Here is a 143,745-nt window from a genome sequence, read left to right on the forward strand (position 1 = left end):
GAAAGGCTCTATCCATGGAGACAGGCCTCTGGCCATCAACAGGATATTTAAAGGTACAGTACTATCCATGGAGACAGGCCTCTGGTCATCAACAGGATATTTAAAGGTACAGTACTATCCATGGAGACAGGCCTCTGGCCATCAACAGGATATTTAAAGGTACAGTACTATCCATGGAGACAGGCCTCTGGTCATCAACAGGATATTTAAAGGTACAGTACTATCCATGGAGAAAAAGCACAGATTGCTGCCTTACTATGTCCCTAAACTCTAACAGGGTAAGCAAATCAATATATCATTTTGTAACTTGGGTGAACTTTAGGTGCCATTTAGCAGACACTGTTATCCAAGTGACTTACAGTAGTGTGTGCATACATTTCTAGTAAGGGTGACCCCAGCAGAAATCAAACCAACGATCTTGACGTTACAAGTGCCATACTCTACCAGCTGAGCCACACAGGACCTTTTCTTAACACTTTTAACAATGTAATTTATTGTTAAAGGAGTTGTGATGTCACGGAAAGTAGGAAACCATGCAAACAACGCAGAGAAGCACAGTTTTATAAGCTTGAACTTTTATAAGTTGGGGGAGGCAAAAGCTGATACCAGATCTGCACCTAGGGGAAACGTCACCACAGACCAATGTGTGACCGTGTGTTCTCCTGCTCCCCAATAGGTGGTGCTGCGGAGCAGAGCGGGTTGCAGTCTGGTGATGAGCTGCTGCAGGTCCAGAGCACCTCCCTACAGGAGCTGAGCCGCTTCGAGGCCTGGAACATCGTCAAGGCTCTGCCTGAGGGGCACATCACTCTAGTCATCCGGAGGAGGAAGGAGGATGAGGCAGAAGGGTCTGCCTGAGGGACATCTCACTGTAGTTAACAGGAGGAGGAAGGAGGAGGATACTGAGGAGTTACCCCTAGACACTGATTTCAGGTCAGTTTACCTGTTTATACTTAATTGATTTCCAGATACAATAGGTCCCTGACTACCTACAGAGGTAGTCAGAAAGATCTGATCACAATTACACTTCTTTAAAAATGTGGGCACAATCAGAATGTGGACAAGATCAGGACAAAGGACTCATGTTAGCACCAGCTTTTAACGGAGCTATTGATTCTCAATATGTGGCCACATTTATAGACAGGTGTCCGCAATTAAAATATCTATTGTGATTGGATTGTGATCAGATCTTCCTGATCACCACCGGAGGTAGTCAGGCACACATGTTGTCTGGATGTCTTCCAAGTGTAGACGGATGTGGACAGAGAAACCCTTTAAATCATCATTATCCCTCTAAAATCATTGACATGTGGCACTATCGTATTATGGCATCAATATGTGAGTTTAAATAAAGAAAATACATATTATTTTGAAAGAATATCTGTCGAATAATTTGCATACAGGGAGGAACCAGTAAATCTTGGTCACAATGCGGAAACAGTAGACAGATAAGAGACATTTGAATACAATGTGTAGATGCAACGGCAAAAATGTGGATCTATTAGAATGTGGACAACGGCCTCGATTCAATCCGTATCGCTGAAGTTTAGGGTTATAGGGTGCTTTTATATTTCAATTACACTGAAGTGCAGGTCTTCAGTGCTACGGATTGAATAGAGCCCGAGATCAGAGTTAGCACCAGGTATAAACAGGGCCAAATAGAATACAAATCATTCACAAGCCACCATACCATTTCATATGAGCACTATTAACATACTGTAGTTATGAATATAACATCTATATTCTATATCATATCATATTGCAATGACAATCAGGGACTGTTACTGTAGAAAGAGGTGCATTTACAGGTGCTTTGCTCTGATTGCCTTCCTACACCCAGAACTTCTAAACCAGGGACCACAGTGAGTTTGAGATTTGCACAGATATATAGTATTTACATGAAGGAAGGGAGAGACATTCCATTGCTTTTGACTGTTAGAAATAGTGTACAATACTGCAATGTAGTCCAAAAGAGTATTATACTGATACAAAATATTTAAAATGGGATTTGTATTTTTCATGGAATTGTTGTATTGTAGTATTGTGCTTAATGTTGGAATCATTGTTTAGACCAAAGACTGTGAGTTGGATTCAATCCATATCGCGGAAGATCAGCATCAAAAGGTAAACTTAATTTCCGTTTACCATGAATGCAGTCTCCGCGACCACGGGAAAATTGCCTTTAATTGTCTATCGCACAATAAAGTGGATCTTCCGAGCTACGGATTTAATAGTCCTCTGACCTTCTCCAATTGGTTTTGAAGAGGCCAGGCGAGAGGACGTGAGGAATATCTAATTGAGATTCTCCCTATGGGTGAAACCAAAGATATAACTAAACTGGAGCAAATTTTCACCTTGTTTTCTCTCCTAGTGTGATATTAAAGAAAACACAGGGTGTGAACATTTTGTACCAAAATCTATTAGAATATAGATATTTAAAACTCTGTGTATCGGTACTAAAGATGTATCGCAATATACATTATACTAATAAAATAATTTAACCCAATCTGTATGTTTCAAAAGTTTATTCACAAGACTGTTGTGCCAATAACCATTAATGGTTTAAAACCTATGTAGTTATTTGACTTCATATGGAACAAACAGATGCATTTACCACTCAGTTAATGAGACTATGCAAGTTGTAGGCAAAACTCATTTTATTTTCCCAAAATTCCCAGGTTTCCCAGAAATCCTGGTTGGAGGATTCTGCATTCCATGCTTATTCCCTTCTGGTTTTGGGAACTTCTGGGAAAGTTGAGGAACCATTATTCATCCATCATTGTAATCCTTCATTTCTCTTCTCTGGTGTTTGAAAACTAGCTGGTGAATGTAGTGGGTTTAGCCATTCCTACCTGTGGTGATGATAATATAATACAACAAGAAAGGAGGACATTGGAACGTTCAGTAGTTTTTAATGCAGATGCTGGTGAAACACAAAACCTGCTGGGTGGAACATACAGTACAGTCCTACGGTACAGTAGAGTGCAGGTCAGGATTAGGGTCGCAAAATTGTGGTAGCTCTCCCCAATTTCCCAGAAATCCTGTTTGGAGGATTTCCAGATTCCCTGCATATTCCCCACTGATTCCAGAAATCCTGTTTGGAGGGTTTCCAGATTCCCTGATTCCAGAAATCCTGTTTGGAGGGTTTCAGGATTCCCTGCATATTCCCTACTGATTCCAGAAATCCTGTTTGGAGGGTTTCCAGATCCCCTTCATATTCCCTGATTCCAGGAATCCTGTTTGGAGGGTTTCCAGATCCCCTTCATATTCCCTGATTCCAGGAATCCTGTTTGGTGGGTTTCCAGATCCCCTTCACATTCCCTGATTCCAGGAATCCTGTTTGGAGGGTTTCCAGATTCCCTGTGTATTCTCTACTGATTCCAGGAATCTGCCAACTGGGATTTCAGGAAAACGTGAACATCTTTTTAAAATTACCAGAATTCATAACCCTAATCCTGACCTAAAAAAACATGTTATTTTCCTGTGTTGCTTTTATTGACAACTGAACTCATAGTATATTTCAATAGCAGCCATTTTCCATAGCAGCTGTGCTTTCCAATCAGGAGCTGAGGACAACAAACGGCATTCAACACATACCCTAAAACATACACATCTGTCCAAAACGCATGATGGAGTACATTTTAAAAACAAGCCACCAAATAGACAATGTGTACTCTGACATTCAGACAGCAATACACTGTAGGTAGGTATGATCTTCAGGCTCCACTTACAGTACAATAACACACATCAAAACAATGCCTTCATAGTATTACACCAACAAAAGGCAAACAATGATTTTTAAAAAGCAAGCATATAGGACTTGGTTGTGGATGAGGTGGAATGCAATGCACTTGTAAAGGTTTGTCACTTAAGGTAATTATCCACTCGGGATAAGAAAAGGACATTAAGTAGTGTGTTTTCATTTCAAAAGGAAACTTAACCACAAAGCTTTTAAAAAGATTGATCTAAAACATCATTAGTATGATGGCTTATCATCATACATGTAGAGGACTCAGCAGGCATGCAGATGGTTGACTGTACATCACTGTAAAGACACCTTATAGGGCTATATCTCAATACTCTGAGGAGGCTTCCTCTCCCCCTAATAGGGCTGTATCTCAAAACTCTGAAGAGGCTTCCTCAACCAACTAGGGATATATCTCAATACTATTCATGCTTGCTCTCATTGTTTCCCTTCACTGATGATTTTTTTAAAAGCTATGGAGACGCACCCTGGCCTAGACAGATGACCATGCCCTCTTGTGCCATATGAAAGACTGTGGTTTTCTCAATTCTATGCTGGTAATACATTTCTTTACAGTGTAAATTGACATACTAGTCACAACTGATGCCAGAATATGGCAGTCCTATGCTGCTGCGCTTCAAAATATGTTGGAATCCATAGCTGTCCCAAATGGCATCCTACTCCCTATATAGTGCACTAATTTGGACCAGAGACTTATGGGACACGTACCATGTTGTACCCCACTGAATAAAACCCCAAATCCCTCAGCTCTCCTAATCGAGCGGATGCCCCCTTTTCATTAGATGAAGCTGTTCATATTGCCATTTGCCAAGACATACTGCAAATAACTTTGCTTAAGAATAATGCAGTGTTCTTAGTATTGACATCTACATAGAGAAAAGTAACTGAGGCAGGAATCCTTGCTTGGAGGTTAGGCGTCTATAAAGCGGGCAGATGTTAAGGTAAGGAACAGGATAGAGTTTAGGGGGGGTGGAAACATCTGCCGGCTGTATATACACCCTCTAAAGGTTACTGGTTAAAGCTGGAATCCTCAACGGTAAAACAACCATGTCCATAATGCTTTCCAGTTACTGCAAACAACAAACACTGTTATTTCCACCTCTGACATCATCGCATGCTGCACGATAGAAGAACACAATATGTACTGCATTTCATAACCATGCTGCATTTCATAACCATAGAAGAACACAATATGTACTGCATTTCATAACCATGCTGCACGATAGAAGAACACAATATGTACTGCATTTCATAACCATGCTGCACGATAGAAGAACACAATATGTACTGCATTTCATAACCATGCTGCACGATAGAAGAACACAATATGTACTGCATTTCATAACCATGTTGCACGATAGAAGAACACAATATGTACTGCATTTCATAACCATGCTACACGATAGAAGAACACAATATGTACTGCATTTCATAACCATGCTGCAGGATAGAAGAACACAATATGTACTGCATTTCATAACCATGTTGCACGATATAAGAACACAATATGTACTGCATTTCATAACCATGCTACACGATAGAAGAACACAATATGTACTGCATTTCATAACCATGTTGCACGATAGAAGAACACAATATGTACTGCATTTCATAACCATGCTGCACGACGCTCCTCGGCTCAGCAACAACAATAACAATGCTGTTGGGGCAGCCAGTGGCAGTTTCCCCCTACTGCGGATTCCATCTTTAGGTATTGGTTAAAGGGCTGTGGAGACAGGTTAAACCAGAACATTTCAAGTACAGTACTACCGTATACAAAGGACAACAAAAAATGAGGTATGACTCATCCCAATGGAATCCGATTCCATTCTGGGGTCCCTGTAAGGTCCATGCATCATGCATGGTGCTGTAGGTAGGATGGAGCCAGTGTAACAGAATGGACTGTATTCAACAGCAACAGTACAAAAGGGAAGGAGGACATATCCTCTGTGTGTTTAGGACACTAAATACAAAATATAGATTTCAAATCTATTCTCATTCTTTTGTGGTGGGAAAAGGCGGGAAATGCATCACTAAAAAGTAAATGTACAGGAAATATTTGTTTTGGAAGTAGAGTTTGGCAAAATTGACCTCTCTAGATCTAGTCTTAAAGGTGCGGCCCAGAGTGCTTAAAGGTGTGGTCTGTAAGTTGGATTTCCAGTTCGAGGACTAAGAGGCAGGGTGTTTGCTAGTGTACCCACATGAAGAAGAAAAACAAACCAAGAAGAACAGGAACTACATTATGTCCAATAATGTAACATGTGTTTTTTGGGGGTGGGTTCATGATTATTGTTTTTGGTACTCTTTCTTGTTACCATAGAGGGAAAAATAACTTACAAATTGCAACTTTAACATCAGGGCTTAGGTCAATTCCATTTCAATCGCTTCAACTCAAGAAAATTGCACATCAACCTCTATGAGAAATTCATATTCAATATTTTTCCAGGGTTGAATGAATGAAATTAGAACAGACACTCAACCTTTTTGTAAGACTACACTAGTGGCCACCATACCTAGTCCAAGAGAGCAACAGTACCAGGGGTGCAGGCTTTTTGCTCCAGCACTAACACACCATACCTAGTCCAAGAGAGCAACAGTACCAGGGGTGCAGGCTTTTTGCTCCAGCACTAACACACCATTATTACAGACATGAACCAAGACCTCGACAACCTGAAATCAGCTGTGTTTAGTGCTGGGACAAACAAGCTGCACACTTCCTTCCCTCATATCATCCAATATCATCTCCCTTTAAGCTCAGATACAGTTTGCTCCAAACCAAGGCCAGGTGACCACTCTTTTAAAGAGGCTGTACAGAAGTTGAGTTGCTAATTGTTTATCTACATTTTTGGCTTGAGTGTTGCCTGTATAGTTGATATAAAATATTTATTTACTCATGAAACAACACAATCCTTATTTTTAGTCTAGAAAGATATGGTCTGGGGAGGTGTGCCCCATGCTCTCAAATAAGGATTTTTCTAATCCATTTACATCAATCTGTCCCTTTCAGTTAAAAAGCCCCCTGAGGTGAAAAGTTCCATATAGCCTCTTTAAAACTAAACCATTCACATAGCTAATCATTGTGTTTTTTGGTCCCGCTGAATGCTGGTCCCAGATCTGAGTATCACCTGGTGCCAGGAGTTGGTTATGCAGCACAAACAGATCTGGGACCAGGGCTAAGGGAAGGTATAGTAGGAGTGTATCAGTGGTCCTTGAGGGATTTGATGGCCTTGGCCAGGTTGCTGTAGAACTCCACCATGCTGGATGGGAAGAAAGAGTCGACCACAGAGCGAGGCAGGAAGCCCCCCAGGTCCGTCTGGAAGAAACTGAACAGCTGGGTTTTGTTTGGCTCCCTGGGGGGGGGGGGGGAAGAAAGAAGGTTGAATTTACACTATACTGTATGAACAATATTAGACAGTGCTTCTTCAGCTACATAGCTATCAAGACAGGTGGTCGTGTGAGATAATGTTGTTGAGAGACAATGCTCAAACCAAACCTGTTGCTGTGCACATTATAGATTCCTCAATTAGTCTACATGAGTGAACTGAAGTTTAGCTCTCTACTGCCCTCCTGTGACGGACCATTGTCTCTACAAAAATGTCCTTGGTTCTGACAGAACTCAACACATGGTTCAGAATGTTGCAGATGGGTTTGTAAACTAAAGCATGTGTACTGTATGTAAAGTCGCTGTCTGATGAAAACCGGAACTCCATTTTTGCTCATTTATATTTTTGAATTAAATGTACTCTGAACATTGTACGGTTCTACGACCAATAAAATGTATTCAGAATAGCTTTAGAAGTTTAATAACTGTTTATTAATGGGAAAATATGGACATTTTTTTCAATTTCCTGAAAAGTTTGTTTTGGAGAAGAGGTTATCAGACAACGACAATATTATGAAACAGAAGTGTGTCTCAGCGCGTGACTCACCCAGAGATGGGGACACAGATGCAGCCACAGGGGTGGTTGAAGCCCCTCACATACCCTGACTGGGGAGGGCAGCTGGGGTGGTTCACGTGGGTGGCTAACGGACAGAATATAATATATGCCATTTAGCAGACGCTTTTATCCAAAGCGACTTACAGTCATGTGTGCATACATTTTACGTATGGGTGGTCCCGGGAATCGAACCCACTACCCTGGCGTTACAAGCGCCATGCTCTACCAACTGAGCTACAGAAGGACCACAGGGAGAGAACATATGAGGATACAAATATGTGTAGATATAATTAAGTCTATTTTCATTCAATCAATCACATAAAGTTACTTAGTATACTGATAGTGAAGGTAAAATGCAAATCTGATCTTGGGCACACCATAGCAAAGCGTTTTGCAACGGTATACAGATCCAAGCCTTTCTTATTGGACAAGAACATATAGGCTAGGCCTAATACATCACAGTTTGAGCGTTTTCTTCCTTTTCGTGCCTACTGAACACAACCCACGTTTTAACATGGATGATCAGGCCTCAGTCTGGGGCAGTGGATAAGACAGTTGTCTGTTCCAGAGATCCCCACCCAGCCAGCCTCTCTGAGGGTTAGGGCTGATGATTAGGCCTCAGTCTGGGGCAGTGGATAAGACAGTTGTCTGTTCCAGAGATCCCCACCCAGCCAGCCTCTCTGAGGGTTAGGGCTGATGATTAGGCCTCAGTCTGGGCCTAATTTCAGCCTACTGCCGTTGGCGTGGTATGTCTGTGCATCCCAGTGCTTGATTTGTACATCATTAATTATGTTTTTTGTTGTTGTTAGAATACCTATTATTCCTTTATATTTCTTCATGTCTGTGCTGTTATGTCCTCTGTAAATGCCTCAACGTTGAATAAAAATAGACTAACATTGACTAAAATATATAATAATAAACAGGTCTGCGCGGTCTTCCAAGGAGAGTCCTAGGACAGATAAAGAACAAAGAGCTACACTCCAATAGAAATGTGAATTGAGTCAGTAGAGAAATTTAGTTCAACAATACATTGATAGAGAAATGTTCCAAAATGTTATAAAGCTCTAGAACTACCGTCCGTTCGAGAACACCGTCCGCTCGAGAACTACCGTCCGCTCGAGATCTACTGTTCTACAGCTACCTATCCCTCTAGAACTACTGTTCGCTCCAGAACTACCGTTCGCTATAGATCTTCCGTTTGGTCTAGAACTACCGTTCGCTCTAGAACTACTATTCTACTGCTACCGTCCGCTCGAGATCTACCGTCCGCTCGAGATCTACCGAGTCCGCTCGAGATCTACCGTCCGCTCTAGATCTACCGTCCGCTCTAGATCTACCGTCCGCTCTAGATCTAGATCTACCTAGATCTACCGCTCTAGATCTATCCTCTAGATCTACCTAGAGATCTACCGTCCGCTCGAGATCTACCTAGATCTTCCCTAGATCTACCGTCCTCGAGATCTACCGTCCGCTCGAGATCTACCTAGTCCGCTCGAGATCTACCGTCCGCTCGAGATCTACTGTTCTCTAGACAGCTACCTCTAGATCCCTCTAGAACTACGAGATCTTCGCTCCAGAGATCTTCCGTTTGGATCTACCGAGATCTACGCTCCGCTAGATCTCCGCTCGAGATCCGTTCGAGATCTACCGTCCGCTCTAGATCTACCGTCCGCTCTAGTCTAGAACTACCGTTCGCTCTAGAACTACTATTCTACTTCTACCGTCCGCTCGAGATCTACCGTCCGCTCTAGATCTACCGTCCGCTCTAGATCTACCGTCCGCTCTAGATCTACCGTCCGCTCTAGATCTACCTGAGATCTCTAGATCACCGCTACCGCTCTATCTATCCCTCTAGAACTACCGTTCTATAGATCTACCGTCCGCTCTAGATCTACCGTCCGCCGAGATCTACCGTCCGCTCTAGAACTAGACTACCGTCCGCTCTAGATCTACCGATCTACCGTCCGCTCTATAGATCTACCGTTCTAGATCTAGAACTACCGATCTTCTAGATCTACCGTCCGCTCTAGATCTACCGTCCGCTCTAGATCTACCGTCCGCTCTAGATCTACCGTCCGCTCTAGATCTACCGTTCGCTAGAGATCTACCGTCCGCTCTAGATCTACCGTTCTAGATCTACTATTAGAACCGTTCTACAGCTACTATCCCCTCTAGACTCTACTCTAGAACCTCGAGATCTACCGTCCGCTCGAGATCTACCGTCCGCTCGAGATCTACCGTCCGCTCGAGATCTACCGTCCGCTCTAGATCTACCGTCCGCTCTAGATCTACCGTCCGCTCTAGATCTACCGTCCGGTCTAGAACTACCGTTCGCTCTAGAACTACTATTCTACTGATAGCGTTCACTCTAGAACTACTGTTCTACTGCTACCGTTCGCTCTAGATCTACCGTTCGCTCTAGAACTACTGATCTTCGCTCTAGAACTACTATTAGATCTACTGCTAACCGTTCGCTCTAGAACTGCCCTTTAGATCTACCGTTCGCTCTAGAACTACTATTCTACTGATAGCGTTCACACTAGAACTACTGTTCTACTGCTACTCGCTCTAGATCTACTGTTCGCTCTAGAACTACTATTCTACTGCTAACCTTCGCTCTAGAACTGCCCTTTGCTTTAGAACTACTGTTCTACTGCTACCGTTCGCTCTAGAACTACCCTTCGCTCGAGAACTACCCTTCGCTCTAGATCTACTGTTTCTTGTTGTTAGAACTCCTATTTATCATAAAGCGAAGAGAGAGAAAAGACAGAAGGAAGAGAGATATATTGAGGCGTTACGCACCATTGGATGTAATGGTGCCGTCTTCGTATTGCTTCACTAGAATAACGTCGACAAAGTCTCTGGGAGCTATGATGCCCATGGCTGCTGATGGAGTGACTGTTCTGCAGACAGTGACGTTCTGTGTGACGGGGGAAGAGACTAGGCAGGTAAACACTGGGCCTCGCTCAGCAGGCGTTGTGGAATGTTCATATAGAAATATACAAAGTAGAATGAAACAAACACCTTTGATAAGCAGAATAAGGCATCACGTCAGTTCTATTCATGACATTTCTATCTGCAACGTTCCACAAGATAAAACGCTGGGCCTTGTTCAACAGGACACAACAAAAGTACCCCTCTGATCTGCAGAATAAGGTATGGCATCAGTTCTATCCATAGCATTTATCTATGTTTTCCTACTGAGCATGTCCCTGTACTTGTGTTAATCCCAAAGCAAATAAATATTAACATGACTAATGGAATAGAGAACAAAGGGTAGGAGTGCTGCATTGGTGTTGTGGGTGTGGCGATCGCTGGCAGGTGCCCTTTAGGAAACCTGTATCAAAACCATGAACAAACTGGATGACACACTTTGGTTGCTTGGATAACTTATTTAACCGTCACGTAACCAGGAAGTCCCATAGAGATCAGGTAAAACTCACTTCCATAAGATCCTAAGGCTTATCAACAAAGTTGGGGGAGTAGACTGAACTATACAGCAAGAATGGATGACAGAGTATTTATTCAGCTGTGATTTGTTTGTGGTTGTGTGAGTGAGTGAGGAATGATAAAGAATCAATGGAATCAAATGATCAGTGACAACTCTCTAAAGCAAACTCAGAACATAGACTTCAACAAGCATTTCTCAACGGCTGGCCATGCCTTCCGCCTGGCTACTCCAACCTTGGCCAACAGCTCCGCCCCCCCCCGCTGCTCCTCGCCCAAGCCTCTCCAGGTTCTCCTTTACCCGAATCCAGATAGCAGATGTTCTGAAAGAGCTGCAAAACCTGGACCCGTATAAATCAGCTGGGCTTGACAATCTGGACCCTCTATTTCTGAAACTATCCGCCGCCATTGTCGCAACCCCTATTACCAGCCTGTTCAACCTCTCATATCGTCTGAGATCCCCAAGGACTGGAAAGCTGCCGCAGTCATCCCCCTCTTCAAAAGGGGGAGACACCCTGGACCCAAACTGTTACAGACCTATATCCATCCTGCCCTGCCTATCTAAGGTCTTCGAAAGCCAAGTGAACAAACAGGTCACTGACCATCTCGAATCCCACCGTACCTTCTCCGCTGTGCAATCTGGTTTCCGAGCCGGTCACGGGTGCACCTCAGCCACACTCAAGGTACTAAACGATATCATAACCGCCATCGATAAAAGACAGTACTGTGCAGCAGTCTTCATCGACCTTGCCAAGGCTTTCGACTCTGTCAATCACCATATTCTTATCGGCAGACTCAGTAGCCTCGGTTTTTCGGATGACTGCCTTGCCTGGTTCACCAATTACTTTGCAGACAGAGTTCAGTGTGTCAAATCGGAGGGCATGCTGTCCGGTCCTCTGGCAGTCTCTATGGGGGTGCCACAGGGTTCAATTCTCGGGCCGACTCTTTTCTCTGTATATATCAATGATGTTGCTCTTGCTGCGGGCGATTCCCTGATCCACCTCTACGCAGACGACACCATTCTATATACTTTCGGCCCGTCATTGGACACTGTGCTATCTAACCTCCAAACAAGCTTCAATGCCATACAACACTCCTTCCGTGGCCCCCAACTTCTCTTAAACGCTAGTAAAACCAAACGCATGCTTTTCAACTGATCGCTGCCTGCACCCGCATGCCCGACTAGCACCACCACCCTGGATGGTTCCGACCTTGAATATGTGGACATCTATAAGTACCTAGGTGTCTGGCTAGACTGCAAACTCTCCTTCCAGACTCATATCAAACATCTCCAATCGAAAATCAAATCAAGAGTCGGCTTTCTATTCCGCAACAAAGCCTCCTTCACTCACGCCGCCAAGCTTACCCTAGTAAAACTGACTATCCTACCGATCCTCGACTTCGGCGATGTCATCTACAAAATTGCTTCCAACACTCTACTCAGCAAACTGGATGCAGTTTATCACAGTGCCATCCGTTTTGTCACTAAAGCACCTTATACCACCCACCACTGCGACTTGTATGCTCTAGTAGGCTGGCCCTCACTACATATTCGTCGCCAGACCCACTGGCTCCAGGTCATCTACAAGTCCATGCTAGGTAAAGCTCCGCCTTATCTCAGTTCACTGGTCACGATGGCAACACCCATCCGTAGCACGCGCTCCAGCAGGTGTATCTCACTGATCATCCCTAAAGCCAACACCTCATTTGGCCGCCTTTCGTTCCAGTACTCTGCTGCCTGTGACTGGAACGAACTGCAAAAATCGCTGAAGTTGGAGACTTTTATCTCCCTCACCAACATCAGCTATCTGAGCAGCTAACCGATCGCTGCAGCTGTACATAGTCTATTGGTAAATAGCCCACCCATTTTCACCTACCTCATCCCCACACTGTTTTCATTTATTTACTTTTCTGCTCTTTTGCACACCAATATCTCTACCTGTACATGACCATCTGATCATTTATCACTCCAGTGTTAATCTGCAAAATTGTAATTATTCGCCTACCTCCTCATGCCTTTTTCACACATTGTATATAGACTCCCCTTTTTTTCTACTGCGTTATTGACTTGTTAATTGTTTACTCAATATATAATAATAATAATAATATATGCCATTTAGCAGATTTTACTCCATGTGTAACTCTGTGTTGTCTGTTCACACTGCTATGCTTTATCTTGGCCAGGTCGCAGTTGCAAATGAGAACTTGTTCTCAACTAGCCTACCTGGTTAAATAAAGGTTGGAAAAAAAAAAAATAGATGATGACGATGGGGACAAAACAACAGAATTGTGACTGACTGGGACTACAGTCTGGTCCATTGGTTTGAAATTCAGCCTACCTCAGTGACTTGCTCTACCAGCTCAAACTTCTTGACGTTGTTGTCCCATTTCACCCGCAGTCCATTTGGCACAGGCTTCAGACACTCCCATACCTTCTCTGGGCTTCCCTTCACCACCGACTCCCCCTTATATCTGTCAGACACAACACATGTAGAGAGACAGAGCACCACTAACCCCAACTCATACAATACAGTGCATTCAGAAAGTATTCAGACCTAAAATTGATTGAATAAAAAAATGGTCTCACCAATCTACACACAATACCCCATAATGACAAAGCAAAAAAAGGTTTAGAATTTTTTGCAAGTGTATAAAATAAATTAAAATACCTTATTTACATAACTATTCAGACCCTTTGCTATGAGACTCGAAATTGAGCTCAGGTGCATCCTGTTTCCACTGATCATCCTTGAGATGTTTCTACAACTTGATTGGAGTCCACCTGTGGTAAATTCAATTGTATTTATTTTATTTCACCTTTTATTTAACCAGGTAGGCAAGTTGAGAACAAGTTCTCATTTACAATTGCGACCTGGCCAAGATAAAGCAAAGCAGTTCGACACATACAACAACACAGAGTTACACAGAGTTACACATGGAATAAACAAACACAGTCAAAAATAAAGGTGAAATATATATATATATATATATATATATATATATATATATATTTAAATGTTTAAATCCTTGATGAAAACCTGCCCCAGAGCGCTCAGGACCTCAGACTGGGGCAAAGGTTCACCTTCCAACAGGACAACGACCCTAAACACACAGCCAAGACAATGTAAGAGTGTATTCGAGACAAGTCTCTGAATGACCTTGAGTAGCTAAGCCAGAGCCCAGACTTGAACCCGATCTAAACATCTCTGGAGACCTGAAAATAGCTGTTCAGCAACGCTACCCATCCAACCTGACAGAGCTTGAGAGGATCTAGAGAGAAGAATGGGAGAAACTCCCCAAATACAGGTGTGCTAAGCTGGTAGCGTCATACCTAAGAAGACTCAAGGCTGTAATCGCTGCCAAAGGTGCTTCAACAAAGTACTGAGTAAAGGGTCTGAATACTCATGTAAATGTGATATAATTTTTTTAATACATTTGCAAGAATTTAAAATCCTGTTTTTGCTTTGTCATTATGGGGGATTGTGTGTTGATTGATGAGGAAAAAACTAAATTAAATACATTTTTGAATAAGGCTAACGTAACAAAGTAGAACAAGTGAAGGGGTCTGAATACTTTCTGAATGCACTGTACCTGTCAGACACAACACATGCAGAGATAGACAGAACACTAACCCTAATACATGTCAAACATAACATGTAGAGATAGACAGAACACTAACCCTAATACATGTCAAACATAACATGTAGAGATAGACAGAACACTAACCCTAAAACACGTCAAACATAACATGTAGAGATAGACAGAACACTAACCCTAATACACGTCAAACATAACATGTAGCCGATGTGAAATGGCTAGCTAGCTAGCGGTGGTGCGCTAGTGGCGTTTCAATCGGTGACGTCACTTGCTCCGAGACCTTGAAGTAGTGGTTCCCCTTGCTCTGCAAGAGCGGCGGCTTTTATGGAGCGATGGGTAACGATGCTTTGAGGGTGACTGTTGACGTGTGCACAGCGTCCCTGGTTCGCGCCCAGGCCGGGGCGAGGGGACGGACGTAAAGTCTATACTGTTACATAGAGATAGACAGAACAATAACCCTAATACACATCAAACATAACATGTAGAGATAGGTCTTCCTGGGGGACGGTTTCTGAGAGACCGATTAAGCCCTAAAATAAAAAGTGTTGTCAATGGAGATTTTCCATTAAGAATGCTTTTTAGTCCAGGACTAGGCTTAATCTGGGTCTGGGAAGCAAGCCTGTTATTGGTGCTTTCTTAATTAACAGTCTAACATGGCATCATCTCCATGTTCTCTCCGTCATCTGCACTGAACTGAAACCAGCAACAGTAAAAGCAAGATGGTGGATATTTCTTTCTCAGTTTTTTCATATCAATGCAGCTGAAGGAAACTGGTCGAGGAGGGGAAAGTAGCCCTCTTTAGACCGTTATGATAAACAGCTGAAGGAAACTGGTCGAGGAGGGGAAAGTAGCCCTTTTTAGACCGTTATGATGATTGATGATTTGGCCTAGATAAGGAGAACAGCTCATACTTACACATTCCCAGGGAACTCAGTCGATGGCCGCCAGGACACGATGACGTCATTCTACAAATGGACCGACATCCATTTATCAGAAACAAAACATTGGTTACTGTTACCGAGCTACTGTCTACGTTATATACAATGACACAGCAAAATGGAGCTGTTAACACGGCGCACGGAAAGGCACGTCACCTGTAATTTTAAAATATTAATATTGCTACCTAGAACATTACGCACCGATTTCTTGCAGACTTTCCACCCAGACTCGTCCTTGGTGTAGCTCAAAAGACAGTCCCCAACTGCATTCGCTGTGTTCTGGTAATCCATGCTGGTTGAGTCCGTCTGGCAGGTGTGATGATGGAGGACTTGCAACCTGTTCAATAGCTAGCCAGCTGTCAGGCTATCTGACTAGTTAGATAGTTAACATTAGCCGTGATGCCAAATGGATGGATTTAGACTGACACACAAGATAACTAGCTGAAGTTATCGTAGAGTATGACGCGTAAAATATGAAGTACGAATATGAGACCGTAAGCCAATATAAGACAATTTACAATAGCTACCTAACGTTAGTTAGCCAGTGCAAATATTGAATGAAAGACTTGCATTATTGTTAGCCGCGAGGTTCCTGAAGTCAGTAAGACTCAGACTTGCTTAAAATAAAATATTGATTGTCATAAACATCTAACACAAACTTGTAGTAAAAAGTAAGCTTATTTAGCCAGCAGGCTAGCTAGCCGTGTTCCCATCAACTGATGAAAAAAAAATCATGTGATAAAAGTACGCTTTCTGATTCATTGGAAAAGCTTGGAACAGTGTTCAAGTGAATGCTGGGAATTGTAGTTTGAAAAGGATAGTTACGTGTCCACCAGATCATGTCCCAGATAGAAGGGTGAAAACAATTGGTACTTTCAATGTTCTTAATACAACGATAATCAGTTATCGAAACACATACGTTAACATGTCACGTTTTTTTTCTCCACCCACAGAGCAGACTCAGACCACTTTTAGTCTAGAAGTTATGACATGGCATTCCTTTTGTAAATTATAAACCCAGGGTCATTACAGTACTTTATACATATCCCGAGGTGTTATAAACTCAGCAAAAAAAAGAAACGTCCTCTCACTGTCAACTGTGTTTATTTTGTGGAAATATGTGGAAATATTTGACATAACAAGATTCAACAACTGAGACATAAACTGAACAAGTTCCACAGACATGTAACGAACAGAAATGGAATAATGTGTCCCTGAACAAAGGAGGGGTCAAAATCAAAAGTAACAGTCAGTATCTGGTGTGGCCACCACCTGCATTAAGTACTGCAGTACATCTCCTCCTCATGGACTGCACCAGATTTGCCCGTTCTTGCTGTGAGATGTTACACCACTCTTCCAGCTAGGCACCTGCAAGTTCCTAGACATTTCTGGGGGGAATGGCCCTAGTCCTCACCCTCCGATCCAACAGGTCCCAGACGTGCTCAATGGGATTGAGATCCGGGCTCTTTGTACTGGCCATGGCAGAACACTGACATTCCTGTCTTGCAGGAAATCATGCACAGAACGAGCAGTATGGCTGGTGTCATTGTCATGCTGGAGGGTCATGTCAGGATGAACCTGCAGGAAGGGTACCACATGAGGGAGGAGGAAGTCTTCCCTGTAACACACAGCTTTGAGATTGCCTGCAATGACAACAAGCTCAGTCTGATGATGCTGTGATACACCACCCCAGACCATGACGGACCCTCCACCTCCAAATCGATCCTGCTCCAGAGTACAGGCCTCGGTGTAACGCTCATTCCTTTGACAATAAACGCAAATCTGAACATCACCCCTGGTGAGACAAAACTGTGATTCGTCAGTGAAGATCACTTTTTGCCAGTACTGTCTGGTCCAGCGACGGTGGGTTTGTGCCCATAGGCGACATTGTTGCCGGTGATGTTTCGTGAGGACCTGCCTTACAACAGGCCTACAAACCCTCAGCCCAGCCTCTCTCAGCCTATTGTGGACAGTCTGAGCACTGATTGAGTGATTGTGCTTTCCTGGTGTAACTCAGGCAGTTGTTGTTGCCATCCTGTTCCTGTCCCGCAGGTGTGATCTTCGGATGTACCGATCCTGTGCAGGTGTTGTTACATGTGGTCTGACACTGCGAGGATGATCAGCTGTCCATCCTGTCTCCCTGTAGCGCTATCTTAGGTGTCTCACAGTACGGACATTGCAATTTACTCTGGCCACATCTTCAGTCCTCATGCCTCCTTGCAGCATGCCTAAGGCACATTCACACAGATGAGCAGGGACCCTGGGCATCCTTCTTTTGGTGTTTTTCAGAGTCAGTAGAAAGGCCTCTTTAGTGTCCTACGTTTTCATAACTGTGACCTTAATTGCCTACCGTCCGTAAGCTGTTAGTGTCTTAAGACCGTTCCACAGGTGCATGTTCATTAATTGTTTATGGTTCATTGAGCAAGCATGGTAAACAGTGTTTAAACCCTTTACTATGAAGATCTGTGAAGTTATTTTCGATTTTGACTAATTATCTTTGAAAGACAGGGTCCTGAAAAAGGGACGTTTATTTTTTTGCAGAGTATATTATATATGTTGCACATCATAATTTTACTGAATTGAAGGCCATGTTTGAATGGTACAATGTAATGTACACACACATAATAGCCAAAATAACACCTGTTTGTGATAACCCCAAAACAAACATCAAGGGCTGTACACATAACCTTGAGTAGAACAAAACAATCTGATGCTTAGGTACACTACTTTGGACCATTGACCATGATATTGATTTGATTGAGAGCAAGCACAGTATCCATGACAATGTGAGCATATAACATGTTCTGCATATGATGCACATAGAGCTGTTTGTTAACACACACAAAGTACAGCATTGGCCATGAATGGGCTATTCACATTTTCTGTGGTTTACAATACGACTTTATGTGACCCATTACAAAACAATTAACTCAACAGGTCATTATTGTAAAATATCATTTGCTTTCAATAACCAGTGGTGGAAAAAGTACCTAATTGTCGTACTTGAGTAAAAGTAAATATACCTTAAAAGAAAATGACTCAAGTAAAAGTGAAAGTCACCCAGTAAAATTCTACTTGAGTAAAAGTCTAAAAGTGTTTGGTTTTAAATATACTTAAGTATCAAAAGAAAATGTGAATTGCTAAATAATACTTAAGTATAAAAAGTACATTTCAAATTCCTTATATTAATTTAGGAAAGGGAAAGGGGGATACCTAGTCAGTCGTACAACTGAATACATTCGACTACAATGTGTCTTCTACATTTAACTCAACAACTCTGAATCAGAGAGGTGCGGGTGGCTGCCATAATCGACATCCACGTCTCCGGCACCCAGGGAACAATGGGTTAACTGGCTTGCACAGGGGCAGAAGAAACCCAGACGGCACGATTCTCTTGTTTTTTAAATTTACGGATAGCTAGGGGCACAATTCAACATACAGACATAATTTACAAATTTGTGTTTAGTGAGTCTGCCAGATCAGAGGCAGTAGGGATGACCAGGGATGTTCTCTTGATGTGTGTGAAATAGACAGTTTTCCTGTCCTGCTAAGCATTCAAAATGTAACAAGTTCTTTTGGGTGTCAGGGAGTAAAAAACACATTATTTTCTTTAGGAATGTAATGTAGTACCTATCTTTCTGATTTGGTCCTGCATACATACCTACACGTAATCTACGGTCACAAGACGCAGGCCTCCTAGAATTTCTAAGCAAACAGCTGGAGGCAGGGCTTTCTCCTATAGAGCTCAATTTTTATGGAATGGTCTGCTTACCCATGTGAGAGACGCAGACTCGGTCTCAACATTTAAGTCTTTACTGAAGAGTCTCTTCAGTGGATCATATGATTGAGTGTAGTCTGGCCCAGGAGTGTAAGGTGAACGGAAAGGCTCTGGAGCAACGAACCGCACTTGCTGTCTCTGCCGTGGCTTGTTCCCCTCTCTCCACTGGGATTCTCTGCCTCTAACCCTATTACAGGGGCTGAGTCACTGGCTTACTGGTGCTCTTTCATGCCGTCCTAGGAGGGGTGAATCACTTGAGTGGGTTGAGTCACTGATGTGATCTTCCTGTCTGGGTTGGCGCTCCCCCCTTGGGTTGTGCCGTGGCGGAGATCAGTGGGCTATACTCGTCCTTGTCTCAGGATGGTAAGTTGGTGGTTGAAGATATCCCTCTAGTGGTGTGGGGGCTGTGCTTTGGCAAAGTGGGTGGGGTTATATCCTTCCTGTTTGGCCCTGTCCGGGGGTATCATCGGATGAGGCCACAGTGTCTCCTGACCCCTCCTGTCTCAGCCTCCAGTATTTATGATGCAGTAGTTTATGTGTCGGGGGCTAGGGTTAGTTTGTTATATCTGGAGTACTTCTCCTGTCTTATCCGGTGTCCTGTGTGAATTTAAGTATGCTCTCTCTAATTCTCTCTTTCTCTCGGAGGACCTGAGCCCTAGGACCATGCCTCAGGACTACCTGGCATGATGACTCCTTACTGTCCCCAGTCCACCTGGCCGTGCAGCTGCTCCAGTTTCAACTGTTCTGCCTGCGGCTATGGAATCCTGACCTGTTCACTCGACATGCTACCGGTCCCAGACCTGCTGTTTTCAACTCTCTAGAGACAGCAGGAGTGGTAGAGATACTCTTAATGATCGGCTATGAAAAGCCAACTGACATTTACTCCTGAGGTGCTGACTTGCTGCACCCTCGACAACTACTGTGATTATTATTATTTGACCATGCTGGTCATTTATGAACATTTGAACATCTTGGCCATGTTCTGTTATAATCTCCAACCGGCACAGCCAGAAGAGGACTGGCCACCCCTCATAGCCTGGTTCCTCTCTAGGTTTCTTCCTAGTTTTTGGCCTTTCTAGGGAGTTTTTCCTAGCCACCGTGCTTCTACACCTGCATTGCTTGCTTTTTGGGTTTTTATGCTGGGTCTCTGTACAGAACTTTGAAATATCAGCTGATGTACGAAGGGCTATATAAATACATTTGATTTGAGTAAAAGTAAAGTACATATACCCCAAAAAACTGCTTAAGTAGTACATTAAAGTATTTTTTATTTAAGTACTTTACACTACTGTCAATAACTTACATGGATTAATAAAGGTTAAATAAAGCTAGATATATTCACAATACAAATACACCAACTACACGTTGGAGCAGACCAGGTCTTTGGACCCAGACACGTTGAGATCTATACTGGCTTTGGACTTCTTCTTAGCCAGTTTGCCTTGCCTTGCCTCAGACTTGAGATACTTCTCCTTGTTGTGAATGACCTGGATGTACTGGTCTGTGCTGCTGTTCTGCTGGTCGCTACTGGAGGCCAGAGAGGCCGAGTCTGACTCAGTCAGGGAAGGCTCCAGCTTGGACCTGGATGTCTTGGGCTTGACCTGGGGCTCCAGGCGTCTTCCTGGGCCCTGTGGGGGTGAGTGTACAAGTCTGCTGGGGGTGTGGGGGTGTCTGGCTGGGGACTGTGTGTGCCTGACTGGTGGTGGAAGCTCCGCTCCTCTGATGCTGGTCTGGGAGAGGGAGTGCAAGCGCGTCTCCATATCCTCCCTGTCCCCTTTTTGGGCTTCACCGCCGTAGCGTCCCCTAGCAGTGTGGCTGTCTTTTGACGCCATAGACAGCTTGGTCTCCAGGCGCTCTCCGATGTAGAAGCGAGCTGGCTGTTGGAGGTCGGAGAGTGAGCGGGGCCGGTGAGTCTGCCCGAACGACCCTCTCCTAGACTCCCTCTTCCCCCCTGCCTCTTCCTCCTCCTCTTCATCACTCAGGTGTGACTGCGGCGGATTCGACCTGTGTGGGTGCCCATGCAGATGCGGAGCCCTTGGAGTATACCGCTTGGTATTCCGCGGGATCAGCTCTACGATTTCACCCCCCGCGTCCTCCGCTCGGAAGTGGCGAGGGACGCGTGTGGCTGATCGAAGCAACTTTTTCCTAGCTTCGTGCTCGTTGACGATGACGTAGCGCGTGGTGTAGGGGCGACGGCCCACGTAGCTCTGGGCGGTCACTATCCCAGCTGCCTCTGTGGAGTGCATGGGCCTGATGGTCTTCCTGTAGAGTGGGTCGGAGTGGATGTTCTCTGAGGAGTAGCGTGTCGGGGGGTTGTACGCCACATGATGGTAGGACTTGGACCTGCAGGTACCGCTAGGGCCCCCCAGGTAGGAAGGGTGTCTGGTGACAGAGGGAAATACGGATGATAAATGTTACTACTGTATGTGGTCGTAATGAGAGACCACTTCGACTTGAATCATTACAGTAACAAATACTACTGATACTGTGTATCGTTGATTCCTTTGGTAGTGACAGTAGTCCAGGCCATAGTATGCCCAAACCGGCTTTAGAAGAACTTAAATACCCCACTGCTTATTAGCTTCTGTTTTCTTTTCCTTTTCTTTTCCTTTGACCCCTGACTTGAGTGAAAGCAATGAGACGGAATCCCATTCAATTTCTTAGGGGTGAATCCTGACTTCCACCTAAGTGTAATTTTCACTTCGTCATGCATTGATGTTAATGGGAGACTAAGTTCAAACTTTGGGCTAGGTGCTGGAGTCCCCCTACAGAGGTTTATTTAGGACTAACAACATGGACACTAACCCTTAATCCTCCTGTAGACACACCTGTAGAGGACTGTATAAAAGCATGTGACTGACCAGACAGAATAACACATAATATGTGTGTGTGTGACACACCTGTTAGGGATTATCTCCGGCCTTTGCTTGTGAAGTATGGACACTGTTGGACTTCTAGGCGCCCCAGCAGCAAATGTCGCCCTAGCGGTCTGGACTCTCGATGCCGACTGAGTGATGGTGCGGATGCCGTTGCCACGACGATCGGGCGACTGGAAGTTTGTGACACTGCCGTTGGGTCGTGGCGACGGCGTACGAATGGACGACTCGCGGCTGGTGATGTCACCATCCTGCTGGTCAGGCTTCCTGTCCCCCCCGGGGACCTCTGGGGCCTGTAGCCTCGCTATGGGTGGGGGTCAGAGGTCAGGGGTTACAGGTCAGAGATTATAGCTTAGGTGTTCAAAAGTTCAACATTTTAATTGGTAAAGGTTAATAGTCAAGTGAGGTGAAGGGTTAAAGGTCAGATGTAAGATGTTAGGGGATATGTAGACATAGACTACATAGAACCAACCAACCATAAAGTAGAATGATGAGGTTTACCTGAAGCCAGCTGTAATACCTTCTTCTTGTCTTCTGTTCTCTCCTGACAAATACATTTATGTTCAGCATACAGTCATGAGACTAAGTGGGCATCCCAAATGGCACCATATCACCTACATAGTCCACTACTTTTAACCAAAGCCAATAGTAGTACACTGTCTAGGGAATATTTGGGATGCACTCTAAGTTCATATGCATTTTTGTTTAATGTATAATAGTGACTGACTTTGAGAACTATAACTATAGCGTCTATAACTCACAGTCTGAAGCTGCATCCTCAGCTGGTTGTTGGTGAATTTAAGGGATCTGGCAATGGCCTGAAGGTAGTAGATCAACATGCTGAAGGACACAGAGAGAGTTACCCCAAGAGGACTGACACAATGACTGATCAACATGCTGAAAGACACAGAGAGAGTTACCCCAAGAGCACTGACACATTAACAATGCATAGAGCAAGACAGGCTACATTGTGTGTGTGTGTGTGTGTGTGTGTGTGTGTGTGTGTGAGTGTGTGTGTGTGTGTGAGTGTGTGTGTGTGTGTGTGTGTGTGTGTGTGTGTGTGTGTGTGTGTGTGTGTGTGTGTGTGTGTGTGTGTGTGTGTGTGTGTGTGTGTGTGTGTGTGTGTGAGTCTGTCTGTGTGTGTGTGAGTCTGTGTGAGTCTGTCTGTGTGTGTGAGTGCACTCACAACAGCAGCAGCAGAGCGGGCAACGCTACGACAGGGCTGGTGACGTAACTCATCACTTTACTGAACCACAGAGGGAAGTCATTGGCTATCGTCTCTGAGATGATGTCATAAATCTTCTCCTGACCGCTGCAGGGGAACGAACGCACACACACACACACACACACACACACACACACACACACACACACACACACACACACACACACACACACACACACACACACACACACACACACACACACACACACACACACACACACACACACACACACACACACACACAGCAGAATTAAAGCTATACAGGCTTTTCTTCTTGGCCTTATTGTGATTTCAGCAGATTATGATGTGTGATGATAATAAAAATAATATTGGATTGATGTTTTATAGCGATTTTCAAGGTTCTCAATAGGAGTTAGATCATCCACAAACACACTTGGGTTACAAACGCGCACACACACACACACACACACACACACACACACACACACACACACACACACACACACACACACACACACACACACACACACACACACACACACACACACACACACACACACACACACACACACACACACACACACACACACACACACACACACACAGTATACTGCAACACTATTGAAAGTGTGGCTTACCTTAAATGACCTTAAATGACAAGGGCTAACTTTAAAATGGGCACCACATTTAAAGAGCTTCACGGGAATAATGGCTTACCTAAATGGCCCACAGTGTTGGGAAGGTCTGTATCTCACTATGGCGAAGATGGTGGGCAGCATACACAGAAAAAGCATGAACAACAGCATAGCCAGGTAGAAATTATTTGATCTGGAAACAAATGAGAGAAATAAAATGGTACTTTATTTCTATATTGTTTATTTATCTGTGTTATTTCAAGTTTTTCTGCCTTTGTATTCCTGATCAACTTTGTTAACAAAGACAGATAATCAAAAACCATAATCCATGTTTATAACGGTTGTTGTCTGGAAAAAGAGAGGAGGACCAATGCTCATCGTGGTAAGTGTCCATTATTTTAATAAAACTACTGAACGCTGAACAAAACAACAAAAACGACAAGTGAACAGTCCTGTAAGGTGACGAAAAACACGAAACAGAAAATAATCACCCACATCCAAAATGGGGAAAACAGGTTACCTAAGTATGATTCTCAATCAGAGACAACGATCGACAGCTGCCTCTGATTGAGAACCATACCAGGCCAAACACAGAAATACAACAAAGAAAAAAGAACATAGACTACCCACCCCAACTCACCTGACCAAACTAACACAAAGACATGATAATGTCATGTATTGTCATATTATGTCTTGTTCCTGTTCTTTCTCTTCACTCCGTCTCCCTCTGCTGGTCGTATTAGGTTACCTTCTCTTCCTCTCCTTCCCCCAGCTTCCCCCAGCTGTTCCTCATATTCTCTAACTACCTCGTTCACCCTTTTCCCACCTGTTCCCTTTTTCCCTCTGATTAGGTCTCTATTTCTCTCTCTGTTCCTGCTTCTGTCTTTGTCAGATTCTCGTTTGAGTTTCTCATGCCAGAACCAAACTATCGTCTCGTTTGCTTCACCCTTGTCCCGTCCTGTCGGAATCTGCCTGTTCATCTGATGCTACGTGTGATCAGGTACCTCTGTCCTCTACGACCCGCGCCTACCCAGAGAGACCAGCAGTCTGTCGCCGCTAACCCAGCTATTCTCCTCTGCTGCTAAGAAGGGGACTCTTCTGAAAATATCAGAAGGACTTTATGATTCATTTATCGCCCTCTCTGCGGGTTGTCTATTTTGCCATTATATACATCTGAATAGGATCTATGTCTTCCCTGTGTTTTGACATTAAAGGACTCTGTATTTGTTAAACCGCTTTTGGGTCCTCACTCACGTGCATAACAGATAAAGCAACTAAGGTCAGAATGTGACAATGTTTGGTTAGAGACAATAGGAATGTTGGAATATATTTTTAATATACTATCATATTATTGTTTGGTTATACATTTTGACATTTACATTTTAGTAATTTAGCAGACGCTCTTATCCAGAGCGACTTACAGTTAGTGCATTAAACTTAAGATAGCTAGGTGGGACAAAAAAAAACTCAATAATGTAGCTATCAGTAGAATCAGAGCTAGAAGGGGGGGGTCAAACATACTGTTTGAAGAGGACTGGTTTCAGATGTTTTTGGAAGATGGGCAGGGACTGTCCTAGCTTCAGGTAGAAGTTTCTACCATTGGGGTGAGAGGACAGAGAAGAGCTTGGACTGGGCTGTGCGGGAGCTGTCCTCCTGTAGAGTTGGAGGGGCAAAGAGACCTGAGGTGGCAGAACATTGTGCTCAGGTTGGGGTGTAGGGTTTGAGCATAGCCTGAAGGTATGGAGGGGTAGCTCCTCTTGCTGCTCTGTAGGTAAGCACCATGGTCTTCTAGTGGATGTGAGCTTCAACTGGAAGCCAGTGGAGTGTGCAGAGGAGCATGGTGACATGAGAGAACTTGGTAAGGTTGATCATATGTGACCCGTTTCAGGAAACTAGGCAAGTGAATGTCGCAAGTCACGCATTCACAGGAGAGCCATTTTTTTAAAGAAGATTTTTGGCAGAAATGCCTTCTGGAACATGTCAACTTTCATGTGCCTTAATAACAAACTTGCAGGCCATCTGTAAATGCAAATTAAATTGTTAAATTACAAGACTTGTTGGTTAAGCCACAGAAAAAGCCATCAACCATCTCACCAGCCATGATTGGCTGAGCTAATGAGTAGGCTGGACATGCAAAGAGAAGAGTTTGGATTCATCTGCCATATAGACGGCTTCTGTCTATTTGAGCTTTGTTTACCGAGCTAGCTCGATGTCTTAAGGTAAAGTGTACAACACCCGTTGAATATGGGCGGTGTCAGTAAACGTTGGCAAAAAAGTGTCATGAAATTGTTGCCAGCAGAGCTGGTTAGGCTGTTTTCATGTTATCCAGAGGGAAACAAATCATCGTTCAGAGTGTCAAGTTTGAGCTCTGAATGCTCCGAGAATGAAACGAGATGGGTGGGGCTAAAGCTTAAGAGGGTGTGAACGATGCTGAATGGGTGTAGACATAGGAGAGCTCTTCACTAGATATCAAAACATTCAAATGACATTTTCTCAAAAGTAAGTTTCAAAGCTTATCAACTTTCAAATAATTACTTTCCCATTGTTCCTCAAAAATGCAGTGTATGATATACCATTTTGGTAGCACTGAGTCTCTACTTTTATCCAATGTAAAATACATAATTTAAAGTATTGCTACTTAATGAAGACCAAATCCAGGTGGTGAGTCACATATACTATTTATTCATATCATTCTATTTCTTTAATAAACTTATATGCTATTTCTTTAAACTATCATGCTATTTTACATAACCAAGTGAAGTGTATGGTGTGTGTGCGCGCTTGCATAAGTGTGTATTTTCCTGTACATCTGAGAGTGACTGATAAGGCCTGAAAGAGGCAGCAACAGACTCGTTACATAAATCAGAGTGGGCTGAGTGCCTGCAGGCCCACTCTGTGTGTGTGTGTGTGTGTGTGTGTGTGTGTGTGTGTGTGTGTGTGTGTGTGTGTGTGTGTGTGTGTGTGTGTGTGTGTGTGTGTGTGTGCGTGTGTGCGTGCGTGTGTGCGTGTGTGTGTGTGCGCGTGCGTGTGTGCGTGTGTGTGTGTGTGTGGGCGTGTGTGTGTGTGCGTGCGTGCGTGTGTGTGTGTGTGTGTGTGTGTGTGTGTGTGTGTGTGTGTGTGTGTGTGTGTGTGTGTGTGTGTGTGTGTGTGTGTGTGTGTGTGTGTGCGTGCGTACGTGCGTGCGTGTGTTTGAGGGAGCAGTGTAGTAGCTCATCACAGAGATGTGCTCATTTTGTTCTCTCTCTCCACAGAGCTGGAAAATAAGATCCGATGGGAGGGGAGGAGAGGAGTAATGAGACCAGAACCACAGAACCAGAACCACAGAACCAGGATTATAGGCCCAGAGTGAATCAGACTCACTCACTGTCCAGAAGAGGCAGTGTTGCACAATGCTGTTATGTAATGTTAGTCTTTTGTGTACTGTTAATTATGTATTCATCAGTACTAGCGAGAGAGAGAGCGAGAGAGAGAAGTGAATGGTAGAATGGCTGTGTCTTCTGAACATGCTCGTCCAGTATGAGTGTGCGTATATGTACAGTGCTTTGGGAAATTATTCAGACCCCTTGACTTTTCCCACATTTTGCTACAGCCGTATTCTAAAATGGATGAAATCTGGGGGTTTTTGTGCTTAGGGTTGTTGTCCTGTTGGAAGGTGAACCTTCGCCCCAGTCTGTGGTCCTGAGCGCACTGGAGCAGGTTTTCTTCAAGGATCTCTGTATTTTCCTCTGTTAATCTTTACCTGAGGAGAGGCTCTAACATAAAGACCTGATTGGTGGAGTGCTCCAGAGATGGTTGTCCTTCTGGAAGGTTCTCCCATCTCCACAAAGGAACTCTGGAGTTCTGTCAGAGTGACCATTGGGTTCTTGGTCACCTCCCTGACCCATCTACCTCGATTGCTCAGTTTGGCCAGGCTGCACCTGAGCTCAATTTTGAGTCTCAAAGCAAAGGGTCTGAATACTTATGTAAATAAGGTTTATTATGTATGTGCATGCCTGTATGTGTGTGCATGCCTGTATGTGTGTGCATGCCTGTATGTGTGTGCATGCCTGTATGTATGTGCATGCCTGTATGTATGTGCATGCCTGTATGTATGTGCATGCCTGTATGTGTGTGCATGCCTGTATGTGTGTGCATGCCTGTATGTGTGTGCATGCCAGTATGTGTGTGCATGCCTGTATGTGTGTGCATGCCTGTATGTGTGTGCATGCCTGTATGTGGGTGCATGCCTGTATGTGTGTGCATGACTGTGTGTGTGCGTGCCTGTGTGTGTGACTGTGTGTGTGTGCGTGCCTGTGTGTGTGTGTGTGTGTGTGTGCATGACTGTGTGTGTGACTGTGTGTGTGTGTGCATGACTGTGTGTGTGTGCGTGCCTGTGTGTGTGACTGTGTGTGTGTCTCTGCCCCTGACCTGGATGCTCTGAACACCTGTTGGTGAGGAACGTTACAGGTGAGCACAGCCCAACTCCTCAGGTACATCAAGCCTATCAGCTTCAACACGTTAAAGGCAGGCAGACAGGGAGAGAAGAACGAACCCATCCTAGAGAGAGAGAGAGAGAGAGAGAAAGGGAGAGAGGGTGAGAAGGGGGGAGTAGTGGAGCTGAATTATCATAATGTATACATGAGCCAACAAGGTTTCCTACACAGCAGTTTGTGTCGTGACGGTGTAAAGTCAGTTACCATTAGATGACATCAGCTGTAATGTATTAATGTGTTCATGTCACTATTATGACAATGATGTGAGCGAGAAAGACAGAGAGAAAGAGAGAGAGAAAAACAGTAAGAGAGAGGGAAAGTGGGGGGGGGGGGTTGGGGAAGAATGTCCCCACTCTGTGAAGGAGCCAGAGGACACAGAGCCAGGGACAGATTTACACGTCTGCTAATGGAGCTCCTCCAGCCCCCCCCCTCTCTGTGGAATGAACAGAGGTAATACTATCCATCTAACTGCAGAGGTGTGGAATGAACAGAGGTAATACTATCCATCTAACTGCAGAGGTGTGGAATGAACAGAGGTAATACTATCCATCTAACTGCAGAGGTGTGGAATGAACAGAGGTAATACTATCCATCTAACTGCAGAGGTGTGGAATGAACAGAGGTAATACTATCCATCTAACTGCAGAGGTGTGGAATGAACAGAGGTAATACTATCCATCTAACTGCAGAGGTGTGGAATGAACAGAGGTAATACTATCCATCTAACTGCAGAGGTGTGGAATGAACAGAGGTAATACTATCCATCTAACTGCAGAGGTGTGGAATGAACATAGGTAATACTGTCCATTGTTGGGGATGAATCAACATTAGTTGGGTAATATAGATAAGAAGTTTTATTTTCATAATATGCTTGTTCGATACTTGTCATTAGAATGTATCTCTTTGGAATACAGGGTTGGCAGTTTGCAGTTATCCCTTCTCAGCTAAGGCTCAGTTACTTGGGGCCCAGAGAGGGGGGGGGGTCAGGCTTGTCTTATCTGTGAATGTGTCTGTAACTATTCCTAAACCATGTGAAGGGATGGCGTGATTAATGGGGAACCAGTTAGTTGGCTCCACAATGTCTGTACACCAGTCACTCCCTACTTTTCTCATTTTGGGGAAGAGTATGGCAGCGTCTGGAACCATTGTATGTCCCCTCTGATGTTGCCCTTCTCTTGACCTAGAGGCTCACTCTGCTCCGTGAGCTTGTCCAGGAGGGGATGTATTTGAGATGGGGGAATCCAGAATTGACCATTGATATATGCCATTGGATGAGGTCATGTTTTGGTACTATGTTGTACCAAGAACGAGATTAGAACCTTGTTTAGGAGACCAAACTGAACGATAATTTATAGCTAATGCTGTCTGGCTATGGGATACTCCTCTCTCAAGTAAAAGTCTTTCTTTGTAAACAGTTCCTATTATCTGTGGTTTGTCATGTTGACTAGGGGGTGGATCTTTGCTATAAAAGATCTGGGTTTGCCATTATGTTGACCACTCCCAACTTTTCATTAGAGATACTGAAACGTTGAAAGTCAAATGCTATTTCAAAAGCTGAATAATTATTGAAGGTGAAGTTTAAGTATAACTCTGACTGGTGTGTGATTTGCTCTCATCATTTGGTAATACAGGAAATTTCCACGACACCATCTAACTGCAGAGGTGTGGAATGGAAATATCACACATAACACAGCATATTACTCTGGGTCAGGGGCTGTCCTGCCCTTAGTAAGGTTTCCTTTTATAGAAGTACTGGGCTATATATAATAGCTAATATGGGCACATTACCTTCTACATTAGAATCAGAATCACCATTAATAGCCAATAACATTTTCACAGTGAGAATGTCACTTGTGATATGGTGCTGCTAGCAATATACATAATTTAGGGCCATTATACATACAGAGGAATTTACACAACGTTTCCACACATTGTAACAAATTGGATAAAGTGAACATAGAATTGAAGTGTGTGAGAGAGTGTGTTATATCTCTCACTGGAGTTTTCCTGGCAATGTGACTTGAGGATGAACTCTGGGTCCTAGTTCCATCTACTGTCTATGTTGTATCTGATGTCTGAAAGCTCAACAGCAAAGACCAATATCTTCATGTCAGAAGAGGAAAATACGTTCCGAGCCGTGGTGGAGTAGGAGCGTAACACTCCCAGCAATAAGCACGTTTTCCTAGGGTGGAAGGTATCCTAGCGGGTAAGAGTGTTGGGTCAGTAACTGAAAGGTCACTGGTTCGGATCCCCGAGTTGACTTGGGGAAAAAAACTGTCGGTGTTTCCCTTGAGAAGGACATTTGACCCTAATTTCTTGGGATAAGAGTGTCTGATAAATTACAAAAATGTCAATGTAAAATGCCTCCCCACTGGAGACCAGGGTTTAAACAATATGAAAGGTTGAGTGGAACTCCACTGTCCTATAAAAATAAAGAATAGATAAAGTGACAAATCCAGTAGAATGTGACATACCAGATCATTCCTTGGTTATATATCAGGTGGAGTACATTCTCAGCTATCTTGAATTCCCCATACTCAGGCTGCCATGTGGGAAACATAAAGGGTGACATTAATTAAACCTTTAATTACTTCAGAAAATATATTGATGACCTCGTCAAATGTCTTAAACTAAAGTTGACTCCTGACAGATGCAACAGCTTGGGCCTGCCGTGATGGCGTGGACTAAACCAGAACGTTACCAGGAGCAATTAAAAAGCATGTCATCCAATTGTGACTTGCAAACCGTACTGCACTTCAACATAGTTTGCACTTATCCAGACGTCAACTGTAATCAGACGATAACGACACAGTCACAATCACCCTTGGGTTCAAACAGTATTTGTTTTCTTTCAAAACTTTGAGCTTGCCTGGAGTGCCATATGGGCAGTATTTGCACTTTCGGGACTATTCCATTGCACCAAGCAAGCTCAGTTAAGCACAGCTAGACTATCTGAAAGTAAACAAATACTTTTTGAATGGAGGTTGAGTACGTACAAACTTGCTCTCCAGGTCCCAGCAGCAGCAGTCACTCAGGTACCTGACCACCAGCCCTCTGATGAAGTCTATCAACAGGATACTGGCCACCGTGAAGATCATATCGATGATAGACAGCTTCAACATCTCCTACAATACAACACATATAAACATATGAGCATAAAGACACATACTGTTACTGTTACTGTCTGGTAACTATCTGTCTTTAAGGTAACTCTGGTCATTCTGTAATGACTAGCTAACACCTACTAGCACTGATGTCACTGTCAGCTTTATTGAGGGAAGTTTTACTTGGAGTGACTGTGGCATGTGATTGTTTTACAGACCTTATTTGAATGTAAGTCACTCTGGATAAGAGCGCCTGCTAAATGAACAAAATGCATACTGTATGTCTTTAAGAAAAACTCATTACATCTGTCCTAACTGCACATAACTCATTACATCTGTCCTAACTGCACAAAACTCATTACATCTGTCGTAACTGCACATAACTCATTGGAAATGGATCATCAAGCAATATTTATCAGACCTGGGTTCTTGCACTTTTGGGGACTTCACTATTGGTTGAAAGCTCGATCAAGCATTTGAAAATATAAAAACATATCATTTGAACCCAGGTCTGCTAATTATATGATGTCATTTTCCTGTTGAGAATATCCACTCCTGAGACGACGATACATGATATACCCTCCTATTGATCTGCACCAAGAACAAGTCATCTGTTTTTCATCCTTGGCCTAGTGACATCTTCATTACCTGAACGTCTGCCTGGGTACGTTTCAATCCATACTCAATCTATTGTTTAGGGGGAAACCATCACAGGACAAGGCATTTTCATTTTTCTTGTCGGGCATAATGCCTTTAAGAGGTATTAAGGGTAACTGTCTGAGGGATGAGACTGTTGATTATTAGGTCTGTGTACAGACAGAATGATCTAAAACGGTAATAGTTATTGGTGCTTATCGTACACACAGAGTGCTTAGGCTGACATGGTTGAACTTCTCCAGTGTTATGTTTCATAATAGATTACTGTGACAGTAGTAATACACATTTCCTTTGTACAATAGACAAAGATCTATTCTAGGGGACTTTTATTTTGAAGACTCCTTGTGAATGATGCTGAATGTATGTGTTATGGATGTTGTTATAAATTATACATAAAGGTGATATGAATGATACCACAGCATTCATAAAGGTGTTATGAATGATACCTCAGCATTCATAAAGGTGTTATGAATGATAACACAGCACTCATAAAGGTGTTATGAATGATACCACAGCATTCATAAAGGTGTTATGAATGATACCACAGCACTCATAAAGGTGTTATGAATGATACCACAGCATTCATAAAGGTGTTATGAATGATAACACAGCACTCATAAAGGTGTTATGAATGATACCACAGCATTCATAAAGGTGTTATGAATGATACCACAGCATTCATAAAGGTGTTATGAATGATACTTCAGCATTCATAAAGGTGTTATGAATGATACCACAGCATTCATAAAGGTGTTATGAATGATACCACAGCATTCATAAAGGTGTTATGAATGATACCACAGCATTCATAAAGGTGTTATGAATGATACCTCAGCATTCATAAATGTTTTGTGAATGATACCACAGCACTCATAAAGGTGTTATGAATGATACCACAGCACTCATAAAGGTGTTATGAATGATAACACAGCACTCATAAAGGTGTTATGAATGATACCACAGCATTCATAAAGGTGTTATGAATGATGAATGATACCACAGCACTCATAAAGGTGTTATGAATGATACCACAGCATTCATAAAAGAATGTGCATTCATAAATGAATGATACCACAGCATTCATAAATGTGTTGTGAATGATACCACAGCACTCATAAAGGTGTTATGAATGATACTACAGCACTCATAAAGGTGTTATGAATGATACTACAGCATTCATAAAGGTGTTATGAATGATACCTCAGCATTCATACATGTTTTGTGAATGATACCACAGCACTCATAAAGGTGTTATGAATGATACTACAGCATTCATAAAGGTGTTATGAATGATACCTCAGCATTCATAAATGTTTTGTGAATGATACCACAGCACTCATAAAGGTGTTATGAATGATACTACAGCACTCATAAAGGTGTTATGAATGATACTCAGCATTCATAAAGGTGTTGTGAATGATACCACAGCACTCATAAAGGTGTTATGAATGATACTACAGCACTCATAAAGGTGTTATGAATGATACCACAGCATTCATAAAGGTGTTATGAATGATACCTCAGCATTCATAAATGTTTTGTGAATGATACCACAGCACTCATAAAGGTGTTATGAATGATACTACAGCACTCATAAAGGTGTTATGAATGATACTACAGCACTCATAAAGGTGTTATGAATGATACTACAGCACTCATAAAGGTGTTATGAATGATACTACAGCATTCATAAAGGTGTTATAAATGATACACAGCACTCATAAAGGTGTTATGAATGATACTACAGCATTCATAAAGGTGTTATGAATGATACCTCAGCATTCATAAATGTTTTGTGAATGATACCACAGCACTCATAAAGGTGTTATGAATGATACTACAGCACTCATAAAGGTGTTGTGAATGATACTACAGCACTCATAAAGGTGTTATGAATGATACTACAGCACTCATAAAGGTGTTATGAATGATACCACAGCACTCATAAAGGTGGTGTGAATGATACCACAGCACTCATAAAGGTGTTAAGAATGATACCACAGCACTCATAAAGGTGTTAAGAATGATACCACAGCACTCATAAAGGTGTTATGAATGATACCACAGCACTCATAAAGGTGTTATGAATGATACCACAGCACTCATAAAGGTGTTATGAATGATACCACAGCACTCATAAAGGTGTTGTGAATGATACCACAGCACTCATAAAGGTGTTATGAATGATACCACAGCACTCATAAAGGTGTTATGAATGATACCACAGCACTCATAAAGGTGTTGTGAATGATACCACAGCACTCATAAAGGTGTTATGAATGATACCACAGCACTCATAAAGGTGTTATGAATGATACCACAGCACTCATAAAGGTGTTATGAATGATACTACAGCACTCATAAAGGTGTTATGAATGATACCACAGCACTCATAAATGTGTTAAGAATGATACCACAGCACTCATAAAGGTGTTGTGAATGATACCACAGCACTCATAAAGGTGGTGTGAATGATACCACAGCACTCATAAAGGTGTTGTGAATGATACCACAGCACTCATAAAGGTGTTATGAATGATACCACAGCACTCATAAATGTGTTAAGAATGATACCACAGCACTCATAAAGGTGTTGTGAATGATACCACAGCACTCATAAAGGTGGTGTGAATGATACCACAGCACTCATAAATGTGTTAAGAATGATACCACAGCACTCATAAATGTGTTAAGAATGATACCACAGCACTCATAAAGGTGTTATGAATGATACCACAGCACTCATAAAGGTTTTGTGAATGATAGAAGTTCACAATTAGTATTTGGTAGCGTTGCCTTTAAATTGTTTAATGTTTTGGGTAGCCTTCCACAAGCTTTCCACAATAAGTTGGGTGAATTTTGGCCCATTCCTCCTGACAGAGCTGGTGTAACTGAGTCAGGTTTGTTTTCCTCCTTGCTCGCACACGCTTTTTCAGTTCTGCCGATACATTTTCTATAGGATTGAGGTCAGGGCTTTGTGATGGCCACTCCAATACCTTGACACCTTAAGCCATTTTGCCACAACTTTGGAAGTATGCTTGGGGCCATTGTCCATTTGGAAGACCTATTTGCGACCAAGCTTTATCTTCCTGACTGATGTCTTGAGATGTTGCTTCAATATATCCACATCCTTTTCCGTCCTCATGATGCCATCTATTTCTGAAGTGTCCCCATGTGCAGTTGCAAACCTTAGTTTGGTTTTGGATCAGTGACTTCTTCCTTGCTGAGCGGCCTTTCAGGTTATGTCAGTATAGGACTCGTTTTACAGTGGATACAGATACTTTTGTAAAGGTTACCTCCAGCATCCTCACAAGGTCCTTTGCTGTTGTTCTGGGAATGATTTGCACTTTTCACAACAAAGTATGTTCATCTCTAGGTGACAGAACGCGTCACCTTAATGAGCGGTCCCATGGTGTTTATACTTGTGTACTATTGTTTGTACAGATGAACGTGGTACCTTCAGGCATTTGGAAATTGCTCCCAAGGATGAACCAGGCTTGTGAAGGTCTACAATGTTTTTTCTGAGGTATTGGCTGATTTCTTTTGATTTTCCCATGATGTCAAGCGAAGAGGCACTAAGGTTGAAGGTAGGCTTTCAAATACATCCACAGGTAAACCTCCAATTGACTCAAATTATGTCAATTAGCCTATCAGAAGCTTCTAAAGCCATGACATAATTTTCTGGAATTTTCCAAGCTGTTTAAAGGCACAGTCAACTTAGTGTATGTAAACTTCTGACCCACTGAAATTGTGATACAGTGAATTATAAGTGAAATAATCTGTCTGTAAGCAATTGTTGGAAAAAGTAGATGTCCTAACTGACTTGCCAAAACTATAGTTTGTTAACAAGAAATTTGTGGATTGGTTGAAAAATTGTTTTAATGAACCTAAGTGTATGTACACTTCCAACTTCAACTGTATGTAGTCATGTACGTTGTCAGGTTGATGATGGAGTGTCCCTGTAACAGTTCTGCTCTGGCCGATGCAAAAAGTCTCAACCTTCATGGAACAGTTGTTAGTACACTTTCTCTGTAAAGGGTTGCTCAATTAACGTTAAGAGATGAATGAATGGACAAGTGGACAGATTAACAAATTAATGAATTAAGAAATGAATGGACAAATAAATGAAGGAACAAATGAACGAATAGACAAATTAACAAATGAGCGAATGAACGAATGACAAGAAATGAACTTCTGCACCTGTCCAACGTAGGTCTCCCAGCACTCGTCCGGTTTCTTCTGCTTGTTCTGCTCAAACATCCCAGTGTGGTTGTACATGGTTGCCATGGTGACCTTGCTGGTGCTGATGCTGGTGTTGACATCCAGCACCATGGCAATGGTCGCTATGGTGCTGTTGTGGTTTTCAGAGATGGAGATGTCGGATACGAGGGTGGAGAGGCTGGTCTCCCCCGGCTGGGAGATGGTCGCCATGAATGCCGTAGAGTCAGACAAGTTCCCCGAAACCACAGAGGCCGCTGCCTGGAAATAATCCATCAAAACCATTAATGATCAATCAACCAATCAACCAGTCAGTCTGTCTATCCATCCATCAGTCAATCAGAGCTTTAAAATGTATGAACATTTTCATAATTTCATTCCTTTGTTTTCTAAACCTTCCCCACATTTACAGATCAAGATTGTTGTTAACAGTAGACCCAGGCTGCATCACATCCAGCCGTGATTGGGAGTCCATAAGGCGCCGTCTGGGGTAGGCCGTCATTGTAAATAAGAATTTGTTCTTAACTGACTTGCCTAGTTAAATAAAGTTTTTAAAAATCGAATAATAATAATAAAAAAAATATTTTTAAAAGCATTGACATTAACATCAGCAATAACTGTAACATGTATTTATTGATTGGAGACTACGGCACAATATGTAAAGAGTTGAGTGACATGGCTTGTATGGTGTCCACATTAGGAACGCCTCAATCTCAGCAGGACTACTTACAGCTGCAGCAGCTGACGCCATACTCATACTGTTGACCTTGTCCAGAAGGGCAATGATGAGGCTGTACAGGTTACCCAGATACAACACCAGGACTCTGTGGCGAGGAGACAAAACATTCAGTGCATTAAAAAAGAAAGAAAACAAGCTAAAATCAAGTTAGTAGCAACATTAACGAACAGTAGAGCTACGGTGTAGTTCCATGTCAAATATGAATCCAATTTCACCGATACTCTACTGTATCTGTGAAACGTAATGTTAAGTGTGAACAAATGAGATTTGAGGTGCTGTCAGAGTCAGACCTGGCCAGCTGGAAGCGCAGGGAGGTCCTGGGATGGTACATCTCCAGCTGAGCCACCAGCTCAAAGGCAGACGGGGCGATCATGGTGATGAGGGACACCACCACACTCACCTGGGACAGGAAACAGGATATGACATCAGACACGGGGTATGTTATAAAATAGACACCTTCATATATGCCTGATGACATCATAAGGAGTCATTGTATCAGGACCTTCTCTTCTCTTTTTCACTAATATATGGAGGCATCGGAGGAGCAAGCAGTTAGGAGCTAGAGGCTCTCCAACTCAGAATTTCAAGTCGGAAACTCTGGCATCTTTCTAGAGCTTTGACTTTCCGACCTGAAGATCACTGACGTCATGATTTGACCTGTTTTTTTTTCTCTCCAGAGTTCCCAGTTGTCTTGAAAACACTATCAGTCCAGGCAGTGACATCAGGGTCGTGGAAACAGTTATCTTATCAAAGCCCTAAGGACATCCATTATCCTGAACTGAATTAAATGATCAGCTGTCATGCACAGATGGTGATACCACATGTATGGTATAGCAGTCTCCCTATTGGTCTCCAGTTTCACATTAACGCCTTTATTACAGCATCCTGAGAGGAAATGATGTGAGAGAAACACAAGGCACGATGTAATTGAAGTCCTGCCACATATGTCTTTGTCATCAGGGAAATCAAGTCCCCAAAATTAGATACAGTAGCCATAATCCATCAACCACGTTAAACACAATATTGTCATGTTTCCCGGACTCAGAGTAAGCCTACTTACAAAACATTAAGAACACCTGCTCTTTCCATGACATAGACTGACCTGGTGAATACAGGTTAAAGCTATGATCCCTTACTGATGTCACTTGTTAAATCCACTTAAATCAGTGTAGATGAAGGGGGGGAGACAGGTTAAAGAAGGATTTTTAAGCACTGAGAAAATTGAGACATTGATTGCCTATGTGTGCCATTCAGAGGTTGAATGGGCAAGACAAAACATTTAATTAAGTAGCTTTGAACAGGGTATGGTAGTAGGTGCCAGGTTGCACCGATTTGAGACAAGAACCCAACGCTGCTGGGTTTTTCACACTCAACAGTTTCCCATGTGCATCAAGAAGGGCCCACCACCTGAAGAACATCCAACCAACTGTGGGAAGTATTGGTGTCAACATGGACCAGCATCCCTGTGGAACACTTTCCACATCTTGTAGAGTCCATGCCCAGATGAACTGAGGCTGTACCTTAAAGAGGACACAGGGGAGGTGTTCCTAATGTTTGGTATACTCAGTGTATACTGTAGCTAGCTACCTCATTCTTCTCCCATAGTGTTAGCTCTGGCTTCTCCAGCTCTAGTTTCTGGGAGCGGTCCACCACAAAGTAGATTATATAAATGCTGCCAGCCAGAGAGAGAAGGACCAGGATGTTGGCTAGGATACGCAGACTGATCAGGACTGCTCTGGAAGACAGAGAGAGAAACAGTAGTTCAATAAATCAAATGTTTTACAAGGCCTTCAGAAAGTATTCATATCTCTTGACTTATTCCACATTTGGTTGTGTTACAGCCTGAATTCAAAATGGATTCAATAAAAACATTTTCTCACATCTACACACAATACTCCATAATGACAAAGTGAAAACATGTTTTAGAAATACAGAAGTATCTCATTTACATAAGAATTCACACCCCTGAGTCAATATTTTGTAGAAGCAGTGTCTCAAAGAGCTTTCCAGACCTGGATTGTACAACATTTGCCCATTATTATTTTTAAAATGATTTGAGCTCAAATTGGTTGTTTATCATTGCTAGACTGCTACGCCTGCTCCCGCTTCCCCTCTCTGGCGCTCGAGGGCGCCAGGCTGTCCTTCATTACACACACCTGTCACCATCATTACGTGCATCAGCGCTCATTGGACTCACCTGGACTCCTTCACGTTGTGTATTGTCCCCTCTATATCTGTCTGTTCCTCAGTAGTGTCCCCTCTATATCTGTCTGTTCCTCAGTATTGTCCCCTCTATATCTGTCTGTTCCTCAGTATTGTCCCCTCTATATCTGTCTGTTCCTCAGTATTGTCCCCTCTAGATCTGTCTGTTCCTCAGTATTGTCCCCTCTATATCTGTCCGTTCCTCAGTATCGTCCCCCGTGTCAGCATTATTGCCATAATATAATTTTGTTCCCCCCGTCCAGATGCTGTTCTTGTTTTGTTCCCCCCGTCCAGATGCTGTTCTTGTTTTGTTCCCCCCGTCCAGATGCTGTTCTTGTTTTGTTCCCCCCGTCCAGATGCTGTTCTTGTTTTGTTCCCCCCGTCCAGATGCTGTTCTTGTTTTGTTTTTCCCCCTGTCCAGAGGCTGTTCTTGTTTTGTTCCCCCTTCCAGATGCTGTTCTGTTTTTTCCCCCGTCCAGAGGCTGTTCTTGTTTTGTTCCCCCCCAGTCCAGAGGCTGTTCTTGTTTTGTTCCCCCATCCAGAGGCTGTTCTTGTTTTGTTCCCCGTGCTGTTCTTGTTTTGTTCCCCCGTCCAGATGCTGTTCTTGTTTTGTTCCCCCGTCCAGATGCTGTTCTTGTTTTGTTGTTCTTGTTTTCCCCCCCGTCCAGAGGCTGTTCCCCCGTCCAGATGCTGTTCCCCCGTCCAGATGCTGTTCTTGTTTTGTTCCCCCCGTCCAGAGGCTGTTCTTGTTCTGTTCCCCCCGTCCAGATGCTGTTCTTGTTTTGTTCCCCTTGTCCAGAGGCTGTTCTTGTTTTGTTCCCCCCGTCCAGATGCTGTTCTTGTTTTGTTCCCCCGTCCAGATGCTGTTCTTGTTTTGTTCCAGAGGCCCTTGTCCAGATGCTGTTCTTGTTTTGTTCCCCCGTCCAGATGCTGCTGTTCAGATGCTGTTCTTGTTTTGTTCCAGAGGCTGTTCTTGTTCCCCCCGTCCAGATGCTGTTCTTGTTTTGTTCCCCTTGTCCAGAGGCTGTTCTTGTTTTGTTCCCCCCGTCCAGATGCTGTTCTTGTTTTGTTTGATGTCCATTTTCCATTAAATGTTCACTCCCTGTACTTATTTCTCGTCTCCAGTGTCGGTCCTTACAGAATGCGGAAACCACTATTTGAAGCATCAGGGAATTCTTGTTTTTTTGTTTTTGGTGGTGACGTTGGGTCCAGGTGCTGCCGGGGGTGCCTCAGCTGGCTCGACGGCCTACCACGCCTTCGCTGGCTCGAGAGGTTTCCTTGCCTCGGTTAGCTAGGCGGGCTCCCATCCCACATCATACCTCAGCCGGCTCATTGGGCTCCCACGCCTCAGCCGGCCCATCAGGCTCCCATGGCACTACGGGATTGTCTGGCTTTCACACCACAGCCGGATCACCGGGCTCCCACGCCTCAGCCGGTTTGTCATGCTCCCATGCCTCAGCCGGCTCAGGTGGGACGCTGGGTGGCAGTCCTAGAGGGGGGTGGGGGAACTGTTACGCCTGCTCTCGATCCCCCTCTCTGGCGTTCAAGGGCACCAGGCTGCCCGTCATTACGCACACCTGTCACCATCATTATGCGCATCAGCGCTCATTGGACTCCTTCACGTTGTTGATTGCCCCCTCTATATCTGTCTGTTTCTCAGTTTTCCCCTGTGTCTGCATTATTGTCGTAATGTTGTTTTGCTCCCCCGTCCCGATGCTGTTCTTGTTTTGTTTGATGTCCATTTTCCATTAAATGTTCACTCCCTGTACTTGCTTCTCGTCTCCAGCATCCAATTATTTTCAGGTCTTGACATAGATTTTCAAGTAGATTTAAGTCAAACCTGTAACTCACACTCAGGAACATTCACAGTCTTCTTGGTAAGCAACTACAGTGTATGTTGGAAAGCAGTTTGAACCAGTTTTTCCTATAGGATTTTGCCTGTGCTTAGCTCCGTTTCTTTTTGACCCTGTAAAATTTCACAGTCCTTAACGATTAAAAGCATACCCATAACCAGGCAATAACACGTCTTCCACGCTGATCTTTAACACTAGGGCCCCTCAGGGGTGTGTACTTAGACCCCTCCTGTATTCCCTGTTCACCCACGACTGCGTGGCCAAACACAACTCCAACACCATCATTAAGTTAGCTGACGACACAACAGTGATAGGCCTGATCACCAACAACGATGAGACAGCCTATAGGGAGGAGGTCAGGACAACAACCTCTCCCTCAATGTGAGCAAGACAAAGGAGCTGTAGTGGAGAGGGTGGAGAGTTTTAAGTTCCTTGGTGTCCACATCACCAACAAACTATCATGGTCCAAACATACCAAGACAGTCGTGAAGAGGGTAAGACAAAACCTGTTCCCCTTCTGGAGACTGAAAATATTTGGCATGGGTCCCCAGATCCTCAAAAGGTTCTACAGCTGCACCATCCTGATCGGTTGCATCACCGCCTGTTATGGTAACTGCTCGGCAGCTGACCGTAAGGCATTACAGATGGTAGTGCGAACGGCCCAGTACATCACCGAGGCCAAGCTTCCTGCCAACCAGGACCTATATAATAGGCGGTGTCAGAGGAAACCCATAAAATTGTCAGAGACTCCAGTCACCCAAGTTATACGTTTTCTCGGCTACCGCACGGCAAGCGGTACCTGAGTGCCTCGTCTAGGACCAAAAGGCTCCTCAACAGCTTCTACCCCCAAGCCATTAGACTGCTGAACTTTGCATAAAAATCGCCACTGGACAATTTACATTGAACCCCCCCCCCCTCTTTTGTACACTGCTGCTACTTGCTGTTTGTTTGTTACCTATGCATAGTCACTTCCCCCTCAACTACACGTACAGATGACCTCAACTAGCCTGTACCCCCACACACTGACTAGGTACCGGTGCCCCCTGTATACAGTCTCGTTATTGTTATTCTTATTGTGTTACTTTCTGTTCTTACTTTTTATTTTATCCTACCAACTGCACTGTTGGTTAAGGGCTTGTAAGTAAGCCTTTCACGGTAAAGTCTACACTTGTTGTATTCGGAGCAGGTGGCAAATAAAGCTTGATTTCATTTGATAACATGATGCAGCCACCACTGTTCTTGAAAATATGGAAAGTGGTACTCAGTAATGTGTTGTATTGGATTTGCCCCAAACATAACACTTTGTATTCAGGGCAAAAAGTGAAATGCTTTGCCATTTTTTATTATCATTACTTTAATGCCGTGCGATGGATGCTTTGGAACATGTTTATTCTATACAGGCTTCCTTCTTTTCACTATGTCAAATAGGCGAGTATTGTGGAGTAACTACAATGTTGTTGATCTATCCTCAGTTTTCTCTGATCACAGCCATTAAACTCTGTAACTGTTTTAAAGTCACCATTGGCTTCATGATGAAATCCCTGAGCGGTTTCCTCCTCTCTGGCAACTGAGTTAGGAAAGATGCCTGTATCTTTATAGTGACTGGGTGTATTGATACACCATCCAAAGTGTAATGAATAACTTCACCATGCTCAAAGGGTTGTCACGCCCTGACTGTAGAGATCCTTATAATTCTCTATTTGGTTAGGTCAGGGTGTGACTAGGGTGGGCAATCTATGTTTTCTATTTCTTTGTTGGCCGGTTATGGTTCTCAATCGGAGGCAGCTGTCTATTGTTGTCTCTGATTGAGGATAATACTTAGGCATCCTTTTGCCACCTGTAGTTTGTGGGATCTTGTTCTTGGTACTGTGCTGTTTAGCACTACTCAACGTTACGTTTTGTTTTTGTTTTGTGTTTTTTTCAGTGTTCATTTAATGAATTAAAATGTACGTCTACCACGCTGCACATTGGTCCGATCCTTCAATCGACGAACATAACAGGGATATTCAATGTCTGCTTTTTCTTTTTTACCCATCTTCTTTGTGAGGCATTGGAAAACCTCCCTGGTCTTTGTGGTGGAATCTGTGTTTGTAATTCACTGCTTGACTGAGGGACCTTACAGATAATTGTATGTGTGGGGTACAGAGTTGAGGTCGTCATTCAAAAATCTGGTTAAACACTATTATCACACAAAGAGTGAGTCCATAGAACTTATTATGTGTCTTGTTTACTCCTGAACTTATTTAGTCTTGTTAACATCTTATTTAGGCTTGGTAAGATCTTATTTAGGCTTGTTAAGATCTTATTTAGGCTTGGTAAGAACTTATTTAGGCTTGGTAAGATCTTATTTAGTCTTGTTAACATCTTATTTAGGCTTGGTAAGATCTTATTTAGTCTTGTTAACATCTTAAGTTAACATCTTATTTAGGCTTTATTTAGGTTAACATCTTATTTAAGAAAGGCTTGGTAAGAACTTATTTAGGCTTGGTAAGATCTTATTTAGTCTTGTTAACATCTTATTTATTTAAGTCTTGTTAACTTATTTAGTCTTGTTAACATCTTATTTAGGCTTGGTAAGAACTTATTTAGGCTTGGTAAGAACTTATTTAGGCTTGTTAAGATCTTATTTAGGCTTGTTAAGATCTTATTTAGGCTTGTTAAGATCATATTTAGGCTTGTTAATATCTTATTTAGGGCTTGTTAACATCTTATTTAGGCTTTAAGATCTTATTTAGTCTTGTTAACATCTTATTTGTGGTAAGATCTTATTTAGTCTTGTTAACATCTTATTTAGGCTTGTAAGAACTTATTTAGTTCTTATTTAGGCTTGTTAATATCTTATTTAGTCTTTTTAAGATCTTATTTAGGCTTGATCTTATTTAGGCTTGGTAAGAACTTATTTAGGCTTATTTTGATCTTAAGTCTTGATCTTATTTAGGCTTGTTAGGCTTGGTAAGAACTTATTTAGGCTTGGTAAGATCTTATTTAGTCTTGTTAACATCTTATTTAGGCTTGGTAAGATCTTATTTAGTCTTGTTAACATCTTATTTAGTCTTGTTAAGATCTTATTTAGGCTTGGTAAGAACTTATTTAGGCTTGTTAAGATCTTATTTAGGCTTGTTAAGATCTTATTTAGGCTTGTTAAGATCATATTTAGGCTTGTTAATATCTTATTTAGGCTTGGTAAGAACTTATTTAGTCTTGTTAACATCTTATTTAGGCTTGGTAAGATCTTATTTAGTCTTGTTAACATCTTATTTAGGCTTGGTAAGATCTTATTTAGTCTTGTTAACATCTTATTTAGGCTTGGTAAGAACTTATTTAGGCTTGTTAAGATCTTATTTAGGCTTGTTAATATCTTATTTAGGCTTGTTAATATCTTATTTAGGCTTGTTAAGAACTTATTTAGGCTTGTTAATATCTTATTTAGGCTTGTTAAGAACTTATTTAGGCTTGTTAAGATCTTATTTAGGCTTGTTAAGATCTTATTTAGGCTTGTTAATATCTTATTTAGGCTTGTTAATATCTTATTTAGGCTTGTTAAGATCTTATTTAGGCTTGTTAAGATCTTATTTAGGCTTGTTAAGATCTTATTTAGGCTTGTTAAGATCTTATTTAGGCTTGTTAAGATCTTATTTAGGCTTGTTAATATCTTATTTAGGCTTGTTAATATCTTATTTAGGCTTGTTAAGATCTTATTTAGGCTTGTTAAGATCTTATTTAAGGCTTGTTAAGATCTTATTTAGGCTTGTTAAGATCTTACTTGTTAAGATCTTATTTCTTGTTAAGATCTTATTTAGGCTTGTTAAGATCTTATTTAGGCTTGCTATGACAAAGGGGTTGAATACTTATTGACTTAAGACATGTCCACTTTTTTTTTATTCACTTGTGGGGTATTGTGGGGTATCCTAAGTGGTGACACTGTGTTGTGACACTGTGTGGTGACACCCTTTTACTGTTGTTACAAAGTGCTCTATAGTAAACCTGCTTAGACCCAGGACCAACCAATATCTGAAGCACAGTGGCAAGGAAACAACTCTTTAGAAGGAAGAAACCTAAAGAGGAACCAGATTCAGAAGGGAGGTCCTTCTTCCCCTGGCTGCCTGTATCGTACACTCTCAGTGTTCTCTGGCTGTCCCCATAGCATAACCCTTTTTGGTTCCAGGTGAAAACACCTTTTGTTTCCATGTGGAACCCTTTTTAGTTCCATGTAAATCCCTCTGTGGAAAGGGTTCCACATGGATCACAAAAGGGTTCTACCTGAAACCAAAATTAGTGTACATTGGACATTCCACAGCCTTCATCAGATCACCACCTAAACCACACAAAAGTGGCAACATGTTAACGTTTCTATAATTCAAATCTCCCTAAACCAATCAGTAGAACTTTAGGTTGAAATCTCCCATTGAAACTACAATTTAGATACAGTACAGTGCATGCATCCACCTAGCATTAGCCCCAGTTAGAATAGACATTAACTCAAATGGACTGAAAGAAGTGGCAACATAGTGTGGTTGAGAGGGCTGCGGGCGGTGTGAACGAACGTTCCCTGAGGTATTAATCCCTCTTTAATGTCTACTCAGGTCTGATGATGCTCTGGCAGGGGTGATTTAGAGCCAGTCATCTCTGACAGTAAAAGGCTGTTAGGATGAGTTACGCCACCAGGAAGTGTCGGCCTGTGTGTGGGGTAGCAATGGACTGGGAGCGAGACAGTAAATCAGTCCTTTCTGAGACCAGTGGAGAACGCAGGTAGAAGAGGCTCAAAAGCAACCAGGGGAAGTAAAACATAGACTTTTATACAGTGTTTCCCCTATATGCAAAATCATGGCTGCCACTGGAAAAAACTGTAGATGTGTAGATGTATGCGCCAGGAAGAGCCCCTCCCCACAGGAAGACCCCCCCCTTCTTGCAGGAAGTCACCAGAAAGAACCCCCGCCCCCCACTAGACCACATTCACACACCCCTCCCCTCATTTGTACATCCATGACTCCAGTAGGCTAGACCCCTAAATCAAAGAGCATCATCAATGAATGTGGTACAGTCCTGGATTCTACCAATCAGAATAACACAAGATGGGCCTCCCGAGTGGCACAGTGGTCTAAGGCATGTAATCACAGTACTAGCTGTGAGATTCTGGGTTAGAGTCCAGGCTCCGTTGCAGCCGGCCGCGACCGGGAGAGACATGGGGGGGGCACAATTGTTCCAGCGTCGTCCGGGTTAGGGGAGGGTTTGGCCAGCAGGGATGTCCTTGTCCCATTGCATGCTGACACGGTCGCAAGGTGTACAGTGTTTTCTCCAACACATTGGTTGCGGCTGGCTTCCAGGTTAAGTGGGCATTGAGTCAAGAAGCAGTGCGGCTTGGTTGGGTTGTGTTTCGGAGGACGCACGGCTCTCGACCTTCACCTCTCCGAGTCCGTAAGGGAGTTGCAGTGATGACAAAAGACTGTATCTACCAATTGGATACCACGAAATTGGGGATAAAAAATGAATGACACAAGATACTGCAAAGGATAAAGCCACTGACACATAAAAGCCAAGGGTAAATTAATGGGTCCAAACAATATTAATGTGTGATGCTAACTTAGCCACCCTCTCCAAGGACAAGAGAATAAACATACTTACAGACTAGTATCCTTCTTTTTCTCCTGCTCCTCAACAATGGCCTCCTAGAGAAAGGAGCAAGGAATTAGCATTGATCAATGTCATCCATCTTGTGTAACTACATATTTGCTGCAATCTTGTCCATCTATCTGTAGAAAAATACATTGTAAATCTCAATGAGACAAAACTTTTAAAAATAAAGGTTAAATAAGGATAAAGAAATAAAAAAACGATGTATTGTATCAAGCATCAAAGGATTTCAACTGAGCTTATTGAAACAGAGGAATCTACTTTTACATTTTGCTGACTGTACAGGGAAACTCAACAAGCAGGTTAAAGGTCTCTCTTGTTTAGATGTAGAATCCAGATTATAGATCAGCCCTCAAGAAAATCAGCAGTAATTCATTGGTACATTGACTTCTACTCTACAGAGTGCTGTGTGTGAATTAAAGAAGTTGGGATCGTTGGAAATCAAATCCGAGGAGTGGAGTGGTGTAGTGTTTCTCAATGGCTCAGTGCAGATGAAGGAGAGGAGACTAGGAAAGGAAAACAGTTAGGATGATTGAGCGTGCATCACAAATGTGTTACATGGCTTCCTCTTTCCATCTCCTCCATTTGTGATGATTTGAAACCACAGGATAGGTGAAAGCAGGAGATGAGTAGAGGAGGGCCATTTAGACTATTGAGGGTGACATTTTCGTAGTACAAAAATAATTGTGCAAAGTGCAAAAATGACTATACAACAAATTGTATTCTGGCAGCGTGATTACACTTTAAACTTTACTTCAACAATGTACATCCTAAAGAGGCAATTATTGATGTATTTCTCAGTTTACATGTAACACTGTAGAATTATTTTCAAATGAAATCACTGCAAGATGAGGTTTACAGAAACGTGGCCCTGATTCTTGCACCATGTGTCTCTCTCACCCTGATGTTGTTGACGATAGCGGCTCCCTTGCTCTCTGCAGCCTCAGGGTTCCCTATGAGGTAGTCCCAGGCACAGAACACTCTCCAGCAGAAGGTGAAGTTCTCATCAGAGGCACTGGCTAGGCTCAGACGGGAGTTCTTAGCCATCCTGAGGGAAAGTGTTAATAAATAACACAAAATGGCATTGATTAGCGACAGGTCATTGTGTTCTTAATAAGAGTTTAAACTGGCGATGGAACAGGATTCAAACACCTTTATAGGTAATACAGAAACAGTTGAAATATAATCACTACAGTGGAGGTTACAATGTGATAGCCACGGTACCAAAACAGAGGAGAGGTTTGACCATATAATCACTACAGTAGTGGTTACAATGTGATAGCCACGGTACCAAAACAGAGGAGAGGTTTGACCATATAATCACTACAGTAGTGGTTACAATGTGATAGCCACTGTACCAAAACAGAGGAGAGGTTTGACCATATAATCACTACAGTAGTGGTTACAATGTGATAGCCACTGTACCAAAACAGAGGAGAGGTTTGACCATATAATCACTACAGTAGTGGTTACAATGTGATAGCCACGGTACCAAAACAGAGGAGAGGTTTGACCAGATAATCACTACAGTAGTGGTTACAATGTGATAGCCACGGTACCAAAACAGAGGAGAGGTTTGACCAGATAATCACTACAGTAGTGGTTACAATGTGATAGCCACGGTACCAAAACAGAGGAGAGGTTTGACCAGATAATCACTACAGTAGTGGTTACAATGTGATAGCCACGGTACCAAAACAGAGGAGAGGTTTGACCAGATAATCACTACAGTAGTGGTTACAATGTGATAGCCACGGTACCAAAACAGAGGAGAGGTTTGACCAGATAATCACTACAGTAGTGGTTACAATGTGATAGCCACGGTACCAAAACAGAGGAGAGGTTTGACCAGATAATCACTACAGTAGTGGTTACAATGTGATAGCCACGGTACCAAAACAGAGGAGAGGTTTGACCAGATAATCACTACAGTAGTGGTTACAATGTGATAGCCACGGTACCAAAACAGAGGAGAGGTTTGACCAGATAATCACTACAGTAGTGGTTACAATGTGATAGCCACGGTACCAAAACAGAGGAGAGGTTTGACCAGATAATCACTACAGTAGTGGTTACAATGTGATAGCCACGGTACCAAAACAGAGGAGAGGTTTGACCAGATAATCACTACAGTAGTGGTTACAATGTGATAGCCACGGTACCAAAACAGAGGAGAGGTTTGACCAGATAATCACTACAGTAGTGGTTACAATGTGATAGCCACGGTACCAAAACAGAGGAGAGGTTTGACCAGATAATCACTACAGTAGTGGTTACAATGTGATAGCCACTGTACCAAAACAGAGGAGAAGTTTGACCTTGTACTTCAATGTTCTTAGTTGTGGCAAAAATGTACCCACTATGCTTTTTACTTTGTGTATCTACGTCATATCGCTGAGTCCACCTTAAAAAATATAATATTTGACATTAATAGTAGCTAGTAGCTAGCCACATCAACTGTCACATTTGGTAATATATTCATATCAATATCACTCCACATAAATTAGCTTTATTAAAGAGACTCCTGTGATTACTTTCTTAACAGAATGATGAAACTGTAGGCAAAAACAGCCATCCCAACCAGAAAATAGGCCAGGGGAAGGCGATAGCCGGCACTGCCGAGCTTCCTCACCGGGCCATAGTACCCATAGAACAACACCGAGTACTGGAGGTAGCCCTGTGGATGAAAACATCACAAAGACAAGAATTGTGAATAAACTGGGAACCAACACAAGTTGTGGCTTAGGTCTTTAAAACACGGTGAAACTTAAAGCATGCAACAAACAAATCCAAAACACTGTTGGGGCACTATTGAAACACTATTGAGACACTACTGAAACACTATTGAGACACTATTGAGACACTACTGAAACACTATTGAGACACTACTGAAACACTATTGAAACACTACTTAAACACTATTGAAACACTATTGAGACACTACTGAAACACTATTGAGACACTATTGAGACACTACTGAAACACTATTGAGACACTACTGAAACACTATTGAAACACTATTGAGACACTACTGAAACACTATTGAAACACTATTGAGACACTACTGAAACACTATTGAAACACTATTGAGACACTACTGAAACACTATTGAAACACTATTGAGACACTACTGAAACACTATTGAAACACTATTGAGACACTACTGAAACACTATTGAAACACTATTGAGACACTACTGAAACACTATTGAAACACTATTGAGACACTACTGAAACACTATTGAAACACTATTGAGACACTACTGAAACACTATTGAGACACTATTGAAACACTATTGAAACACTATTGAGACACTACTGAAACACTATTGAAACACTATTGAGACACTATTGAAACACTATTGAGACACTATTGAAACACTATTGAAACACTATTGAGACACTACTGAAACACTATTGAAACACTATTGAAACACTATTGAGACACTACTGAAACACTATTGAGACACTATTGAAACACTATTGAGACACTATTGAGACACTACTGAAACACTATTGAGACACTATTGAAACACTATTGAGACACTTTCAAGACACTATTGAAACACTATTGAGACACTTTCAAGACACTATTGAAACACTATTGAGACACTTTCAAGACACTACTGAAACACTATTGAGACACTTTCAAGACACTACTGAAACACTATTGAGACACTTTCAAGACACTATTGAAACACTATTGAGACACTTTCAAGACACTATTGAAACACTATTGAGACACTTTTGAGACACTATTGAGATGGTATTGAGGCGCTATTGAGACACTTTTGAGACACTATTGAAACACTATTGAGACACTTTCAAGACACTATTGAAACACTATTGAGACACTTTTGAGACACTATTGAAACACTATTGAGACACTTTTGAGACACTATTGAAACACTATTGAAACACTTTTGAGACACTATTGAAACACTATTGAAACACTACTGAGACACTTTTGAGACACTATTGAAACACTATTGAGACACTATTGAAACACTATTGAGACACTTTTGAGACACTATTGAAACACTATTGAGAAACATTCAAGACACATTCAAGACACTATTGAAACACTATTGAGACACTTTTGAGACACTATTGAAACACTATTGAGATACTTTTGAGATAGTATTGAGGCGCTATTGAGACGGTATTGAGGTGCTAATGAAACACTATTGAACCACTTTAAAAACACAATTGAAACACTATTGAGGCGCTATTGAGACACTTTTAACACATTACTGAGGGACTACTGAGGGACTGTTGAGACACTACTGAGGCACTACAAATCCTGATCCAATTCACACAGTGTAAGGATTATTATGTGGTTATTATGTGGTATTATGTGTTATTATGAGGATATTATGTGTTATTATGTGGTTTTATGTGTTATTTTATATTATTTTGTGGTTAGTATGTGTTATTATGTGGTTTTATGTGTTATTTTATATTATTTTGTGGTTAGTATGTGTTATTATGTGGGTTTATGTGTTATTATGTGGTTTTATGTGTTATTTTATATTATTTTGTGGTTAGTATGTGTTATTATGTGGGTTTATGTGTTATTATGTGGGTTTATGTGTTGTTATGTGGTTATTATGTGGTTATTATGTGTTATGAATGCACCAATTTGTAAGTCGCTCTGGATAAGAGCGTCTGCTAAATGACTTAAATGTAAATGTAAATGTTATTATGTGGTTATTATGTGGTTATTATGTGTTATTATGTGGTTATTATGTGGTTATTATGTGTTATTATGTGGTTATTATGTGGTTATTATGTGGTTATTATGTGGTTATTATGTGGTTATTATGTGTTATTATGTGGTTATTATGTGGTTAGTATGTGTTATTATGTGGTTATTATGTGGTTATTATGTGGTTATTATGTGGTTATTATGTGGTTATTATGTGTTATTATGTGGTTATTATGCGGTTATTATGTGGTTATTATGCGGTTATTATGTGGTTATTATGTGGCTATTATGTGTTATTATGTGGTTATTATGTGGTTATTATGTGTTATTATGTGGTTATTATGTGGTTATTATGTGTTATTATGTGGGTATTATGTGGTTATTATGTGGTTATTATGTGGTTATTGTGTTGTTATTATGTGGTTATTATGTGTTATTATGTGGTTATTATGCGTTATTATGTGGTTATTATGTGGTTATTATGTGTTATTATGTGTTATTATGTGGTTATTATGTGGTTATTATGTGTTATTATGTGTTATTATGTGGTTACAGTTGCTCCTCGGGGGCCTCCGTACTTAATGTCATGCTGAGAAGAAAGCTGGCAACATAAACATCACTCACAGTACAAGGAGTGGTTGAAATATAGTTTAGATGAATCGGACTACACAACAAAATGGATGTAATTGAACAGTGATATTGAGGGAACATTAAGAGATTAAACTGCCTTGCCCCAAGAGACCAGATGGTGTCCAGATCTTGGGCTGAGGCCAGGTGCTCCTTGGGAATGGTCTTACTCCGGGTTGTTCCGAAGGGCTCTCCGGCCAGGAGCTGAGGGGAGAAACCAGATGGATTATTATGCCAGTACAATCAATGATATGGGGGAGGAGTGGGGGCAAATGGATTAGAAAGGGACAATGTTACCATTGAATTTGCACACACACACACGCACACAGAACTACACGTCACACACACACACAGTTTAACTACCCACTACATGCCTCAAACACAATAATATTAAACACTAGATCTTTTATTTTCTCTTTTCTTCCGATCATAATCTACAATGATCTCCAAACAACCATAACATTGATCGGTCTATATGTATCAAGTAGCAACAGTAAGTTCTGATAAATAACAGGTGGATAATGGAGTAAGACACAACGCTTAAAGGTTTGAATATTGACGATTTCACCATGACTTAACCATGACTTCACCATGACTTCAATATGACTTCACCATGACGTCACCGTGACATCACCCGACTTAACCATGACGTCACCACGACTTCACCATGACTTCAACATGACTTCATCACGATCTCACCATGACTTCACCATGACGTCACAATGACTTCACAATGACTTCACCATGACGGTAAAATGTTTTATTGTCAGATACAAGCTGAAAGGGACTTAGTCTACAACCAGCGATCAGATTAAATCCCTACCAAAGTCTTATCTCTGAAAACTTCAGTCTACAAAATAAAAATCCAATCTGTGAGGTTGGGGTGAATGAAGGAGGGAAAGGGTTGGTTGGAGAATGGATGGAAGGAAGGAGGGATGAAATGGAGGGGATTGGGAGTGAGTGATGTGCCAGCTGATGTCTGGGGAAATTGCCTGTGTCTGCATGTCAGCCGGCTAAATAAATCAGCCCTGCTTTTCCCGACATACCCAGACCAATAACAATGCCCTCTATGCATTATTTGTGACGTCTGGCACCAAAAGTGCTGATTTTTATTGTCATACTTTGCAAGCACATACCGGAATTTACAATATCTGTTAGGTCCTCTCTTGTATCCTCTGCATACAATTCACCATTTACCATATCTGTTAGGTCCTCTCTTGTATCCTCTGCATACAATTCACCATTTACCATATATCTGTTCACCATTTACCATAGGTCCTCTCTTGTATCCTCTGCATACAATTCACCATTTACCATATCTGTTAGGTCCTCTCTTGTATCCTCTGCATACAATTCACCATTTACCATATCTGTTAGGTCCTCTCTTGTATCCTCCATACAATTTTCACCATTTACCATATCTGTTAGGTCCTCTCTTGTATCCTCTGCATACAATTCACCATTTACCATATCTGTTAGGTCCTCTCTTGTATCCTCTGCATACAATTCACCATTTACCATATCTGTTAGGTCCTCTCTTGTATCCTCTGTCAATTCACCATTTACCATATCTGTTGTGTATCCTCTGCATACAATTCACCATTTACCATATCTGTTAGGTCCTCTCTTGTATCCTCTGCAATTCACCATTTACCATATCTGTTAGGTCCTCTCTTGTATCCTCTGCATACAATTCACCATTTACCATATCTGTTAGGTCCTCTCTTGTATCCTCTGCATACAATTCACCATTTACCATATCTGTTAGGTCCTCTCTTGTATCCTCTGCATACAATTCACCATTTACCATATCTGTTAGGTCCTCTCTTGTATCCTCTGCATACAATTCACCATTTACCATATCTGTTAGGTCCTCTCTTGTATCCTCTGCATACAATTCACCATTTACCATATCTGTTAGGTCCTCTCTTGTATCCTCTGCATACAATTCACCATTTACCATATCTGTTAGGTCCTCTCTTGTATACCATATCTGTTAGGTCCTCTGCATACAATTCACCATTTACCATATCTGTTAGGTCCTCTCTTGTATCCTCTGCATACAATTCACCATTTACCATATCTCTTGTATCCTCTGCATACAATTCACCATTTACCATATCTGTTAGGTCCTCTCTTGTATCCTCTGCATACAATTCACCATTTACCATATCTGTTAGGTCCTCTCTTGTATCCTCTGCATACAATTCACCATTTACCATATCTGTTAGGTCCTCTCTTGTATCCTCTGCATACAATTCACCATTTACCATATCTGTTAGGTCCTCTCTTGTATCCTCTGCATACAATTCACCATTTACCATATCTGTTAGGTCCTCATATCTGTATCCTCTGCATACAATTCACCATTTACCATATCTGTTAGGTCCTCTCCTCTGTACAATTCACCATTTACCATATCTGCATCCTCTACAATTCACCATTTACCATATCTGTTAGGTCCTCTCTTGTATCCTCTGCATACAATTCACCATTTACCATATCTGTTAGGTCCTCTCTTGTATCCTCTGCATACAATTCACCATTGTAACATTCAGCTACATTCTACATTTGAAGCAGTCAAATCGTGTTAAATAAAATTGAAATCCTCTATCGCTGTTTTTAAGTTTTGTTTTATGGAGAATTCAGTTTACTTCCTTTCCCTAATAACTTCATTATTTAGTCATGATACACACATCTATGGTACACACATCTATGGTACACACATCCATGGTGTGTACCATAAAGCTAACATTTAAGTTCCTTGGTCAGAACATGAGAACATATGAAAGCTGGTGGTTCCTTTTAACATGAGTCTTCAATATTCCCAGGTAAGACGTTTTAGGTTGAGGTTATTATAGGAATTATAGGACTATTTCTCTCTATACGATTTGAATTTCATATACCTTTGACTATTGGATGTTCTTATAGGCACTTTAATATTGCCATAGCTTCTGTCCCTCTCATCGCTCCTACCTGGGCTCGAACCAGGAATACATTGACAACAGCCACCCTCGAAGCAGCATTACCCATCGCTCCACAAAAGCCGCGGACCTTGCAGGGCAAGTGGAACAACTACTCCAAGTCTCAGACCGAGTGTTGTTTGAAACGCTATTAGCCCACACTCCGCTAACTAGCTAGCCATTTCACATTGGTTACACCAGCCTAATATCGGGAGTTGATAGGCTTGAAGTCATAAACAGCGCAATGCTTGAAGCACAGCGAAGAGCTGCTGGCAAAACGCACGGAAGTGCTGTTTGAATGAATGCTTACGAGCCTGCTGGTGCCTACCACTGCTCAGTCAGACTGCTCTATCAAATATCAAATCATAGACTTAATTATAACATAATAACACACAGAAATACAAGCCTTAGGTCATTAATATGGTCAAATCCGGAAACTATCATTTATAAAATAAATCTATATACCCATATACCCATCTATATACCCATATATCTAATGGGTGGCATCCATAAGTCTAAATATTCCTGTTACATTGCACAACCTTCAATGTTATGTCATAATTACAGTAAAATTCGGGCAAATTAGTTCGCAACGAGCCAGGCGGCCCAAACTGTTGCATATACCCTGACTCTGTGTGCAAGGAACACAAGAGAAGTGACACAATTTCCCTAGTTTAATATTGCCTGCTAACATGAATTTCTTTTAAATAAATATGCAGGTTTTTAAAATATATACTTCTGTGTATTGGATCTCAAGAAAGGCATTGATGGTTATGGTTAGGTACATTCGTGCAATGATTATGATTTTTTCGCAAATGTGCTTTTGTTAAATCATCCCCCGTTTGGCAAAGATGGCTGTCTTCGTTAGGAAGAAATAGTCTTCACAGTTCGCAACGAGCCTGGCAGCCCAAACTGCTGCACATACCCTGACTCTGTTGTACAGAACGCAAGAGAAGTGACACAATTTCCCTAGTTAAAAGAAATTCATGTTTAGCGGGCAATGTTAACTAAATATGCAGGTTTAAAAATATATACTTGTGTATTGATTTTAAGAAAGGCATTGATGTTTATGGTTAGGTACACATTGGTGCAACGACAGTGCTTTTTTCACGAATGCACTTGTTAAATCACCCGTTTGGTGAAGTAGGCTGTGATTCAATGATAAATGAACAGGCACCGCATTGATTATATGCAATGCAGGACAAGCTAGATATACTAGTAATATCATCAACCATGTGTAGTTAACTGTCAGGATTTGGCCAGGGTTGTTCCGGTCTGGTCACTAGATGCCCCCATTGTGCCTTTTGACCTTTTGTTTTCCCTTGATCCCCATTATTATTTGCACCTGTGCCTCGTTTCCCCTGATTGTATTTAAACCCTTTGTTTTCCTCTGTTCTTTGCTCTGTGTTTGTATGTTAGCACCCAGCCCTAGTACTCTGAGAACTCTTGTTGATCCCGGTGGACTCTCTTGTGGAATTCTGTTTTTTGTTCTTGTTTGTTTGTTTTTTGAGTATCTTTTTAGGCTTTTTGTGCTTTACCTTCCACCTTGTGGATTTACCTTTTTTGTCTTGGAGGATTACCTTTGTTCTTGTAGGATTCCTTTTGAGGTTGTGGAGTTACATGTTTTCCTGAAGAACTTCACTTTTTACTTCATTAAATACACCGTCTCAAGTACTGTTGTGTCTGCCTCATCTTCTGGGTTCCGCCGACTATTCGTGGCTCAGTTGGTTAAGTGACTGTTTCTCACTCTGGAGACCCGGGTTCGTAACCGGGTCCTGACAGTTAACTAGTGATTATGTTAAGATTGATTGTTTTTTATAAGATACGTTTAATGCTAGCTAGCACCTTACCTTGGCTCCTTGCTGCACTTGCATAACAGGCCATGATCGGTGTCCAAAAATGCAGATTACCGATTGTTATGAAAACTTGAAATCGGCCCTAATTAATCGGCCACTCGGCCACTCTAACACGCACGCACACACACACACACACACACACACACACACACACACACACACACACACACACACACACACACACACACACACACACACACACACACACACACACACACACACACACACACACACACACACACACACACACACACACACACACACACACACACACACACACACACACACACACACACACACACACACACACACACACACACACACACACACACACACACACACACACACACACACACACACACACACACACACACACACACACACACACACACACACACACACACACACACACACACACACACACACACACACACACACACACACACACACACACACACACACACACACACACACACACACACACACACACACCTCAGGTATGACTATGAATGCTCCAGTCATGACAGTAAGGACTATGTTGATACCAAACAGCCATCTGAGGAAGATGAAGTAGGAGGCCACCCCTGACCCAAAGTGACCTAAGAGGGAAACAGAGACAGGGGTGTATGGTGAAGTTACCCCAAGACACTGATATTGGGTCAGTTTTGCATTTTCACCACTAATGTTTAAGTTAATGTTTGGGGTAGGTGGAGCTGATCCTAGATCTGTACTATGGGAAAGTAGACAAATCATCTCAAACCAAACTGAAATTATTTTAAATTTCAGACATTACATTTATTTATTTTAAATTTTAATTGTCACATGCTTGGTAAACAACAGGTGTAGACTGGAATGCTAACTTACGGGCCCTTCCCAACAACGCAAAATACCAAAAATATAAATAAAATAACAATAGAAAAACATGTGTAACACAAGGAGTAAATACAATATAAATATATAAATGACTTGGCTATACACACGGGTTACCAGTACAGAGTCTATGTGCAGGGGTACGAGGTAATAACTTGGCTATACACACGGGTTACCTGTACATAGTCTATGTGCAGGGGTACGAGGTAATAACTTGGCTATAGACACGGGTTACCAGTACAGAGTCTATGTGCAGGGGTACAATGTAATAACTTGGCTATACACACGGGTTACCAGTACAGAGTCTATGTGCAGGGGTACGAGGTAATAACTTGGCTATACACACGGGTTACCAGTACAGAGTCTATGTGCAGGGGTACGAGGTAATAACTTGGCTATACACACGGGTTACCAGTACAGAGTCTTATGTGCAGGGGTACGAGGTAATAACTTGGCTATACACACGGGTTACCAGTACAGAGTCTATGTGCAGGGGTACGAGGTAATAACTTGGCAATACACACGGGTTACCAGTACAGAGTCTATGTGCAGGGGTACGAGGTAATAACTTGGCTATACACACGGGTTACCAGTACAGAGTCTATGTGCAGGGGTACGAGGTAATAACTTGGTTATACACACGGGTTACCAGTACAGAGTCTATGTGCAGGGGTACGAGGTAATAACTTGGTATACACACGGGTTACCAGTACAAAGACTATGTGCAGGGGTACGAGGTAATAACTTGGCTATACACACGGGTTACCAGTACAGAGTCTATGTGCAGGGGTACGAGGTAATAACTTGGCTATACACACGGGTTACCAGTACAGAGACTATGTGCAGGGGTAGGAGGTAATAACTTGGCTATACACACGGGTTACCAGTACAGAGTCTATGTGCAGGGGTACGAGGTAATAACTTGGCTATACACACGGGTTACCAGTACAGAGTCTATGTGCAGGGGTACGAGGTAATAACTTGGCTATACACACGGGTTACCAGTACAGAGTCTATGTGCAGGGGTACGAGGTAATAACTTGGCTATACACACGGGTTACCAGTACAGAGTCTATGTGCAGGGGTACGAGGTAATAACTTGGCTATACACACGGGTTACCAGTACAGAGTCTTATGTGCAGGGGTACGAGGTAATAACTTGGCTATACACACGGGTTACCAGTACAGAGTCTATGTGCAGGGGTACGAGGTAATAACTTGGCTATACACACGGGTTACCAGTACAGAGTCTATGTGCAGGGGTACGAGGTAATTGAGGAAGATATAGTATGTAGGTATAGGTAGGGATAACGTGACTAGACAACAGGATAGATAGTAGACAGTAGCAGCAGCGTCTGTGATGAGTGTGGAAGTGTGTATGTGGCGACAGTGTGCCTGTGTGTCAATACAATTTTACAGTAAAATACACATTACAGTAAAAGGTAATGAACTAATATTTTGCTGTAATATAGTCAATATCTTACATGTTCAAGTAAGTAATAAAATCTGTTATTAAAAGTTGTTACTTTCTATTTTCTTGATCCTCATCTCCCAGGGAATAAACAGAACCACGATGTTGTACAGCAACCTGGAGACCTTCTTCAGCAGCTGAAAATATATGACCATTTGCTATTAGTGTGTGTGTATATATTTATATATATAATGTATATATTTGTCTGCATGGCTTTTTTGAATGATTGATTTGCTGTTATTATCGTGTCTTATTTCAGATGCCCAAACCATTGGACTTAAACAGTCAATTATTTTCAGGGTGTGTGTGCATGTGTGTGTGTTTGAGTTTAAGGAGGAAGAGGTTAAAATCTTTGCTTAATTCTCTCAGAGAAGATCTGTTGATTCAGTAGCCAACATCAGTCAAGTCCCATCACTTAACATCAAATGAGCAGCTCCCACTGTACCATTGATAAATATTGTATTTAATTAATTTCATGATTTCATGATAGGGAGGGGTACTTTATTAAAAAGTCAAGATATGATTATTCATATACACATTGAACAAATGGATGTGATTTCTAAATTGTAATTAAGCAGAAGCCAATATATATATATAATTAATTATTCCTCATCAATCTACTTTCTAAAAGTCAATTAATTTTAATGGTGCTTCGGAAGCCTTGCCCAATGCCTAAACATTTTAATTAAACCAAACCATAACAACAGGCTATAAATTTGCTTGACTGCGGTTTGCTGAGGCTGTGTGTGTGTGCCTATGTGTGTGTGTGTCCCTATGTGTGTGTGTGTGTGTGTGTGTGTGTGTGTGTGTGTGTGTGTGTGTGTGTGTGTGTGTGTGTGTGTGTGTGTGTGTGTGTGTGTGTGTGTGTGTGTGTGTGTGTGTGTGTGTGTGTGTGTGTGTGTGTGTGTGTGTGTGCGTACGTGTACGTGGGTGTGTGTGCGCGTGTGCGTGTGCGTGTGCGTGTGTGCGTGTGTGTGCGTGTGTGTACAGAGAGAAGCCTACAGGCAGAGGGAGCAGTGCCGAGCTCTAACCTCACGGTCTCGTAAACACAGTGAGAACAGAAAGGCAATGTTAAGTGTATAACTCAGCCTACAGAACAGACGGAATGGACACAGTAACAATCAGGCTGAAGGCATCGGATTGTTGCACTGCAGTAGAGAAATAGTAAGCTAATTCTCTAAGCTAATTTTCAATGAAATCATATGTGAAAAGTAGCCTGACACATTGATATGCCGAAAAATGTTAACATGTTTATATCTGTGTTGAAATTAGAGTTGCATTCAGTTTGTGAAACTACATGCACATTACTGGCACAGCAGAGTTTGTTTCATTGTTTGAAAACAACAGTACGCTATGAGATGTCAAAACGTAATACTTAACCTGTTGCCTTTGTTTACTAGAACCCCCATATTTTGGACAAAGTAGATCATCCACATGCAATAAAATGTGCTACAGCAAGTTAAACTATGACTATGAAGATGCATTTTAAGTCGTACAGTCATTGTGTTGTATAATATGAGTGTGTTTGTGAACCTTCTTGCAGTATGTGTTGTTTATCAGGACAGGTGTGTGTGTGTGTGTGTGTGTGTGTGTGTGTGTGTGTGTGTGTGTGTGTGTGTGTGTGTGTGTGTGTGTGTGTGTGTGTGTGTGTGTGTGTGTGTGTGTGTGTGTGTGTGTGTGTGTGTGTGTGTGTGTGTGTGTGTGTGTGTGTGAACCCACATCAGCCCCAGCAGCCTGGTACCCTCTGGTCCTTGTTAGCCTCCCCTCGTACTTCAGGACAATCTCTCTGGCCTGCCTGGAACAAACACAGGGAGATAACAATGGCTTTTAAACTCTGATCTACAGTCAGTAGAAACACAAACACATCACACTGGAAGAGTGAATATGATTCAATACACTGATCTAGGTAAATCAGATATAGTAAAACATTTTAAAGACATGTTAATTATGATTCCAGAGATTGATGTAATTTCAGACAATAATAACTTGCAGCAGGTTAAACCCTTGCATCGTCCTAGTTCAGCTTTACTGTGCATGGGAGTAGAGTATTCCTACTGTGGTTCTCAACCCATCACTGGGGTAGTTCAGATGTCTGTGGCACTTGCTCTAATCAACGATGCCTACTCTCAACAGGCTTTTCACAGACTCATGTGCTCCTCTGAAATTATACATCTTAAATAAAAATGGTTTAGGGCAGATTAAAAATATATTTTAGAAAGAGAGGAGGAGACTAAATAAAAAGAGCCAAAGCGGGAAGGGTGGAGACGGACGGTAACGGAATTCTGGTTTCCATGGTTTCGTACTTGTGCCGATATCACCAGACCATTGGGTCTGCAAACTCTTTTCATCTTTCAACTTGCTTATGGTACTACTACTAGGATAAAATCTATTGTTGATATCCTGTATGTTATGGTACTACTACTAGGATAAAATGTATTGTTGATATCCTGTATTTCTTATTTTACTAGGCAAGTCAGTTAAGAACAAATTCTTATTTTCAATGATAGCCTAGGAACAGTGGGTTAACTGCCTGTTCAGGGGCAGAACGACAGATTTGTACCTTGTCAGCTCGGGGGTTTGAACTTGCAACCTTCCGGTTGCTAGTCCACCGCTCTAACCACTAGGCTACGCTGCCTGTATGTTATGGTACTACCACTAAGATAAATTCTATGGTTGATATCCTGTATGTTATGGTACTACTAAGATAAACTCTATGGTTGATATCCTGTATGTTATGGTACTACTAGGATAAACTCTATGGTTGATATCCTGTATGTTATGGTACTACTACTAAGATAAACTCTATGGTTGATATCCTGTATGTTATGTTACTACTAAGATAAACTCTATGGTTGATATCCTGTATGTTATGGTACTACTACTAAGATAAACTCTATGGTTGATATCCTGTATGTTATGTTACTACTAAGATAAACTCTATGGTTGATATCCTGTATGTTATGGTACTACTACTAGGATAATCTCTATGGTTGATATCCTGTATGTTATGTTACTACTAAGATAAACTCTATGGTTGATATCCTGTATGTTATGGTACTACTACTAAGATAAACTCTATGGTTGATATCCTGTATTAAACCCCTTCAACTCATCCAGAACGCCGCAGCCCGTCTGGTGTTCAACCTTCCCAAGTTCTCTCACGTCACCCCGCTCCTCCGTTCTCTCCACTGGCTTCCAGTTGAAGCTCGCATCCGCTACAAGACCATGGTGCTTGCCTACGGAGCTGTGAGGGGAACGGCACCTCAGTACCTCCAGGCTCTGATCAGGCCCTACACCCAAACAAGGGCACTGCGTTCATCCACCTCTGGCCTGCTCGCCTCCCTACCACTGAGGAAGTACAGCTCCCGCTCAGCCCAGTCAAAACTGTTCGCTGCCCTGGCCCCCCAATGGTGGAACAAACTCCCTCACGACGCCAGGACAGCGGAGTCAATCACCACCTTCCGGAGACACCTGAAACCCCACCTCTATAAGGAATACCTAGGATAGGTTAAGTAATCCCTCTCACCCCACCCCCCCTAAGTTTTAGATGCACTATTGTTAAGTGACTGTCCCACTGGATGTCATAAGGTGAATGCACCAATTTGTAAGTCGCTCTGGATAAGAGCGTCTGCTAAATGACTTAAATGTAAATGTAAATGTAATGTTATGTTACTACTACTAAGATAAACTCTATGGTTGATATCCTGTATGTTATGTTACTACTAAGATAAACTCTATGGTTGATATCCTGTATGTTATGTTACTACTAAGATAAACTCTATGGTTGATATCCTGTATGTTATGTTACTACTACTAAGATAAACTCTATGGTTGATATCCTGTATGTTATGTTACTACTACTAAGATAAACTCTATGGTTGATATCCTGTATGTTATGTTACTACTACTAAGATAAACTCTATGGTTGATATCCTGTATGTTATGATAAACTCTTACTGTATGTTACTACTAAGATAAACTCTATGGTTGATATCCTGTATGTTATGTTACTACTAAGATAAACTATGGTTGATATCCTGTATGTTATGGTACTACTACTAAGATAATCTCTATGGTTGATATCCTGTATGTTATGGTACTACTACTAAGATAAACTCTATGGTTGATATCCTGTATGTTATGGTACTACTACTAGGATAAACTCTATGGTTGATATCCTGTATGTTATGGTACTACTACTAAGATAAACTCTATGGTTGATATCCTGTATGTTATGTTACTACTAAGATAAACTCTATGGTTGATATCCTGTATGTTATGTTACTACTAAGATAAACTCTATGGTTGATATCCTGTATGTTATGGTACTACTACTAAGATAATCTCTATGGTTGATATCCTGTATGTTATGGTACTACTACTAAGATAAACTCTATGGTTGATATCCTGTATGTTATGGTACTACTACTAAGATAAACTCTATGGTTGATATCCTGTATGTTATGTTACTACTACTAAGATAAACTCTATGGTTGATATCCTGTATGTTATGTTACTACTACTAAGATAAACTCTATGGTTGATATCCTGTATGTTATGGTACTACTACTAAGATAAACTCTATGGTTGATATCCTGTATGTTATGGTACTACTAAGATAAACTCAATGGTTGATATCCTGTATGTTATGTTACTACTACTAAGATAAACTCTATGGTTGATATCCTGTATGTTATGGTACTACTACTAAGATAAACTCTATGGTTGATATCCTGTATGTTATGGTACTACTAAGATAAACTCAATGGTTGATATCCTGTATGTTATGTTACTACTAAGATAAACTCTATGGTTGATATCCTGTATGTTATGGTACTACTACTAAGATAAACTCTATGGTTGATATCCTGTATGTTATGGTACTACTACTAGGATAAACTCTATGGTTGATATCCTGTATGTTATGTTACTACTAAGATAAACTCTATGGTTGATATCCTGTATGTTATGGTACTACTACTAAGATAAACTCTATGGTTGATATCCTGTATGTTATGGTACTACTACTAAGATAAACTCTATGGTTGATATCCTGTATGTTATGTTACTACTAAGATAAACTCTATGGTTGATATCCTGTATGTTATGGTACTACTACTAAGATAAACTCTATGGTTGATATCCTGTATGTTATGGTACTACTACTAGGATAAACTCTATGGTTGATATCCTGTATGTTATGTTACTACTAAGATAAACTCTATGGTTGATATCCTGTATGTTATGGTACTACTACTAAGATAAACTCTATGGTTGATATCCTGTATGTTATGGTACTACTACTAAGATAAACTCTATGGTTGATATCCTGTATGTTATGGTACTACTACTAAGATAAACTCTATGGTTGATATCCTGTATGTTATGGTACTACTACTAAGATAAACTCTATGGTTGATATCCTGTATGTTATGGTACTACTACTAAGATAAACTCTATGGTTGATATCCTGTATGTTATGGTACTACTACTAGGATAATCTCTATGGTTGATATCCTGTATGTTATGGTACTACTACTAGGATAAACTCTATGGTTGATATCCTGTATGTTATGTTACTACTACTAAAATAATCTCTATGGTTGATATAATTTATGTTTGTAACGACTGTCTGATTGCTGCATTGGTACAGGTGTCCCTATTAAAAGATATAGCTGTTTAAATACCTAGATAAATAAAATGCACTGGAAATATAAAATATAAATATTTAATACCCCCAAAAAGTTGAGTATGCCATTTCAAAACAAATCAAATGAACTTTGAAATAAACGGGGACAGGAATTTCACAACAAGCATAACAGGTGAAAACGGGGGGTATGAACCAGTGATTTGCAGTGTAAAATATGAGGTGTTTTTGCAGGGGGTGTAATCAGCAGTATTCACCCAGAGATTACTGAGGACGTAAAACGCAGGCTTGCATCTCATCCGTGTGACGGTCATAAAGCCTAGAGCAGTAATAACAAACCACCCATATAAAACCTGCTATGGCTAGAACCTACTCAGCACATCTTAGGAGGTCTCTCTCTCTCGCTCGCTCACTCTCTCGTTCTCCTGAAGTGATGCTCTTTGAGAAAAATACTGTAAACGGCTATAGTCAAATCACATCTATGTTTGGTTATAAAAAAGAGCGACTTTAGGCTATTTACTGTATTAAAAAATTCATATTGAATTGTGTTTGCCTGACAACGCAACAACATATTAACATTTAAAAAAGATGTATCTGCTGCTTGGATAGTTCCATCTTAGCCACTGGCTTAATCCCGTTCTTTAACTTTTATTTTTGGTTGAGTTGGAGATGTGGATCTAACTTGTAGACAATTTAATAGGCTATTTACTGTATTTCAAAAAATCATCCAGAGACCCCAGGCCTGTTGTTCTATTGTCGTTGATGACTTTGAAAATGCTATACAGGCTTAAATAGCCTCATTGATGATACGTGAGTGATACAGTATGGTCATTTTACTCTGTTAAACCTTCCCCTTTGGAATGACTTCCACAGCAACGGTGAATCTAAGTGGAGATCTCAACCATCATTGTCACAATAGCACATTGGTAATAGTCAGTGACAAACAGCATAGCTAAGCAGGGCTGGGCTTGGTTACAACCCTGGGAAAGAGACCAAAGGGTAGCTGTAGAAAGATCAACTCTCCAGTAGGAGGTGCTGCCCAGACTATTGTTGCTTTTCTGAAAGTGGATATAACATTGAAGAGCTGACATTGTTTTAAAGGTAAAAATTCAACATATATTATAGAAGGTTATCTATGTTGAAAATTGGTTACCATGATGACATAATCCTATGTTTGAAATTTCACCCTCAAAACAGTTTACGAAGATAACGTTTTTCAAATCCAATGTATTTTCCATGTAGATTCCACGTCACAATACAGTACCAGGCAAAGTATTATTGTATTATTGTACAATGTAGAGAATAGCAAAAATAAAGAAAAACCCTTGAATGAGTAGGTATTCTAAAACCTTTGACCGGTAGTGTATATTGACAAATTATGTTGAAACAACGTTGATTCAACCAGTTTGTGTCAAGAGGGACACAACCCACCCCCTTATCCAATTATCAGCTGAGGTCAAACACACGTGGGTCTACAAATACAATTCTCTTCCTCAATAGTGAGTAGCGAAAGAATACTATATAAAAACTCTAAATGAGTATGACATCCTGGCATTTAAAGCATACTAAACTTGATCATTTTGACATACTATAAGACTTAAATATTTGCAAACCTAAAATGCTTACTATTAAGGACAGAAGTACAGGTATCTGGACAAGGTCCAAATGTCTAATCTGTGTTGTCAGGAGACATCTGGATTCCGATTTGAATTTAATAGCATCCTAAACCCCCAGAACAGAAGACAAACACAGAGGTATCAGGTGTGTCCCTCTACATGCATGGTGTTTGTATAATCAATGTGTGTGTGGGACTGGAGGTCCTGACCCCAGTAAAAATAGGAACCAGGCGAACTAACAGCTGATGAAATAATGACTCTGCTAATTAGGTTTATTTTCTGTGGGAGGAGCCATTAACGTGGCGAGGGAGTGAGGAGCCCGGGAGAGGCAGGTGTTAATCGTTATTTACTTCGCCTCATGCTTTACATTCCGATGGCTCCTCCGCCCATTAGCGACAGAGAGTTAGCGCTTTTTCACCATTTATGAGCTCTCAGGTGTTAATGAAGAGCTAGTGTTGACATGTTTCCCCTATCTGGCGTGTTAATGGGTTTGGATAACCAGACTGCAGGGGGAAAACAACAGCGAAGAGGGAACAAAACGTGCACTTGACTATGCATAGGGGTTCTAATACTGTGGTCAAATACTTCTTGTGATGAATCCATTTGTATACCTGTCCATCTTAAGGAATTAAACCTAAGGCTGCGTCCCCAATGGCCCCCTCTGCCCTACATAGTGCAATACTTTTGACCAGAACCCTATAAGCCCTGGTAAAAAAATGGTACACTAAATATGGAATGGGGTGCCATTTTGGAGAGTTTTAAGATGCTGTACCTAAATCTCTGCCTTGGTTATTTTGAGCTCCAACACCTGTTACCTTGAATTAGTATTATAACTATTGAACCTGTTACCATGAATTAGTATTATAACTATTGGACCTGTTATCTTGAATTAGTATTATAACTATTGGACCTGTTACCTTGAATTAGTATTATAACTATTAGACCGGTTATCATGAATTAGTATTATAACTATTGGACCTGTTACTTTGAATTAGAATTATAACTATTGGACCTGTTACCTTGAATTAGAATTATAACTATTGGACCTGTTACTTTGAATTAGTATTATAACTATTGGACCTGTTATCATGAATTAGTATTATAACTATTGGACCTGTTACCTTGAATTAGTATTATAACTATTGGACCTGTTATCATGAATTAGTATTATAACTATTGGACCTGTTACCTTGAATTAGAATTATAACTTTTATACATTTGACCATGAAATAGTTAGTAGTAGTTATTGTTCTGCGGAGGTGTATAATTTGCAATGTATGAATAGCTGGAATGTTTTTTGTCACCTCATACTCTCTAGGCTCGAGTACTGTGGTGAAGGACAATACCATAACACAGGATTGAGTACTCTGGTGGTGGACAATACCATAACACAGGATTGAGTACTCCAGTGCTGGACAATACCATAACACAGGCTTGAGTACTCCGGTGCTGGACAATACCATAACACAGGCTTGAGTACTCTGGTGGTGGACAATACCGTAACACAGGAATGAGTACTCTGGTGGTGGACAATACCGTAACACAGGAATGAGTACTCTGGTGGTGGACAATACCGTAACACAGGCTTGAGTACTCTGGTGGTGGACAATACCATAGCACAGGCTTGAGTACTCAGATGGAGGACAATACCATAATACAAGCTTGAGTATTCCGGTGGAGGACAATATCATAACACAGGCTTGACAACAGTGGTGGACATAGCACAGTCCATTGACATTCACCACACCATTTTTAGGACCACTTTCATTAAGCAATACAGCAGTGTGTGGGCTTTACAGTGTGTGTATTTGTGTGTGTGCATGAGTTTGAGTTTGTGTGTTTGTGTCTCATGGGCTGAGCTCGGGTGTGTATGTTGGTGATGGTGTGTACATGTGTGTCTACTCTATTCAGTATGTGTGCATCTATGTGCCTTACTTGAGGGCTTTGAGCTTGCGTCTCATAGGCCAGGCTCGGGTGCGTATGTTGGCGATGATCTCCTTCTGAAACTGGATGTTCTGGAACATCTCCTCTGGGTCGTTGCTGTCTGCATGCTCATCCTCCTTGCCCTCCTCATCTGATTGGCTGCAATCGGACAGAAGGAGAGGGGTCAACTTGTTATCTTGATGGACAGCTGTGCTCTGCTGTGTGACTGAAGACAGACTCAAAGAAGCAGGATGTAGATAGTTGCTTTTTTCTCTGTAAAGTCAATTTCCTCACAAGCAAGGCAAATGGTAAGAGTTCATAGCATGACACACACACAGAAACATGCCCACCTGCACCAGAAGCAGGCATGCACCAAACACACACACACACATGCCCACCTGCACCAGAAGCAGGCATGCACCAAATACACACACAGAAACATGCCCACCTGCACCAGAAGCAGGCATGCACCAAACACACACACACACAAAGTGAATGTACACAGTCCCTGCATTAAAATATCAACGTAATCCACACAGTTTATTTTTCATTTGAAAATGCAGTGAACCTAAAACAAGATTGAATCACTATTTGTTTAAGTCATACACATGAACTTAATTATCAAAGTGAGGATACTGAATGACATGAAAATGTATAGGAGGAATGGTTGAGTAGATTATTTGACTCCTACAATATAAATATTCAGCTTGAGCAGGAGATAATGAAAATCTTAAAAACTCAGTCACAGGATGTGTATGGAAATGACTCCGTCCTCCTGAAGAAATCTCCAGTACCCTGTGCTCTCCAGCCACTCGTCTGGTCAATCTGTTAATTATAGAAGCAGTGTTCCCTGACGACTGGAAATCTGCTGTCATAACACCAATCTTCAAGGCTGGAGATCCAACTGATGTGGCCAAATATAGACCCATCTGCATTCTCCCAATCATATCCAAGGTGGTAGAAGAGGTGGTGGCCAACCAACTAATAGCCCACCTAAACTCAGGTCACTCTCCTCTCTATCCAATGCAGTTTGGTTTCAGGACACATCATTCAACCGAAATGGCAAACTGTTTCCAAATTTGCCAAAGGTTGAGTTGTGATAGCTGTTTTCCTGGATTTAAAGACAGCATTCGACACAGTGAACCACAATGTGCTGCTATCCAAACTGTCAACCCACAAACTACCGGCACACACAAACAGATGGATGGAATCCTGTCTGAACAAAAGAAAACAATGCACCAAAAATCAAACTTTCAACATCTGCCCACTGCTCTGTCAGAGTCCCTCAAGGATCCATTTTGTGCCCACTTTAATTTAGTATATACATCAATGCAGATGTATGCAGACGATACAGTGTTTTACTGTATGTACATGTCAAGACAAAGCAACAGCCGGCTCGTAAAATTACAACAGCAACGAACAAAATAGCTGACTGGTTGGACTATTCATGACTAACATTGAACAAAACAAAAACTGTCTGCATGTATTTTTCCACCAGGAACAGTGAGACCAAAACATTTAAAAAGTTATCCTTTTTAGATAAAACTATACAAAATATAATCAGGTCACCAAATAACTATTTTGCTAAGGTATACAGTAGCCTCAACAGCACTAAGTAGGGTAGCACTATGGTGTAGCCAGAGGACAGCTAGCTTCCGTCCTCCTCTGTGTATATTCACATCAATACAAAACCTAGGAGGCTCATGTTTCTCACCGCCTTCCATAGACTTAAACAGAAATTATGACAACTTCCGGATGACGTCCTCCAGCCTATCAGCCTATCAGCCTACTGCAGCATGAACTGACATGTTGTCCACCCAATCATAAGATCAGAGAATTAATCTAGCACTGAAAGCATAAGATACAGTTAGCTAGCAGTGTAATGTATAACATGTGGTGAGTAGTTGTCTCAAAGAGAGAGAAAGACTATAGTTGAACGTTTTTGAACAAATTAATTTCTTCCAAAATGAAGGAGAAGCAAGAGAAAAATAGAAAGTAATTTTTTCACTTTCAGTTTCACTTAGTTAGCAAATGCAGCTAGCTAGTTTAGCCTACTAAAATACCCTGCTCAAACAGAGGGATGCTATGTTAGATAGCTGGCCCGCCAGTGTAACTGCTTACTGACTCTGCACTGTAACGTTACTGCATGATTTTAGTGGGGTTACTAACGCGGTAGTTCTATTAGCTAAGCTGACTATGACATTACTTTAGCTAATATGGTGATAACGATGTAGGCTGTTTGTAGAGGTTTGGCTTGGAAAGTTTTCATTCTGCCGATTCTGTTGAAGAACGTTTCTTAAATGGAAGCAAACTGAACAAAACGGGGATAAACATACCTGAATTTGTCCAATAGAAACTCTTGTTTGCAACTGTCGTGTCTTTGGCTATGCCGGATTAAGTGATATGACATGCTATTCTATAAAATAATTTCTCTGTAATTAATATTACCTGATTAAGCTAATCAGGTAAATGTAATTAACTAGAAAGTGTTATCTTCCGAATAAACTCTTAAAGACCTAGTAATCTTTTACATCAATAGCAGTCAATATTTAATCGTCACTTTATTCAGTCTCATCTGAAAGTTATAAATTCTTGGTTATCTTCACGAACCCTGGCTAAAACGTTGAATCAGCAATACAAAATTTGGTTTAATTATTTATTGACTAAATACCTAAATAATCACACAGAATTACATCTACACAGAATGGATCATACATTGATTACAAATTATGTCATTAAGAAAACGTCCCTGTGGACGGAACAGATAAGACAGTTGGTTACACAAAGAGAGGGGGTTGGGTTTGAGTGAAAGAGCGGGAAGACTGAGTAACAAAGGGAGACGCTATGCTATCGTAAATACAGTATCTTATGCATTCTAAATGACCTCCCATTTGAAAAAGGAAAATGCAATTAATATTTACTCTGAGCTGCGCTTCGGTAGGTTGGTCGTAGATGGTAAGCCAGGTTGTCCTTTGAAGAATGTCTGGTGGTAGAAAGGTTACTTTGTGGTATTGTTGTGTGTGTTAGACTGGATACGTCATCCGTCCTTTCCTAGCCCACCTTTACAGCGACTGCTGCTAACTCAAAGCCTAGGAGGTGTCACTTCTAGAGTGAATAAGAGTTCAAAGTTCATACCAAGTTGCCATACTTTTAAGCTCACGCTATATACTGGCTGGTATAGTCAAAATGTATCCATCCAGGGTGTAGGTCGTCACCTTCACATTGAAATTCGATGCTAATTGCGTTAGGTTCTTGCTGATGTTGGCTTAGTTCTGTAGGTGGTCTTTGTCCTTTCAACGGGGGGACTGCCAGTCCGCACGTCCTTGGAACAGAAAGTTACATTTTCGTCCAGGGGGTTATATAGGATTGGGGGAGAGAGCCGTGTTTCATTGTTTACAACCCATGTCTGTTCACTTAGGCGGGGCCTCAGAGTGAGCAGAGTGGTGTTCATCTGACAAACCGTTCTCTCATTAAGAAGCTAAAAATTACATTTGATCTTTTCACAAATAGTTTCTTTTTTAAACATTTAAATTGCACAACAATTCCATGTGAATCTGATAACTAGAATGTGTAGATTTTCCAAGATACAGTTTATGTTGCCCTATAATCAGTAAACATGTTTCAGACACCAACTGAACTGACATCATATTCATTAAATCCCATGGCATATTTTCAACTGGTTGGATTACGGAAACATGGTTCCGTTTCCCATCTTGTGAAGTCACCAGACTCTCTCTCAATGTTAACAAAGGGATTTTCAATAGTCACATGGGTAGAGTAGAGAGAGGAAAAAGGGGAAAGGTATTTATGGGGATCAAAAACCTCCCCCCTCAGGCCAACGTCATGACATAACTGTTGCACTAATGATTGCACCCTATAGCAGCTAGATGCAGACAAGAGTGTGCAAGGCGGTATTCAATGTCACCGTCTGTCACCTCAAATGTGTCTCACGACCTGTGTGCACCTACGTTGTAAACTTTCATTCATAGGCTAGGTTGTAGCAACCTCATGATGGACATAGGGAAAATTTGAATATCATGTAGTAGCCTAAACCTATCGCTGTTACATTTAACTGGGTGAATGGAATATGAATGAGAGTCATCCAATATGCCGTAAGAGAAATAAGGCCACGTTCATGAACAAAGAAAACGGCCCTGACCACTGGTCACAACCTGGTCACAAGATAATATCACATCAATGAAAACACTTCAAAAGCTCTATAAACAAACTCTGAAATTGCTAGGGAAAAAATGACCACTGCAATATCATTAAGAAATATAACCTACTGAGATTTGCCAGGTTCTTATGCCTCTGATGATTAAGATCACTCATGACCTTGCCCCACCTCCTCTTTGTTGCATATTGAAAAGACAATACCAGGAGGACAAGAGCTTCAACCAGAGGAGACTGCTCAGATCAGTTTAGATCCACTACATTTGTCCAGACAGCTTCCTCAGTCGGAGCGTCTGGATTATGGAACCCCCTGCCAACCAGTGTGACAGAGTGCAGTACCTCTGTTAGCTTCAAGACAAACCTGGAGAAGTGGCTAAAGGCGAACCAGCCATGTGGACATTAAAGATATTCCGACTCTTAAGATGTCAGATACTGTAGGAAAAAGGGACATTTAAACTCTTTTATAATATTATAACTATAGTGTCTATTGTTGTATGTATATACAGTACCAGTCAAAACTCATTCTAGGTTGTTTCTTTATTTTTACTATGTTCTATGTTGTAGAATAATAGTGAAGACATCAAAACTATGAAATAACACATATCATGTAGTATCATGTAGTAATCAAAAAAAGTGTTAAACAAATCAAAATATATATCATATTTTAGATTCTTCAAAGTAGCCACCCTTTGCCTTGATGACAGCTTTACACACACTTTAGTCATTCTCTCAACCAGTTTCATGAGGAACGCTTTTCAAACAGTCTTGAAGGAGTTCCCACATATACTGAGCACTTGTTGGCTGCTTTTCCTTCACTCTGAAGTCCAACTAATCCCAAACCATCTCAATTGGTTTGAGATCAGGTGATTGTGGAGGCCAGGTCATCTGATGCAGCACTCCGTCACTCTCCTTCTTGGTCAAATAGCCCTTACACAGTCTGGAGGAATTTTTTTGGTCATTATCCTGTTGAAAAACAAATGATAGTCCCACTAAGCATAAAACAGATGGGATGGCGTATTGCTGCAGAATGCTGTGGTAAACATGCTGGTTAAGTGTGACTTGAATTCTAAATAAATCACTGAGTGTCAGCAGCAAAGCACCCCCACACCATCACACCTTCTCCTCCATCCAATACACATGCAGAGATCATCCATTCACCTACTCTGAGTCTCACAAAGATGGCGATTTGAACCCAACATTTCCAATTTGGACTCCACAGACCAAAGGACAGATTTCCACCGGTCTAATGTCCATTGCGTGTGTTTCTTCGCCAAAGCAAGTCTCTTCTTCTTATTGGTGTCCTTTAGTAGTGGTTTCTTTGCAGCAATTCAACCATGAAGGCCTGATTAACACAGTCTCCTCTGAACAGTTGATGTTGAGATGTGTCTGTTACTTGAACTCCATGAAGCATTTTTTTTGGGCTACAATCTGAGGCTGGTAACTCTAATGAACTTATCCTCTGCAGCAGAGGTAACTATGGGTCTTCCTTCCTGTAGCAGTCCTCATGAGAGCCAGTTTCATCATAGAGCTTGATATTTTTGTGACTGCACTTGAGGAAACAAAAAATTACAGAAATTTCCCAGATTGACTGACCTTCATGTCTTGAAATAATGATGGACTGTCGTTTGTCTTTGCTTATTTGAGCTGTTCTTGCCATAATATGGACTTGGTCTTTTACCAAATGGGGCTATCATCTGTATAATACCCCTACCTCGTCACAACACAACTGATTGTCTCAAACGCATTAAGAAGGAAAGAAATTCTACAAATTAACTTTTAACAAGGCACAGCTGTTAATTGTAATGCATTCCAGGTGACTAACTCATGAAGCTGGTTGAGAGAATTCCAAGAGTGTGTAAAGCTGTCATCAAGACAAAGGGTGGCTACTTTGAAGAATCTCAAATATAAAATATATTTTGATTTGTTTAACACTTTTCTGGTTACTACATGATTCCATATGTGTTGATTCATAGTTTTGATATCTTCACTATTATTATACAATGTAGAAAATAGTAAAAAAATAAAGAAAAACCCAGGAATGAGTAGGTGTATCCAAACTTTTGCCTGGTACTGTATAACTGTATATATATTTGTATAGTGTGTTATATTGTAGCATTGTATTGATGATGATGGTTTTCTGCCCAGGGACTACAGATGAAAATGAGCAATCTAGCTCAATCTGGTGCATTGGCATGTTGTACATGGTCCCCGACAAATACATGAATACATCAGAAATAATACGAGGACCAGAATGGCAACAAGCCTTTGGGCTGTATTGGGTTTTATCATCCATATTGTATTATATATGTAATGTTGTCTCCTGATGGAGCATCCTTCTACCTTAATTATCAAATACATTCAGTCAATCAATCACTAACCTGTTTGACAACCTGGATGAGGATACATTTATACTACAACAGTTTCCATGTATACAGGTAAATTACACTTTTGCATGTCATAAAAAAGGATGCTATGGAGTTGAGGTCAAAAACGGAGAAATAATCATGTCTTCCGTCCACACAAAGCATATTCATTTGGCACATGGAAAGCATCGTTTAAAATCAACATGAATAGAATAGTACAAAATAGAAGAGACTGTACACTCTTAGAAAAAAGGGTTCCAATAGGGTTTTTTGGCTGTCCCGTAGGAGAACCCTTTTTGGTTCCAGGTAGAACCCTTTTGGGTTCCATGTAGAGCCCTCTGTGGAAAGTATTCTAAATGGAACCCAAATGGGTTCTAGCTGGAACCAAAAAGGGATCTTCAAAGGGTTGTCCTATGGGGACAGCGGAATAACCCTTTTAGGTTCAAGATAACACCTTTTTTCTAAGATTGTAGAACTCACCCTGGCTGGTTGTCTTGATAAGATGAGTAAATCCGCCTGGAGTTCTTCCTGACACTCTTGTGTCGCTTCACGGTAGTCGAGGGTCTACTGACCACAGCAGTCTCAGACACGCCACTCATCCTGACCGTAATTCAGCACTCTGAACACTGTGTGTTTCTGGGTGTGGGTATATGTATGCACGCTTAAACTTTCAGCTCTGTCCATCCATCTGTGTGTGTGTTAGGGTTAGACTGTGTATGTGCATGGCGAGTGTCCCTGCGTGTGTGTGTTCCCTGTGGTATTTGCTTGACCGCGTGTGTGTGCAGTTCAGTTCAAACTTTCAGAAAGCACTGACTTGGCACATCCCCCTGTGCTCTCCTGAGACTCTCTGCAGACTGATTGAGGCAAAGCTGAATGAAGTCTAGGGTCCGTGTGTGTGTGTGTGTGTGTGTGTTGGAGCTGAGAGACGGGAGTGGCTGGGGCAACCTGCAGTCGTGGTACCTCATTGGAGCATCAGACAGACCCTTGGCCGCTCAAGCCCTGCCTGACTCTTTCTCGGATCCAATCAGAGACATACTGAACTCTTAAAGGGCTAGTGCATGCAACACACACACCACACACACACACCTCCCTGGCTGTCATGAGTTGTATATTTGTGGCTAACACAAGTATAGTTGGTTTGTGTGTTTTTCTCCAATCAAACTCAAATAATGAATCAATGATAATATCTTCTAACAGTAAAGCCTGTGACTCCATTCATTCAAACCCATAATGCAGTATAGGCCACTGTGAGGGGAGTTTACTTGGTGTTTTTTTTACAATAGCAATTTTCTCATCCATTTGACCCCAGTGAAATGAATACAATCTAAAACCTTTATCAATTCACTTCATGAACTGACTGAAATGAAAAGTGAATTGATCTAACCCTGGTAGATAGTGGATACCGATCATAGTATATGATCATTTAAATAATATAGTGTACATTGTAATTCTTTCGATTTCATTCAGTGTCTTTCCTAAGCAGGTCTAAAATGAAACCCTAAGCATTAAATAAACCCCTTTGGCACCTTTTGCCAGGAACACACAGACACTTTTAATCCGGTTCACATACAGAGGTGCTTTCATAAGCCTTGGGGTGTAGTCAAATCAGATCAAATCACACCTCTTAACACAAATACAAGGAAATGTCTCTTTTCTGAGAAGTGACACCACGGCTCGTTAACAATGATATGATAATGGACCATATGTTCAGTTGGCTCGTGGAATCGTTGGTCTGTCGTTTTAGAATAGAAGGCAGAAGGTTATCGTAGCCCAATCGAGAGGGGACATGTTTTTTATGCCATTTTTAATTGAGTTCTCTGTGAGTGGACTCCATGGAGCACATCAGACAGGAACGTCTATGTGGGAGTCGATGGAAAAGTTTTAAACACTGAAAACCTGGAGACTGAATTGTCAGATCGTGGTCTCGCATGCTTAATAAGACATTTGAGGAGAAGTTCAGGTGATACGTCCCAAATGGCACTATATTCCCTACATAGTGCACTACTTTTGACAAGGTCCTAGAAGGCTCTGGTCAAAAGTAGTGCACTAGAATATAGGGTGCCATTTGGGACATAATCCAGGAAGTAGGGATGTTTTGAACAAAATGTTGTTTTAGTTTAAAGTTATTTCCAGTTATTTTAGTGAGGTATTGAAGGCTGAATTAAGACAGAGTTTGTGAAAAACTCTGGGCCGACTTCTTTAAATCTATGCTTTAACATGTAATAACAAAAGTGATATTTTATTATGCACTGGCTCTGACTACCCAGGCCTGCAAGCAAAAATGGTTGTGATGACTGGCTAACGCCCTTTGCAGCGCCATGGGTTTTACACCGGTTTTAAAATGATTATTATTTTGTATTTTTTTAACTTATTTTGGGTGACAGAAAAACAACATCTTTACCTGGTTATCTGACCAGGAAACCATCTTAAAACCAGAAAATGATGTCAATATGATATCCCATGCCAAATAGGGTGGTGTGAATTGTGGTTATGCTGTGTTTGGACTGCAATCTCTCCAAAAAACAGACAGGCCACACTAGGTCATCTTGCTTTGTAGATTTACTATCCCTTTAAGGTGGCTGGGCTGAATAGGAGAGTTGTGCATGCTTTCATCTCGTATCCAGACAGACTAGCTATCAAAGAATAACACCATCATTATCTACAGTAATTACACAGTACTGCTTCACTGGGTTCCTCCACTGTACTGTCTCTCCCCATACACACTCTTACAATGAACACACACACTCCCACACCCGAGCTCACACACACCCAAGTAATTCAGGCATCAATGGCTATTGTGACTAGTAGAATAGAGCTGTCGGCTATGCTTCAGTGCTTTGAACACAAGTTTGGATAGTTCACGAGACATTAATTTGATGAAAGGTTAATTAGACGTTTGTGGGAGCGTATATAGAGGCTTTATCAACATTATCTCACTGTGCCAGTCTCTGGAGACATAGGTTCCGGCTGTCGGGGCTTCTATGGACCTTCCATAACAGGACTTCACCACACAACGTTTTTAAAGACTTTTACCTCTGGAGTCTACTAGTTTCAGGAAGGCTTTGGGATGATATTTGATTATGAGCCATGGATGAAATCGTGTTAAATACCATAAACCTCTAGTCCTCTACAAAACAGCACTGTGATTTATTTCACGCCAAATGACCAAGATCAAAAGGGCAGTAATCTAAAAGACCATGGGGCAGTTTCCCAGACCCAGATTAGGACTAAAAGGTAGAGTCTCCATTGAAGGTGCTTTCTGATTCAGGACTAGGTTTGTGTCCGAGAAACGGCCCCTCAACGGTCATTACAGATTTTAGATATAGACAGTCCTCGCCCATAAAATATCAAAACTATAGCTCTGTTTAACGGGATGAGCGTAGGAACGGATTCTAGAAAGCGTTGTTCATCTGTGGTGCCAGTGATGTCTTTTATAAAAGGCCTATTTTGGTGTAATACATAAGCAGTAGTGTTGGAACATCAACACATTCACAATCACATTACAAAAGGCTCGGTATTGAACCTCATATTCTATTTCACAGATTTAAAATGTTCTATCTTTTCTGTCACCAAAGATGCCACAGTGCTGCTTTCATGATATCCAATTCACAAGAAAATACACTTATCGAGCCAATTATTTTCCTCAGCCTGATGTAATGTCCCTGGATCACAATGATAAAACAAAATGGATAGATGTAACAAGATTGATCTGTGGGGAAAAAAGCCTATATTTATTACACACACACACACACACACACACACACACACACACACACACACACACACACACACACACACACACACACACACACACACACACACACACACACACACACACACACACACACACACACACACACACACACACACACACACACACACACACACACACACACACACTTTAGCCTGAATTTAGATGTGTGTGACTGGTTTCTGACAACGTTTACTTGTATATGGCTTTAACACATAATTTAGGGTTAGGGTATAAGGTTCTAGGTTAGTATAAGTGTTATACTGTACACTATAGGCATGGTATAGGGTATAAGGTTCTAGGTTAGTATAAGTGTTATACTGTACACTATAGGCATGGTATAGGGTATAAGGTTCTAGGTTAGTATAAGTGTTATACTGTACACTATAGGCATGGTATAGGGTATAAGGTTCTAGGTTAGTATAAGTGTTATACTGTACACTATAGGCATGGTATAGGGTTCTAGGTTAGTATAAGTGTTATACTGTACACTATAGGCATGGTATAGGGTATAAGGTTCTAGGTTAGTATAAGTGTTATACTGTACACTATAGGCATGGTATAGGGTATAAGGTTCTAGGTTAGTATAAGTGTTATACTATACACTATAGGCATGGTATAGGGTATAGGGTTCTAGGTTAGTATAAGTGTTATACTGTACACTATAGGCATGGTATAGGGTATAGGGTTCTAGGTTAGTATAAGTGTTATACTGTACACTATAGGCATGGTATAGGGTATAAGGTTCTAGGTTAGTATAAGTGTTATACTATACACTATAGGCATGGTATAGGGTATAGGGTTCTAGGTTAGTATAAGTGTTATACTGTACACTATAGGCATGGTATAGGGTATAGGGTTCTAGGTTAGTATAAGTGTTATACTGTACACTATAGGCATGGTATAGGGTATAAGGTTCTAGGTTAGTATAAGTGTTATACTGTACACTATAGGCATGGTATAGGGTATAAGGTTCTAGGTTAGTATAAGTGTTATACTGTACACTATAGGCATGGTATAGGGTATAAGGTTCTAGGTTAGTATAAGTGTTATACTATACACTATAGGCATGGTATAGGGTATAGGGTTCTAGGTTAGTATAAGTGTTATACTGTACACTATAGGCATGGTATAGGGTATAGGGTTCTAGGTTAGTATAAGTGTTATACTGTACACTATAGGCATGGTATAGGGTATAAGGTTCTAGGTTAGTATAAGTGTTATACTATACACTATAGGCATGGTATAGGGTATAGGGTTCTAGGTTAGTATAAGTGTTATACTGTACACTATAGGCATGGTATAGGGTATAGGGTTCTAGGTTAGTATAAGTGTTATACTGTACACTATAGGCATGGTATAGGGTATAAGGTTCTAGGTTAGTATAAGTGTTATACTGTACACTATAGGCATGGTATAGGGTATAAGGTTCTAGGTTAGTATAAGTGTTATACTGTACACTATAGGCATGGTATAGGGTATAAGGTTCTAGGTTAGTATAAGTGTTATACTGTACACTATAGGCATGGTATAGGGTATAAGGTTCTAGGTTAGTATAAGTGTTATACTGTACACTATAGGCATGGTATAGGGTATAAGGTTCTAGGTTAGTATAAGTGTTATACTGTACACTATAGGCATGGTATAGGGTATAAGGTTCTAGGTTAGTATAAGTGTTATACTGTACACTATAGGCATGGTATAGGGTATAGGGTTCTAGGTTAGTATAAGTGTTATACTGTACACTATAGGCATGGTATAGGGTATAAGGTTCTAGGTTAGTATAAGTGTTATACTGTACACTATAGGCATGGTATAGGGTATAAGGTTCTAGGTTAGTATAAGTGTTATACTGTACACTATAGGCATGGTATAGGGTATAAGGTTCTAGGTTAGTATAAGTGTTATACTGTACACTATAGGCATGGTATAGGGTATAAGGTTCTAGGTTAGTATAAGTGTTATACTGTACACTATAGGCATGGTATAGGGTATAAGGTTCTAGGTTAGTATAAGTGTTATACTGTACACTATAGGCATGGTATAGGGTATAAGGTTCTAGGTTAGTATAAGTGTTATACTGTACACTATAGGCATGGTATAGGGTATAAGGTTCTAGGTTAGTATAAGTGTTATACTGTACACTATAGGCATGGTATAGGGTATAAGGTTCTAGGTTAGTATAAGTGTTATACTGTACATTATAAGCATGGTATAGGGTATAGGGTTCTAGGTTAGTATAATTGTTATACTGTACACTATAGGCATGGTATAGGGTTCTAGGTTAGTATAAGTGTTATACTGTACACTATAGGCATGGTATAGGGTATAAGGTTCTAGGTTAGTATAAGTGTTATACTGTACACTATAGGCATGGTATAGGGTATAGGGTTCTAGGTTAGTATAAGTGTTATACTGTACACTATAGGCATGGTATAGGGTATAGCCTACCTTAGAGCATAACTGGATGGATTGGGCTCCTAAAGTGTGTCCTGTATTATAGGGTATAGGGTTAGTGTAGAAGGTATAGGGTGTAGGGCCCTCAAACTCAACTCTGGACCTTGAAGCCACTTCCACTGTGTTTTTTAGACCTGGGACACCAGGTCGGTGCAATAATTATGAGGTAGAACAGAAAACCAGCAGGCTTCAGACCTCGTAGTTAGTTTATAGCCTACCTAGAGCATAACAACTGGTTTTGAAGTTCTCTGATCTCAAAATGAACAAAAAGTACATCTCCCTTTAGTGGACCATAGCCCCTTGAAATAAAATAGGCCTAACATTATCTGTTGCAAATGGCAGCCTATTCCCTTTATAGTACACTACTTTTAATCAGAGCCCTATGTGCCCTGGTCGAAATTACTGCACTATAAAGGGAAAAGGGTGCCATTTGGGATGCAAGCCATGAAACCCAAAGCTCCAAATGATCTACAGCCTATAAGGCTTTTCCCATTGAGAGTATAATTACAGGGATAACCTCTAACTCTGACCAAGGTCAGACATGTTAGTCTTTATCCTCCATTACCGCCAGTTCATCTAGAGAGCTGCGGCACAAAGACAAAATGTAATCTCCGCCGAGAGATGGCTTTGCCGAGTCGGGACTTGGTCCAGCTCTATAACTCTGTGAGACAATCAAGCGGGGAGAAATTGAATCATGAAGTTGTAATGATAAAGGAAGCAGCAGCGGCAGCCCCTCTGCTGAATGATAGTGTCCCCTTCTGTAAATCCAATACCACGTTTTATCTACTTTGTAATGAAGCTGATTCGCAACTAAAGGACCCTGATGACAAGAGTGACGTGGAAGGGATGGCGTTGTGAGGTATGTAGAGAACACACTCATAGAGAGGAGTATGTCTGGGCCTAGGGTGTTGTGTTAGGTTATGTTGAGAAAAGGTTGCAGATTGGTTGTCTAAAGTAGTCAGTTGATCTTGATCTTCTCGGGCTAATGCTCTTCTTTTATCTTTAACACATTTTTATTCATTTTTATGCCTAATGTTCAATATTACATTAGGTCTAATAGGCTTGGCAACAGGGGGCTCAGACTGATTAGAGGTGGCTAGGCTACAGGAGGCTCAGACTGATTAGAGGTGGCTAGGCAACAGGGGGCTCAGACTGATTAGAGGTGGCTAGGCTACAGGGGGCTCAGACTGATTAGAGGTGGCTAGGCTACAGGGGGCTCAGACTGATTAGAGGTGGCTAGGCAACAGGGGGCTCAGACTGATGAGAGGTGGCTAGGCTACAGGAGGCTCAGACTGATTAGAGGTGGCTAGGCTACAGGGGACTCAGACTGATTAGAGGTGGCTAGGCTACAGGGGGCTCAGACTGATGAGGGGTGGCTAGGCAACAAAGGGTTCACACTGATTAGAGGTGGCTAGGCTACAGGGGGCTCAGACTGATGAGGGGTGGCTAGGCAACAGAGGGTTCACACTGATTAGAGGTGGCTAGGCTACAGGAGGCTCAGACTGATGAGAGGTGGCTAGGCTACAGGAGGCTCAGACTGATGAGAGGTGGCTAGGCTACAAGGGGCTCAGACTGATGAGAGGTGGCTAGGCTACAGGGGGCTCAGACTGATTAGAGGTGGCTAGGCTACAGGGGACTCAGACTGATTAGAGGTGGCTAGGCTACAGGGGGCTCAGACTGATGAGGGGTGGCTAGGCTACAGGGGGCTCAGACTGATAAGAGGTGGCTAGGCTACAGGGGGCTCAGACTGATTAGAGGTGGCTAGGCTACCTGAAAAAGGCAAGGATACACTTGAGATATGAAAATAACATAATTCAGGTTTTAAACTATTCCCTGTCTACAGTGTTTTCCTAGTCAGGCAGTTATTTCCTCTCTATTTTAATGACATCGGAAATACCTTAGTCATGACTTCTTCTCGCTGGAACTTCCCGCCAATAGTGCTAAATCTGCCGGCCATGATTCACAGGGCGGGAAAGTGATGCCTGAGCGCGTGTTTCCCTGGAACATCTATGCAACGGAGAGGAGGCTGAAAGGTAATGAAGATTTGAATCTCCTACGCCAGCAGAAACATCTACAGGGCCTATACATTCTCGCTCCTCTGCATGAATAGCCTTGATAGAACAAATAATTTTGCAACTGCACTTCTTGTTTTGAATGACATGCTGAATCCCTGTAGGCTTTGAACAATCAATTGCTAATGAATATGAGACATCCACAGGCCTGATCCACAATCAATTATATGCTAATAAAATACATCTATGGTTATTTATAATAGTGCATAAACTTTGAGTCTGCCACTGATGATTGTGCCGATGGAGAAGGGCGACATCTTACGAGTTCCAACCCAACTGTGCTATATAGTGAGTGAGTGTGTTTATCTGAACTTTTTTTCGTACAGACAGTTTGTACTATTATTACATAAACTGAGTGTACAAAACATTAGGAACACCTTAATATTGAGTTGCACCCCCTTATCCCCTCAGAACAGCCTCAATTCATCGGGGCATGGACTCTACAAGATGTCGAAAGCATTCCACAGGGATGCTGTCCCATGTTGACTCCAATATTGTGTCAGGTTGGCTGGATGTCCTTTGGGTGGTGGACCAGTCTTGATACACTCAGGAAACGAATAAAGCCAATGCAACGGCCAGTTTTACAAATGGTGGGTCTACAACATGGATGGGCCTTCAGAAAATTCCATTGTGGCCGACCTGGTAGGCTACACCTCAGTAAGCATGAGCCAACGTCTTTCAGACGTCTTGTTTTGGTCCGGTCCAGACCCAACGTCTTTTTTTGGTGTTTTATAAAACTGTAGGCTAAACACATAGATAGGCATAACATTCAATGTCAGGCAACACTGTAGGCTAAACACATAGATAGGCATAACATTCAATGTCAGGCAACACTGTAGGCTAAACACATAGATAGGCATAACATTCAATGTCAGGCAACACTGTAGGCTAAACACATAGATAGGCATAACATTCAATGTCAGGCAACACTGTAGGCTAAACACATAGATAGGCATAACATTCAATGTCAGGCAACACTGTAGGCTAAACACATAGATAGGCATAACATTCAATGTCAGGCAACACTGTAGGCTCGACCTCGGTCAGCATGGACCGACCTTTGGATGTCTTATTTTTGCATCCAGTCCGGACCGGCCTTGACTTGCACATCCACGGACATTGGATTTTGTTCCGGTCCGTACAAAACCTGAAACAATCATAGACGTCTATGTCTCCTTGATTTGGCCCAAACACAGACGTCTATAAATTACACCTTTTCACCCTTCATTCAGAACCTAAATTTAACCTTAACTTCAACGTCTGGAAAATATATATTTTACACGTCTCTTCAACGTTATTTTGCTTATTGGGACTATTCTAGTTTTGCGGTGGCAGCATTTTGGGGTCTTTCCTAGGGCAGCAGAAGGGCAAGGACCCGGCCTGCTTGTAAACAAGGACCGTTTTTTCCCCTGATCAATTGGATGTTATTTTAATGGGCAGCAAAATGTGCTATTCTTTCAAAAACAAGGACATTTCTAAGTGACCCCAAACTTTTGAACGGTAGTGTACCTAGAAAGACTCACAGCTGTATAAACGCTGAAAAGGGAGAACGGCCCATGTTCTGAATTCTGTCGCTGTACATTTCAAAAGTGCTGAACAAATAGTTATATTGACTACGTTCATCCTAGCCCGCTCATTAATGTCTTAATCACTATTACGGATTGCTTCTTATCCGCTTGTTGTCCTCTTATGTCATAGTTTGTACATCTCAATTGTCAGTAGAAACCACATTTGTTTAAGCAAATCAGCCATATCAGCTTTTTTAAAGCAGTAAATGAGGCTGAACTGTTTGGCTGCCAGACAAGGCTCCGCTGATAGCCAGATGTAACAGTGGTATAGTGCAATTCATCTCTTGTGTTGTGGCTTTGCTGGCAGGCATCCCACATTTGAATTGTTTTGCCCCAACAACATTTACATGCTAAAATCGCCACTGCTGAAGGCACTGCACATATCTACCACAAATACCTCATATCTTTGCAAATTGATCTGGTACTGGTACTATAGCACTCTTGTGTATTTTATTCTATTCCTCGTTACTATTGTATTATTTTTAACGATGTCATAAGGTGAACGCACCAATTTGTAAGTCGCTCTGGATAAGAGCGTCTGCTAAATGACTTAAATGTAAATGTAATGTAAATGTAAACACTGCATCATTGGGAAGGGCTCATCAGTAAGCATTTCACGGTAAAGTCTACACCAGTTCTATTCGGTGACAAATAACATGTCATTTTGATTCGATACAGCTTGTCTGTTTCATCAGATGGATTCAAGATTGAAATGTCTTTATTGGCCTGTTAAACCATATCAGATAAATAAACTACAACAGCTGAATTTTCTGATGAAAATGTGTGTGCCTGGTTTTTGTCTGTGGAAGAAGTGTAATTTGTTAGATATAAGAGCGGAGTGGGAGGCAAATTCTCCTATGAAAAACATAGTAGTATTGGGAATAAAACTACTCATGCTTAAATCAATTTAATTCCCTCAGTTTGACCCTGAAACAAATGGCATGTGAAAGAAATAGGCCTACAATTAACTATACCAAAAAATATGCCATACAGCAACTACAATGTTATGGTAATTAGCATAAGATTTACTTTAAAAGCCTTAACTATCAAGGGAAACATTTCAAACGATTATTTTAAACACAAGCGTAATTTACATAAAGTACACTTTATATCTCCCCCTTAATGCATTTCTCAATTTGAATAAATTTGCAGCTGCGGAATGAGCCATATTATCGTTTAATTGAGCAAATGTTTTTGTGAAAACACCACTAGGTCATAAAAGCTAATACATAACATGCGTTGGTGATAATTATGCTGTGAGTATGGCTGTCTGAAAAGGGTACAAATCAATTAAGCATTAAAACGAAACATTATAGCGGCTGTCAGACTATAGCGGCTGTCATTACTACTGGTATTACATTTCATCTGCTCTGATAATGGTGTCCTAGCTCAGCAAATCGAGTCTAAACTAATATTACAGACAGCTCACCAGAGCCCTGTTCTATGAATCTGGTTTGAGGAGGTAGCCAAGTAACTTTGGTCAACTCTGAGTTCAACTCGGGATAACTGGTGACACGAAAGTGGCTCACCTTTAAACCAGGTACGTTTCTATGACAACGAATCCTTCAGAACTGACCTGCAGGCTGATCTAGGTCGAACTCAATTTATACCTGAATGAAGCGTCTGAGTCGCGAGTTGAGGACCGATTCATCAGATTCTCTCTCTCGCAAAAATTGTGTCATCATCCCCTTCATTTGAGAAAGACGACTGATTAAATATTTTATTATAAATATTATAAATATTTTTTGTGTTAAAATATAGTAATAATGAAATACCTATCACATTACATCTTTAGTAATGACAGAATGCCTATAAAACTTCGCGCAAAGGAAAACATTAATTACGCCATTAACGACACATAATACAAAGGCTGCTGAATTTACAAGATAAACTTTTCTTTCATTTCGATTTCGCCACAAATGTAGCCTGAGTTGGAACGTGAAGCTAACTGAAGCTGCTTATCTTTAAAATGACTCAGGGTTTTCTGTCTTGCATCGCAGTTGAGTCCTCTGGAAGCTGTACACGGCCAATGGCTGGATTCGTAAACAGCCTGACGGCACCTCCTAGTGGATTGATATATAGTTGCAGTTTGTGAACCTTCCCAGTAGTCAGCGGTGACTAGGTGCACTGAAAGACATGAAAACGAAATGCATTCATCAGTGCACGTTTTATTAAAACTCAAGTCAAATGAACTATTTTTGGACGAGTAGCATATGCACAAAAACCTGCACATTGTTTTGTCGGACAATCATCTCTGTTTGGCATCAGTCGTCAACGGATGCCTTTCATTAAACCATTGGCTCATTCTTTCATTTCCAGGCACAAAATCCATGTCTGCAGCCTCACCTTTCAAAACAGGATGTGATTATGTATGGCCTCTTTTCAGCCCTTTATGTTTCAGCCCGTTATGAGCAAAAATACAAACGCAACATGTGAAGTATTGATCCTAGAAATGTTCCATACGGACAGAAATATTATTTCTGTGCACAAATGTGTTGGCATCCCTGTTTGTGAGCATTTCTCCTTTGCCAAGATAATCCATCCACTTGACAGGTGTGGCAAATCAAGAAACTGATTAAACAGCATGATCATTACACAGGTGCACCTTGTGCTCGGGACAATAAAAGGCCACTCTAAAATGTGTCACACAAGTTTTGAGGAAGCGTACAATTTCTGTATCATAAGCTGCCTCCAATGTCATTGGAGTTTGGCAGTACATCCAAGCGGCCTCACAAGGGCAGACCACGTGTAACCACGCTAGCCTAGAATCTCCATATCCGGCTTCTTCAACTGCAGGATCTGAGATCAGCCATCCGGACGGACAGCTGATGAAACTGAGGAGTATTTCTGTCTGTAGTAAAGCCCTTTTGTGGGAAAAAAAACTCATTCTGATTGACTGGGCAGGGGCGCAGCCATGGGTGGGCCTGGCTCCCCAGTGGGTGGGCCTATGCCCTCCCAGGCCAGCCAGAATAGATTAGGGCCTAATTAATTAATTAAAATTGACTGATTTCTTTATATGAATTGTAACTAAGTACAATCGTTGAAATTGTTGAATGTTGCGTTTATATTTTTGTTCAATATTTTGTTCAGTATATTGTGAATATTGTGTATAGGGTGTATGCTGTATTTGGCAAGGATGGGTCATAATATAGTGGACTAGTAAACATGCAGTTACAGTAATGAACATTCCCCCTCAGTTTCAATCAGCATGATGTATCTGCAGTCTCTCAATTCAATTCAATTCAATTCAATGGCTTTATTGGCATGGGAAACATGTGTTAACATTGCCAAAGCAAGTGAGGTAGACAACATACAAAGTGAATATATAAAGTGAAAAACAACAAACATTAACAGTAAACATTACACATACAGAATTTTCAAAACAGTAAAGACATTACAAATGTCATATATATATATATATATATATATATATATATATATATACAGTGTTTTAACTATGTACAGATGGTTAAAGGACACAATATAAAATAAATAAGCATAAATATGGGTTGTAACTGCTCCGCCCTCAACCGTAAGGCTCTCCAGAGGGTAGTGAGGACTGCACAACGCATCACCGGGGGCAAACTACCTGCCCTCCAGGACACCTACACCACCCGTTGTCACAGGAAGGCCATAAAGATCATCAAGGACATCAACCACCCGAACCACTGCCTGTTCACCCCGCTATCATCCAGAAGGCGAGGTCAGTACAGGTGCATCAAAGCTGGGACCGAGAGACTGAAAAACAGCTTCTATCTCAAGGCCATCAGACTGTTAAACAGCCACCACTAACATTGAGTGGCTGCTGCCAACACACTGTCATTGACACTGACCCAACTCCAGCCATTTTAATAATGGGAATTGATGGGAAATGATGTAAATATATCACTAGCCACTTTAAACAATGCTACCTTATATAATGTTACTTACCCTACATTATTCATCTCATATGCATATGTATATACTGTACTCTACATCATCGACTGCATCCTTATGTAACACATGTATCACTAGCCACTTTAACTATGCCACTTTGTTTACTTTGTCTACACACTCATCTCATATGTATATACTGTACTCGATACCATCTACTGTATGCTGCTCTGTACCATCACTCATTCATATATCCTTATGTACATGTTCCTTATCCCCTTACACTGTGTATAAGACAGTAGTTTTGGAATTGTTAGTTAGATTACTTGTTGGTTATCACTGCATTGTCGGAACTAGAAGCACAAGCATTTCGCTACACTCGCATTAACATCTGCTAACCATGTGTATGTGACAAATAAAATTTGATTTGATTTGATTTGATATTTACAATGGTGTTTGTTCTTCACTGGTTGCCCTTTTCTCGTGGCAACAGGTCACAAATCTTGCTGCTGTGATGGCACACTCTCTCCCCCCCCAACCCCCCATGTCCCCCCCCCTCCCCCAGAGAGGCTCACTAGCCGTATGGTAAACACTGTATTGTAATTGGTTCTACCCCCAGGTGGTCAGGCTCTGCAGCAGCAACAGCTTGGAGAAATGAAGACAAATTGGATGTGAGAGACTTAACCAAACAGAGTAGAAACAGACTGCAGGGAGAATAACCACTCCGTTTAGACTTCTTCTGAAGAGGCTGGTCAGAGTTCAGACAGCTCCCTTATCTTTACATTTTCTGTCCTTTTGAGACAGACATGTGGACCAAATGACATCCCAGTCAGCTGTCATTGAAAAAAAGAAAGACCAAAGATAGAACAACTAAAATGTTTTCAATCTTTAATGACACTAGCCTACGGTACATCGTTTTCTAAACGCTATTGCAATAGCCAACAGTTCAGTAGTATACATGTTGTTGCTTTTTTACATAGTTTAGTTTTATGGACAGTGACAGTTGGAAGGTAGAGAGGGAGACAGATAGGTCCAGTGGCGATTTTAACATGTATATCTTGGTGGGGCAAAAAAGCATTTTTTGTTTTGCCCACAAACTGTTAGGGCCTACATAAAGCTGTCCCAACCTCAGAGTCCCAACTGCAGTCCCAACACCTTACCACTGCGACATCTGGCTATCAGCTGAGCATTGTCTGGCAGCCAAACAGTTCATTCAGCCTCATTTATTGCCTTTAAAATAACATGCAAAACAGCTAACCCAAAAAGGTGGGGCTGCCCTGAATGACGGGTCGCCATTGGATAAGCCTACAGTGGGTGGGATTCGTGGCCCCGTTGCTTGCAGGTATGTGGGGTGCAGAGTAGGCAGAGCTACCACTAGACCAAACTTCAAGTAATTCACCGTTTTAACATGAGATCTAACCACCCTTCATTTGACCACAGTGTGTCTTTAACAATCAAATAAATTAAATCAATTGGTATCAGACAGTAGGCAACATGTCAATCAATCAGCACTAGATGGTAGAAGCGATTTGTAAGTCGCTCTGGATAAGAGCGTCTGCTAAATGACTTAAATGTAAATGTAAATGTAAGCGAGCCTTGTCTCTATCTTGTTCTGTGTATTGGAGTGACTCACTATGTCCCAAATGGCACCCAATGGCCTGTGTTGTGCACTACTTTTGACCAAGCCCTGGTGAAAGGAGTGAACTACATAGGAGATAGGGTGCCATTTGGGACACATTGGATCTGATGGATATTAATCAAATTTCAATCACATTTATTTATAAAGCTGATGTCACAAAGTGCTGTACAGAAACCCAGCCTAAAACCCCAAACAACAAGCAATGCAGATGTAGAAGCACGGTGGCTAGGAAAACTCCCTAGAATGGCCAGAACCTAGGAATTAACCTAGAGAGGAACCAGGCTCTGAAGGGTGGCCGATCCTTTTCTGGCAGTGCCAGGTGTAGATTATAACAGAACATGGCCAAGATGTTCAAATTTTCATAGATGACCAGCAGGGTCTGATAATAATAATCACAGTGGTTGTAGAAGGTGCAACAGGTCAGCACCTCAGGAGTAAATGTCAGTTGTCTTTTCATAGCTGATCATTCAGAGTTAGAGACAGCAGGTGTGGAAGAGAGAGAGTACAAACCAGCAGGTCCAGGACAAAGTAGCACGTCCACTGAACAGGTCAGGGTTCAATAGCCGCAGGCAGAACAGTTGAAACTGGACAGCAAGGATTCATCAGGCCAGGTAGTACTGAGGCATGGTCCTAGGGCTCAGGTCCTCTGAGAGAAGAGAGAGAATTAGAGGGAGCGTACAGTGCTTATCCCTACTACATGTTCACACAGCTAGTTAAAGGCATTCTGTTGCTGCATGCTGGTTGTTTGATAATGACCTTTTAAGCTTTCTGCCAATATCAGTTATGTCTATGTCCTGGGAAATATTCTTGTTACTTACAACCTCATGCTAATTGCATTAGCCTACGTTAGCTCAACTGTCCCATGGGGACCCACCGATCCTGAAGAAGTTGAGCTTGTTATGGAGCCTACTACTATAAATTGGGTGGCAGCTTCAAACAGACTGCATTTGCTGCTGCTGCTGCTGTTGCAGTCGAGACAGTTAGCCAGCATAGACATGAAAGGCTAACGCTATTGGAAAGGGAGAGGAGCGCCAGTGAACTCTAGCTGAACTTTGCTAAAGTCGCAACTAGAGCAGGTTATTTTAGAGCGTTCTGCAGATAGAGAGAGGTGATGTTACTGATTTTTCCTGTTGGGTTGGTTTGAGACCTCTATGTTAATTTTTAGGTCCACCAGCTCAGGTTCTGCACTCGTGTGTGTAGCTGATACATGCTCTAATTCTCCTCTCCTCCCCTCTGCTCCCCTCTCCTCTCCCCCTCGGCTCCCTCTCCTCTCCTCTCCTGCCAGTCAGCAGAAAACCCGAAAACACAGAAACCAAAACTGGTTTCCCCTCCTCCTCAATGTCCCTCCTGCAGATGCACTGTGCAGTCAGTCATCAGACAAACCATTCTCTTTATTTCTGTCTCAGGGATCAAATGGTACAAAAGACCCCGAAAAAACATGGCTGGTATTATTTCTCTCTCTCTCTCTCTCTCTCTCTCTCTCTCTCTCTCTCTCTCTCTCTCTCTCTCTCTCTCTCTCTCTCTCTCTCTCTCTCTCTCTCTCTCTCTCTCTCTCTCTCTCTCTCGCTCTCCTCCTTTTCTCTTATGATGCTTATTGGTCTCTCTACCTCTCTCTCTCTCTCTCTCTCCCTCGATCTCTCTCTACATTGGGGAATCAGATCATGTTGCGGGAGATGTTAGGCATAGAAGACAATAACATAGGAATGTGCTTCTACATCTGCATTACTTGCTGTTTGTGGTTTTAGGCTGGGTTTCTGTAGAAGCACCTTGTGACATCTGCTGATGTAAAAACAGGTTTTATATATACATTTGATTGATTGATAGGCATGTGAGCAGCAGACTCATGCTGATTAAGTTGCTGTAAGTGTGTGTGCCAGCAACCAAAGCCTTCTGTTCAAACATTAGGGATTAAAGTAAATCCCTGAGCCCAAACGTATCATGCCCTAGCAGAAGGTTTATGTTTTTAGAGGACTGTCTTAACAAATTAGGCCCACGGGTAAAGTCTCAACCGTCTGTTGACGGTGTGGTTAATCGTGTTAATCATGCCTAAAAGTAAACGGTGAATATTATCCATTTTGAGCAGAATTGTTTTGTTTTTTGCAGAGAATGCAATTTTGGAGGGAAGCTCAGATGAAAGAGAATGATCTTCTTTGAACATATGTTTTGTTGTTGAAAGAAACACAGGAGTGTTTTTAGCTGATTTAGCACCTCTGTTCCTCTCTATGTCCCATATAAACACCTTTCATTATATCCAATAGTTACTACATTTCTGAACAGAAAGCTTTGACTCCAACCTCAAGGGGAGACTTTCTTTATAGTGGAGATGAATTGTTATCTCATGACTGCTACAGTCTTCCCTACAGTTGTTTTGAAAGCAGTGTGCTCAGCTGCAACACAACCTCCAAGAGGAATACGTTCACATATACATTTTTGCAAACAGCCAAAGACTTTCACATGAAGAGTTGTTGAAACGCGTGCTCTTGCCCTCTAGTCGATTAACTGCAATGTACTGAAAATAACTTGTAAATAAAACTTGCTGACACATCGTAATCTCCTGATTTGCAAAAACAATATGTCTGCATTTAATTATTTTGCTCTCAGGAACAACAAATACACATTTACATTCTCATGTTCTGTCATGTGTTTGAAGCCCACTCATTGGAAGCCCCGTGACACAGAGAACCTATGTAGTTCTGACTGGCATGGTCCTTTACACTGTGACAGAGAGAGGGGAGAACATACGGAGAAGAGAAAGAGGTTTCCCCACACTCCACTTCCCCAGTCACCTTTGACCCCTGTAGAAAACCACCAGACACCCCCCCCTTCCTTACTCCCTGCATCCCTCCCTCCCTTCCTTACTCCCTGTATCCTTTCCTCCCTTCCTAAAAACCCTGCATCCCTCCCTCACTCCCCCTCCCCACCTGCCTCCAACCCTTTACCATAACCAGGGGAGAGGACCACCTCCCACCTCCTGTCACTTCCCAACAGGCATTGGCATTGTCTACACCCCCTCCTCGCTTCCGCTATGACTGACTCCCCTTTTGTAACCCTTCACCCCCTCTCTACCAGCCCTCTGCCCCTGCTCAGACACTTGACCCTTGACCCTGACCATACAATGTCAGACTGTGTGAACCATGTCTGAATAATAAAACAGGCTCTTTGTTGTACTTCTAACCTGTTGCTCTGGACACACACACACACACACACACACACACACACACACACACACACACACACACACACACACACACACACACACACACACACACACACACACACACACACACACACACACACACACACACACACACACACACACACACACACACACACACACACACACACACACACACACACACAGGCAAGGTGGGTTTCCCAGGCCTCTGGCTGCTGCTGAGGTCATTATCACCAGAGAACTGTGGAACTCAAGACATCTCTGACTGGTGTTTATTTACTTTCTCAATTTGGACCTGTCACCGCTGCCTGACGCTGGAACCTCTCTGATGTGTGTGAAGCTGAATACAGAGGTCTAATCCTGCCCTGCTACAAAGACTCTTTGTGAAGACCGGAGAATAAATCGTTTTTTATTCGTCCCAAATGGCACCCTATTCCCTATATAGTGCACTACGCTTGACCAGGGGCCATAGGGTTCTGGTCAAAAGTGCTACACTATATGAATAGGGTTCTATTTGGGACCCAGACTTCCCTTCTCTTTCCCACATGACTGAAACTCTTACACAAACATCTCAAACTTGACTTTTTCTTACTATTCTTCATCTGTAAAACCTAAAGGGGGAACATGTAGAATATAAATAGTTTCCCTTACGTCCAACCTCACATGATAACCACACCAGACAAGTTATAAAGAAGAAAGATGCATGAGCAAGGCCAACTCTGCAATTCACAACATTATCTAAGATGTAACTTTCTGGCTCTCATGCTATGTCCCCTCACTAGAGGTCACTATGAGATTTATAGAGGTACTGTCATGTTCTGTCCCCTCACTAGAGGTCACTATGAGATTGATAGAGGTCCTGTCATGTTCTGTCCCCTCACTAGAGGTCACTATGAGATTTATAGAGGTACTGTCATGTTCTGTCCCCTCACTAGAGGTCATTATGAGATTGATAGAGGTCCTGTCATGTTCTGTCCCCTCACTAGAGGTCATTATCAGATTGATATAGGTCCTGATATGTTCTGTCCCCTCACTAGAGGTCACTATGAGATTTATAGAGGTACTGCCACGTTCTGTCCCCTCACTAGAGGTCATTATCAGATTGATATAGGTCCTGATATGTTCTGTCCCCCCACTAGAGGTCATTATCAGATTGATAGGGGTACTGTCATGCTATGTCCCCCCACTAGAGGTCATTATCAGATTGATATAGGTCCTGATATGTTCTGTCCCCCCACTAGAGGTCATTATCAGATTGATATAGGTCCTGATATGTTCTGTCCCCCCACTAGAGGTCATTATCAGATTGATATAGGTCCTGATATGTTCTGTCCCCCCACTAGAGGTCATTATCAGATTGATATAGGTCCTGATATGTTCTGTCTCCCCACTAGAGGTCATTATCCGATTGATAGAGGTCCTGTTATGTTCTGTCCCCTCACTAGAGGTCACTATGAAGTTGACAGAGGTCCAGTTATGTTCTGTCCCCCCACTAGAGGTCATTATCAGATTGATATAGGTCCTGATATGTTCTGTCCCCTCACTAGAGGTCACTATGAGATTGATAGAGGTACTGTCACGTTCTGTCCCCTCACTAGAGGTCATTATCAGATTGATATAGGTCCTGATATGTTCTGTTCTCTCACTAGAGGTCCTGATATGTTCTGTCCCCTCACTAGAGGTCATTATCAGATTGATATAGGTCCTGATATGTTCTGTCCCCCCACTAGAGGTCATTATCAGATTGATATAGGTCCTGATATGTTCTGTCCCCCCACTAGAGGTCATTATCAGATTGATATAGGTACTGTCATGCTATGTCCCCCCACTAGAGGTCATTATCAGATTGATAGGGGTACTGTCATGCTAAATCCCCCCACTAGAGGTCATTATCAGATTGATATAGGTCCTGATATGTTCTGTCCCCCCACTAGAGGTCATTATCAGATTGATAGGGGTACTGTCATGCTATGTCCCCCCACTAGAGGTCATTATCAGATTGATAGGGGTACTGTCATGCTATGTCCCCCCACTAGAGGTCATTATCAGGTTGATACAGATCCTGTTATGTTCTGTCTAATGTAGGCTAATGTCACTAGCATGAGGTTGTAAGTAACAAAACAAAAAAATCCCAGGACAAAGACTTATCTGATATGGGCAGAAAGCTTAAATTCTTGTTAATCTAACTGCACTGTCCAATTTACAGTAGCTATTACAGTGAAAGAATACCATGCTATTGTTGGAGGAGAGTGCACAATTATGAACTTGAAAATGCATTGATAAACCAATTTGGAACATTTGGGCAGTCTTAATACATAATTTATAACATATATGCAATGGTTCATTGGATCAGTCTAAAACGTTGCACATACACTGCTGCAATCTAGTGGCCAAAATCTAAATTGTGCCTGCGCTGGAATAATACACTATGGCCTTTCTCTTGCACTTCAAAGAGGATTGACCCCCCAAAAATGGATTGTATTATATTTTACCAGATCTAATGTGTTATATTCACATTTCCACAAACTTCAAAGTGTTTCCTTTCAAAAGAATGTGCATATCCTTGCTTCAGGTCCTGAGCTTTAGGCAGTTGGATTTGGGTATGTCATATTAGGCAACATTTTTTAATAAAGGATCTGATCATTAAGAGATTTTAAAGACATATTTCAACTGATGCTTACCAGACAGTACATGCAGAGGCAGACACTCACACATGAAAATGCTAGACAGATGTGTTTCAGATCCTGTATGTTTAACACCTGTGCATTCTGTCCTCCCACAGCCAGACAGAGAGGACACAATGTCCTTAGGTAAACCCTATAGTCTCTGGTCTAGTATAATACACACACGCATGTAAACACACACACACAATGCTAAGTGGCATGAGATAGAGGTGAAAAGGTGGCAGTGTAGTGGTTGTGTGTTGAGCCAATAAATGAAGGTTGCTGGTTTGAATCCCAGAGGTCCTGAAAATGGCTCTGGATAAGAGCATCTGCTAAAATGTAAAGATAAAATATCCCCATTCGTGTGACACAGGAACTGGACTAAAAAGAACCAGAAGTCTACTTACAATGTGCTGGGTCAAAGAGTAATGTCTGTTTTAGTGTATTCAACCATAAAGGTCTTCTGTCTATAGTAATACTGGGTTTAACTTAAATCATTGGGTGATAAATGAAACAAAGAAAGAACTAGTGAATGAATGTGTATAGTGTATGTAACATATTGACCCACTTCCACAAGAGAGACTGTACATATGAATGACCAAACAAATACATTAGGTAAAGAAGTGGCTAGACTAGAGCCCCCAGGGTTTGGATAGTCTGTGTGTGTATCTGTGTGTGGGTGTGTGCCTGTGATCCCGTTCAATTGCTTTGATCAGAATTCATTGGTGATGAAGGGGATGCTTAACAACGTAACACACTGCCCCACTTCCACTAGAGAGACTAGTGTAGGAACTTTCAAGGGCCTAGTTACATCTCAGAGCATCACTGGGTGGATTGACAGGCGACAGATGGACACAGATGGACACAGACAGACAGACAGACACACAGCTGCCTGCAGCACTGAACATCACTGCCTCCATACCTCAATGATCAAAGAGAATCATAGATGTAACAGTGTGGTCACAGCTAGCTGCTGAGGTCATTGTTGAGTTGTAACAGTGTGGTCACAGCTAGCTGCTGAGGTCATTGTTGAGTTGTAACAGTGTGGTCACAGTTAGCTGCTGAGGTCATTGTAGAGTTGTAACAGTGTGGTCACAGTTAGCTGCTGAGGTCATTGTTGAGTTGTAACAGTGTGGTCACAGCTAGCTGCTGAGGTCATTGTTGAGTTGTAACAGTGTGGTCACAGCTAGCTGCTGAGGTCATTGTTGAGTTGTAACAGTGTGGTCACAGCTAGCTGCTGAGGTCATTGTAGAGTTGTAACAGTGTGGTCACAGCTAGCTGCTGAGGTCGTTGTTGAGTTGTAACAGTGTGGTCACAGTTAGCTGCTGAGGTCATTGTAGAGTTGTAACAGTGTGGTCACCACCTGCTGCTGAGGTCGTTGTTGAGTTGTAACAGTGTGGTCACAGTTAGCTGCTGAGGTCGTTGTTGAGTTGTAACAGTGTGGTCACAGCTAGCTGCTGAGGTCGTTGTTGAGTTGTAACAGTGTGGTCACAGCTAGCTGCTGAGGTCATTGTAGAGTTGTAACAGTGTGGTCAAAGCTAGCTGCTGAGGTCATTGTAGAGTTGTAACAGTGTGGTCACCACCTGCTGCTGAGGTTGTTGTTGAGTTGTAACAGTGTGGTCACCACCTGCTGCTGAGGTCGTTGTTGAGTTGTAACAGTGTGGTCACAGTTAGCTGCTGAGGTCGTTGTTGAGTTGTAACAGTGTGGTCACAGCTAGCTGCTGAGGTCGTTGTTGAGTTGTAACAGTGTGGTCACAGCTAGCTGCTGAGGTCATTGTAGAGTTGTAACAGTGTGGTCAAAGCTAGCTGCTGAGGTCATTGTAGAGTTGTAACAGTGTGGTCACCACCTGCTGCTGAGGTTGTTGTTGAGTTGTAACAGTGTGGTCACAGCTAGCTGCTGAGGTCGTTGTTGAGTTGTAACAGTGTGGTCACAGCTAGCTGCTGAGGTCATTGTAGAGTTGTAACAGTGTGGTCACAGCTAGCTGCTGAGGTCATTGTAGAGTTGTAACAGTGTGGTCACCACCTGTTGCTGAGGTCGTTGTTGAGTTGTAACAGTGTGGTCACAGTTAGCTGCTGAGGTCATTGTAGAGTTATATATAATATAATATATATATTGTAGAGTTGTAACAGTGTGGTCACAGCTAGCTGCTGAGGTCGTTGTTGAGTTGTAACAGTGTGGTCACAGTTAGCTGCTGAGGTCATTGTAGAGTTGTAACAGTGTGGTCACAGCTAGCTGCTGAGGTCGTTGTTGAGTTGTAACAGTGTGGTCACAGTTAGCTGCTGAGGTCATTGTAGAGTTGTAACAGTGTGGTCACAGCTAGCTGCTGAGGTCGTTGTTGAGTTGTAACAGTGTGGTCACAGTTAGCTGCTGAGGTCATTGTAGAGTTGTAACAGTGTGGTCACAGCTAGCTGCTGAGGTCATTGTAGAGTTGTAACAGTGTGGTCACAGCTAGCTGCTGAGGTCATTGTAGAGTTGTAACAGTGTGGTCACAGTTAGCTGCTGAGGTCATTGTAGAGTTGTAACAGTGTGGTCACCACCTGCTGCTGAAGTCGTTGTTGAGTTGTAACAGTGTGGTCACAGTTAGCTGCTGAGGTCATTGTTGAGTTGTAACAGTGTGGTCACAGCTAGCTGCTGAGGTCATTGTAGAGTTGTAACGGTGTGGTCACGGTGTCGTGGAGGATCGTTACAAAATATAACACTTACAAGAACTTGTGAATTCAAGATAGGCTTTTAATACAAACATATCAGAAGCCTAGATAGTCCGCGGAACACACCCTTTTCCAGAGCACTGGCTCTGATTTATACACATACAACATATGGATCCATCCCACATGCAAAAGAAGTTACTTCCCTCAGTCATCTGCCACCATTATCTTTCAATCCGTGCTTCCTGCTTGTTCACGCCCAATAACGCCCATATCTGCTTTCAGTCAAGTTATAATGGTGACAGGACCTCTTCATGTCCCAAAAATAATACATGCCCATATTATCCTAACGCCCCTTATGTTTTAGCTTGGTGTGTTCTTTGGTATGTCTGTCCTTATTAGGACTAGTAGACTATGTGTCTCTTCTTTTCATGTCCTAAAAATATATGCCCTATGTCTATAGTCCATCAGTTGGTCATTTGGCTGACCCCCTCCTTTGTATGCTCCTCTGACCTTGGTGTGTCCAGCTGTCCTATGCTCTCATGGCCTTACTTTGTTTCCTGTCCTATACAATAGACAATGCATTTTACCAGAATGGAAAATGCACTCTAAGTGTATCTTTCTCTTGTGGTACAGTATTATGTTTGTCCCTATATGTACGGCTTGCTCCCACACCTGCTGCTGAGGTCGTTGTTGAGTTGTAACAGTGTGGTCACCAACTGTTGCTGAGGTCATTGTAGAGTTGTAACAGTGTGGTCACAGCTAGCTGGTGAGGTCTTTGTGGTCACAGCTAGCTGCTGAGGTCATTGGGGTCACAGCTAGCTGCTGAGGTCATTGGGGTCACAGCTAGCTGCTGAGGTCATTGTGGTCATAGCTAGCTGCTGAGGTCATTGTGGTCACAGCTAGCTTCTGAGGTCATTGTGGTCACAGCTAACTGCTGAGGTCATTGTGGTCACAGCTAGCTGCTGAGGTCATTGTGGTAACAGCTAGCTGCTGAGGTCATTGTGGTCAGGGCGTCTTGGAGTTGGATTACTGATAGAGGACCAGTTTTGCTATTTGGTTCATAACTAAAATGATTTCTATGGACAGGCGGGAACTGATCCTAGATCACCTCTCCTGCTCTAGGGTGCCTTTTGAAAATGGGTCTAGTGCAGCGTCTTCACTGCAGGGTTGTCGGTCAATTTCATTTAAACTCAATCAATTCAGGGACTCGATTGAAAAGGACACAGAAAATAATGGCCCATTTTCATTTTGTTGTATTTCAAACTGTCTCCTGAATCGACCAAGTGGAAAGAATTGAACCCAACCATGTGTTTCACTTAGACATCAGTAATTGTCATGTTTTGTTCCTCATTCTCCCAACTCACTCATTTAGTCTTTTTACACCTGTTCCCTATTTTGTCTTCTGATTAGAGTCCCTATTTCTCCCCTTGTTTTCCACTTCTGTCCTTGTCGGATCCTTGTCTATTGTTCACCGTGCTGTGTTTGTGTATCGCCCTGTCGTGTCGTGTTTCCCTCAGATGCTGCGTGGTGAGCAGGTGTCTGAGTCTGCTAAGTTCAAGTGCCTTCCCGAGGCAACCTGCTGTTCAAGATCGAGTCTCCAGTCTGTTCTCGTCATTACGAGTGGAAATTGTGTTTTTGATTGTATTTTACTTTACTGGATTAAAGACTCTGTTTTCGCCAAGTCGCTTTTGGGTCCTCATTCACCTGCATAACAGAAGGATCCGACCAAGAATGGACCCAGCGACTATGGATTCTCTCTACTCTACTCTCGAGTTCCAGGGAGCGATGCTCGGCAGACACGAGCAGGAATTGTCTGCTGCTCGGCATGCCGTTGAAACCCTGGCCGCTCAGGTCTCCGACCTCTCAGGACAGTATCAGAGTCTTCGTCTCGTGTCACCAGCTACTTCCGGTTCTTCCGAGCCTCCGGAACCTAGGGTTAATAACCCACCATGTTATTCTGGGCAGCCCACTGAGTGCCGCTCCTTTCTCACCCAGTGTGATATAGTGTTCTCTCTCCAACCCAACACATACTCAAGAGAGAGAGCTCGGATTGCCTACGTCATATCACTCCTTACTGGTCAGGCTCGGCAGTGGGGCACAGCTATCTGGGAGGCAAGCGCTGAGTGTACTAACAATTATCTGAACTTTAAAGAGGAGATGATAAGGGTTTTTGATCGCTCAGTTTTTGGGAAAGAAGCTTCCTGGTCCCTGTCTTCCCTATGTCAAGGTAATCGATCCATAACGGATTACTCTATAGAGTTTCGCACTCTTGCTGCCTCCAGTAACTGGAACGAGCAGGCGTTGCTCGCTCGTTTTCTGGAGGGACTCCACGCTAAGGTTAAGGATGAGATTCTCTCTCGGGAGGTTCCATCCAGCGTGGATTCTTTGATTGAACTCGCTATTCGCATTGAACGACGGGTAGATCTTCGTCACCGAGCTCATAGAAGAGAGCTCGCATTAACTGTGTCTCCCCTCTCTCCGACACTACCGTCTTTCCCCACTGACTCAGGTGTTGAGCCCATGCAGCTGGGGGGTATTCGCATCTCGACTAAGGAGAGGGAACGGAGAATCACCAACCGCCTCTGTCTCTATTGCGGTTCCGCTGGTCATTTTGTCATTTCATGTCCAGTTAAAGGCCAGAGCTCATCAGTAAGCGGAGGGCGACTGATAAGCGCTACTAGACGGTCCTCTGCGTCAAGTACATGTACTACCTTACCGGTCCATCTACGCTGGACCGGATCGGCAGCTTCCTGCAGTGCATTAATAGACTCTGGGGCAGAGGGCTGTTTTATGGACGAAGCCTGGGCGCGGGAACATGACATTCCTCTCAGACAGTTAGGGGAGCCCACGGTCATGTTTGCCTTGGATGGTAGTCCTCTCCCCAGTATATTATATGAAACACTACCTTTAACCCTCACTGTATCTGGTAACCATAGTGAGACCATTTCTTTTTTGATTTTTTGTTCACCTTTTACACCTGTTGTTTTGGGTCATCCCTGGCTAGTGTGTCATAATCCTTCTTTTGATTGGTCTAGTAATTCTATCCTTTCCTGGAACGTTTCTTGTCATGTGAAGTGTTTAATGTCTGCTATTTCTCCTGTTTGTTCTGTCCCCTCTTCTCAGGAGGAACCTGGTGATTTGACAGGAGTGCCGGAGGAGTATCATGGTCTGCGCACGGTCTTCAGTCGGTCCAGAACCAACTCCCTTCCTCCTCACCGGTCGTATGATTGTTGTCCTGTTCTCTTCAAGAAGCGTTTTGCATCCGCTCCTATCCTTGTTGCACCTGACGTCACTAAACCGTTTATTGTTGAGGTTGACGCGTCGGGGGTGGGCGTGGGAGCCATTCTGTCCCAGCGCTCCGATACTGACGATGGGGTCCACCCTTGTGCGTATTTTTCTCATCGCCTGTCACCGTCGGAACGTAACTATGATGTGGCTAACCGCGAACTGCTCGCCATCCGTTTAGCCCTAGGCAAATGGCGACAGTGGTTGGAGGGGGCGACCGTTCCTTTTGTCGTTTGGACTGACCAAGAGAACCTTGAGTACATCTGTTCTGCCAAACGACTGAATGCGCGTCATGCTCGTTGGGCGTTGTTTTTCGCTCGTTTATGTCGTTATTTCTTATTGCCCGGGTACTAAGAACACCAAGCCTCATGCTTTATCCCGTCTCTTTAGTTCTTCTGTGGCTTCTACCGATCCCGAGGGGATCCTTCCTGTTGGGCGTGTTGTCGGGTTGACTGTCTGGGGAATTGAGAGACAGGTTAAGCAAGCACTCACGCACACTGCGTCGCCGCGCGCTTGCCCTAGTAACCTTCTTTTCGTTCCTGTTTCTACTCGTCTGGCTGTTCTTCAGTGGGCTCACTCTGCCAAGTTAGCTGGCCATCCCGGCGTTCGGGGTACGCTTGCTTCTATTCTCCAGCGGTTTTGGTGGCCTACTCAGGAGCGTGACACGCGCCGTTTCGTGGCTGCGTGTTCAGACTGCGCGCAGAAGAAGTCTGGTAATTTTTTTCTGCTTCTGCTCCTGGTCTTGCTGGGTCTCAGTCTGTTCCCTGCCATCGCATCTCTCCTGTTCTTGTTCCTGCCCTTGCTGTGTCTCAGTCTGTCCCTAGTTGTTACTCTCCTGGCCTGTTTGGTCCTGTTTGCTCTAAAGCTTTCAGTTCTCTACCCGTGTCTCATTTTTTTTTTTTTTTTAGAGTAGTACCCTAGTTTCCCTTTTTATCGTTTTTCGTTACGGTCCTGAGGAGAGGAGTTGGGTTCTTTCTCGGGACGTGCTGGACCGTTTGTGATCTATGATTTCCTCCGTTGCCGCCAGTGTTCCTCCTCGAGAGCGCCAGGAGGCGCTCGGTGAGTGGGGGGGTACTGTCATGTTTTGTCATATATTGTCTTGTCATTATGCTTTCCCTTCTGTTCGTTTCCCCCTGCTGGTCTTATTAGGTTCGTTCCCTTTTTCTATCCCTCTCTCTCCCCCTCCCTCTCTCTCTCTCTCTATCGTTCCGTTCCTGCTCCCAGCTGTTCCTCATTCTCCTAACTCACTCATTTAGTCTTTTTACACCTGTTCCCTACTTTGTCTTCTGATTAGAGTCCCTATTTCTCCCCTTGTTTTCCACTTCTGTCCTTGTCGGATCCTTGTCTATTGTTCACCGTGCTGTGTTTGTGTATCGCCCTGTCGTGTCGTGTTTCCCTCAGATGCTGCGTGGTGAGCAGGTGTCTGAGTCTGCTAAGTTCAAGTGCCTTCCCGAGGCAACCTGCTGTTCAAGATCGAGTCTCCAGTCTGTTCTCGTCATTACGAGTGGAAATTGTGTTTTTTGATTGTATTTTACTTTACTGGATTAAAGACTCTGTTTTCGCCAAGTCGCTTTTGGGTCCTCATTCACCTGCATAACAGTAATGATGATCATCTCCAGGTTTTCTATCTATCCGTTTATCAAATAACTCTACCCTGTAACAGGAACAATCAAACACTTCTAACCATCGATAATAGTGCATTCATATTTATTTTAATCCTACTTTGTTTTACAATGATTTCTCACAGTTTAAAGATAGAGAGAGAGAGACAGACAGGGAGAGAGAAACAGAGAGAGACAATTTATTATCTATTTTGCTTTCGCAATGTAAACATATGTTTCCTATGCCAATAAAGCCCCTTAAAAAGAGAGAGAGAGAGAGAGAGAGAGAGAGAGAGAGAGAGAGAGAGAGAGAGAGAGAATGGTTTAAACAGCAGCGGTTTGCTCTGTTTTCATTTAAATAATAATTGGCTTAACAGAAGCTGCTTTTTTAAGACTCAAATTAATAATTATTTGCTGGCAGTAACAACAAGGAATTGATTTATTTCATTGAATTGATTTCCTGCAGAAAGTGTTTTCTCTCAGGGTTTATTGGAACTCATTATAAATGAGCCTTGGGAGCCAAACACTTTCCAGTCTTCCAGGGCCACACATATCTTCATGCTACACACACTACTGCTGCTACCAGACTCTCATTTACTGTTGCTTATACTGCACAATTTAAACACTCCCCCCCCCCCTAACCCCTCCTTCCCCAGAACACATGTAAATATTCTACCTTCCTGTATTATACTGATGCTAAAATGTTTATTCTATTCTACTGAGACATTTACTTCATGTTTGGAGTCCTATATTTTATTATTTGTTACTGTTGTTGCATTGTTGAGAAGCAACCTGCTAGTAAGCATGTCGTTGGACGGTGTATACCATGTGTAGCCTGTACATACGACTAATAAACAACTTGAAAGGTCAAGTAAGATTATAGTGAGGAATATTTATTCTTCATATCGTCCACAAGGTGCTGAAAAACACTGAAAATGGCTTTTGGATATGTAGAATGAATTATATGTATTCATTTTGGTAGGCAACAGTATATTCTTTTCTATTTATTTCTATTATATGTGTGTTTGTTTACGCTATGCTGTATTTGATTCTATATTTTGAGAGTCTGAGTCAGACAGGACAAAGGAATCCTGTCTGAATGTCTGGAGGGAAGTTAGAACCATCATCTGCTGTCCCACCGCCACTGGGATGAAATAGCACACCTGTCTCCTAGAGAAAATGTATGCTATTACGTGTGTGTGTGTGTGTGTGTGTGTATGCTTTTAGAGTGTTAATTTTAGAAGGAGTGGGTGGATTTGAAATCATCCCTGTTAGATAATGTGTCAAAATGCACAGCTGACAGTGTGAATGATAGACAGCCACACTGGAACCCAAACTGTAATGGGGGTGACTCTTTCTGTGTGTGTTTGGTTTTACTATCCTTGTGGGGACCAGAAGTCCTCATATGAATAGCAACACATTGAACATATGGACATGTGGGGACATTTCGCCGGTCCCCACAAGGAAAATGCCTATTTTAGGCTTTGGGGTTAGGTTTAGGTTAAGGGTTAAGGTTAGGAGTTAGGTTAGGTGATATGATTTAAAAAAAAATGGGAATCAATTGTTTGGTCCCCACAAGGATAGTAAAACAAACGTGTGTGTGTGTGTATGTGTGTGTGTGTGAGAGAAAGAGAGATACAGAGAGAGAAAGAAAGAGACAAAGGAAGGGAGAAGATAGAGAGAGATAGAGACGGGGAGAGATAGACGGGGAGAGCTGGACGGGGAGAGATGGACGGGGAGAGATGGACGGGGAGAGATAGACGGAGAGAGAGCGAGAGAGAGAGAGAGATTAGAGAAAGATGGGGAGTGATCCCTTGCAGATGCCTAGAGACAGGAAGAGAGACAGTGGGAGTTGGGGAGTGAGCCATTGCAGATGCCTAGAGACAGGAAGAGAGGCAGTGGGAGAGAGACAGTGGGAATTGGGGAGTGAGCCATTGCAGATGCCTAGAGACAGGAAGAGAGGCAGTGGGAGAGAGACAGTGGGAGTTGGGGAGTGAGCAATTGCAGATGCCTAGAGACAGGAAGAGAGGCAGTGGGAGTTGGGGAGTGAGCCATTGCAGATGCCTAGAGACAGGAAGAGAGACAGTGGGAGTTGGGGAGTGAGCCATTGCAGATGCCTAGAGATAGGAAGAGAGGCAGTGGGAGAGAGGCAGTGGGAGTTGGGGAGTGAGCCATTGCAGATGCCTAGAGACAGGAAGAGAGGCAGTGGGAGAGAGACAGTGGGAGTTGGGGAGTGAGCCATTGCAGATGCCTAGAGACAGGAAGAGAGGCAGTGGGAGTTGGGGAGTGAGCCATTGCAGATGCCTAGAGACAGGAAGAGAGGCAGTGGGAGAGAGACAGTGGGAGTTGGGGAGTGAGCCATTGCAGATGCCTAGAGACAGGAAGAGAGGCAGTGGGAGAGAGACAGTGGGAGTTGGGGAGTGAGCCATTGCAGATGCCTAGAGACAGGAAGAGAGGCAGTGGGAGTTGGGGAGTGAGCCATTGCAGATGCCTAGAGACAGGAAGAGAGACAGTGGGAGTTGGGGAGTGAGCCATTGCAGATGCCTAGAGACAGGAAGAGAGGCAGTGGGAGTTGGGGAGTGAGCCATTGCAGATGCCTAGAGACAGGAAGAGAGACAGTGGGAGAGAGACAGTGGGAGTTGGGGAGTGAGCCATTGCAGATGCCTAGAGACAGGAAGAGAGGCAGTGGGAGAGAGACAGTGGGAGTTGGGGAGTGAGCCATTGCAGATGCCTAGAGACAGGAAGAGAGGCAGTGGGAGTTGGGGAGTGAGCCATTGCAGATGCCTAGAGACAGGAAGAGAGGCAGTGGGAGTTGGGGAGTGAGCCATTGCAGATGCCTAGAGACAGGAAGAGAGACAGTGGGAGTTGGGGAGTGAGCCATTGCAGATGCCTAGAGATAGGAAGAGAGGCAGTGGGAGAGAGGCAGTGGGAGTTGGGGAGTGAGCCATTGCAGATGCCTAGAGACAGGAAGAGAGGCAGTGGGAGTTGGGGAGTGAGCCATTGCAGATGCCTAGAGACAGGAAGAGAGGCAGTGGGAGAGAGACAGTGGGAGTTGGGGAGTGAGCCATTGCAGATGCCTAGAGACAGGAAGAGAGGCAGTGGGAGAGAGACAGTGGGAGTTGGGGAGTGAGCCATTGCAGATGCCTAGAGACAGGAAGAGAGGCAGTGGGAGTTGGGGAGTGAGCCATTGCAGATGCCTAGAGACAGGAAGAGAGACAGTGGGAGTTGGGGAGTGAGCCATTGCAGATGCCTAGAGACAGGAAGAGAGGCAGTGGGAGTTGGGGAGTGAGCCATTGCAGATGCCTAGAGACAGGAAGAGAGACAGTGGGAGAGAGACAGTGGGAGTTGGGGAGTGAGCCATTGCAGATGCCTAGAGACAGGAAGAGAGGCAGTGGGAGAGAGACAGTGGGAGTTGGGGAGTGAGCCATTGCAGATGCCTAGAGACAGGAAGAGAGGCAGTGGGAGTTGGGGAGTGAGCCATTGCAGATGCCTAGAGACAGGAAGAGAGGCAGTGGGAGTTGGGGAGTGAGCCATTGCAGATGCCTAGAGACAGGAAGAGAGACAGTGGGAGTTGGGGAGTGAGCCATTGCAGATGCCTAGAGACAGGAAGAGAGGCAGTGGGAGTTGGGGAGTGAGCCATTGCAGATGCCTAGAGACAGGAAGAGAGACAGTGGGAGAGAGACAGTGGGAGTTGGGGAGTGAGCCATTGCAGATGCCTAGAGACAGGCAGTGGGAGAGAGACAGTGGGAGTTGGGGAGTGAGCCATTGCAGATGCCTAGAGACAGGAAGAGAGGCAGTGGGAGTTGGGGAGTGAGCCATTGCAGATGCCTAGAGACAGGAAGAGAGACAGTGGGAGTTGGGGAAGATTGCAGACAGTGACAGGAAGAGAGGCAGTGGGAGTTGGGGAGTGAGCCATTGCAGATGCCTAGAGACAGGAAGAGAGACAGTGGGAGTTGGGGAGTGAGCCATTGCAGATGCCTAGAGACAGGAAGAAGCAGAGAGACAGTGGGAGTTGAGCCATTGCAGATGTGAGCAGTGGGAGTTGGGGAGTGAGCCATTGCAGATGCCTAGAGACAGGAAGAGAAGAGAGACAGTGGGAGTTGGGGAGTGAGCCATTGCAGATGCCTAGAGACAGGAAGAGAGAGCCAGTGGGAGTTGGGGAGTGAGCCATTGCAGATGCCTAGAGACAGGAAGAGAGACAGTGGGAGTTGGGGAGTGAGCCATTGCAGATGCCTAGAGACAGGAAGAGAGACAGTGGGAGTTGGGGAGTGAGCCATTGCAGATGCCTAGAGACAGGAAGAGAGGCAGTGGGAGTTGGGGAGTGAGCCATTGCAGATGCCTAGAGACAGGAAGAGAGGCAGTGGGAGTTGGGGAGTGAGCCATTGCAGATGCCTAGAGACAGGAAGAGAGACAGTGGGAGTTGGGGAGTGAGCCATTGCAGATGCCTAGAGACAGGAAGAGAGACAGTGGGAGAGTGAGCCATTGCAGATGGGAGACAGTGGGAGTTGGGGAGTGAGCCATTGCAGATGCCTAGAGACAGGAAGAGAGGCAGTGGGAGTTGGGGAGGAGCCATTGCAGATGCCTAGAGATAGGAAGAGAGACAGTGGGAGTTGGGGAGTGAGCCATTGCAGATGCCTAGAGACAGGAAGAGAGGCAGTGGGAGTTGGGGAGTGAGCCATTGCAGATGCCTAGAGACAGGAAGAGAGGCAGTGGGAGTTGGGGAGTGAGCCATTGCAGATGCCTAGAGACAGGAAGAGAGGCAGTGGGAGTTGGGGAGTGAGCCATTGCAGATGCCTAGAGACAGGAAGAGAGACAGTGGGAGTTGGGGAGTGAGCCATTGCAGATGCCTAGAGACAGGAAGAGAGACAGTGGGAGTTGGGGAGTGAGCCATTGCAGATGCCTAGAGACAGGCCTAGAGACAGGAAGAGAGGCAGTGGGAGTTGGGGAGTGAGCCATTGCAGATGCCTAGAGACAGGAAGAGAGACAGTGGGAGTTGGGGAGAGCCATTGCAGATGTAGAGACAGGAAGAGAGGCAGTGGGAGTTGGGGAGTGAGCCATTGCAGATGCCTAGAGACAGGAAGAGAGGAGTGGGAGAGAGAGACAGTGGGAGTTGGGGAGTGAGCCATTGCAGATGCCTAGAGACAGGAAGAGAGACAGTGGGAGTTGGGGAGTGAGCCATTGCAGATGCCTAGAGACAGGAAGAGAGACAGTGGGAGTTGGGGAGTGAGCCATTGCAGATGCCTAGAGACAGGAAGAGAGGCAGTGGGAGTTGGGGAGTGAGCCATTGCAGATGCCTAGAGACAGGAAGAGAGACAGTGGGAGTTGGGGAGTGAGCCATTGCAGATGCCTAGAGACAGGAAGAGAGACAGTGGGAGTTGGGGAGTGAGCCATTGCAGATGCCTAGAGACCAGTGGGAGTTGGGGAGTGAGCCATTGCAGATGCCTAGAGACAGGAAGAGACAGAGACAGTGCCATTGGAGGAAGAGAGACAGTGGGAGTTGGGGAGTGAGCCATTGCAGATGCCTAGAGACAGGAAGAGAGACAGTGGGAGTTGGGGAGTGAGCCATTGCAGATGCCTAGAGACAGGAAGAGAGGCAGTGGGAGTTGGGGAGTGAGCCATTGCAGATTCCTAGAGACAGGAAGAGAGGCAGTGGGAGAGAGACAGTGGGAGTTGGGGAGTGAGCCATTGCAGATGCCTAGAGACAGGAAGAGAGCAGTGGGAGTTGGGGAGTGAGATTGCAGATGCCAGGAAGAGAAGAGAGACAGTGGGAGTTGGGGAGTGAGCCATTGCAGATGCCTAGAGACAGGAAGAGGCAGTGGGAGAGAGACAGTGGGAGTTGGGGAGTGAGCCATTGCAGATGCCTAGAGACAGGAAGAGAGACAGTGGGAGTTGGGGAGTGAGCCATTGCAGATGCCTAGAGACAGGAAGAGAGCAGTGGGGAGAGAGGCAGTGGGAGTTGGGGAGTGAGCCATTGCAGATGCCTAGAGACAGGAAGAGAGGCAGTGGGAGTTGGGGAGTGAGCCATTGCAGATGCCTAGAGACAGGAAGAGAGACAGTGGGAGTTGGGGAGTGAGCCATTGCAGATGCCTAGAGACAGGAAGAGAGGCAGTGGGAGTTGGGGAGTGAGCCATTGCAGATGCCTAGAGACAGGAAGAGAGAGACAGTGGGAGTTGGGGAGAGCCACAGTGGAGAGACAGTGGGAGTTGGGGAGTGAGCCATTGCAGATGCCTAGAGACAGGAAGAGAGACAGTGGGAGTTGGGGAGTGAGCCATTGCAGATGCCTAGAGACAGAGACAGTGGGAGAGGCAGTGGGAGTTGGGGAGTGAGCCATTGCAGATGCCTAGAGACAGGAGAGAGAGGACAGTGGGAGTTGGGGAGTGAGCCATTGCAGATGCCTAGAGACAGGAAGAGAGACAGTGGGAGTTGGGGAGAGCCATTGCAGACAGGAAGAGAGGCAGTGGGAGTTGGGGAGTGAGCCATTGCAGATGCCTAGAGACAGGAAGAGAGGCAGTGGGAGTTGGGGAGTGAGCCATTGCAGATGCCTAGAGACAGGAAGAGAGGCAGTGGGAGGGGAGTGAGCCATTGCAGATGCCTAGAGAGGAAGAGAGACAGTGGGAGTTGGGGAGTGAGCCATTGCAGATGCCTAGAGACAGGAAGAGAGGCAGTGGGAGTTGGGGAGTGAGCCATTGCAGATGCCTAGAGACAGGAAGAGCAGTGGGACAGAGAGGCAGTGGGAGTTGGGGAGTGAGCCATTGCAGATGCCTAGAGACAGGAAGAGAGGCAGTGGGAGTTGGGGAGTGAGCCATTGCAGGAGCAGTGGGAGAGAGGCAGTGCCTAGAGACAGGAAGAGAGCAGTGGGAGAGAGCAGTGGGAGTTGGGGAGTGAGCCATTGCAGATGCCTAGAGACAGGAAGAGAGGCAGTGGGAGTTGGGGAGTGAGCCATTGCAGATGCCTAGAGACAGGAAGAGAGGCAGTGGGAGTTGGGGAGTGAGCCATTGCAGATGCCTAGAGACAGGAAGAGAGACAGTGGGAGTTGGGGAGTGAGCCATTGCAGATGCCTAGAGACAGGAAGAGAGACAGTGGGAGTTGGGGAGTGAGCCATTGCAGATGCCTAGAGACAGGAAGAGAGACAGTGGGAGTTGGGGAGTGAGCCATTGCAGATGCCTAGAGACAGGAAGAGAGGCAGTGGGAGTTGGGGAGTGAGCCATTGCAGATGCCTAGAGACAGGAAGAGAGGCAGTGGGAGTTGGGGAGTGAGCCATTGCAGATGCCTAGAGACAGGAAGAGAGGCAGTGGGAGTTGGGGAGTGAGCCATTGCAGATGCCTAGAGACAGGAAGAGAGACAGTGGGAGTTGGGGAGTGAGCCATTGCAGATGCCTAGAGACAGGAAGAGAGGCAGTGGGAGTTGGGAGTGAGCCAGAGATGCCTAGAGACAGGAAGAGAGGAGTGGGAGTTGGGGAGTGAGCCATTGCAGATGCCTAGAGACAGGAAGAGAGGCAGTGGGAAGAGACAGTGGGAGTTGGGGAGTGAGCCATTGCAGATAGAGACCAGTGGGAGTTGGGGAGTGAGCCATTGCAGATGCCTAGAGACAGGAAGAGACAGGACAGTGGGAGAGACAGTGGGAGTTGGGGAGTGAGCCATTGCAGATGCCTAGAGACAGGAGAGACAGTGGGAGAGAGACAGTGGGAGTTGGGGAGTGAGCCATTGCAGATGCCTAGAGACAGGAAGAGAGGCAGTGGGAGTTGGGAGTGAGCCATTGCAGATGCCTAGAGACAGGAAGAGAGGCAGTGGGAGAGAGACAGTGGGAGTTGGGGAGTGAGCCATTGCAGATGCCTAGAGACAGGGAGAGAGAGACAGTGGGAGTGAGCCATTGCAGATGCCTAGAGACAGGAAGAGAGACAGTGGGAGTTGGGGAGTGAGCCATTGCAGATGCCTAGAGACAGGAAGAGAGGCAGTCTTGGTGAGCCATTGCAGTGCCTAGAGACAGGAAGAGAGACAGTGGGAGTTGGGGAGTGAGCCATTGCAGATGCCTAGAGAAAGGAAGAGAGACAGTGGGAGTTGGGGAGTGAGCCATTGCAGATGCCTAGAGACAGGAAGAGAGGCAGTGGGAGTTGGGGAGTGAGCCATTGCAGATGCCTAGAGACAGGAAGAGAGGCAGTGGGAGAGAGACAGTGGGAGTTGGGGAGTGAGCCATTGCAGATGCCTAGAGACAGGAAGAGAGGCAGTGGGAGTTGGGGAGTGAGCCATTGCAGATGCCTAGAGACAGGAAGAGAGACAGTGGGAGAGAGACAGTGGGAGAGAGACAGTGGGAGTTGGGGAGTGAGCCATTGCAGATGCCTAGAGATAGGAAGAGAGGCAGTGGGAGTTGGGGAAGACAGTCATTGCATTGCAGATGCCTAGAGACAGGAAGAGAGGCAGTGGGAGTTGGGGAGTGAGCCATTGCAGATGCCTAGAGACAGGAAAGAGGCAGTGGGAGAGAGGCAGTGGGAGTTGGGGAGTGAGCCATTGCAGATGCCTAGAGACAGGAACAGAGGAGTCAGCAGATGCCTAGAGACAGGAAGAGAGACAGTGGGAGTTGGGGAGTGAGCCATTGCAGATGCCTAGAGACAGGAAAGAGGCAGTGGGAGTTGGGGAGTGAGCCATTGCAGATGCCTAGAGACAGGAAGAGAGGCAGTGGGAGTTGGGGAGTGAGCCATTGCAGATGCCTAGAGACAGGAAGAGAGGCATGGGAGAGAGACAGTGAGCCATTGCAGATGCCTAGAGACAGGAAGAGAGGCAGTGGGAGTTGGGGAGTGAGCCATTGCAGATGCCTAGAGACAGGAAGAGAGACAGTGGGAGAGAGACAGTGGGAGTTGGGGAGTGAGCCATTGCAGATGCCTAGAGACAGGAAGAGAGACAGGAAGAGAGGCAGTGGGAGAGAGGCACTGGGAGTTGGGGAGTGAGCCATTGCAGATGCCTAGAGACAGGAAGAGAGGCAGTGGGAGTTGGGGAAAAGTCATTGCAGATGCCTAGATACAGGAAGAGAGGCATTGGGAGAGAGACAGTGGGAGTTGGGGAGTGAGCCATTGCAGATGCCTAGAGACAGGAAGAGTGGCATTGGGAGAGAGACAGTGGGAGTTGGGGAGTGAGCCATTGCAGATGCCTAGAGACAGGAAGAGAGGCATTGGGAGAGAGACAGTGGGAGTTGGGGAGTGAGCCATTGCAGATGCCTGGAGCATCATCCCTCAATGTAATTGGGTGAAATCATGTCTGTAATTTCAGAGATAGTGTATGGGATGTCTTCTCCTCCCTCTTAATTCCTCTTTCCCCCCAAATTGAGATTCATTCTCCTCTTAGTTCCTCTTTTCCCCAAAATTGAGATTCAGGTCAATCCCCAAACTCTGGCTGTCTGGCATGGGGTGGGTGAGTCATCAGGAGTGTGTGTGTACAGAGCAGCCATGTCGCTCAAGATCCAAGGTGAAATTCAACGTCCGTCCAGGTCACCAAGACGTCAGTAGATAACTTAAAAATCATCCACTAGGTTCAATGGTGAGATGGCTTAAAAATCATCCACTAGCGGCAACGGTGAGATGACTTAACATCATCCACTAGCGGCAACGGTGAGATGACTTAACATCATCCACTAGCGGCAACGGTGAGATGACTTAACATCATCCACTAGCGGCAACGGTGAGATGACTTAACATCATCCACTAGCGGCAACGGTGAGATGACTTAACATCATCCACTAGCGGCAACGGTGAGATGACTTAACATCATCCACTAGCGGCAACGGTGAGATGACTTAACATCCACTAGCGGCAACGGTGAGATGACTTAACATCATCCACTAGCGGCAACGGTGAGATGACTTAACATCATCCACTAGCGGCAACGGTGAGATGACTTAACATCATCCACTAGCGGCAACGGTGAGATGACTTAACATCATCCACTAGCGGCAACGGTGAGATGACTTAACATCATCCACTAGCGGCAACGGTGAGATGACTTAACATCATCCACTAGCGGCAACGGTGAGATGACTTAACATCATCCACTAGCGGCAACGGTGAGATGACTTAACATCATCCACTAGCGGCAACGGTGAGATGACTTAACATCATCCACTCAACGGTGAGATGACTTAACATCATCCACTAGCGGCAACGGTGAGATGACTTAACATCATCCACTAGAGGCAACGGTGAGATGACTTAACATCATCCACTAGCGGCAACGGTGAGATGACTTAACATCATCCACTAGCGGCAACGGTGAGATGACTTAACATCATCCACTAGCAACGGTGAGATGACTTAACATCATCCACTAGCGGCAACGGTGAGATGACTTAACATCATCCACTAGCGGCAACGGTGAGATGACTTAACATCATCCACTAGCGGCAACGGTGAGATGACTTAACATCATCCACTAGCGGCAACGGTGAGATGACTTAACATCATCCACTGCAACGGTGAGATGACTTAACATCATCCACTAGCGGCAACGGTGAGATGACTTAACATCATCCACTAGCGGCAACGGTGAGATGACTTAACATCATCCACTAGCGGCAACGGTGAGATGACTTAACATCATCCACTAGCGGCAACGGTGAGATGACTTAACATCATCCACTAGCGGCAACGGTGAGATGACTTAACATCATCCACTAGCGGCAACGGTGAGATGACTTAACATCATCCACTAGCGGCAACGGTGAGATGACTTAACATCATCCACTAGAGGCAACGGTGAGATGACTTAACATCATCCACTAGCGGCAACGGTGAGATGACTTAACATCATCCACTAGCGGCAACGGTGAGATGACTTAACATCATCCACTAGCGGCAACGGTGAGATGACTTAACATCATCCACTAGCGGCAACGGTGAGATGACTTAACATCATCCACTAGCGGCAACGGTGAGATGACTTAACATCATCCACTAGCCAACGGTGAGATGACTTAACATCATCCACTAGCGGCAACGGTGAGATGACTTAACATCATCCACTAGCGGCAACGGTGAGATGACTTAACATCATCCACTAGAGGCAACGGTGAGATGACTTAACATCATCCACTAGCGGCAACGGTGAGATGACTTAACATCATCCACTAGCGGCAACGGTGAGATGACTTAACATCATCCACTAGCGGCAACGGTGAGATGACTTAACATCATCCACTAGCGGCAACGGTGAGATGACTTAACATCATCCACTAGCGGCAACGGTGAGATGACTTAACATCATCCACTAGCGGCAACGGTGAGATGACTTAACATCATCCACTAGCGGCAACGGTGAGATGACTTAACATCATCCACTAGCGGCAACGGTGAGATGACTTAACATCATCCACTAGCGGCAACGGTGAGATGACTTAACATCATCCACTAGCGGCAACGGTGAGATGACTTAACATCATCCCCAACGGCAACGGTGAGATGACTTAACATCATCCACTAGCGGCAACGGTGAGATGACTTAACATCATCCACTAGAGGCAACGGTGAGATGACTTAACATCATCCACTAGCGGCAACGGTGAGATGACTTAACATCATCCACTAGCGGCAACGGTGAGATGACTTAACATCATCCACTAGCGGCAACGGTGAGATGACTTAACATCATCCACTAGCGGCAACGGTGAGATGACTTAACATCATCCACTAGCGGCAACGGTGAGATGACTTAACATCATCCACTAGCGGCAACGGTGAGAACTAGAAGTAGGCTTGCAGTTTGCTGGGGCGTATTGTACGGAGATGTCGGATGGGCGTACTCCGCGAGCACTGGCTCGAAGGGTCTCGTGTTTAATCCCAGTGTTACGCACTCATTTTAGTTTTCACCCTATCCCAAAGCTTAACCCTTAACTTAACCATGGAAATGTGATGTTTATGGACTAACATCGGATTCTGCAGTGAGACTGTGGGAGCTCGTTGAAACAGAGTCTCTCATCATGCAGTATGTATGGGTGTTGATATCGTTCCTCATCTTTTGTCTAAATGTTTTGCCACTTATGAATGTGTTATTTAATGGTTTCTATGGGCTATAGAAGTAAAGGCCCAATTCAATGTTTTACCACTTATGAATGTGTTATTTAATGGTTTCTATGGGCTATAGAAGTAAAGGCCCAATTCAATGTTTTACCAAATATTTTTAAATATATTTTGTTATACGTAAAATTGTAAATCAAATAGCTAAAGGGTCCATGGTATGACCATCTGAAAGCAATTCCATATGTGCTTAGAATCATAAAACACGGGACGAGATGTTAAAAACTGTCCATTGTGCCAATAGATGGAATGCACTCGCATGAGATTTGCCGTGATGTTGACAGAGTGGCATGGGAGGTTTATTTCTTAGACTGGGGTAAGATGTCAATTTTTGGGACACATCCTCAGTAGTGTGCCTTCGAATCAGTGGGTGTTTTGGCCTTTAATCACTAAACACCCTCATCAAAGGTGGCCAGCTAAAGGGTGATCAAGCCTTAGCTTGTGTCCCATGCCCAATTAAGATGTCCCACAGGACTGTGCAAGGCAGGGGCGTCCTCTTCTCTGAGCCAGCCATACAGCTGACCGCATACCTCATATGCCCTCCTCAAGTTGGAGGGATCTGAATTGAGTTCTCAGGTGGGGGTGAGGGGTCATGAAGTTATAGCCCAGCAAGGGTCCTTCCGTTTGATCCAGATCCACTGGCTACCTCTTTCAGCTGCTTGAGAAACTGCTCTGACGGTCTGCCGCAGAGCCTGTCCATGGATTCCAAGTTCTTTCAGCAACCTGATGATGGAAGAAGCCACGAATCCTCTGCATCCCACTTCAACTGGCCAGACTTTTGCATTCCAGCCACGCTGAGTTGCGTCTGCTGCCAACTCTGTGTAACGCAGTTTCTTACGTTCGTAGGCCTCTTCAACAGAGTTTTCCCACGGGACTGTGAGCTCTATGATGTACACAGCCTTTCGTGAAGGGGACCAGAGTACCATGTCTGGCCTAAGGTTGGTAGAAGCAATCTCAGGTGGAAAAATGAGTTGCTGGCCAATATCGACAAGCATCTTCCAGTCCCGGGCCATAGCTAGGTGTCCAGTTTCTGGCTTTGTAGGAGGATACTTGGGCCTTTTCTGTCCCTCCCGGATGAATGTTGTTGTTTTGACGGGATTGCTTGTTTTTGGAGGTAATGAATTGGTTGCACTCCTCTTGGTCTCAAGTGCTGCAGCCAGGCTCTTGAGGACCTGATTGTGCCTCCAGGTGTAGCGGCCTTGTGAGAGGCTGGTCTTGCAACCTGTCATTATATGCCTGAGAGTCGCTGGAGCTGGGCAGAGGGGGCAGGTCGAGTCCTCGCCATACCATTGATGTAGATTTTTTGGTGATGGAAGCACATCATAAACAGCTCTTATGATGAAGCTGATGTTGCTTGCCTCCATTTGCCAAAGCTCACTCCAGTTGATCTTTCTCCTCTCCAGGCCTTCCCACCGCGTCCATTGCCCTTGTTTAGCAAGAGAGACAGCCTTTGCACTTCTTGCAGTCTCCTCCTGTCTGCGCACCTCCTCGACCACCAGCTTCCTGCGTTCAGATGTTGTTGCCTTATGGAACGTTGGTTTGCTTGCTGCCAGGCCAAAGCCTCCTCTTCCATGCTGGATATTCCCCACAATGTCTTGGTGTCTCAGGGCTGATGTTGCTTGCTGCACAGCATTGGATGATGTCCATTTCCGTCCAGTTTGTAGGGGAGGTGCAGCCTTGCTAATGGTCTGGTCTTTGGAGTCCTTCAATGTCATCTGAAGTCTTACTTTAGAGCACTTGTACTCCTCCGTTAGACTTGTAAGAGGTAGTTCAAGGACCCCTTTGCCATAGAGGCCGATGTTACTCAGGCATCGTGGGACACCCAGCCATTTCTTCACGTATGAGGTAATGGTTCGCTCCATCTTCTCCACTGTTGTTATTGGGACCTCATAGACGGTGAGTGGCCACATTATCCGGGGAGAAGTCCAAACTGTAGGCACCAGAGCTTGAGCCTCCCAGGCAGTAGGGTCTTGTTGATGTTCTCAAGACCGTCGGCGATGTCCTGCCTTACTTGCTGCACTTGATCTTTATCCCGGAGGCTTTCGTTGTACCATCTACCCAGGCTCTTGATGGGTTGCTCAGACACCGTTGGTATCGGGTCATCTCCAATGCAGAACCTCACATCTTTAAGCTGTCCCTTGACTATGGAGATGCTTCGAGATTTGCTTGGCTTGATTTTCATCCGTGCCCACTTGATGTTATCCTGCAGTTTTGCAAGTAGCCGCCTGGTGCATGCTGCAGTGGTGGTCAGTGTAGTCATGTCATCCATGTATGCTCGGATAGGTGGGAGACGGAGCCCTTCCTTAGTTCTCTCACCACCGACCACCCATCTCGATGCCCTGATGATGACTTCCATGGCCATAGTGAAGGCCAGAGGAGAAATTGTACAGCCTGCCATTATGCCTACTTCCAAGCGCTGCCATGTTGTTGTGAAGTCAGGTGTTGTGAAACACAATTGCAGGTCTTGGAAATAGGCCTTTACCAGTGTAGTGATGGGTTCTGGTACGTGGAAAATGTTGAAGGATTCCCAGAGGAGTTCATGGGGAACTGAGCCAAAGGCATTGGCCAAGTCGAGGAAGATGACATAGAGGTCTCTCTTGTCCTTCTTAGCTGTTTGGATCTGGTGCCAAATCATACTAGTATGTTCCAGGCAACCAGAGAAACCAGGAATGCCTGCTTTCTGTACAGATGTATCAATGTACTTGTTCCTTTCCAGATAAGTGGACAGCCTCTGTGCTATTATACTGAAAAAGATCTTCCCTTCGACGTTGAGAAGGGAGATTGGTCGGAATTGACTGATGTCTGTCGCATCCTTCTCTTTCGGGATTAGCACACCACCAGCCCTTCGCCATGCCTTTGGTATTATTTCCTTCTGCCACACTATCCTCATGAGCCTCCAAAGAAAGCGTAGAACATCCGGGGCGTTCTTGTAGAGCTTGTATGGTACTCCATTAGGCCCAGGAGCCGAGGCCGCTCTTGCTCTTCGGACAACGTTCTCTACTTCCCTCCATTTTGGAGGGTCAGTGTCCAGATTGAATTCTGGTGGTTGAATAGGTGGGATGTCATGTGGGATGATTATCTGCTCATGCCTTTTCATGTCCTGGTGGACCTTTTCCAGATGTTCTTCCAGTTCAGGCTTTGTAGTTTTTAGGATTCCGCACTTTTCCTTTGCGAAGAGATCTTTGACAAACTTAAAGGGGTTTTTATAGAACCGTGTTCTTGAGTGTTCCTTCTTCCTACGAAGTTTCCTTAAGTTTTCCGCTCGTCGCAAGGTTGCCAGCCGACATTTAATGTCTGCTTGGAGTAGCATGAGACCTTCTCTCTGCATCAGAGGCCTTCTTCCACTGCTTCCTCAGCTGCCTTCTCTCTCTGACAAGTATCTCGATCTCCTGCTGTCTCCTAGATTTGGCTGGCGCGGGAGGTGTCTTGCCACTTCTCCTTTCGTTTACGCCAAAGCGCTCTTCTCCGTAGTGGTAGATAATGTCTCCCATCCTTTCAAGCTTTTTCTCTGCTTTTCCTACCTGTTGTTCCAAGATTTTTGTCAGGTCGTTGTTGATTGTTTCCCACTCTCTCTTTTCAACGGCTTTGGGCCACTTCACACTCGGTCTGTGCCCTTTGATCTTTTCCTCTTTTAGAGGTCTCTGTGGTTGGGTAAGTTCATCCACCGGCATTTCTGTGCTTGTGTTATCCTCCTCAGTTACAGGGGTGCTGATGCTCTGCGAACTTTGGTTTGCGTCCCGTCGCTGTGCTTCATTCGACTGATTTGACTGGCTGCTTCGTAAGAAGTACTGGTCAATGCGAGGTCCCTGTCTCTGCTTCTCTAACAAGCACCTTTTCCTCCCTTGATGGATCCTTAACCCCCTTGCCGATGTTACTCTCTCCCAACCACAGCTGCACACCTGAAGTGTGTGTCCTGCTGCTGTTATGGTTGTCTCATGTGCTGTGTTCCTACTCGTAGTCGTTTCCGTTCCTGGGTCCGTAACCGTGTGATCAGTCGTTGAGCCATCTTGCGCCCCAGCTCTCGCAGGCTCTAGGGGTATGTTCCTTTGTTGACTTTCAGTAGCACTTAGCGGGTGTCTCCAACATACTGAAACAGCGTCGGAGACTGCCAACATGGGTAGCTAACCCATGACAGCCCCAGTGGGGTCTATTCCCTCCGGTCAGCTGTCTCTCCAAGCTGTCACACAGACTTTCCTATGTTGTCAGCTGTCCTTTCACAGCAGTCACTGGACTGGTCCAGATAATCAGAATCATAATCTATATATTATAATCTATATAGTTGTTGTTGTGTTTCTGTTGACTTTGCTTTGCAGGGAGAAGATGTGTTGAGTGGGGAGACCCTGTCCCCCCCTGGGTGTAATGGGGCTATAGAAGAATACGTTCTAAGTATAGGATATAATTAACTTCAGATTGCTTGGGTGAGGGACCTCGGCTACACACACACACACACACACACACACACACACACACACACACACACACACACACACACACACACACACACACACACACACACACACACACACACACACACACACACACACACACACACACACACACACACACACACACACACACACACACACACACACACACACACACACACACACACACACACACACACACACACACACACACACACACACACACACACACACACACACACACACAATACAGAGACATGAACTCACGCACACAAAGACAAAAATGCAGACACAGACACACACTGCTACACACACTGCTACACACACTGCTACACACACACACACACACACACACACACACACACACACACACACACACACACACACACACACACACACACACACACACACACACACACACACACACACACACACACACACACACACACACACACACACACACACACACACACACACTATAGTAATCCATTGTGCCTGGTGAAGAGGAGAGGTTAATATTTTTGACCACTGCTGAATATCCATTGTGAACATCTGACCTCATGACACAACATTTCATAACAGGCCATTATTGCTACAGTTATTCATATCTTGTAGACGTGCTGTGGAAGTGTGTCTATATGAGGGATCTAAAATGCTCTTCTAGAAGAAATATCACATCAACATTGTTGTAGTGCAAAACATTTGTGCATAGTGCAAGAAACACGGTAAACCTAATTATAATATCACAGTGTGATTTCATTTGAAACTGTTCTTCAACAATGTTGGTTATAAGGTGATTATGTAACCTTGAGTTTAGTAAACTGAGCAATACATATTGTAATTAGTCACCTCTTTATATTGCACATGGTTGCAGAAAAGTTTCAGAACATGCTGCCAAATTTAAATGATGTTTATGGTAATTTTAGCACTTTGGAAATGTTGCCCTGTGTGTGGAATTGAGATGTATCTAATCCAGTAATATAGCAATAATATCATTTTGTTCTTACAGAACTGATTTTCCTGATGTGGTAGACAAAGGTTAAATAAATAAATACAAATAAAAGCATCAAATCTTGGCTTGAAAACATGGAAGAAGCTCAATGTACTTTAAATCACCTTTGAACGTTGGAGTCCAATCATTAATATAAGACAACAGAACCCTTGTGATCAGTCGGACCTTGTTAGTACTACTGTAACACACACACACACACACACACACACACACACACACACACACACACACACACACACACACACACACACACACACACACACACACACACACACACACACACACACACACACACACACACACACACACACACACACACACACACACACACACACACACACACACAGTGGGTTATCGCTCATTAAACTGAGCTAGATCCTGACCTGCGTCTTACCTTTCCTTCATGAAACAGACTTAGAACATCATTAGGAGCCAAGCTGATATGCCAGCGATCTGCACCCCCTAAAGACCAAGTCGGCATCCCAAATTGCACCCTATTCCCTACATATTGCACTTCTTTTGACCAGGACCCATAGGGCGCATAGGTTCTCGTCAAAAGTAGTGTACTATTTAGGGAACAGTGTGCCATTTGGGATGGAGACCAAGAAGTTCCGTATAGAGACTGAGAGGAAGACAAGGCAGAGAAACAAGGTAAAACTGTCAATTTGAGTGTACTTTGGGATTGGAGATTTGATATTCTAGGTAAATCGTTCTGTAAACTTGTAATGACAATGCAGCAGGAAGATCAGATAGACCAAGGCATTGTCATTAGGGAGATAAGAACAGACCAAGGCATTGTAATTAGGGAGATAAGAACAGACCAAGGCATTACAATTAGGGAGATAAGAACAGACCAAGGCATTGTAATTAGGGAGATAAGAACAGACCAAGGCATTGTAATTAGGGAGATAAGAACAGACCAAGGCATTGTAATTAGGGAGATAAGAACAGACCAAGGCATTGTAATTAGGGAGATAAGAACAGACCAAGGCATTACAATTAGGGAGATAAGAACAGACCAAGGCATTGTAATTAGGGAGATAAGAACAGACCAAGGCATTGTAATTAGGGAGATAAGAACAGACCAAGGCATTATAATTAGGGAGATAAGAATAGACCAAGGCATTGTAATTAAGGAGATAAGAACAGACAATATCGACCACATTTCAGCATGAGTACATTCTGAAACAAACAAATTGTGCGTGTGGATTATACTGTGTATGAATCAGTGTGTATATACCGGTATGCTGATTTATATACTGATGCATAAATGGAACAGTACCTTTCTTTTCTTTGTCATTTGATCAATTGTATTGATTTACAATAAGAAAAACAGGTAAGAACATAATTCACAAAAAGTTTAATACACAAATACCTACACATTTTAAATAAATTAATACTCTACGCAGTACGCAATACAAGAATTAGCTATGCAAAATGGTGATCCTTTGTAGTTGCGTAGCAAAAATACTCAGACGTAGATTCAGCCAAGAGCAGATTTTTGTTGATTGATGATGGGGGGGGGGGGGTCCCGAACATAATTATAATACATTGGTACAAATTGACCCCAACTAAGCCTAAAAATACATTTGATTTGAAAATAACAATCATTCCATACCTTGATTACATTAACACACGATCACATATGTCTCTTTTTTAATTTGTGGGAATACTTGTGAACAGATTTTTTTACTAAAAGCTTTGGGGGGGTCAAAAACAATCAAAAACAAAAACAATCAGTCTTTACACAAAGACAGTTGTGAAGAGGGCACGACAAAGCCTATTCCCCCTCAGCAAACTAAAAAGATTTGGCATGGGTCCTGAGATCCTCAAAAGGTTCTACAGCTGTAACATCGAGAGTGTCATGTTTTGTCATTAATTATCATGTCTTGTCCCTGTGCTTCCCCTTCTATTCGTTTCCCTCTGCTGGTCTTATTAGGTTCTTTCCCTCTTTCTATCCCTCTCTCTCCCCCTCCCTCTCTCACTCTCTCGCTCTCTCTTCTCTCTATCGTTCCGTTCCTGCTCCCAGCTGTTCCTATTCCCCTAATCAATCATTTAGTCTTCCCACACCTGTTCCCGATCCTTTTCCCTGATTAGAGTCCCTATTTCTCTCCTTGTTTTCCGTTCCTGCCCCGTCGGATCCTCATCTATAATTCACCGTGCTGTGTCTATGTTTTGCCCTGTCGTGTCGTGTTTCCCTCAGATGCTGCGTGGTGAGCAGGTGTCTGAGTCTGCTAGGTTCAAGTGCCTTCCCGAGGCAACCTGCAGTTCTCGATCAAGTCTCCAGTCTGTTCTCGTCTTTACGAGTAGTATTATGCTTTTTGTTTTGTAAAGTTTCTTACTGGATTAAAAACTCTGTTTTCTCCAAGTCGCTTTTGGGTCCTCATTCACCTGCATAACAGAAGGATCCGACCAAGGAATGGACCCAGCGACTACAGAGGCTCGTTACACTGCCGTCAAGATCCAAGGAGCCATGCTCGGCAGACACGAGCAGGAATTGTCTGCTGCTCGCCATGCCGTGGAGAACCTGGCCGCTCAGGTTTCCGACCTCTCTGGACAGTTCCAGAGTCTTCGTCTCGTGCCACCTGTTACTTCCTGGCCTGCCGAGCCTCCGGAACCTAGGGTTAATAACCCACCTTGCTACTCCGGGCAGCCCACGGAGTGCCGCTCCTTTCTCACCCAGTGTGATATTGTGTTCTCTCTCCAACCCAACACATACTCTAGTGAGAGAGCTCGGGTTGCTTACGTCATTTCACTCCTTACTGGCCGGGCCCGAGAGTGGGGCACAGCTATCTGGGAGGCAAGGGCTGATTGTTCTAACAATTACCAGAACTTTAAAGAGGAGATGATTCGGGTTTTTGACCGTTCAGTTTTTGGTGGGGAGGCTTCTAGGGCCCTGGCTTCCCTATGCCAAGGTGATCGATCCATAACGGATTACTCTATAGAGTTTCGTACTCTTGCTGCCTCTAGTGACTGGAACGAGCCGGCGCTGCTCGCTCGTTTTCTGGAGGACTCCACACAGTGGTCAAAGATGAGATTCTCTCTCGGGAGGTTCCTTCCAGTGTGGACTCTTTGATTGTTCTCGCCATCCGCATAGAACGACGGGTAGATCTTCGTCACCAGGCTCGTGGAAGAGAGCTCGCATCAACGGTGTTTCCCTGCTCCGCATCGCAACCATCTCCCTCCTCTGGCTCTGAGACTGAGCCCATGCAGCTGGGAGGGATTCGCATCTCGACTAAGGAGAGGGAACGGAGGATCACCAACCGCCTGTGCCTCTATTGCGGATTTGATGGACATTTTGTTAATTCATGTCCAGTAAGAGGCCAGAGCCCATCAGTAAGCGGAGGGCTACTGGTGAGCGCTACTACTCAGGTCTCTTCATCTAGATCCCGTACTACTATGTCGGTCCATCTACGCTGGACCGGTTCGGGTGCTACATGCAGTGCCTTGATTGACTCTGGGGCTGAGGGTTGTTTCATGGACGAAGCATGGGTTCGGAAACATAACATTCCTTTCAGACAGTTAGACAAGCCTACGCCCATGTTTGCCTTAGATGGTAGTCATCTTCCCAGTATCAGATTTGAGACACTACCTTTAACTCTCACAGTATCTGGTAACCACAGTGAGACTATTTCTTTTTTGATTTTTCGTTCACCTTTTACACCAGTTGTTTTGGGTCATCCCTGGCTAGTATGTCATAATCCTTCTATTAATTGGTCTTGTAATTCTATCCTATCCTGGAACGTATCTTGTCATGTGAAGTGCTTAATGTCTGCCATCCCTCCCATTTCTTCTGTCCCCACTTCTCAGGAGGAACCTGGCGATTTGACAGGAGTGCCGGAGGAATATCATGATCTGCGCACGGTCTTCAGTCGGTCCCGAGCCAACTCTCTTCCTCCTCACCGGTCGTATGATTGTAGTATTGATCTCCTTTCGGGGACCACTCCTCCTCGGGGTAGACTATACTCTCTGTCGGCTCCCGAACGTAAGGCTCTCGAGGATTATTTATCTGTGTCTCTTGACGCCGGTACCATAGTGCCTTCTTCCTCTCCGGCCGGGGCGGGGTTCTTTTTGTTAAGAAGAAGGACGGTACTCTGCGCCCCTGCGTGGATTATCGAGGGCTGAATGACATAACGGTTAAGAATCGTTATCCGCTTCCCCTTATGTCATCAGCCTTCGAGATTCTGCAGGGAGCCAGGTGCTTTACTAAGTTGGACCTTCGTAACGCTTACCATCTCGTGCGCATCAGAGAGGGGGACGAGTGGAAAACGGCGTTTAACACTCCGTTAGGGCATTTTGAGTACCGGGTTCTGCCGTTTGGTCTCGCCAATGCGCCAGCTGTTTTTCAGGCATTAGTTAATGATGTTCTGAGAGACATGCTGAACATCTTTGTTTTTGTCTATCTTGACGATATCCTGATTTTTTCACCGTCACTCGAGATTCATGTTCAGCACGTTCGACGTGTTCTACAGCGCCTTTTAGAGAATTGTCTCTACGTAAAGGCTGAGAAGTGCTCTTTTCATGTCTCCTCCGTTACTTTTCTCGGTTCTGTTATTTCCGCTGAAGGCATTCAGATGGATTCCGCTAAGGTCCAAGCTGTCAGTGATTGGCCCGTTCCAAGGTCACGTGTCGAGTTGCAGCGCTTTTTAGGTTTCGCTAATTTCTATCGGCGTTTCATTCGTAATTTCGGTCAAGTTGCTGCCCCTCTCACAGCTCTTACTTCTGTCAAGACGTGTTTTAAGTGGTCCGGTTCCGCCCAGGGAGCTTTTGATCTTCTAAAAGAACGTTTACGTCCGCTCCTATCCTCGTTACTCCTGACGTCACTAGACAATTCATTGTCGAGGTTGACGCTTCAGAGGTAGGCGTGGGAGCCATTCTATCCCAGCGCTTCCAGTCTGACGATAAGGTTCATCCTTGCGCTTATTTTTCTCATCGCCTGTCGCCATCTGAGCGCAACTATGATGTGGGTAACCGTGAACTGCTCGCCATCCGCTTAGCCCTAGGCGAATGGCGACAGTGGTTGGAGGGGGCGACCGTTCCTTTTGTCGTTTGGACAGACCATAAGAACCTTGAGTACATCCGTTCTGCCAAACGACTTAATGCCCGTCAAGCTCGTTGGGCGTTGTTTTCGCTCGTTTCGAGTTTGTGATTTCTTACCGTCCGGGTAGCAAGAACACCAAGCCTGATGCCTTATCCCGTCTGTTTAGTTCTTCTGTGGCTTCTACTGATCCCGAGGGGATTCTTCCTTATGGGCGTGTTGTCGGGTTGACAGTCTGGGGAATTGAAAGACAGGTTAAGCAAGCACTCACGCACACTGCGTCGCCGCGCGCTTGTCCTAGTAACCTCCTTTTCGTTCCTGTTTCCACTCGTCTGGCTGTTCTTCAGTGGGCTCACTCTGCCAAGTTAGCTGGTCATCCCGGTGTTCGAGGCACTCTTGCGTCTATTCGCCAGCGCTTTTGGTGGCCGACTCAGGAGCGTGACACGCGCCGTTTCGTGGCTGCTTGTTCGGACTGCGCGCAGACTAAGTCGGGTAACTCTCCTCCTGCCGGTCGTCTCAGACCGCTCCCCATTCCTTCTCGACCATGGTCTCACATCGCCCTAGACTTCATTACCGGTCTGCCTTTGTCTGCGGGGAAGACTGTGATTCTTACGGTTGTCGATAGGTTCTCTAAGGCGGCACATTTCATTCCCCTCGCTAAACTTCCTTCCGCTAAGGAGACGGCACAAATCATTATCGAGAATGTGTTCAGAATTCATGGCCTCCCGTTAGACGCCGTTTCAGACAGAGGCCCGCAATTCACGTCACAGTTTTGGAGGGAGTTCTGTCGTTTGATTGGTGCGTCCGTCAGTCTCTCTTCCGGGTTTCATCCCCAGTCTAACGGTCAAGCAGAGAGGGCCAATCAGACGATTGGTCGCATACTACGCAGCCTTTCTTTCAGAAACCCTGCGTCTTGGGCAGAACAGCTCCCCTGGGCAGAATACGCTCACAACTCGCTTCCTTCGTCTGCTACCGGGTTATCTCCGTTTCAGAGTAGTCTGGGTTACCAGCCTCCTCTGTTCTCATCCCAGCTTGCCGAGTCCAGCGTTCCCTCCGCTCAAGCGTTTGTCCAACGTTGTGAGCGCACCTGGAGGAGGGTGAGGTCTGCACTTTGCCGCTACAGGGCACAGACTGTGAGAGCCGCCAATAAACGCAGGATTAAGAGTCCAAGGTATTGTTGCGGCCAGAGAGTGTGGCTTTCCACTCGCAACCTTCCTCTTACGACAGCTTCTCGTAAGTTGACTCCGCGGTTCATTGGTCCGTTCCGTGTCTCCCAGGTCGTCAATCCTGTCGCTGTGCGACTGCTTCTTCCACGACATCTTCGTCGCGTCCATCCTGTCTTCCATGTCTCCTGTGTCAAGCCCTTTCTTCGCACCCCCGTTCGTCTTCCCTCCCCCCCTCCCGTCCTTGTCGAGAGCGCACCTATTTACAAGGTACGTAAGATCATGGACATGCGTTCTCGGGGACGGGGTCACCAATACTTAGTGGATTGGGAGGGTTACGGTCCTGAGGAGAGGAGTTGGGTTCCGTCTCGGGACGTGCTGGACCGTTCGCTTATTGATGATTTCCTCCGTTGCCGCCAGGGTTCCTCCTCGAGTGCGCCAGGGGCGCTCGGTGAGTGGGGGTACTGTCATGTTTTGTCATTAATTATCATGTCTTGTCCCTGTGCTTCCCCTTCTATTCGTTTCCCTCTGCTGGTCTTATTAGGTTCTTTCCCTCTTTCTATCCCTCTCTCTCCCCCTCCCTCTCTCACTCTCTCGCTCTCTCTTCTCTCTATCGTTCCGTTCCTGCTCCCAGCTGTTCCTATTCCCCTAATCAATCATTTAGTCTTCCCACACCTGTTCCCGATCCTTTTCCCTGATTAGAGTCCCTATTTCTCTCCTTGTTTTCCGTTCCTGCCCCGTCGGATCCTCATCTATAATTCACCGTGCTGTGTCTATGTTTTGCCCTGTCGTGTCGTGTTTCCCTCAGATGCTGCGTGGTGAGCAGGTGTCTGAGTCTGCTAGGTTCAAGTGCCTTCCCGAGGCAACCTGCAGTTCTCGATCAAGTCTCCAGTCTGTTCTCGTCTTTACGAGTAGTATTATGCTTTTTGTTTTGTAAAGTTTCTTACTGGATTAAAAACTCTGTTTTCGCCAAGTCGCTTTTGGGTCCTCATTCACCTGCATAACAGAGAGCATCCTGACCGGTTGCATCACTGTCTGGTACAGCAATTGCTCGGCCTCCGACGGCAAGGCACTTCAGAGGGTAGTGCGTACTGCCCAGTACATCATTGGGGCAAAGCTGTCTGCCTTCCAGGACCTCTACACCAGGCTGTATCAGAGGAAGGCCCTAAAAATTGTCAAAGACCCCCAGCCACCCCAGTCATAGACTACCGCATGGCAAGCATTACCAGAGTGCCAAGTCTAGGACAAAAATGCTTCTCAACAGTTTTTACCCCCAAGCCATAAGACTCCCGGACTATTTGCATTGTGTGCCACCCCTCTTTTACGCTGCTGCTACTCTCGGTTTATCATATATGCATAGTCACTTTAACTATACATTCATTTACATACTACCTCAATTGGGCCGACCAACCAGTGCTCCCCCACATTGGCTAACCGGGCTATCTGCATTGTGTCCCACCACCCGCCAACCCCTCTTTTTACGCTACTGCTACTCTATGTTCATCATATATGCATAGTAATTTTAACCACATCTACATGTACATACTACCTCAATCAGCCTGACTAACCAGCGTCTGTATACAGCCTTGCTACTCTTATTTTCAAATGTCTTTTTACTGTTGTTTTATTTCTTTACTTACACGCACACACACACACACACACACACGCACACGCACACGCACACGCACACGCACACGCACACGCACACGCACACGCACACGCACACGCACACACACACACACACACACACACACACACACACACACACACACACACACACACACACACACCTTTTTTCCCCACACTATTGGTTAAAGCCTGTAAGTAAGCATTTCACTGTAAGTTCTACACCTGTTGTTTTTGGTGCACGTGACAAATAAACTTTGATTTGATTTGATTTGGGCCACCTGTTGACAACCTCTGCCATAAGAGAGGAGACCATTGTAATACAGCAATAAAAATGGTCTATTTAGAGAGTAGAGTCATTAATACAGAGAGAGACAAGCTGGGTATATCTGCACTGGCCTGACTTACCTGTTGTCAGGGTTAGAGATCACACTACTGGCACGTTAACTTCCACCACAAAGCTGGGTATATGTGCACTGGCCTGACTTACCTGTTGTCAAGGTTAGAGATCACACTACTGGCACTTTAACTTCCACCACAAAGCTGGGTATATGTGCACTGGCCTGACTTACCTGTTGTCAAGGTTAGAGATCACACTACTGGCACTTTAACTTCCACCACAAAGCTGGGTATATGTGCACTGGCCTGACTTACCTGTTGTCAAGGTTAGAGAGCACACTACTGGAACTACTGACGAGCTAAATGCCTTCTATGCTCGCTTCGAGGCAAGCAACACTGAACCATGCATGAGAGCACCAGCTGTTCCAGGCGACTGTGGGATCAAGCTCTCCATAGCCGATGTGAGTAAGATCTTTAAAAAGGTTTAGACAGATTACCAGGATGCATACTATCCAGAGCATGCGCTATCCATCTGGCAGGTGTCTTCACTGACATTTTTAACCTCTCCCTGAGCCAGTGTGTAATACATATATGTTTCAAGCAGACCACCATAGTCCCTGTGCCCAAGAACACCAAAGTAAACTGCCTAAATGACTACCGGCCCATAGTAGCACTTATATCTGTAGCCATTAAATGCTTTGAAAGGCTGGTCATGGCTCACATCAACACCATCATCCCAGAAACCCTGGACTCAGTCCAATTCGCATACCGCCTCAATAGATCCACAGATTACACAATCTCTATTGCACTCCACACTGCCCTTTCATTACATTTTACATTTAAGTCATTTAGCAGACGCTCTTATCCAGAGCGACTTACAAATTGGTGCATTCACCTTATGACATCCAGTGGAACAGCCACTTTACAATAGTGCATCTAAATCTTTTAAGGGTGGAGGGGGGTGAGAAGGATTACTTTATCCTATCCTAGGTATTCCTTAAAGAGGTGGGGTTTCAGGTGTCTCCGGAAGGTGGTGATTGACTCCGCTGTCCTGGCATCGTGAGGGAGTTTGTTCCACCATTGGGGGGCCAGAGCAGCGAACAGTTTTGACTGGGCTGAGCGGGAACTGTACTTCCTCAGTGGTAGGGAGGCGAGCAGGCCAGAGGTGGATGAACGCAGTGCCCTTGTTTGGGTGTAGGGCCTGATCAGAGCCTGGAGGTACTGAGGTGCCGTTCCCCTCACAGCTCTGTAGGCAAGCACCCTGGTCTTGTAGCGGATGCGAGCTTCAACTGGAAGCCAGTGGAGAGAGCGGAGGAGCGGGGTGACGTGAGAGAACTTGGGAAGGTTGAACACCAGACGGGCTGGGGCGTTCTGGATGAGTTGTAGGGGTTTAATGGCACAGGCAGGGAGCCCAGCCAACAGCGAGTTGCAGTAATCCAGACAGGAGATGACAAGTGCCTGGATTAGGACCTGCGCCGCTTCCTGTGTGAGGCAGGGTCGTACTCTGCGGATGTTGTAGAGCATGAACCTACAGGAACGGGCCACCGCCTTGATGTTAGTTGAGAACGACAGGGTGTTGTCCAGGATCACGCCAAGGTTCTTAGCGCTCTGGGAGGAGGACACAATGGAGTTGTCAACCGTGATGGCGAGATCATGGAACGGGCAGTCCTTCCCCGGGAGGAAGAGCAGCTCCGTCTTGCCGAGGTTCAGCTTGAGGTGGTGATCCGTCATCCACACTGATATGTCTGCCAGACATGCAGAGATGCGATTCGCCACCTGGTCATCAGAAGGGGGAAAGGACAAGATTAATTGTGTGTCGTCTGCATAGCAATGATAGGAGAGACCATGTGAGGTTATGACAGAGCCAAGTGACTTGGTGTATAGCGAGAATAGGAGAGGGCCTAGAACAGAGCCCTGGGGGACACCAGTGGTGAGAGCGCGTGGTGAGGAGACAGATTCTCGCCACGCCACCTGGTAGGAGCGACCTGTCAGGTAGGACGCAATCCAAGCGTGGGCCGCGCCGGAGATGCCCAACTCGGAGAGGGTGGAGAGGAGGATCTGATGGTTCACAGTATCGAAGGCAGCCGATAGGTCTAGAAGGATGAGAGCAGAGGAGAGAGAGTTAGCTTTAGCAGTGCGGAGCGCCTCCGTGATACAGAGAAGAGCAGTCTCAGTTGAATGACTAGTCTTGAAACCTGACTGATTTGGATCAAGAAGGTCATTCTGAGAGAGATAGCGGGAGAGCTGGCCAAGGACGGCACGTTCAAGAGTTTTGGAGAGAAAAGAAAGAAGGGATACTGGTCTGTAGTTGTTGACATCGGAGGGATCGAGTGTAGGTTTTTTCAGAAGGGGTGCAACTCTCGCTCTCTTGAAGACGGAAGGGACGTAGCCAGCGGTCAGGGATGAGTTGATGAGCGAGGTGAGGTAAGGGAGAAGGTATCCGGAAATGGTTTTTCCCACTTATGTGAGAATGCTGTTCATTGAATACAGCTCAGCATTCAACACCATGGTTCCCTCCAAGCTCATCACTAAACTAAGAACCATGGGACTGAACACCTCCCTCTGCAACTGGATCCTGGACTTCCCAACGGGCCACCCCCCAGGTGGTAAGGATAGGCAACAACACATCTGCCACGCTTACCCTCAACACATGGGCACCTCAGGGGTGCATGCTTAGTCCCGTCCTGTACTCCCTGTTCACCCATGACAGTGTGCCAACACACGACTCCAACACCATCATTAGGTTTTCTGACGAGGATGAGACAGCCTATAGGGAGAAGGTCAGAGACCTGGCAGTGTGGTGCCAAGACAAAAATCTCTCCCGCAAGGTGAGCAAGACAAAGGAGCTGATCGTGGACTACAGGAAAAGGAGGGCCGAGCACATACCCATTCACATCGACAGGGCTGTAGTGGAGCGGGTCGAGAACTTCAAGTTCCTTGGTGTTCACATTACTAATAAACTATCATGGTCCAAACACACTAAGACAGTCGTGAAGAGAGCACAACAACTCCTATTCACCCTCAGGAGACTGAAACACCCTACTATATATACAGACACTAATAAACTAAACAAAACACAGGTGAAACCAATCAGACAAAACCAACAGATACACGAAAAGGGATCTGTAGTGGCTAGTAGGACAGTGACGACGACCGCTGAGCACCGCCCGAACGGGCAGGAGAGCCAACCTCGGCGGAAGTCGTGACAGTACCCCACCCCCCCTCCCGACGTGCGGCTCCTGAAGCGCGCCGCCACCGTCCTCGAGGACGACCCGGAGGACGAGGTGCTGGGCGATCCGGGTGGAGGCGGTGGAATTCTATCAGGAGAGAAGGGTCCAAAATGTCCCTCACCGGAACCCAGCATCTCTCCTCCGGGCCGTACCCCTCCTAGTCCACGAGGTACTGTAGGCCCCCCCATCCGGCGTCTCAAATCCAGAATGACTCGAACTGTGTACGCTGGGGACCCCTCGATGTCCAGAGGGGGCGGAGGGACCTCAGGCACCTCACCTTCTTGCAGGGGACCAGCCACCACCGGCCTGAGGAGAGACACATGAAACGAGGGGTTAATACGGTAATACCTAGGAAGTAGTAACCTGTAACACACCTCGTTTATTCTCCTCAGGACTTTGAACGGCCCCACACACTGCGGCCCCAGCTTCCGACAGGGCAGGCGGAGGGACAGGTTTTGGGTCGAGAGCCAGACCCTGTCCCCCGGTGCAAACACGGGGGTCTCACTGCGGTGCTGGTCAGCGCTCCTCTTCTGCCGTTCTCCCGCTAACCGTAATGAGTCCTGAACGGCTTTCCAGGTGTCCTTGGAGCGCTGTACCCGTTCCTCTACAGCAGGAGCCTCGGTCTGACTCTGATGCCATGGAGCCAGGACCGGCTGGTAACCTAACACACACTCAAAAGGAGACAAGTTAGTAGAGGAGTGGTGTACCTTGCCCACTCACCAGGCCGGTCCCGACAATAGGACCGCAGAAACCTGCCCACATCCTGGTTTACACGCTCCACCTGCCCATTACTCTCGGGGTGAAAACCTGAGGTTAAGCTAACCGAGACCCCCAGTCTCTCCATAAATGCCCTCCACACTCTGGACGTGAATTGGGGACCCCGATCAGAGACGATGTCCTCAGGCACCCCATAGTGCCGGAAGACAAGGGTAAACAAAGCCTCAGCAGTCTGCAGGGCCGTAGGGAGACCGGGCAACGGAATGAGGCGACAGGACTTAGAAAAACGATCCACAACGACCAGGATCGTAGTACTTCCCTGGGACAGGGGAAGTTCGGTAAGAAAATCCACCGATAAGTGTGTCCACGGCCGTTGTGGAACGGGGAGGGGTTGTAATTTCCCTCTAGGCAGGTACCTCCTAATTCCATAGGGATAGGGACAGGGGGGCTGGGGATAGGAAACGACAGGACCTGATCCTAATGCCCGCGAGCAGCCAGCAGGTTGTCGAGACGGATAGCCAGATCAATAAGTCCATCCAGTGTGAATGTGGTGTCCCGACATGCCAGCTCCCTGCGGACGTCCTCCCTGAGACTACATCTAAAATGATCAATCAAGGCCCTGTCGTTCCATCCTGCTCCTGCTGCCAAAGTCCTAAACTCTAAAGCAAAATCCTGTTCGCTCCTCGTCTCCTGACGTAGGTGGAACAGCCGTTCACCCGCCGCCCGACCCTCGGGTGGATGGTCAAAAACAGCTCGGAATCGGCGGGTGAACTCTGGGTAATTATCCTTAGCCGAGTCCGGACCATTCCACACTGCGTTGGCCCACTCGAGGGCTTGCCCAGTCAAACAGGAGACTAGGGCGCACACACTCTCCTCTCCAGAGGGAGCAGGACGCACGGTAGCCAGGTATAGTTCCAGTTGAACGAGGAAACCCTGGCACCCAGCCGCCGATCCGTCATACTCCCGTGGGAATGTCAGCCGAAGAGCCCCGGAGCCAGATGCGGTCGCAGAAACAGGAGGTGCTGGAGAAGGGGTTGCTAGAGATGAGGTGGGGAGGCCACTCCTCTCCCATCGATCCATTCTCTCCATCATTTGGTCCACAGCAGAACCAATCCGGTGAATCATGCTGGTATGATGGAGGACCCTCTCCTCCATCGATGGGAGAGGAGACGCTGCTGCTCCTGCTGATTCCATGGGTGGTGCGAGATTCTGTCACGTCTAATCAAGGTTGGTGGAATCAGGCGCAGAGAGCAGATAAACAATCCCGCACAAAACAAGGGCGGGACAACCTACTATATATACAGACACTAATAAACTAAACAACACACAGGTGAAACCAATCAGACAAAACCAACAGATACACGAAAAGGGATCGGTAGTGGCTAGTAGGACGGTGACGACGACCGCCGAGCACCGCCCGACCGGGCAGGAGAGCCAACCTCGGCGGAAGTCGTGACACTCTATTCCAGGCTGTTTCAGAGGAAGGCCCTAAGAAAAAGACTCCAGCCACCTAAGTCATAGACTGTACTCTCTGCTACCGCACAACAAAAGGCTCCTTAACAGCTTCTACCCACCAAGCTTTATCAAATGTTTACCAGGACTATTTCCATGGACACCTTATTTTATTACTATTTATTCTTATTTTATGCACTGACTCTCTTGCACAGGCTCCATGTAGACTCACTGGACTCTAACCACACACCCACACATACTACACTGACATGCTAACACACACACGCACATATTTACGCCACACACACACACATTCACATTCCTTCACACTCTTCACATACACTGCTGTTACTCTCGGTTTATTATCTATGCATAGTCACTTTACCCCCTACCTACATGTACATATTACCTATCTACTATAAGATCTAACAGTATATAAGATCTAACAGTATATAAGATCTAACAGTATATAAGATCTAACAGTATATAAGATCTAACAGTATATAAGATCTAACAGTATATAAGATCTAACAGTATATAAGACCTAACAGTATATAAGACCTAACAGTATATAAGATCTAACAGTTTATAAGACCTAACAGTATATAAGACCTAACAGTATATAAGATCTAACAGTATATAAGACCTAACAGTATATAAGATCTAACAGTATATAAGATAAGATCTAACAGTATATAAGACCTAACAGTATATAAGATCTAACAGTATATAAGATAAGATCTAACAGTATATAAGATCTAACAGTATATAAGACCTAACAGTATATAAGATCTAACAGTATATAAGATAAGATCTAACAGTATATAAGATCTAACAGTATATAAGATAAGATCTAACAGTATATAAGATAAGATCTAACAGTATATAAGATCTAACAGTATATAAGATCTAACAGTATATAAGATCTAACAGTATATAAGACCTAACAGTATATAAGATCTAACAGTATATAAGATCTAACAGTATATAAGATCTAACAGTATATAAGATAAGATCTAACAGTTTATAAGATAAGATCTAACAGTATATAAGATAAGATCTAACAGTATATAAGATCTAACAGTATATAACAGTATATAAGATCTAACAGTATATAAGATCTAACAGTATATAAGATCTAACAGTATATAAGATCTAACAGTATATAAGACCTAACAGTATAACAGGTTCCACCTGAGAGTAGGCCATGAGACCATGATGCACTGTCGCGCTTCATGGAAACTTCCTCTCTGTGTGGGAAGGAAGTGGTGTTTTTGCCAGAAACAGGTTTAGGATGAGGCCCCAGTATTTGCCAGATAATCATCATTTTGAGCAAAAACAACAACAAATAGTTACAGGCTCACTGGGCAAAAAATGGACCGGCCTGAAATGCCAGTCCGCTCTTGTATGTGACATTAATGTATCTGCTTTCTGATATGCATATATATATATCATATTTTATTTAATATATGAAACTGAAAGTCTATGAACTGAATGTCCAGTTGCATAGCTGTGATAATAATAGTAAATGGGACTTTAAGCGACTTTAAAAAAACACAAGGACACTGAACAGCAAAGAGTATAAAACAAAACAAGAATAAGACAATGACAATGACATTTATAAAAGCCAATTAGCTTAGGCTAGGGCTAAAGGTGAGCTAAGATGAGGGGAATGTCAGACGGAACAGGTGGGGTTTGAGACTGTTTTTGAAAGCGGTGATACAGTCAGAGTTGCAGGTGACTGTGGGGAGAGAGTTCCAGAGTTTGAGGGCAGCGCCACTCAATCCCAGGTCCCCCATGGTCTTGTGATCGAAACCTACCAAAACCACAACATTGATCAACAACAATCAGAGCAGGGAAGTCTTCTGTTGTCAGTCTGGTGACAAGGGAAAGGGAGGAGGATCATATTTCTAAACCTTTTCCTCATAGAGGTGACATCTGATTCAGCCATGGCTCTGAGAGCATACATTCTCTCTCTGCTCCACCAGTGTGTCCCTCACCGCTCCCAGCAACAGGCTTCGCAGTGCTGCACCAACCTGTCCGCCCTAGCCCTGGAGGGGCTCCCAGGTGAGGGATGGGACAACCCGAGGAACATGGACATGGGACGAGTCATGAACTTTAGCTACTCCCAGTACCAGAGCACGGAGTCTACCTCATCCCAGACAAGGTGTAGGAAAATACATAGATTTACATTTATTTTCATTATCAATCATACACAAGGTCCAACCGAAACTTGACTTCCGCTTTTAAACAAACCCCTTTGAATCAGATTAGCCACATTGGGAGCCCGGGGAGAACATACTGGGGAATTGACAAGGTGGACTCAATAGTTGTGTATATTAAAGAGATGTTTAGGTAGAGATATGGTTGAACCTATTTAGTTTATACAGTGCATTTGGAAGGTTTTCAGACCCCTTGACTTTTTCCACATTTTGTTACATTACAGCCTTATTCTAAGATGGATTAAATCATATTTCCCCCTCATCAATTTACACACAACACCACATAATGACAAAGTAAAAACAGGCTTAGACATTTTTGCTAATACATAAAAAAAACTGAAATATCACATTTACTTAAGTATCAGACCCTTTACTCTGTACTTTGTTGAAACACCTTCGGCAGGCATTACAGCCCAAAGTCTTCTTGGGTATGACGATACTAGCTTGGCACACCTGTATTTGGGGAGTTTCTTCCATCCTTCTCTGCAGAGCCTCTCAAATTCTGTCAGGTTGGATAGGGAGCGTCGCTGCACCTCTATTTTCAGGTCTCTCCAGAGATGTTCGATTGGGTTCAAGTCCGGGCTCTAGCTGGGCCACTCAAGGACATTCAGAGACTTGTCCCGAAGCCACTCCTGCGTTGTATTGGCTGTGTGCTTATGGTAGTTGTCCTATTGGAAGGTGAACCTACGCCCCAGTCTGAGGTCCTGAGCGCTCTGGAGCAGGTTTTCATCAAGGATCTCTCTGTACTTTGCGCCGTTCAGCTTTCCCTCGATCCTGACTATTCTCCGAATGCCTGCCGCTGAAAAACAACCCCACACCATGATGCTGCCACCACCATGCTTCACCGTGGGGATGGTGTCAGGTTTCCTCCAGATGTGTTGCTTGGCATTCAGTTCAATCTTGGTTTCATCAAACCAGAGAATCTTGTTTCTCATGTTCTGAGTCCTTTAGGTGCCTTTTGGCAAACTCCAAGCGGACTGTTATGTTTCTTTTACTGGGGAGTGGCTTCTGTCTGGCCACTCTACCATAAAGTCCTGATTGGTGGAGAGCTACAGAGATGGTTGTCCTTCTGGAAGGTTCTCCCATCTCCACAGAGGAACTCTGGAGCTCTGTCAGAGTCGCCATCAGGTTCTTGGTCAACTCCCTGACTAAGGCCCTTCTCCCCCGATTGCTGGTGGCCAGCTCTAGGAAGAGTCTTGGTGGTTCCAAACTTCTTCCATTTAAGAATGATGGAGGCCACTGGGGTCCTTCAATGCAGCAGACATTGTTTGGTATCCTTCCCCAGATCTGTGCCTCGACACAATTCTATCTCGGAGCTCCAATTTCTTCGACCTCATGGCTTGGATTTTGCTCTTCTGCGCACTGTCAACTGTGGGACCTGATATCGTCAGGTGTGTGCCTTTCCAAATCATGTCCAATCAATTGAATTTACCACAGGTTGACTCCAATCAAGTTAAGGATGATCAATGGAAACATCATGCACATCATGCACTTGAGCTCAATTTCAAGACTCATAGCAAAGGGTCTGAATACTTAAGTAAATAAGGTATTTCTATTTTAAATTTTTAATACATTTGGTAAATGTTCTAAAAATGTTTTTTTTCTTTGTTTTGTTATTATGGGGTGTTGTGTGTAGATTGATGAGGGGGAAAAAGTTGATTTCATCCATTTTAAAATAAGGCTGTAAGTAACAAAATGTGGAGAAAGTGAAGGGGTCTGGATACTTTCTGAATGCACTGTATATTTCAACATGAAAACATCCATATAACACATATAACATCAACATCAACATCCATATAATACATATAACATCAACATCCATATAATACATATAACATCAACATCCATATAATACATCATCAACATCAACATCCATATAATACATATAACATCAACATCATCATATAACATCAACATCCATATAATAATAACATCAACATCAACATCCATATAATACATATAACATCAACATCCATATAATACATATAACATCAACATCCATATAATACATATAACATCAACATCCATATAATACATATAACATCAACATCCATATAATCATATAACATCAACATCCATATAATACATATAACATCAACATCAACATCCATATAATACATATATAACATCAACATCCATATAATACATATAACATCAACATCCATATAATACATATAACATCAACATCAACATCCATATAATACATATAACATCAACATCCATATAATACATATAACATCAACATCAACATCCATATAACACATATAACATCAACATCAACATCCATATAATACAACATCAACATCCATATAATACATATAACATCAACATCCATATAATACATATAACATCAACATCCATATAATACATATAACATCAACATCCATATAATACATATAACATCAACATCCATATAATATATAACATCAACATCATAATCCATATAATCAACATCAACATCCATATAATACATATAACATCAACATCCATATAATCAACATCAACATCCATATAATACATATATCAACATCAACATCCATATAATACATATAACATCAACATCCATATAATACATATAACATCAACATCAACATCCATATAATACATATAACATCAACATCCATATAATACATATAACATCAACATCCATATAATACATATAACATCAACATCCATATAATACATATAACATCAACATCCATATAATACATATAAATCATCAACATCCATATAATACATATAACATCAACATCCATATACATCCATATAATCAACATCAACATCCATATAATACATATAACATCAACATCCATATAATACATATAACATCAACATCCATATAATACATATAACATCAAATCCATATAATCATATAAATCATCCATATAATACATATAACATCAACATCCATATAATACATATAAATATCCATATAATACATATATAACATCAACATCCATATAATACATATATAACATCAACATCCATATAATACATATAACATCAACATCATACATATATACATATAATCAACATCCATATAATACATATAACATCAACATCCATATAATACATATAACATCAACATCCATATAATACATATAACATCAACATCCATATAATACATATAACATCAACATCCATATAATACATATATAACATCAACATCCATATAATACATATAACATCAACATCCATATAATACATATAACATCAACATCCATATAATACATATAACATCAACATCCATATAATACATATAACATAATCCATATAATACATATAACATCAACATCCATATAATACATATATCAACATCAACATCCATATAATACATATAACATCAACATCAACATCCATATAATACATATATAACATCAACATCCATATAATACATATAATATAACATCAACATCCATATAATACATATAACATCAACATCCATATAATACATATAACATCAACATCCATATAATACATATAACATCAACATCCATATAATACATATAACATCAACATCCATATAATACATATAACATCAACATCCATATAATACATATAACATCAACATCCATATAATACATATCAACATCCATATAATACATATAACATCAACATCCATATAATACATATAACATCAACATCCATATATACATATAACATCAACATCCATATAATACATATAACATCAAATCATCCATATAATACATATAACATAATCCATATAATACATATAACATCAACATCCATATAATACATATATCAACATCCATATAATACATATAACATCAACATCCATATAATACATATAACATCAACATCCATATAATACATATAACATCAACATCAACATCCATATAATACATATATCAACATCAACATCCATATAATACATATAACATCAACATCAACATCCATATAATACATATATAACATCAACATCCATATAATACATATAACATCAACATCAACATCCATATAATACATATAACATAACATATAATACATATAACATCAACATCCATATATAATACATATAACATCAACATCCATATAATACATATAACATCAACATCAACATCCATATAATACATATAACATATCAACATCCATATAATCAACATCAACATCCATATAATACATATAACATCAACATCAACATCCATATAATACATATAACATCAACATCCATATAATACATATATCAACATCAACATCCATATAATACATATAACATCAACATCATATAAACATATATAATCAACATCAACATCCATATAATACATATAACATCAACATCAACATCCATATAATACATATATAACATCAACATCAACATCCATCATATAATACATATAACATCAACATCCATATAATACATATAAATCAACATCAACATCCATATAATACATATAACATCAACATCCATATAATACATATAACATCAACATCCATATAATACATATAACATCAACATCAACATACATATAACATCAACATCCATATAACATCAACATCCATATAATACATATAACATCAACATCAACATCAACATCCATATAATACATATATCAACATCAACATCCATATAATACATACATATCAAATCCATATCATATAACATCAACATCCATATAATACATATAACATCAACATCCATATAATACAACATCAACATCAACATCCATATAATACATATAACATCAACATCCATATAATATATACATCAACATCAACATCCATATAATACATATAACATCAACATCCATATAATACATATAACATCAACATCAACATCCATATAATACATATAACATCAACATCCATATAATACATATAACATCAACATCCATATAATACATATAACATCAACATCAACATCCATATAATACATATATAACATCAACATCCATATAATACATATAACATCAACATCCATATAATACATATAACATCAACATCCATATAATACATATAACAACATCAACATCCATATAATACATATAACATCAACATCCATATAATACATATAACATCAACATCCATATAATATCCATATAACATATAACATCAACATCCATATAATATATATCAACATCAACATCCATATAATACAACATCAACATCCATATAATACATATAACATCAACATCAACATCCATATAATACATATAACATCAACATCCATATAATACATATAATATAACATCAACATCAACATCCATATAATACATATAACATCAAACATATAATCATATAACATCAAACATATAATCCATATAATACATATAACATCAACATCCATATAATACATATAACATCAACATCAACATCCATATAATACATATAACATCAACATATAATACATATAACATCAACATCCATATAATACATATCAACATCACATATAACATCAACATCCATATAATACATATATCAACATCAACATCCATATAAACATAACATCAACATCCATATAATACATATATCAACATCAACATCCATATAATACATATAACATCAACATCAACATCCATATAATACATATATCAACATCAACATCCATATAATACATATAACATCAACATCAACATCCATATAATACATATAACATCAAATCCATATAATACATATAACATCAACATCCATATAATACATATAACATCAACATCCATATAATACATCAACATATACATCAACATCCATATAATACATATATCAACATCAACATCCATATAATACATATAACATCAACATCAACATCCATATAATACATATAACATCAACATCCATATAATACATATAACATCAACATCAACATCCATATATACATATAACATCAACATCCATATAATACATATATCAACATCAACATCCATATAATACATATATCAACATCAACATCCATATAATACATATAACATCAACATCCCATATAATACATATAACATCAACATCCATATAATACATATAACATCAACATCCATATAATACATATAACATCAACATCCATATAATACATATAACATCAACATCAACATCCATATAATACATATAACATCAACATCCATATAATACATATAACATCAACATCAACATCCATATAATCATATAACATCAACATCCATATAATCAACACATATAACATCAACATCAACATCCATATAATACATATAACATCAACATCCATATAATACATATAAACATCAACATCCATATAATACATATAACATCAACATCCATCCATATAATACATATAACATCAACATCAACATCCATATAATACATATAACATCAATCCATATAATCATATAACATCAACATCCCATATATAACATCAACATCCATATAATACATATAACATCAACATCCATATAATACATATAACATCAACATCAACATCCATATAATACATATAACATATAATCAACATCAACATCCATATAATACATATATAACATATAATCAACATCAACATCAATCC

The 143,745-nt window shown here is 43.1% G+C and overlaps 3 protein-coding genes across 4 annotated transcripts in view; 1 reads left to right on the forward strand and 2 right to left on the reverse strand.

Annotated features, from left to right (window-relative positions):
• il16 (interleukin 16) overlaps nucleotides 1-2,503 on the forward strand; it is a 70,082-nt gene extending 67,579 nt beyond the window's left edge. The window contains exons 26-27 of one of the 2 annotated variants that reach the window (XM_046335270.1): nucleotides 1-106; nucleotides 213-670. The exon at nucleotides 1-106 is cut by the window's left edge and continues 76 nt beyond it. In XM_046335270.1, coding sequence (XP_046191226.1) covers nucleotides 1-106; nucleotides 213-383 — 277 coding nt within the window. In that variant the 3' untranslated portion in view covers nucleotides 384-670. The other variant, XM_046335272.1, reaches the window with a different exon arrangement.
• A 2,442-nt stretch (nucleotides 2,504-4,945) lies between these two features.
• Nucleotides 4,946-16,517, reverse strand: stard5 (StAR-related lipid transfer (START) domain containing 5). The gene is made up of 6 exons (XM_046335273.1): nucleotides 15,885-16,517; nucleotides 15,661-15,710; nucleotides 13,488-13,620; nucleotides 10,504-10,621; nucleotides 7,693-7,786; nucleotides 4,946-7,113 (listed from the first exon to the last, which is right to left on the reverse strand). The coding sequence occupies exons 1-6, from the start codon at nucleotides 15,972-15,974 to the stop codon at nucleotides 6,963-6,965; spliced, it is 636 nt and encodes a 211-aa protein (XP_046191229.1). The 5' UTR covers nucleotides 15,975-16,517; the 3' UTR covers nucleotides 4,946-6,962.
• A 4,009-nt stretch (nucleotides 16,518-20,526) lies between these two features.
• On the reverse strand, nucleotides 20,527-76,018 carry LOC124019840 (transmembrane channel-like protein 3). The gene is made up of 22 exons (XM_046335274.1): nucleotides 75,731-76,018; nucleotides 68,727-68,873; nucleotides 61,248-61,323; nucleotides 59,584-59,665; nucleotides 57,680-57,786; nucleotides 52,474-52,572; nucleotides 49,569-49,711; nucleotides 47,935-48,082; nucleotides 47,026-47,069; nucleotides 38,936-39,083; nucleotides 37,639-37,748; nucleotides 37,340-37,433; nucleotides 36,592-36,870; nucleotides 31,627-31,755; nucleotides 31,105-31,172; nucleotides 28,566-28,694; nucleotides 24,241-24,351; nucleotides 23,524-23,649; nucleotides 23,099-23,177; nucleotides 22,839-22,881; nucleotides 22,362-22,641; nucleotides 20,527-21,843 (listed from the first exon to the last, which is right to left on the reverse strand). The coding sequence occupies exons 1-22, from the start codon at nucleotides 75,847-75,849 to the stop codon at nucleotides 20,820-20,822; spliced, it is 3,585 nt and encodes a 1,194-aa protein (XP_046191230.1). The 5' UTR covers nucleotides 75,850-76,018; the 3' UTR covers nucleotides 20,527-20,819.
• Nucleotides 76,019-143,745: the final 67,727 nt, after the last annotated feature.

Source organism: Oncorhynchus gorbuscha, unplaced genomic scaffold, assembly GCF_021184085.1.
Source record: "Oncorhynchus gorbuscha isolate QuinsamMale2020 ecotype Even-year unplaced genomic scaffold, OgorEven_v1.0 Un_scaffold_694, whole genome shotgun sequence".
Classification (NCBI taxonomy): Eukaryota; Metazoa; Chordata; class Actinopteri; order Salmoniformes; family Salmonidae; genus Oncorhynchus; species Oncorhynchus gorbuscha.

Bases quoted from the DNA above. Each gene is read 5' to 3' on its own strand.
- stard5 (XM_046335273.1), bottom strand. From the start codon at position 15,974: ATGGATTACCAGAACACAGCGAATGCAGTTGGGGACTGTCTTTTGAGC. The intron at 15,711-15,884 runs GTGCGTAATGTT...GTCCATTTGTAG, and splicing joins GGAAAGTCTGCAAGAAATCG to AATGACGTCATCGTGTCCTG. The intron at 13,621-15,660 runs GTAAGTATGAGC...TGTGTCTGACAG, and splicing joins ACTGAGTTCCCTGGGAATGT to ATATAAGGGGGAGTCGGTGG.
- LOC124019840 (XM_046335274.1), bottom strand. From the start codon at position 75,849: ATGAGTGGCGTGTCTGAGACTGCTGTGGTCAGTAGACCCTCGACTACC. The intron at 37,749-38,935 runs GTAGCTAGCTAC...TTCCTGTCCCAG, and splicing joins CACTATGGGAGAAGAATGAG to GTGAGTGTGGTGGTGTCCCT. The intron at 22,882-23,098 runs GTGAGTTATAGA...TGTATTTGTCAG, and splicing joins TGAGGATGCAGCTTCAGACT to GAGAGAACAGAAGACAAGAA.